Genomic DNA, 144,179 nt, shown 5'->3' with positions numbered 1-144,179 from the left:
ATTGTATTGTGTACGGTAAAAATATGGGTTAGTTTCACGCATGAAAAATATAAAATTAAATTAAATAATAGCACATATTTTATATTATGTTACTTATATAAATAAATTTTTTTCTTATATATGTATTATACAATATTAGGCATATGGAGCGATCAAAAACAATTCAAACTTTTATATTATTATAATTTATATTCAAAGATTAAATACATACATAAGTATATTCATATATTGTGCAAGAAGAATGGAATAATTTATCTGGAAATTCGATTTGCAAATTGTATTGGCAGTCTTAATTTAATATTAACAAAAAAAACCAAAATTTTTAGTTCATAATTATTGTTACTCGTATTTTCATTGCTCTTTTCATCTAGTCTCATTATGAGATTTTACTTGTTTATATCACGTTATTGTCCATTGTGCTGTATATCTATTGGCGCATGATCAATCTGTAATAATTTTCTACCCACGTCTTAAAACTTGCAATCTGTTTGATTGCTTAATTCCATGCATGTATGCGCGCTTGAATGTAAACCTATTCAATACAAATAAGCAATCAAACAGTCGAAATTAACTAAATTTACTAAATTTTAAATTTATAAACCATTATACTAATAGATTTCAAATCAAAATATACTCATTTTAATAAACAAAAAAAAATTATAATTTACTAAAATAAGCAACCCAATTGTGATTTTAAACTAAGACACATTAATTTAGGCATTAAATTTGCAAATAAGTTGAAACTAATGTCGAATTAACTTAAAACAATTTGAATTCCTCAATATTCAATTTAATATTAAACAATTAAGTTTTAAAGAGAAAGGAAAATACAAATCAATTAAAGATCATTAAAGATTTTGAAAATAATTCATTCATTTTGTATGAAATTAGGCTTCAAACTTTTAACCACAAACCTGTATGATTGAAAAATTAATAAAATTATGATTCATTCAATTAAAAAGCAGAAATTTGCTTCTAATTTCCTACACATATTTGACCTAATTCTTATCCATTTGTATTTCAATTTTAAAGCAGAGTTTTTATATGTCCGATTATTTGACTTCTTTTATTACGAGTACCAAAATTAAGAAAAATAATGTGTAGCACATAATGTATGAAGCAATAACAAGTTGCACACAATTAATTTTTTTTTTTTCAAAATTATTTTTGATTTTTCTATAGTCGAACTATAAAAACGATAGAAAAATTGAAATAAAAATTTACGCACGTAGGTGCAATTATAAGATCTACATATACGCTAGTATTTATAAATGTATGAGGTATACATAAATTAAAATTAGATTTCTTTAAAAAAGAATTATTTTTTTCTATATTATTGAAGAACAAACTCACATACTTTTCTCATTAATTTAAAAAAAAATTTATATATGTATGCACTTGTATACAAAATAAATTTTCCTGTTAAATTTTTAATGAATACGCAATTAAACCGTTTTATGTGTATATATGTAGGTACCTACCATTAATTATCAACTGCAATTAATCATAATTAATTAAAACTTTATATATGTATGTATATATATATAATTTATTTTTAAAGAATTTTTCGTTTAAAAGCCACTTTAATTTTCAAATAATTATTTTATTCTTTTTTTTCTATTTTTTGTTGTAGCCACAAAGAAATATGGTGTAAAAAGTACTGTTAAAATGCATGTTCATACAAAAAATGTAGCTCCTTTCTGCAATGTATATATGTATATATGGTATACTTTTTTACAATAAATTTTAATTATTACCGACCGTATTGTGTAAACAATAGGTAGGTTATGTGATGGCAACAAATTTTGCATATCGAGTTTTCGGTGGGAACGTACTTCTCCATAGTAGGGAAGTGTAAATAAACTATTTTTAGCAACCTGTCGGTCTGTCGGTCTGTCGGTCTGTCGGTCTGTCGGTCTGTCGGTCTGTCGGTCTGTGTGTGCACGCGTGTATCTCAAGTTCGGCTGAACCGATTTTGATGAAATTTTATATGTAAATTTATTTCCACCATGGCACGGATCGATCAACTTTTGGTATATATCAGGCCTCGGGAACTGCACTTTTTAGCGGGCCTGTTTTACATTTTTGAGCATATTGAAGAACATATTCAACCGATTTACTTGAAATTTCATATATAAGTTTTGCTCTACCGGCGATGAAACCTCCCAACTTTTGGAAGAAATCAGGCGTCAGCAACTGGACGTTTACTACGGGCCAAATATACATTTTTGTGTATATAAAGCGAAATAATCAACCGATTTCATTGAAATTTAATACATAAATTCCTCGTATGAAAACTATGAACATATAAATTTTTTGGAAAGATCAGGGCTCGAAAACTGATTTGCGGGCCGATTTTACATTTTTCACCATTTTGAAGAAAATATTCAACCGATTTTCTTGAAATTTCATACATGAGCTTTGTTTGACCGTCCGTGAAAATTCCTAGCTTTTGGAACAAATCAGGCATCGGCAACTGGACGTTTAGTACGGGCCAAATATACATTTTTGTGTATATAAAGAGAAATAATCAACCGATGTCATTGAAATTTAATATATGAATTCCCCGTATTAAAACAATGAACATGTAAATTTTTTGGAAAGATCAGGGCTCGAAAACTGATCTGCGGGCCGATTTTACATTTTTCACCATATCTACGAAACGAATTGATGGAGTTTCTTGAAATTTGATATTTGAGTTCTGGTTGTTACCGAAACTAACTGGCGAGCATTTCAGGGAATTCGAGTAGCACAAAGTGAAACTCTACTAAGAGCCAAATTTACATTTTTCTAGGTATGTTAATTATAAGCTTACTAATGTCCTAAAAATTGGAAAGAAGTATTTAACAGACATTTTTATAATATTCTGTAACACTTTCACTTAACTAGACAATACAAATTGCGGTCGGTTATGTGCTGATCACATCAGATTTTTTTTTAATGGAGTCGTACGCACTTCAATTTTAAATTTTATTGTTTTATATATACTCGTATAAAATTAACTGTAATTAATATTAAAATAACATTAATTTTACACAAATCATACAGTGCTCCCTATAATTGAATAAAATAGCAAAAAATATGAAAATATTCTATTGAGTTTTATTGATAACGAAACTAGCTTACGTTAGGAAGTTAAGTAGAGAGACATAACAAACATAACAATACTGGAAGAAGCACTCACATTATTACCGAACAATTTTGTGCAATACGGCATTAATAAGAAAAATATCACTTTCAATAAAAATAAAACTTTTTCTTCAAATTGTTGAAAATCACAATAAAGCTCTCTATCTTTCTCTATTTTGGGCAAGCGCTATAACCTAGGCCCAAGTTTTTTAATTTCTTTCAACACTCAATTTCTTACACTTCTTGATCCCTGGGGGTTCCATTCTATTGCCTGTCTTGCTGTGGAGTGCTTAGGTCTTCTTCGAATATGTCAGCGCCATTTTCTATTTTCTTTTTTTAATTTGTGTCTCTATTGGCTCCTATTCGAATACTGACCACAAGATATTGTTTGATATTATATTTGGTCACAATGCTCTACATATTATCAGGAGGCTCTTATTCATGAAAATCTGCAAATTCTTTTTGTTTTTCTTGTGGCTTAGCCAGGTTTCACTACCATATAACATGATGGACTTAATTTTTGTTTTATTTGGGTTGATATGTAGGCCTACTTTTGCTGCATTGTTTGAAAGCTTGCTTAGTTTTTCTTTCATATTTTCATATGTGTGAATTACTGTACTATAGTGTAACACAAATAAGAACAAAGTTTTTGAATTCGAATTAGTCATTTTCACTTAAAGCCACTTGATTGTATCTTTTATAATCAAGTACAGATTGTGTTACTCTACTATCAGCTTTGGAAAGTACTGCCGATGTATGAAAAACAATAGCAGAAATATTCCAGTTAATTTTCATCAATTTAAGTAGGTATTTAAAATAAAAATAATTCTCAGAAAAATTAATTTATAATATTATTATTCTAAATAATATTTTTTCCGAGCAAAACATGTAAAATAAATAATTATAAAAAATATTTAATAAAATAATTAAAATTTATTATACAAAATAAAATGATTATATTATAAAGAAAATAATAATAATGAAAAAATAATAATTTAATCATAATAAATTCTTAAATTGATCGTTTTGATTAATTCACCATAATCTAAATGTAAAATATAGAAATTTTAACTATTATAATTTTTTAGTTATAATGAAAAGGTAAACTAAAACTACCTTAAAGCGATAATCGATTATTTTTTATTATTATTATTATTATTATTTAATATTGTTGAACGTCTTATATTTACAATTACCTACCTACATTTGCTTACTACCTTTACTTACTGATTTTAATCTATAAAAAAAAGCAAGAATATAAAACATGAAAGTAGAACTCTAACGCTTAACGATTGTTACAATAATTTCTTTTTTTTTTTTTGAAGTACATTAGCTATGTATTTTTCAATATGGGATTATGGAACTTTATATATGTATACGTAAATTGTATATTATGCTGTTTATAACTAGATTATATTTAAGTTAAACTAATAATGGTCGTAATAAAATACTACGCAATAAGTTCTGTATGATTGCTTGTGGTTTGATATCGAACAATATAATATGAAATCTTGCTTTCTGTACATTTGCATATTATACATAAGGATTGTTGTCGAGTGTTTAAATAGTATGTTTTTAAGTCATATATATTTTTTACATACAAATTGGAACTAGGTTAGAGAAATTTAACTAATAGAGAAGAGCGTAAGATTCAAATTACCCAAAAATTAATTTATGTGATAAAAGTTTCGCTATTATTTCCGTATAAACATCCTATCCTTAGATTTGTAGAATGCAATGTTCTCAAATAAAATACAAATCGTACTCCAAATACATAAATTGAGCAGAGAAGTTTGAGATAAATTAAATTATTTTTTATAAATCCTGCAAATTACTATCAAATGAACTTAATTCATTTTATTCCACGTATTTTGACAATAACCATACTCAAAATTATTTAGAGCATATGCAAATTCTCTTAAAAAAATTATAGGATCCTGAATTACTTAATTTCTTCGACAATTTTAAATATTTAAAACTAACACTATTAATAGAACTCCCGATGACAGTTTAAAGATTACTTTAAATTCTGCTGGTAATCCGAAAATCTTTTTAAACCTGTGTAAAACTCAAAGTCTGAACAATGTTCCGTACAATCGACAAATCAATCAAATTAATTAATAGCTACTAATGCAATTTGTTAGCGTATTTTTTCGAAAAGTCTATATTCTACATTTATTATTTTTATTTTTCGAAATTTTCATATTCAATTTTACTCAAATAATATTTATACCCGTACGAACGTATGTTCGAAGGTATACTAAATTTGCCTTACCGTTTGTAACGCTAAGAAATAACGGTGTTAGATATAGACTCAAGTGTATGTTTTTGATCAGCGTCAAATTCTGAGTTGATTTAGCTTTGTCTGTCCGTCCGTCCGTCCGTCCGAATGATAACTCAAAAACTAATTGAGCTAAGTTCACCAAATTTTCACAAATGATTTATTGTAGTAAGTGCCAGAACCTTATTTAAATTGGACATGATCGGGGTACCGGTTCGCCATACAACTTCAAAATTTATTTGGCTATATCTCAGAAACTATAAAAGTTATGGTATTGAAATTTCACACAAGCGAATATATTCGTAGGGCCGATGTGCTTTATAAAATTCGCTAAAATTTCTTGGCTCTTTCTGGTAGCTGCCATACAACTTCAATAGTAGTTTGGCACACACAGTATTTTGAAAAACACATAGTACTGAAATTTTGCATAAATTAATATGGTAATACGGCAACTTAAAGTCATAGTCTGCCCCATAGTTAGTTATGGCACATTAGTTATTCGCACATAGGATAACAAATTCATACGGGTATCACAGAGTTGACAAGGTCAACTCTATTTTTTTTCTCGTTTTAATTAAAGCTCCATATTGTATAATTGTGAACTAAATAAATTAAATTTAGGACATAAAGAAAAAAAAACTCAAAAAAACTGATTTTAATAGGGACAAAAACCATTTTATTTTTGTGTCGTCCTTGAACATAAAAAAAAATTAATGTTATTTACCTATCCTAATGAGTTTTTTTAAAGAAAGTTGTGTAAATACAAAGCACATAATAAAAAATTTACCAATAAAAAAAAAATCAACTTGAACGTAAATACAATTTGAATACAAAAAGGAAAGTAGACACAAGAGCAAATACACACACACACACAAATCTAACAAGCAAACAATTCCTGAATGTGATATTTTTAAGACACAAGTTGTGTGTAATGCATACAATCGTTTGTCTTATGTTAGATAAAATATTAATTTATAACAGTTGAATTTGAGCTTTAAAGAATAAAAAAATTTCAGAATACTTGTATGGTGCTAAGGAAAAAATTTAACTAGAATGCAAGAAACTTCTATGTAATTTAAAAAATATTTTAACATAAATAAAAGCTCAAAACAATTACAATTTTACACTATATACTTCAAAAACTGTTATACTCATGGTTTAAAACTCAAAAACTTTTATACAACTAAGATGACACTATGCAGCAACATAATTAAAAAATGTATTGTGCCTATCCAACTCTTCTTTAAATAAGTGGTCAAGAGGATCGACTGCCAAATGTTCCTGGTAGATTATAAGTTGCAGAATATGCTATTAGTTTCATAATAAAATCTTAAAAAAAAATTCAAAAAATCCTGTTTAAAATTAATAAGTATAATTGAAATTTTGAGTAAATACACAAATTACTACTTCCTTAAATATTCTCCATCACCAATACTATAATTTATTTTTTAAAAATAAATACCCTGACCAGATTATTAAAATAAAAAAAAAAACCTTGCAGCTAAATAAAATTTCATTGAAATGACAAAACAAGATTGACATACACTGAAAACTTTTCGAATTACAAGGCAATTAATTAATAAAAATATACTCACGATAGTCTGAGTTGATGCAACACATACAGAATGTACGCAACCATTTCATGCAGTATCAAGGTAATTTTCATTTAAGCTTATGCACTCAAACATCTTCCAGTATGCCTCGGTACTACTCATACAATTATTTTACATGGCAATATTAAGACATTCATTCCTTTTCTGGTTATGTACTAGTCATAACACTTGCATACACAATATTATATATGTACATATCCAAAGCACTGTTATAGCTGTTAAAGACCAGTATATATACGGTCTCGTTCAAATCTTTTAATAATTTTTCTTTAATTATTTTTTTGCTTTCCTTCTTCTGTAACGACCTGTAATTTTTATAATTACTTTAAAATTTTCAATTTTTTTTTTTATTTTTATAATAAATATACAAAAATAAAGTAAAAATAATAATAATAAAAAATTAAAATATGAAAAAGAAAAGGTAGACATTTTATACATCGAGTTCAATCAAAACATTGGTGTTATTTTTTATTATACACCATTGTTATATGTATACATATAGTTTGTATCCAGCCCCAACCTATAATATAATCAAAAATAATGACAAACGGAAGTCAGTTATTAAATACATGAGTATTTTGTTATATACATACTTACGTATGCCTTCATATTATAGTTATATATAGCGTGAATATCATTTTTATTACAAAATGTGCTAAGTCAATTTTTTACCGAATTTCAGTTTATTATTTGAAAAACAACTATTTTGAACTTTCTTATATGCTGCAAAGATTTTATTCCCGAGAAGGTAACAATTTCTGAGATACTCCAATAGTTTTAAATAACAGTAACAGTATTTCAAAAATTGCAGATTAAAATGTGGCAAATTTAAAAGTATCAAATAGGTTTTACTGAAAACTCAATTTTTTGACTTATTACATTCTGAATTTAACTGACTACAAAAAATTTAAGTATAGAGTATACCTTTACCTTCATATTATTATGCTTTTAACCATTTAATTTCTTTTTCCGAAAAAACCGAAAACCGAAAGAAATTCAGAAGGGAAGGATTAATATAAAAAATCTTTGAAGACTGAAAGGAAAAAAAAAAACAAAAGTTTTGTAGTTGTTTTCTTACTTATCGATTTTTTTTTTTTCATTTTCTTATTTAATACTTACCTTAAAGTTGATAATAACGCTTATTGTTACAATGTTAAAGTATAAGAAAAAAAAAAAGTTTAAAATTAAAAAAAAAATGGAAGGGACCCAAACAAGTCAAGATGTTTTTTCTCTTTCTTTAAATTTTTTATTTGTTTTTTTTTTCCTTTTTTTTTTAATTATATTTTTCGTCAGAAGTTGCTCTCCAGGGATACATTTTATATGTATTAGTGTGTTTCAAGTTTTATAAAAATCCCAAAACTTTAAAAATTTAATTTCTCTTCTCCTTTGTTATGGTACGACTTTTGAACACCAGAATTGTAAAAAAAAAATAAATGATGTCAAAAAATATCAGTAGCTTTTTTTTCTTCCTTTTAACTCTTTAATTTTATAAAAAAAAATTCTTCTATTTATTGAACTATTTAAGATTAAATTAAATTGAAAGTGTATTTGATATTGGAGAAATTTGAAAATTAAAGAAATTATTTGAGAAAAATATTTGGTACTAAAAACAATTTTATAGTTGATTTGGTGAATGTGAGTGAATTAATTAAATTTAAAAACACAATCACAAAACACAGAGCATTAACAGCTAGCACTAAGTTAAGACAGACTAAAATTAGAGTGACACAACAGCTGTTAAGAGTACAAATACAATTCAAGCAGGAGAGGGATTTTTACTCATTTCATTTTTAGATCATAAAATAATAACTGAGATTGAGATATTTTGATTTTTTTTAACCATGATTCAGAGAGAGAGAATGAGTAGATTATTTTAATATATTGAAATAATTTTTAAAAAATGAGATAATTTATTTTAATTAACCTTCAAAGTACGAGGTGACATTATTTTACAAATTTCTTAAGTTGATATTAATTTTTACACTGTTCTGCATACTTCTTCGTAAGTGTTTGATGCACTCGCACAATACCAAAATTAAAGGTGAATAGGAGAGCGTAAAATAGTATGAAGGTACAGAGGAGAATTTGAAGTGTAAGAGAGAAATATATAAGAAAGAAATTTCAAAAGAAAAAGCGTAAGGTGTAAAATTTACTACTGCATTATCAGTTAAAACGTTAAAAGTGATTAGTGAAAATTTAAAATGAAAACACTTAAAGGCAAATTTATAGAAAAATTTGCCACAATCATCCTTTCATTCAGTGCATTAGAGCAGTGAAATAAGAAAAACTGTTATACTAACAATAAGAATTTCAGAGTTTCTAGATAACAAGCACCATAGGAATTTTAAATTAAAGTATATTTGACTATTATGAATTCTATAATTTATTGTTTATTGAATACAAAGCTATTTAATTTACAAAATATTGAAACTGAACTGCGGATTGAGCACTTTAAAAATCAAATGATTTCATTTTCTTCTCTCACCAATATATTTTTTTTCGCAATTAAATATTAGACTTCACAGTCTTCTGTCGTATGATAGTAATAAAGAGGAAAGTATTACAACAACATTAGCCACCGCAACAGCTGAACTAAATTTTCCAAAGGAAAGCTTAAGCTTTAAGGAGTTCAATATCAAAAATTTGAACAATTTTTTTTTGAAACAATAAAATTACTGGGCAGGTTAGGTACCTCGTTTCGCCAGCAATAATTATACGCACTCATAATACTTGTTAATTGTACATTAGTGCTATTATATATATATACAAATAATATGTATGTAAATGTTTAAATGCGTTCTTGTATATAAAATGCAAATTATTATAAAATACATAATATTATTGCAATTTTAATTTAAAATCTTCGTATATGTCGATACAAGGCAAGCAAAATGCAAATTAAAATGCAAAAAAAAAAAAATATGATAATAAGGACAACGCGAATGTTTTAATGTAAAACAAAAAAAAAAAAAAAAATGAGGCAAAATCATTTGTATTTTATAATTGTGGTGCTCTCTGCTGCTTCTTTGATGGTTTAATCTGACGATATTTTCTTTTCTGAATTCATAATACATTTTTTTTTTTTCGAAAAAGAGAAATTTTAATTTGAATTACATAAGAGTGCTGTAATAATAAAATGATTATAAAAGAAGAAAAATTCTCATTCAAATTGAATGTACTTACATGGTTAAATATTGCGTACGATTATTTTATAAATACACTGAAAAAAAAAAAAACAAGAAACAGAAACAAGTTCGAGAACACAAAAAAAATCTTAATGGCCAACATTTAATATAAAAAATAATAAAAACGAAAAATAAAGGAATGAAAACACTTTCAGATATTGTGGAAATTCAACTAATTTTTTTTTTTTTTTTGAAATTTTTATCATAATTTCCATTTTTCTGGATTCTTGATCCTTAAATTAATTGGAAAATTGGATTACCAATAATTTGGCACTATTACACAGCAATTTTTCTTTCCGTATTTTTTTTTTATAATTTTCGAAAATTTTTTTAAGGAATTCTTTGATTCTATGGTGTAGAACTTTGAAAATGATAAAAATTGTGTTAAAAATCTTTGCCTTTCAATGTAAATTTATAATTTAAATGAATAAAACTTAGATTTTAGGTTTGAAAATATTAAACAAACTGGAATGATTGGCATTTATTATGGAAACTAAATATTATCCTGTAATATTATGCATTTAATTCATTTAAATTGAATTTAATTAACAAAATTTAACAAGATACTTCCATTATGATTTTCTCAAATCTTTCAACATTATTTTGGATTTATTTAAATAACAAATTTTTTTACTCTGTATCACAGAATTTTACTCACTGAATGATTACCACATTTTCTTATAATGCAAAATTTTAAGTGAGAAAATTAAATTTTTTTTCTCAATAATATAAAAAATTTGATCACAATTCACAACATTTAGCAATTTTGTTTTGGAGAGTTTCAAATTGAGTGGAAATTTTTGAGAAAAAATAAAAAAATTAATAAACCGATTTACATAATGAGAATTTTGATATGAAAATAATTGGAAAAGATGGGAGAAGATTTGAGGTGTAGAGATTAAAGCCAGCTATTCAATGAATGTTCAATATTATTAATTGATAAAGTTCCAATTTTAATATTAAAAATTCAATAAAAATTTGAAATATTTAAATTAAATTTTTTGTTTAATATACATACGTAACATGTTAATCTGTCCTCACTCTATCTTCTTCCTCCCTCTTTTGCTAAATCACCAAATTTAATGCGTACTGTGTTATTGTGCTAGTGTTACTTAGTATAGATTTAATATTACTGTTCAACATTTAGTAAGAAGTTATTGGAGTGTTATTTAAATATCAACGTGGCAGTAAATTTAGTATGTAAAATTCAAGAGAAAGAAAATACTTGGCTACATCATTCTAAATGTTTGATATCAAACGCTACAATACGATCAACAAAAACTGTTGTCTTACACTCTCCACTCTTTCTCAACTATCGCAGCATCGTGAAACAAAATTATTGTGGTTTAACGAGAGAACGAACTTGTGTACAACTGAATACAGAATTCAAGAATATACGTAAGTCTGGCATTAATGAAATAAAATAAATTCATTTTAATAAAAAACAAAATATAAAAAAAAAAATAAATATTTTAATTTATTTTTTAAAATTCATATTTTAATATTACATTTATTATACATACATAATATGACCATATTACAATTTTTTTTTGTATTCGCCATTACAAATTGTACACTGTTGTATTATTTCTTGTATATGAATCATTAAATATTCATTTTCCATCATTGAAAATTAAATATTTTAAAATTGAAATAAATATTTTTTCTTTATTATTAAAATTTTATATATAAAAGTTTCATTATCATAGAATTTCTTATATCCGCATTTACTTGTAATGATTATTTTATATATAAATTGTTCGTATATATACATAATACAGAGAAACGTACTCTTGTATATATTGAAAATGAAATGAACGCGCCCATCTACAAAATTACACATTTATTCATTCATTTTATGATTATTCATTAAGACTATAAGCATCTCTTCTGAATAAAGTAAAATAAATGTATATTTTGTTGCGGTTATTCTGTATGTTATATTTAAAATATTGCAGTAATACTCGTATATTCAATTCTTGTTATATAAATTTTCTTCGCAGTCAACAATTTATCTTCAATAATTTTAAATAATCTTAAAATAATTTTCATTCACTTAAAATACTAAAACTGTGCATACTATATAGATTGTATAAGAACTTTTCCTTTATATAGAGAAAAAGATTTTTCATTTATTTTATAAAAAAAATTTTAATGTGTTTGTATATAAGTGTAATGTCAATGTGTTGGCATAAATATGAAAATTTTTTTTATAATATCAAATTTTTTGCAATTCAAGTTTCTTATTTTTTTTTTTTTATTTTGCAAATTTATTTTTTAATAATTAAAGTTTTTAATAATTTAAATCCCTCGAGAGAAATATAGATAGGCAGCACAGTTTTAAGAATCAAAAATGACAGATTATAAATTATTGACATAAGAAAAAGGGGTGGATTTTTACATAGATTTGCATGTACATTTGCACATACATACATAAAATATCATTATACTTTGTATAAATATAATTGTTTATTTTAAAAATAAATAAACAAAAATAAATAAATAAAAGATTTTTTTTTCTTTGTTTTTGTATACAATTCCCAAATGGAAATATTTAATTTTTTGTAATAATTAATTCTGTTTTTATAAAATTATAATAAGAATTGATGATTTAATTCTGATAACAATTAAATATTGTCATTATAATTGTTATTATTCTGAAATATAATTATTAAAATAAATAAATTTTTTTTTTTTTTTAAAATCGAAAAAAAAAATTAATAATTTCTTTAGTTTTTCCATTGTTTAGAATTAAATATTCAAAAAATTGAATGTATTTTTACACATAAAGGGCTACTATTAATATATTGTCTCTAAATTTGCCTTAAAATTTTGAAAAGACTTTAATATTAACTGAAAAACTTTAGGGGTTAAAGTAGGAATTTAATTCATTATCAAATTCTGAATAACATTTCAAAATTGAATTTCCAGCAGAGTTTCCACGCACACAGCAACAAATTGCTAAACATGTTGCTAGTATAAAAATAATGTCAGATCATCAATCTCAATTATGAAATAATTACTTATAGTAAAAGCATGCCTCGCTGGTAAAAAGGGTCACGCAACTCACATTAACTTTAGATGTTTTAGAAATTAATAATTTTGAAAATTTTGTATGCAACCATAATGATTATAGTGCCATATTAAGCCCAATTTCTTACATTGAGTTAAACAAATCTGAAAATATCCAATATTTAAGAGAAATTCTACTCAATATTTTCAAGAGAAAAACCACATCAGATAAGTTCTCTTACTTAATCACTCTCATCTTATGTAACAAACAATTTATTTAAAGTACCTACTAAAATATCTACTTTAAAAATATTATTTTTTTTCAGTAAATTGAGAGTGACAACACTTCCTTTATGTAAAAAAAATTCAAAAAGCAAAAAAAAAAAATTAATTTCAAATAAATTTTTTCATGGAAATTTTTATTAACACCATTAATTTTCTAATATTTTTACTCTTTGTAAATAAAATACAAAATATTTAAGGTATTAAAAATGTTATACAAAATTTTTCATTTCTTCGTGTTCTGGTTTTGTTATTTTTCTTGTTTTTTTTTACTTTTAATTGAACAAGAAAGATAGAAAGCTAAAATTACTTAATTAATCCTTAAGTTAACATTAAAACTTTTTGATTATTTTATATAATAAGTACCTACTTACTGATTGGGAAAATTTTCTTTAGGGTATCATCGAATCCCCTATTGAATTTTCAAATGAAAAAGAAGAAATTTTATAGTTTTTATAGTTGTATTATAAGTAAAATGAAAAAAAAAAATTACAAAATTATTTTTTTCTCTTTAAATACTTTTTTGGAATATTTATTTGAAAAAGAGGATGAAATTTTTGTTATGAAAAAGTTGTTATATAATTTTTGGTACATTTTAGCAAGATATAATTACGTACAGTGAAATCTCTTTACAATGAACAATCCACCATACTTTAATTCTTTTCATAATACGGAGATTTTGTAAAGAAAGAAAGACTTTAAAACAAGAAACCAGTCTCCTGCCCGATAAATTGTCTACCAAATATGGAGGATGATATTCACATTATACGAAGTAGCGTTCGTTCTATAGAGATTCCACTGTAATCGCTCTATATTATAAAAATATTGAATAAAAATTTATTTTTATACAAAATTTTATTTTAATTTCACATTGAAATCATCAGAAAATTTTCAGTAAAATTATTAAAGAGAGAGAGAGAGAGAGAGAGAGAGAGAGAGAAAAAATAAAATTTCAAATTAAAATATAAAAATTTAATTTTTATATAAGAAATTCATTTTTACATAGTTTAAAATATCGAGCACAATGTACGAAGAAGAGAGCAAAGAAAATCTTTAAGAAAGCCATCCAATTGAAAAATAAAAAAAATTGAAACTAATTTCCAATTTTAAGGAAAAGGAAAAATCTTTTATATATATTTATACTAAATATAGATATGTATATAGATAACAAATTTATGAAATATAAATAAATACACCTACTTACATACAAATGTATATATATATGTATATGTAAATGTAAGCAGATATGATTTTTTTTTTATGAATAATTCTTAAGAATATTTTTTTTTTTTTTTTGATAAAGAAAAGCATACCGTAAACTCTAATAAAATTGTATTTGATGTCATAGTTGCACCCTCAATCTTAATTTCAAATTTGTTTTCCTATATGTATATATTTTTTGTATAAATAAAAAATATAAAATATTTTCTACTATATATACGTATATATATTATATAGATTTAGTATTGCCAGTATATTTTAATTTCGTACAATTAATTAATTTAGAATTTAATCGGAACATAAAATTTCGGTTTACTAAATATGTTTACCAATAAATATTGCAAAAAATAACAATTAGAAATCTTCATAGTACTGAAGGAACAAGAGTGATATTCATCTATTATATTATATAGAGTGATATTCATCATGTTTAAACGATGTAACGAATTGAGTTTTGACGATTGTAATGGTGCTCTTATATCCCCCAGAATTGTACTAATTTAAAATATCCTGTAGCAATTAAAAGTATGCATAGATACAAACAATATTTCAAAATAATTTTTATTCTACAAAATTTCGACTAATTTTCATATCGAATACGTAATACTCGTACGAAATACAATAAGATTTTCTGTGGCAAAATGAAATTCTTTCACGAAATTCAATTAAAAATTCTCTTTAACTTGGGCAATTGGGCTATGGGGGCCTGAAATAGTTGAATGGGTTTAAAAATACAGATAAATTATTTAATCAGTTATGTAAGATTCTGTGAATACCTAAATACCTAAGTATTACCACTAATAATTTAATAATTCCAAATAAATTTTCATTTACTTAATTGAATTCACCTAAATTCTAGAAAATATTCTAAATTTTCGATTTTACAACACAATTTCACTCGAAATTTTTTTTTTATATTTTCAGTTTTTAAATATATTGGTAACACTTTAATTTGAAATTTCATATTTTAAATGATGTGCTTTTTATCCTCTTAATTTTCATCTTATATTTTTTTTGTTTTTCTTCTGTTTTTTTTTTATTTTATAACCTCCACGTTTTCTTTTTGCAATATTCTCTCTTGGGTTTGACCTTTTTTTTTCCATCTTTTACTTCTCTTTTTGTATATACACATACATACATATTATATACCCATATATACTCATCTGATTTTAATAAATTTCGAAAAAAAAAACAAAACCAGAATTATAAAAGAGAAAAAGTGAAAAACGAAACGAAAATAGAATTTAGAAAAAAAGAAAAAGAAGAAAAAGAAGAAGAAATATAATATTAAGAAAATATTCCAAGGTAAAAATGTAATTTTTCATTACACTTTAATACAAAATAAGTTGAGGAAAAAAAAAATCAGAAAATTAAAATAGAGAGAGAAAAAATTTTATTTTTTTTGTAAAAGAAGAAGAGAAAAATAAAAAGCTTATACTTTTGGATAGAAAAGAAAACTTTATATAAGAAAAAAGAAAATTTTAAATAAGAAAGTTGTAAGGACAAACTATCGGATATCCTTGAAGTTTCAAAGTACATAAAAAAAAAAAAACAAATCAAAATCAAATTGTTCTTCAACTTCATTTGAAATTTTCTTTTTTTTAATAAAATTTTCCAATTTATTATTTTCGATTTCATTATTGTAATCGAAGTTAAAAAAAAACGGCATTTCCATCAAAAAAAAGGACATTAAGGATTGTATATTTCAAGGACAATTTGCAATTAGAACAGAAATTTTTCTGGAACAAGAAGATTAACACATAATTGTAGGGAGTATGGTATACTTAAATAATTCTAATTTTCGAAATTCTTGTGGTTTCAGTTACTAATTATTTGACTATATTGGAATTCTCAAGTGAAATGTCACCCCTATTTTCTTGTACACTGGAAGAAATATTCATTTTGTTTAAAAATTGAACATTTCAACCAGGATTTTTTTTCATTTATGAAGAATTTTTATGTTATAAGAAAATTACATTCCATTGATTTGTTGAGTTTGCATTGTAAATGAAGAACGACAACAATATCATTAAAAATTTTTTGTGTATTTGCGATTTTAGGCACAAAATAGATTTTTCTCTGTTTCTAACACCGTTTTTTGAGCTTTTTGTAATGCGATCATACACAGTTTTTAGAAACAATGTGATAAAATTGAATCAAACCTATATAGAGTGGCAATCATAAGGTTTTTTAAAACTTTGGACAGTATTGTTCTTAGCACTAGCTTTCTCAATGTAAGTAGTCGAAGAAATTATGAAACTTTAAAAAAATATGAACAGAAACCAAAAACTGGTTACCATTTTTTATAAACCATTTTTATTTTCCCATATCCAATGTAGGTAACTTCTCCTTACACAACAGAATAATATTTTGCTTAAAGAAACAAAAAAAAAAAAAATAAGAAAAATTAAAAATAAAAATAATGATATTCTATTCCATTTTTACATTACATAGAAAAAATATCCTTTCCGTAAAAAATTGAAAATATAAAAAAAATAAAAATTTCAACTTCTTAAAGTACTTTTTTTTTTCTTATTCTTTATTCCTTTTCTTTTTAAGATTTTCTTCTCTCTTTTCCTTATGGCCTGTGTAAAAAGATCTATACATATATTATATACAAATGTGTGTGTGTGAGTATATTATAAGTTATTCTCAATCATAAAATGTTACTATGCTAAAAAAAAATTTGAAATGAGGCTACCAGTTACAAGTCAAGGTAAAAAAACACAAAAAAAAAAAATTCCTTTTTCTTCGCCAAGGCACCTTATACTTACCAACCATCCGTCCACCCACCAAACCACACCTGCTTTCTTATATTCACCTCTATCTCTATTTTTTTTATTCATGTTTATCACATGAACTTATTTGTGTGGGTGTATGTTTGGATTTTTGCAAAAAAGAAAAATGTTTACAAGACAATTGGGTCAAAAATTACAATTTTTATCGTTTATTTTTCTTGTTTTTTTGTTTTTTATATTTTTCTAGTTTAAAGATATTTGATATGTTTTAGTGTTATTGCATTACTTGGAATAAATGTGGGGGCAACAGGAAGGGATGTAAACATATTCGATGCTAAGGTGGTTGGGGAGTAAGGATGATATTTTAGAAAAGTTTAAAAAACTTATTTTTTATCAATATTTTTTCTGTTTCTTTCATTTTATATTAGAAACGATGAAGAGAGTGAAAAGAGAAAAACTATGGGTACAACGATTTCGAAGAAAAAAAAAACTATAATTTTTGATTTTTCTCTTATATTTTTTTTTTATTATTATTTTTTCATTTTGTCTTTTTCCGTTATTTTCTTTATGCTCTCTTTATTTCCGCTTAAATATTACAGTTTTTTTTTTCTCTTCTTCCTTTTATTTTTTAAAGATTAGTCTTTACGGTACAATTCATTTGAAGAAGTTTCTTATTTTTTAATTCTGATTTTTGTTTTTTTTTTTTTTTTGTAGAATTTTTCTCTGTGTATAAAATCCCTTAGCAAAAATGATTTCTTTTTCTTCTTCTTCAAAAAAAATAAAATATTATAAAAAATAAGAAAAATATCAAAAAACATAAAGAAGAAAATTATGAAGAAGAAAACTATAAAATCTTAAATTTTATAATACCGTTATATTGTGTATAGATCCTTGAGAAATTCTTCTTATATTTAATACACTTTTTGATTATAATTTAATCTTAGAAAAAAAACCAAAAAAAAAAAAAAAGAAGAAAAAAACAAGATAAATAAAAGTTTCATTTTCCCTAAACAATATTATTTTATGATTCGTAACTGTTATACTATATTATGTTCTATTGTATTCGAATATTTATAATGATTTTAGGTGAATATTGTCATAAATTTTGTATATGAGAATTAAAAATTATGTTTGATTTGTAATTTTTATTTTAATTAAAAGTAATTGTATAATATTTTTAAAAATAAAATTAAAAATCGGAAGAAATTTAGAATTTATTATTACGTATATGTAAAAGAATATTAAATTTTCATGTTTGTAAAATGTTCAAAATTAAAACAGACAATATGAAAATGAATTGTTCCGCTTAAATATTAAAATCCCTTAAGAGTTTTCGTATAAATTTTTCAATTTTGTGAATGAAATCGGAAGACCACCATAATGCAATGCATAAAACAAAGCATTTGCATTCCTTTTATGTACCTGATACCGTCGTAGTTCTCAATGACTTTTGTAATTAATATTAATATTATTAACACTCTCGCAACAGGATAAAACGGCCTAAATCAACTTTACTAAAAATTCAGATGATGACATAATTGAATAACCAATATTCAAATAAATAAGCACTTGAAATTCGAATCATTTTTGAAATTTCAAATTCAATAAAACTTCAGTTCAGAATCAGTTCCCAATTATCAAGTGAATAAATGTGTAAGGAATTAATTTAAGTAAGGGACTAATTCAAGAGTTATTTTTAGCTCAGTTTACTCTATTGTAAAATTATATCGTCTAGTATTAATAAATTTTTTTGCTCCAATTCTAGATAATTCAATTCTAGATTTTAAATTCGTATAGTTCCTAAATTTTCAACAAATAAATAATATTTTTAGTGGCAGACTTTTTAATTGAACAATATGGGATCTGCTTTTATATTTCAATTTCAAATTATGATTTTTATTAATTAAAGTCAAAGACGAAAGGCTTTAATGACGATTTACAAAATTATAAAAATTATTTTTTCATAAAATTCCCATCTCTCATACGCCTAGTGATATGTACCTAGTGATATGTTTCCACAAGTTCCTTATTATCAAGCAATATCAGACATGTTTTTATAAAATGGCATTGTTCATTCTTAATTACCCTGTAATATCTACTTTATTTTGAATTTTCTGCTCCATTTAGATAAATTTTCTTCTTAATTTTAAAATATTTCATAGAAATCAACTTTAATCTTAATTATTCTTATAATTTTAACCTCTTTCTCTCAAATCATTCTTCCTTCAGACTCTGATCTCATTCCTATTTTCCAATAACAATACAATCATGAAATAAAATATTAATATTAAGAAATTTAGAGAAAACTTTTATGATTTATTCATAATAAAAAATATAAAGAGCGAAAAGAAAAACAATAATATTTTAGATAATTAAAATAATCATAGCATAAAAAATAACGAAAACATAAAGTAGAAATAAAAACGGTGGGCGATGTCCTGAATCTTATTCGTTAAAATAAAAACTGGTAGGTAAATAAGGATATCGAGAGCATCTAAATAATAAAGCAAATTCTTTGTTTTTTGTTTTAAACAAAATAAAAAATCATAATAAATTTTCTTGAAAAATAAAAAAGTAAAACTTGTTTTGTTCATTTTTTTAAATAAATGGAGGAGAGAAAAACAAATTTTCCTATTCGACGATTTAGTTTACAGGTGAATTGTTATATGATACGAGTTATTTTACAGGGTATTTCCTGAAAATATGTCATACGAAATAAAATAAATTAAGAGTTAAATTGAAAATTAAATTCCATTTTCAGCTTTAATTTGCTTTATTTAGCTGTGATATGTCTACAAATGTATTTATTACGGTATTTAGTAGCTACAACATCTTATAAGAATAATTGATCCAGCAAATTAAGTTTAAGAGTGCTAAGTGAGAACAAAATTTAATAATTTTTTATCTCAAATATATTCAATTTTTCCACAATTTTCTTACTAAATCTTTCAAATTTTTACTACAATTTTGTTGAAATATTTCTTTCTCCGAATTCGCATTATCATCTTTTCAACTCATGTAGAAAAAAAAAAAACAAGAGAAAAATTTTTAAGAAAAATTTGAAATATCAATTTAAAAAGAAATAACAAAATAAAAAAGAAAGCAAAAAAATAAATTGCGATATTTTTCCAAGAAGTGCTCTTAAATCTTATGTAATGTACACAAAAACAATATTTGTGATTAAAGGTTACCAACTAAATTCGAATTTAATAAAATTTGCTAGCAAACATTGATTTATTATTTAATCTAATCAACTGTACTTGGTTAATTCTATAAAGGTTGCTAAATAAGCATAACGCGGGTAATTTTAATTTTTTTTTTTCACATTCTTAAACTTATTCTGGATTCTACAAAACCCTTCGGGTGTTTTTTTAATTTTCAAATGAAATTTTAAAGTTAATGATTTTTTTATAATTTCGGCCATTGGATTCCGAGTCACTGTAATATCAAAAGGAATGGACTGGTCAGTGCTCAGAAAAGGAATGGACTGGTCGACCTCAGGGGAGTTGAAGAACATTATAAATGAGGAAACTAGAAGAAGACGAAATTTATTTTGGTAAGGCGGGCAGGGCAGACTTTTGTAAGGACAACGGTCGGAAGACAAAGGGTACAAGGGCGAGAAAACTCCTGAAACTGAAGCTGGAGAGATGGAAATGGACCTTCCTCCCCTATCTAACTATAATTTCGGCCACTAGTAATATTTTCTCGGATTTTAAATTACTTGCTTGGTTTAAAATTCTAACTAATACAAATTTTAACCAAAAAACTAACTATTGCATACTTTTAGGGGATTCAAGAAAACATTACAAATATTTTAAAAACCTATCAATTTTCAGATAAAAAAAATTTAATGTCGGCAACCTTATAAAAAAAGAAAAATATGTAGAAAAAAATTCAATAATAATCAAGTTCCGAACAAAAAACAAATAGCTACTATAAACATACAAAATGCTTCTTTTTACAATATTTTCGAAATTAACCAAATCTTTTAAATTGTATCGACTTCATCGTAAATCTAAACAATATTAAAACGAACTTCTCAAAATAACAGAAATTTCAAGGAATTGAAAATTTCAAATTTTCTATAAAATGTATGTATGTGTGTGTGTATTGATAATGTTATAAGTTTTTCCACAAAAAATCCTTCTTTTAATATTTTCTTTTAACGATTTCTTAACTCTTTTTATAAGAAAACCAAAAAAAACAAAGTAAAAAGAATACATTCTCCTCATTTTATTGAATTTTAAAGAAGATTTATATTTTATTTGTTGGTTTTTGTTTTTATATATAACTGCGAACAGAATGGTATAATAGATTTCTAAATCGGTTTGTAAGGCCCAGGACAAAATATCCTTTTTGAGAAAACATTATTTCGAGCATCTCTGAAAATTTAATCACAAATCAAATTGAATATTAGAATTTTGGGACATTTGGGAGTAGACTCATTTTTATTGTGTTACGAAAGAACCACATAACTCTTTAAATCATCAAAAAAAAACTATGGAAAATTTTACATATGAATACAATACCGCACCCTCTACTAAATATTTAACCGTGACTTTCACCTTAAGACAATATCAATATTCTCGAGAGAGAATGAAAACTACAAGCCTTCAACCAATAGACCTCAAAGTTAAAACTTTCAACTGTAAATTTTCTTCATTTAATATTTTCTTTTTTGTGTTTTTTTTTTTATTTCGAACTTTTAATAAAATTTATGTTATATCAAATGATTTTGATAGCAGAGAATTCGAGGAGAATGATTGAAAGATTTATTGTAATAATTTTTTTTTTTTTTGAGAGAGAGAAATTCTCCTAATTTTTCATTTACATACATTTTGCATAAGATTATATAAAGTGTACAGACATTGTTTACCCGTGGAGAAATTTTTATGTACACAATAAGGATTTATTTTGAGGTTTGATCACTGTAGTAACCTAGGTATTGAAAGAAGATAGAGGTAGGTATTTGTATTCAAAATAAAATATTGTTGATGAATTTTTTTGGCAGAAGAAAATTTCGATTTTTCTTAAAGTTGGTTTTCATGAAAAATTTTCAATTATTTTTTGTTTTTGCTTTTACGTATATTAAGAATATTGAGTACACCAAATAAGAAGAAAAAGAGAAAATTTTGAAGGTGTTGAAATTTTTTTTTTTTTGGCTTTCTTTTAATTTTAGATAAATCGAAAATTTTCAAGGTGAAAAATTTTTTTATTCTTCTCTTTAATATTTAATTTTAGTCTATAAGTGTGTAGAAAAGTGTAATCAAAAATAAGAAGAAAGATTTTAATTTGAATTTTTTTTTTTCGGGAAATAAAAAACAAATTAATTTATTGATTCCTGCATATTTATTAAAAAAATATCCTTGATTGTTGTTTTTGAAGAAAAATTTTAAGATTAAAATATTTCCAAAGATTTATGAATTACGAGTAAATTCAAAGAATAAATTATTACAGAAAATAATTAATTAATGGATTTAAGCTACTTGTTTCGGCTCATAACTGTACGAGTACTTTGATTTGTGCTCAAAGTAATTTAGAAATCTGATCACATTAATGCTCAATGCCGAAAACTCATGATGAAAGTGGAGCCTGTAGTTTTTTAGGCTCATGATGGCCACTTTCATATTCTCGTTCAGCACAGAGAATATCCGAGAAACATGTTAAATTCGATTTAATTAAATAATAAATGCAATCTCCAATACCTTTGGTAATACTCAAACCACAACCAATAAATAACAGCCAATTTATTGCCTTCCATTCCTCAATATTAAACACTTTTACAGCCTCTTTATATCACACCCAAAAAACCAAAATTCTAATTATTTATTTAACTTTAATACTAATTTAATTACAATTTAATTACAAAAATTTAAATTTAAAATTATGAAAATTGAATGTGGAAAATAACAGCATTTTTCATTGTAAATTTAATAATTAGATTTTTTTTTTGTATTGGAAAAACTAAAAAATACAAAACAGGAAAAAAATGTTCATTAAATTTATTTAATGCAGAAAATAAACATAAAAAAAAATTATTGGTTTTAATTTTCAGAAACCAAAAAAAAAAAAGCAGGACCCTATAACAATTTGATTAAATCATAAATAATAAAAAAAAAATTTTTTTTTTAGTAAACAAATTTGAATGGAAGCATAAATATTTTTAGATAAACCAATTTAATTGCAATGTAAACAAAATCCACCGTATTAAAATTAATAAATAAATACAAAAATAAAAAAAAAAATAATTTTAATATCCAACATTTTTTTCGAATTTATTAAAATAAAAAATATGCGAGTCAAATAAAATGTTTGTAAAGAAGCACATTTCCGGGAAGAGAATAAAAATTTCTCCTTACATCGCTTTCTGAATATGAACACATGTAACAATAATATTGCATACGCTTAGGCTGAAAGTAAAACCGAAAGAAAATGTAAAATATGAAAGGAATCAAATGGTCAATTTTATCTCTCAGTATTAAATTATAATTCCTCATAAAAGTTCTTATTTGTTCCCGGGAAAATTTGATGAACCTTATAAATTGAAAGAAATGAGCTTTCAAAAGTTGTAATTTTTCTAAATTTGATGGGCGATAATTTGCAAAGAGAGGAAGCTGCGAAAATATTGTCTTCTATAGTAATTAATTGCATATTTATTAAAGCCTTTAAAATTTACCAAAATTTTAGATCCGTATGAATTATGGGTTTTACAGCAAAACAATATTAAAAATTTGGCAAATAAAAAAAAACTTAAAAATTTAAGACAATCGATAATTTAAAATGCTATTGTATAATTGCAATATAGTTATGTCTATCTTATAAACTGTTTTGCTATGAATGGAGGAAATCGTATTCTTAGGGGAAGAATAATTAAAAAGAACTTTCAATTTTTGGCATATTTATACTTCGTTTTGTATCCAACTTCCAACACATAATAAAATGCCAAAAAATTGCATTTTTAGTACGGCGAGGAGTAACGGCTTTAAGAATAGGAGGTTCAGTGATAGAGCGAGATACATCTGTTCATATAATTTCAGATTTGGATCTTTAAGGGTATATTCTTATGAGGAAATAAATGAGGAAATAAATGAACGGACGGATGAACAGAGGAATATTAATAAAATCATTTTTTTCCAACTTTGTAAAAAAATTCCTAAAATATTAAATTAACAAAAGAAAATCTCATATTTTATTAAAATAAATTTTTTTTTTTTTTAATTATTTATTTAATTCATTTTTTCTACAATATCGAATATTATTTTTTTCAAAAAAATATTAATATTAATTATATTAAATTAACCACAAAATTTTGGCTAAACAAAAAAAAAAATAATTAAATTGCGTGAAAAATTTGTCCAAAAAACAATTATCCTTCCTTTGCTAATTTGTTACAAACACACAAATTAAATTATTTAGAATTAAAAAAAAAATTCAATTAATTAATTTGAATCAAATTGGTTTTTTTTTCGTAAATTTTGATTATATTTTTTCACATATTCAAAAAATATTAAGGGTTATAATTGCTTCCCAAATTGCAATGGCTTCAATAAATCAAACAATCGTAAAACAAAAGGAACTTTTATCAAATTAATTAAGCATTGCAAATTAAGAAAAATTTTTTCACCTAAACCACTTTAATTGGTTCATTATGCTTTAAATTCAGGCGTTTTAAATTATTTGAGGTTTTGCTGACAATTTCCAATAAATATTCTAATACATACATATGTACATCGCACGGCATACATAATCTAGGTAAATACAGTGAATTTTATAAAACTTAAAGAAATTCAATTTATTTGTAAAATGTAATTCATCAAAAACTTGTAGAACTCATATTTTAACTCAAATACTCAATTAATTTTTTTTGGGTTTGGAACTCTGCTTAAAATCGCTAAATAAATTCTGCTTTTACTACTAAAATCCTACCGTAAAATGCCGACTATATGCCGATTATCAAGTGTTAATAATTGAGTATATAATTTTTTTGTAATATTCTTGTATGAATTTTAAATAGCACCTTAATTGAATTAAATTAGAATAAATTAAATATTTACGAAGTTAAATTTTGCCCCAGAAAGCGCTGCCATTACTCTAACATTTTATTTATAATTTTTTTTTAAATTTTCATATTAACATGGTTTTATTAATACAAAACCGTGATGCCTAATGCGCTAATTCCAAACATACCAAAATAAAAATTTTGTTTCATTAATAATGACTTTAAAAATGTAAATGTAAAAAATTTAACATTATCCTTTTTGAATTTTAAAGTAATTTTAATAAAAATAAAAAGAAAAATTATTGTTATTTTTAGCCTATAGAGTTCAACAAAATTAAAAAAAAAAACAGAAAAACACAAATGCCATTATAGTTGTGCATTTACAAAAATAATATTAATATTAATAGTTTTAGTCACGATCAATCATTCCCTATAGACTTCTTCTAAGCCTGACAGCACAACATAATGTAGAACTCATATTGCAATAAAATTTACAGTAAAGAATTTTGATGATTTAATATAGAACAAAAATATTAAATTGAAAATTATAATATGATTATCTTAAATGAATTTCACGCAATCGCATAAATTAAGACTTTAAATTTATAAAATGAAAAAACCAAAACGTAAAACATGACTTTACCATGAGTGGTCCACAAAATTGTTATTTAAAATTTTGTGAATATTTTTTTTAATTTTGCTATTTTAAATGAAAAATTTACATACTGCAGCCTCTTTAGATTTCGAATTTTATCACGTTATGACAAATTTCTATTAACTTTAAGTGCCTTCAGTTGAAAATTTTTAAAAATAGTTATGCAGTACCCATTAGAAAATTGTTCTACTGTACTAAATTTCTTCAAAGCTATCCAAAAAACTTTCGTGTAAAATCAAAAATTCGACTTTTTGTTGCTCGCATATCCGAATTTACAATAGAAAATTTTTAATTTAAATTTTTTTTTTAATATTTAGCATGAACACAAACCAATCAAATTTATTTAACAAATTTAAATATTAAAATTTTAGTATTGACACAAACCAATCAATTTATTCACATTTGAAGAAAAAAAATAGTTGGGACACAAACCAAAATCCGAAATTTGCGCATTTACCCAACAAAATTTTGAATAAACGAAAAATTTTAAGAGAAAAAAGAATAAGAGAACCATTTTTCATCACAAAAACTTCCGTTTAACTTAACTTTTATATAAAAATTATATTAAAAATTTTTTTTCCAAAATTACCTTCATCAATAATTTTTTTCTTCCTCATTTTTAAAATTTACTAGCAAAACTTTTACTTTAAAAAAAAAAAAATAATTTTTATATAAGTATGCAATAATTCTGAGGAAAACAAAAACTTTTGTTTTTGATTTGTCGACTAAAAAAATTTCAATAGAAACCCCCCCCCCCCCCTTTACAACATTTACAAAAAATAAAAAAAAAAATTTTTTTATTTGGAAAAACAAAAAATTTTTATATTCTTTTTCTTTTCTTTTGTTTTCAGGTGAGACAGACAAGGTGTATTATAAATTACTTTTGAATATTATATGAGAGCTATAAATTCGTAAGTTTGAGTTTTTTTTGTTCACATTATAAAAGAAAACTGTTAAAAACTAAAAGTATTAAAACAAAAAGTGAAAAATTACCTTCAACTCCTCCCCCTCCTCCTTTCTGCAAATTCATTTTCTCCAAATACACGTTTTTTCTTTTCTTACTAATTTTTTTAACTGTTATACTTTTATTATTATAATTTTTTTTTCATAATATAAATTCGTCACATTTCTTCTGGCTACTTTGGTCATAACTTTTTAATCCTAATTACTTTAAACACGCAATGAATAATATTATTAAAAAAAAAATATTAATTTTAATTATGATTTAAGGCTAGACGTTGAATTTCATTAAAAAAACAAGAAGAAAAACAGAACAAAAATTTTGTTGTATAAATTCCTTTTTTTTTTATTAATTAAAAAATACGAAAATTTATTCAAAAATTTTATGAAAAATTGAAATTTTAAAATTTTTGTTTTTGTTGTTACAAAATTTTTTTAATAAATTTTCTTTTCCATAGAACAAGGAAAAGCAAAGCAATGAAAAAAATATTTTAATTTTTTCCTTAAATAATTGAAACTTTCGGAAATTTTTTAACGTAAAGAAATTAAAAATTCCGAAAACTTTTTATAACGCACACATGCTATTGCAAAAGTTTTGTCGTGTAAGGTAAATGTTAAAACGTGGTTATAAAAAATTACTTAAGGTAAAGCTAAAATCAAAATTTTTAAAATTTCTAACTAAAATTATAATGACAGTAATTAAATAAATAATAAAGAAACTAAAATTAATTTCAGTAATAAGTAAAATTTGAAACAAAAAATTTAGAAATTAAAACGTAAACATAAAATTTTTCGTTAGCTGGTATATATTCCCTAGAATATAATATTAAGCACATGGAACTGCTAAAAATCATAATAAATATTATAGAATAGGTTCTTTTCCACCAAGACCGTATACGGATTACAAATAATTCCAAACTTCTGTTATTGCCGATTGTGTAAGTCAAGTCAAGTCGACCAGCATTAAAGTAAGTCGAAAAATTTTCGCATTCCATCCAATTTAAAATGAGAAATTACAAATGATTCAAAAACACCATACCATTCGATTTTTAGCTATTAAGATTTCCAGAACGGATTGCGTCCGTAATGGCTAATGGCTAATTTTATGTCACCTATAATCACGTATCGGAAAACTTTCAATATTGATTTATTAACACGACAGAAAATAAAACAAAAATGTTGTACATCAAACAGAATTCAAATACGAACTATGTTTTTGTTTTGTCTGGCTATCAGGACGTTTGGGCAGGGCTTTCTCAATGTAGAAGAGATCACGTTCAACTACCTCAGGGATATCTTCGCGGATTTTGCTTGGAACCGGGATTTTTCAAGTCAGGTAGTCAACTTTAAAATCACTTCAACTCATTTAAATAATTTGATTATGGGAAACTGCCAGGAACAATTTTAAAACTGCATATTAACTGCATTAGCTCACTTCTTTAAATAAAAATTTTAAAAATTAAAAAAAAATTATTTTAAAATATAAAATCAGCAAAATTTTCTTGAAATTGAAAATTATTTTAAATAAAATGTTACATAATTTTTATTATTTGACATCTGTATAACATTCATATTGATTTTGTTGCAATTGACCTAAATTGTACTTGATTAAATACATAAAATTGAAAATTTCACAAATATTTACAAAAAAATTTGAAATAGATTTGTTTTTATTAAATTTCTCAATTTGACATTATTTGTATAATGACTGTAGGCATTTTAATACTTAGAATACAAATTTTCTCAGATTATGTCAAAAACAAATGCCAAATCTTATTCAAATTTCATGTCTTTTTCAATATAACAAAATTTCATTTAAATTTTATAAAGCAAAATTCGAAAAAAGAAAAATATTTCACATAAAATAATATTCAATTTTCACCATATGTGAAGTGTGTATTATTTGGACAGTATCCTAAAGGTATGCAATTTTTTTAAAAAATTTCTTATAAACATTTTTGTTTCCTATCAAATTTGATTAACATATTTTATTAAATAAATTTTATAATTTAGTCAGGTGTTGGCATTTTTTGTGAATTTTACATAAAATGCATGCACTCATATTAAAAATTTATGTATTTATAAAATTGCACCTATGGAATAATACTTTCCTACTTAAAACATGGTAAAAATGAAATTAGATGTGAAGATAATTTGTGTTACTTTGTTCTGATCTAATTAAGGTGATATTCGATAATATTTATGGATTTTGGAAGACAAATTTTGAATTGGTGCCAACTAGTGTTCTTTTTATGTATACGAAATTTTTTAATTAAAACTTAAATTTCTAATTGAATATTATGTGTTATTTTGAATTATTACAATTGTATTAATTTCGACAATATTAATTTCGATAAAATATTTCGTCTGCCTTAGTCCGGATTACTCTACAACCAAAATTTACATCTTATTATTTTACATTCAATTGAAAATTGAAGTTTAGCAAGAGAATTTGGTCTCATTTTCAATTAATGCAGCATTAGGATCTTTTTTTAATTAATTTTATTTATAAGTTGCCTCTAGTTTAAGACACAAACCACAGGAAATTTTTAATATCGTTATTGCATGAAAATTTAACCTACTTCTATTGGTGCCAAATAAAATATGTTATAACTCAATAAATTGCATAATTTACAAGAAAAGAAAGGAAGATTATTAGAAAAACTTTGAACAATTTAATGTTAACATGAATTTTTACCAATTTTTTAGTCTAATTTACATACAAAATGAATTCTACTTACATATTATATTTTAAAAATTATTTATCAATGAAATAAATCAAAAAAAAAAATAAAACATATAATTTTGCTAATATATTATATGAATTCCATTTTTAACCTTTAAATAAGGTTAAAAATTTTTTTTCAATTCAAAACTTTATCCTTTTTTACAATTTTTCCATAATATTATTTAGAATTTTAACTAACTAATCGTATATAATCAAATGGCCTTTAAGAAAGAACTACAATAATTTCTACACAATATTTTTAATAAAAAAAAAAAAAAAATCACACAAACAAAACTCACGAACTTTCATATTTTCCACTTATATACAAAATTTTTTCCTCTTTTATATTTTCACAATTACTTCGATTACCTTGGATAATACGATAAATTGCAAAAAGAACGTAACCTGAACTTTTCATAAGTGCATTTTAAAAATTTTTTTTTTTCTGTTGTGTGTTATTTTTTTCTTCTCTTTTAAATATGCAGCACCAAAAAACTTTAAACCACGCAATCAAAGCTTAAATATAGAATCAATCAAAATTCATCCATTGAAATTTACGTTTTTTTTTTTAAAAAGCGCAAAAAAAAAAAATTATAACAATATAAAATTAGTTTTTATAACCATGTATAACAATAATATTAAATTTGATTGTGTTTGTTATTGAATTTCAAAAAAAAAAAAAAGGATTTTGTATATGTATGAGTACTTGTAATAAATTAAATATAATATTTTTTTTTTCTCTCAAATTACTCATTCATACAATTTAACATTCAATCATAAAAATGCACTCAAAAATTCTTTATCCTTTGTATTTTTATAAAAATATATTTTAATATTTGTGTGTGTGCCTGTAATGGAATGCTTACTACCACCGTCATTTTCATAAAATATTTTAAAAATTATTTTGGGTCAAACCAATGGTTTGTATTGTAGCACTTTTCCCTTCAAGAAATGAAAATACTGCTTTGAAGAAGACTCTATGTATACCTAACACACTCTTCAAATTATTTTCATTCATATACAAAACTATTTCTAGGATTGCATATATTTATTGCATTAGGATTGCAGGATGGACAGACGGACGGGCGGAAGGGCGAACGGTCGAACGGACAGACAGAATGAAACTTATAAGAACTGTTTTTCAAAAATTTTTTTGGAAAAGTGCTAAATAAAAATTTTCACATTCCAAGTGCATAAATAAATTATTTAATAATCGAAATTTATAAAATTTAAAAATATGAAAAAAAAAAAAATTTTTGTTTAAATAATATTAAAGGAATTAAAATAATTTTTTTAATATTAGAATTTTTATGGTTGAAATTTATAAAAATTTTCAATTGAAATTATGAAAAAAAAATTCAATTAAAGTGCTTAGGTTGGAAATTGGGTAATTAAACCTAAAATATTTATTAAATTATTTCAAATTTATTAATATTAAATTCATTTATTTCACTTTGAATTAACAAAAAGCGGGAATATTCCCTTTTATGGGAAATAATTAAGACTCACCAATTGTACTAATCATTCAATTGTAGTGTTGTTGCCAGTCTTTATTCTTTTCTTCCCTTCCTGTTTATCCGCTTACTCCTTTCTATTTCCAAAATAGTGAAAACTAAGAAAGAGCAGAATATAAGTATTTTATATTGGAGAGTAATTACGCATTATTAATGTTATAATTTTGTACATACAAAGGCCAACATGCTTTTATTTTATTAGAAGGTAAAACAGGGTAATTTTACCTCTTTAGCTTTATTATTTACGATATCGAGAGTAAATATGAGAGTAATTTTAAGAGTAAATATGAGAGTAAATAGCAAATATTTCAGAAATTTAACCCGGTACATATAAGTAAGGCTTTAATATTTAAAATTGCAGTAATTTACAGTATACTCATATTTTATGGAAAATTATTACTCCTACATTTATATTAGATTTAGTTCAGAGCATTTCTTCCGAATTAATAATACTTGGCACAATTGAAAAATCTCAAATCAATGAGAGGTTTTCATAGTATAAAAAATTCTTGGTAAATCTATGAAAAAATATATTGTTCTTTAAAATCAAGTCACTTTTACAATTAAAAAAAAATTTTCGAGCTCAAGTGTTATACGTAATTTTTTCTTCGTTCTACATTTCTTTAAAGTGTTTTTTAACATATAAAATTTATGTATTACTTGATATTAAACACATTATCCTTTTAAAATTCTCTTATTTTCTTCTCCATTCATTTAACAACGCAAATACATTCATTTTAGAAAAAAAAAAAATCATTTAAATTACTCTTAATTTATTTTTTTTTTCTTTATTTAAAACACTAGACCTATTAAAGATTGGCATAATTATTTTTACGATAATGTTATACACCCTGTTTAATAACACTCTATATATTATATTGGGTAGTTTTATGAAAACGTTATACTATTTTGTTATACAAGAATACACATTTTCTTATCATTTAAAACTGTTATACACAAAATTGTTAATTGTTTTTAATTTGTTGTAATCTGATTAAATTTTAGTTTTATAAAAAAATTAATAATAATAAAAGGAAAAAAATATTAATGAAAAAGATTGTTCCTATTCATTTTCTTTTGAAATGGTTGTTGATCATTTCCCAACTTTCTTGTTATACGGTTTGGAGCACATGAATTAAAATACTTGTTATTGTTGTTGTTGTTAACATTTTTGTTCTCACTATGCTTACTATTCATTGTATAATTCAGTTTTCGTTTTAAAAATAAATTTAAAATTTTATACAAAATTTTTTTTTTATTTAAAATTCGCTTGTAATGTTACAGCGTCAAAAGGATCACAAAAGAACATGAAATTATGGTCTAACACACATTTTATTATATTTTGTTTTTTTTTTTTATGGTTTTTGGAAAATAATGCAGTGAAATTCAAAATTTTCAATTCTTGCATAATGAAAAATTTAATTGGCTTGATAAAAAGACTAAAATACCAGGGGCGGTTGCCAAGATTTTGATTTTTTTTTGTTATAATGAATAATTTGAAAAATTTGTTAATTAAATGCTTATTTAAATATTGAATAATATTTGAAAATTTTATTAAATTTTAATTGAAATTTGATTTTTAATATTTTAACAATCTTGAACATATTTTAATAGTCTAGTTCCATGAGCACATCTATACTTAAATGAAAGATTACATAGTGTTCATTTACTAAAAATTAGAAATTTTTAAGCCAGTATAAGTCGGTATTCCTGGCCGGTATTTAACAGGCCATAACAAAATTATTTTATGACTAGAATTTCGGTGGAAACTCTTTAGTTTTAATTCTCTGTCAGGGTCATATGGCATTATTTAAAATCAATCGTAAGCTGCTATTTCTATTAAGAGAACTTCATTTTATTTCTAATGATATCGGTTGTGGCAAATTGAATTCAAGTATCAGCAAAAATTCAATTTTCTATTTCAGTTCGGGTACCTATATTTGAGACGGTGCGTAATACCATAATATTTTACTAGTTAAAATTAAATCAAATACAAAAAATTCAATTAATTATTTTGAAAGTCTTAAAGCAAAAACTCTTATACAAATATAACAATTCATTTTGTATTCATTTTCTTTATTTTATATTTTAAAGCTAATTATTATTACAAAATATAAATTGCTTCAAATTTACAAAGACTTAAAACATTAAGCCACTTAAAAAAAAAAATAAGAAAAACAGAAAACAAACAGAAAAACAAAAAAAAAAATCTGAACAAAAGACTTTCGTCTCTGCCACAATTTTATCCTTTATTTTTTTGTTTTGTAAAATTCCAATTTTGTTTTTTTCTGTGTGTATGTTTTGTAAAAAAATCTAATTTTTTAAATTAAATCCGCAGTTTAAGGTGCTCATTATTAAAGCGGAAAAATATCGCAACGCTTATTTTTCTTTTTCTTTCTGTTTTTTTAATTTTCCTTTAAAATATATACGAATTTATAAAATATAAAATTAAATATAAAATGAAAAATTACACAAAAAAAAAAAATTACAAAATGAACCTTTTACATTCAACATGTCAGCTTTAATTTTCCCTCATAAGCATATTGGGTAGAAAAAGCGTTGAAATGACGGCACGCGATAACGTGACCACAAACAAGTAACAAAAAAAAAAAATACCATTGAAAATCAGCAAAAAAAACAAAAAAAAAAGAAAACAGAAGAAGAACAAAGGATCTCCAAGCATTTATTTATTTGTTTGTGTATATAGTTTTGTACATACACTCATAATATTATATTTAAAGCCCTCACTTTAACTTTCACAATATATTATATATTACACATATGTATACCTATTAATATTATGTAAATATACACATATGTTCATATTATATTAATATACATTAGTCGTAAAAATGTCATCGTTCTTAACATTTTATACAAATACGAAAAAAAAAAATTCCACATCTATTTTATATAGCTACATACATACATACATTAAAAATACAATTGAATGCGAGTATATAGCCCCTATAAGTATGCATATAAATAAATAAATAATAATAATAAGTAATACATATAGCTAGAGCTATAGATTTCCTATGCATATTGTGTATGAGTAGTTCAAAAGAGTTGAAAAAATCAAGGACTACACATTTTTATTCTTTTCTGTTCTTTTTGTTTTTTTTCTTGTATTTATTTCGAAATATCTGACATTTAAATGAAATATTTAATGTTTTGATGATGAGAAATAAGAAAGGAGTAAGGACATAGAATTAAAGGATAACTTAACTGGAATTTCACTTATTTATATGGTATTAAGGTCGAATACAAGCTTTTCTCATATAGTTACATATGCATATATGAAACCGATATAGAAAATAAAATAAAAAACAATTATTATTAGCTTAAATCAATTCTTTATATAATTATAATGTGTATGTACTTGAAAAGAAGAAAAAATAAATGATTGCGAATTCGAAATAAAATAAGTAGCTAGTTCTGTTTTATCATTCTTGCATACACATTGGATATTAGAAGCTAAAAATATTCGTACATGTGCATAATATAAGGTTTAATGTTAATTGAAAATTTTTAAAGTATAAATGATGAATCTAGTAATATTATAAGAAAATTCAATGCATTGCAAGGATTTTATGAAAAATTTTAAAATTATTTTATTTAAAGGAAATTTTTTTTCATGGAATTGTAATAATTAATTTTTAATACATTGTTTATGTAAACGAGCCTTAAAAACTTTAATAATATTAATAATGTAAATGTTGCCACAATATGCTATTCTGCCCTCCCTTGGCAATGAATCAAATTACTTTATCAACAATTCAATACAAACGAAGAGAAGTTACTGTAAGAATTTTACTACTAATAACACTTCTGACTGGTTTGTTCGCCTAATGAACACACAAAATCCGACATTTTCTTTAAAAAACAAAAAAAATACACTGAGAAAAATTTTACGGTAACACTAATTTTGCTTTATTACGATAATATTATAATTGGTAATTGGTTTCTTAGGAATAATGTTTTTGAAATGGTTTCAATTGTGTAGTCTAGTATGTTTTCCTCATTTACTACTCTGAAAATAATTATGCAATTATAGCAATGTATTTCTGGAAATCCATTACATATTGAACCTCAATTAATAGTAATCTTAGAATATTAGTAGTAATTTTGTATTAGATATAGAACCACAAATTTTTGTAGTATTCTTAAAAATATTTTTTCCAAGTACACTCTATTATCTTGTGTTCTCCTAGAATTGTGCAAATCAAGAAAGCCAAGAACGATTGTACGAATTTTTAAAATAACAAATGAAGAAGTTTCAGAAAAAATTAACCGATTGTTATTTTATATCCGCGTTATATACGCCATATACACACGGGAAAATACATTTAATAAAAATTTAAACGTATCACGAATATTATAGATGAAATTTACTTGATTATCATTGCAAATCTCCTGACCAATGAAATTCATAAAAATAACAATATTCTTCCACTCAACAACTACATCAAACTCGAAATTTCTGCATAAATTCATATGATCCTGAATAATAAAATACTAATAATAATGCCATAGCTGAATAAAAAATATCACTCTTACAAGACAAGAATAGCTGATAGTATAGGAATCACATCTTCAAAGAAAAAAATTAGGTTTAATGTACCATCCTGTCATAATTATAATATAATTTATTTACGAACACTATAAGGAATTACTAGGTGAGATTAAAAATTGCACTGAATTAGCTAGATTTAAGAATATTGCAAATGAATTTCTTAATGAAATTGCAAATGAATCAAATTTAGATAATAATTTTGTCAATTAATCCATTAGCATATTTTGTTTCTTAATCTACATCAATCAAAAGCGTCCTTTATCATATACCAGCAACAATATTCTTAAGAACATTTTGTAAAAACTATTATTTCGAATTCACACCTGTTTATTTTAAATTTTACTTAATTTTATTTTTTAAATCTTTCCTTTAATATTTTACTTTTATTGATTAACTTGTACATAATTTAATTATTATTTTAATTAAAATACATTATAATGATTAAAACTATAGCAACTATATTAAAAATACATAACGGCTACAATACGTAGTAGGTTCCACATGCACCTATACCTCGATATTATCTATAGTGTATACGCGTGTAGAATACAAAGAAAATTGATGAAGGACATTTTACATAATAACGAAATTATAAAATCATTTCATTCTCCTTCCTATATAATATTTCGATGAGCCTCTTTACTCCTTGCTCATACAAGTTTCCTTTCTTTTTTTCCAAAACAACTCACATAAATTTAATAACAATTAAAAATATTGAGCGAACGCTTAAATTTTCTCACTTATAATAAAAAAATTTTTTATTTATAAACGTGTTAAAATAGTATTCTAATGCCCTCATATTTACACAATACACTAAAGGTATTAAGGGTATTGTGAGTTTATATGTAAAAGGGAAAAATAAATCTTATACGAGTACCTATTCCAATTAAATTAAATTGTTACAATTTTACAAGTTGCTTGAATTTTTATTTTTTTTTTAATGTTTGTGTTTTTACTATTGATTTGATGCCATTAAATTTTAATGTTCCGTGATAATTATAGTAATTTCTTCACTTAGTTTTCTTAACCATACCCTTACATATATTTAGATATGTTATATACAATGTCTATGTACTTGGTATTATATATATTCTTATATAATATATAAAGAAAAAGGTGTTGACAGTTAATTTAAAAATTGATGTGTCAATGAAAATTTCGTCCCTGATATTTTATTTTTTTTTTGTGTTGTGTATTTTTCCTACATATTGTAAGGATAATAAATAATATTTTATATTTATTGAAGTTTATGACACACACTACATGTATTTATTAAGAATAACAATTTTTTATTTATTTACTCAATCGTCAAATTATCAAATTTGATTACTATATTATTAAAAAAGACAAAAAAAGGACATTAGAAAATAAAAATTTCGTTTTCTTATGATTTTTAATAAGATGGCTACATAACAAAGACTGGAAATTTTTTAAAATAAAATTTTTATTATAAAAAATGAGGAAAATGTGAGATTCGGTAGTTTCTTCATACCTCTGTACCTTTGTCGGTAGAGCATTCGCCTAGAAAGCGGTAGAACACTAGTTCGAGTGTAGTTCGAGAAGAAAAATTTCTAAATTTTTCTGTCTTAACTCGTTCTTTTGACTCGTTTATAACATAATCATCTGTTCTGCATTTTCCATTAGCTATTCTTAAAAAAAATAATGATAAGAATAAAAAACTAAACGTTTTATTTGTAATTAGTAATATTATTTGAATATATATATTTTTAGAGCATGACCAAAACCTGATTATTGCAATTTAGAATATTCAGAATTCTGTCTGTACTCTTTATTAAGCATCGCGACTCTTTATAGGCATGAACGTTAATAAACTAAATAAATCTTAGAGACATGCAAAACATTTGCCTTGACAAATTGAATTATACAATTGTTATAAATAAAGAGAGTCGGAGGAGGTTGAATTTAGGAGTCGAGGGAATCTACAGGTTCAGTTAGGTGAAACAAAACGGATCATGATTCATCTTCAGGGAGAATATTTGAAATATTGCTCTTTTCTTATTCAATACCAATGAAATTTTTAACTGTAACATAGTTGTTACATCAATTTAAAATTTTAATAAAAACTAGCTAATTTAAATCAATGAAATATCACAACTTAGTCCATGAAACACACAACATTACACAAGAATTAAAAATTATAAATTTATTTATTACACGTTAATAGTAATCAGAAAATTTTGAATAAATTTTCGAACTGAAAACTTTAAAATTTAAAATTTTGTTACTACAATCTTCATCGCACACTACCAGCTAATAACTTTATTAATTCGCTTACTTACACAACACTTACGTTATAATTAATTAAATCACATTAAAATTACTATTTAAACTAAAATTTTATTTTGATATTCGTATTGGAAAAATTAATTCCGTTCAAATAAACTAAGAGCGCTCTTGTACTGTATAATATTTCAATGAAATTTTCATTTCCGTGATCAATTATGTGAAATTATTTATATTTATAGTAGGGCTTAAAAGCTTTCGCAATATTAGAATTAAGGCTCCACACTATTCAGAAAACCTATTGCCTCCAATATTTGACTATTAATATAGTCGTCTATTCTTAGTCATCAATTCTATTAGACTACAAATTGAGTGAAACCATCGTACAATTTAAATTTAAAATTTATTAAATTTTACTATGTTAGAGCTCATTATGCTTGTAAATAACTATGAATGAAAGGCGTGAAAAGCTGAAAATATTTCTGAAATTGATACAAGTAAAACTTTATACAGATTACTTAAGTATGATGCTATTTTTCGATCGAAATTTAACAGGGATTTTATAATTAAATTTCGAAAAATTCAGTTTCTAAAATCATTCTCGAAATCTACGAGCTTATATAACTCTGTCCGTTAATTTATGAATTGTCCAAGCTAATATTAAATTTTCTAGTTTGTTTTAGTTTGAAATTCGAGTCCCTATTTTCTCTCCTTTAACTTTTCTCTTTACATTTCCAAGCCATGAATTTTATTACTCTTAAATCCACTAAAACGGAAATTGAACTTTGATTTCATATTATTTTTTTCCCAATTCTACAATTATACTCTAAAAACTTATTGCAAAATCTTAAATAACTTGTGATTTCAACAAAATATTTTTTTAAATAAAAGAAAAACATTGTTAAACAGAAAATTTCCAAGCAAAACAAAAAAAAAAAGGAAAACTTTATTTTTAAAACAAGTTTTTGAAAAAGAAAAGAACAAGAAAAATAATATAGCAAAGAAAACGGTTCTTTACACATCCCCTTAAACAAGTCCTTTCCTTTTCATTTTTAATTTTTTCTTTTTAATTTTCTTTTAGCTTGGAAAAGTATTGTTGTTTAACATTTTCCGCTATTAAAAGAAAACTAAATTAAATTTTTTTTTTTATTCTTGTATCTTATTTCTCTTTCGATCTCTCTAATTTACCGTTGTTGTTTTTTTTTTCTATTTTCTCTATCATTTAGTCTCCTACTTCCTCCTTACCCAACTATTCTCTTTGTTTAGTTTATACTTTGAAAAATACCGTTATTTTTTTTTTACCATTTTTCTACATTTATAATTGAATTCAAAGAATTTTTCTCATTTCCTATTCCTTAGTTAATTTTTATGTAATGAACGTATATAAAATGCCATGAACAGTACACATATGATTAAAGTGTTGCCGATTTTGATCATATTTTCATTTAAGACAAATTACATTTTATAATATTTAATTAGACACTCTTAAGATTTTTTAAAGTTCACAAACTTATTTTTTGGTTCAGGAATAAATTTTAAATTCTATTTCGATTCTTTCATTTGAATTTCCGATTTTTTAATTGAAAATAAGCTCAATTGCGCCGAAATATATGCTATTTTCTTGGAATTTTCATTCAACTTGAATTTTTTTAATAGTTGAACGCTCAAATATGAAAATCTAAGATTAACGCAATTTATTTCAACTTCAATTACTTAATAAAGACCCTGCTGATAATTTAATGCAGAATTCGAAACCCCAAACCAAAGGAAACTCGAGTACAATTTTTTTATAATGTTCCCTGAAATCGATAAAGCCAAACTGAATTTTCATTAATACCAAATTGTTACATCACCTTCAGGGCCGCTCTTAATTTAAAAAGGAAAAATAGATCCCGTATGGTAAGTCTACTGCCTCAGTAAATAAAATTTCGATAGTATTTTTTTTTATCATTTTTTCATTTAAGTTTTTTTTTTTTTTTATTTTTTTGTCCTTCTATGTGTACGTATATATTTATAAAAGCGAATTAATTTAAATATCCTTCCGGCGAGACAATCATGTTTTCATTCTTTTATCCTCTCTTTCTCCTGCTCTCTTCATTATTGTATTATATAGGTATACTTTTAAATATAAAATTTTATACTATCCTTTCATTATAACACGTATAATATCTCTATTTTCTCAAACCCCCCGCCTTTGGGTACACATTATATATTATTTTACTTATACGTATACGTATAACAATGAGCAAATATACTATAAAGTTACTCGGGTAAATTAGAATATTTAATATTATTATACAATATCATTTTACGTACATATACTATCATTATATTACAAAGTACACCTTGATATATATATATATGTATATATGTATATAGAATGTAAATAATTTTCTAATGTAACATAACCTATATATTAAAGTGTCATATAAAACCTATAATTAAAACAACAGAAACAAAAAAAGTTTTTTTAGCCTAAAAAAAAATAATAAGGAAAATATCTATATATATATCTGTTATATATATTACATGTATAATTATATATTGATATATATGTATATAATTAACAGGGTAACAATTACTGAGTTTTTTATTTTCATTTTTACTATCAGAACATGGGAAACTAAACATAAAAATGACATAAGGTGGTTTTTGTCTATACAAAAGTCTCATATGAATTTAAGTGTATTTTTTTTTTTAATACGTAAATAATTTTATATAATCAAGTATATACAGTTGAAGACTATTTAAAACGGAACTAACAAAAGCCTAATTCAATAAGCAAATTAGGCAAGGCCGTTTAGTAATTTTGATCCTACTTAGTGGTGTAACTTCTCCTTTAATTTGTAATTTTCATTATATACCCTTAAAATTATACCTACAATTCAAACTTTAAGGAAACTTTTACTTTACATGCCCTATTTTACTGAAGATTTGAAGTATTACTTCAAATTACAACCGAATTGATTCTGACTTCGAAGTTTAATAACAATATCAAAATGTTTACACAGTAAACCATGTGATTTGTTACAGTTATATCTAAAGACTTTTGCTAAATTTTTAATATTAAAAGTAATTGACGTACACAACTTTAAAATTTTGATACAGATCTCAAAGTTTCTTTTGAGTTACCGCTAATTGAGCGTATAAAAAGTCTTTTTTTAGTTCGATTTCTCTCACAATATTTGCTGTGAGTAATGAGAAAAATAAAAATTATATCGACTTGTCTATCTCAGCCACTATAAGCTAATCGTTTGAAAACACAACAGGTGATTAAATGGGCTAACTTTTTAATTATCAGTGTCTCTTAGTCCTTTATATTTTCTCATATCACTGCTTACACATCCATAATATATAAATTAAATTATAATGTAAATTCACATACCCGCTTATACAAATATACACACATTATGCACATTAAAACCGTTTAATATTATATTAAGTCTATACATAATTTTGTGTATATTGTAAATATAACAGTTATTTTAAGTTAATTAAAAAAAAAAGTTATTCTTTTTTTTGTATAACTATATTTTTACTTGTATATCGTATACTTACTGGAGTAGATCTATATATATGAACGATTATATTAACGTGTATTCCCCTATTATAACCGATATATTATATTTACATACTTTTATATGCCATGTATAAAAGTATGATTAAGTGTATATGAGTACTAAATACATGTTGTATATTAAAATATTAGAACAGTTTGTGTATATCCCTAGGCGTGTACTATTTATTTATTTATTTAAAAATTTAATTTTCTTTAAAAGTTTTCAATTTATAGCAATTTTATTTTAATATACGAAAAAAAAAATTTTTTTTAGAAATTTTTATTATTTTTATTTAGGTTTTAATTTTCCATTTCTGTTTATTTTTTATGATCAAAATATGAAGGTTATAACAAAAAAAAATTATAGTTTTATTTGAAAAAATTTTAATATTTTTCTTTTGAAAATGAAAAAGAAAACTTGCATATTATTTTAACAATTATTTAGTATTATATACGATATACGGTATATTAGTGTTATATACGATATAACAATATAATTGCAATTAATTAGGCTAACAAAATAATAAAAATTTAAAATGTAATATTGAAAATTATCAGAGGATTTTGATAACCTCATTTTTATTGTATGTCAAATAATATTAGTTCTTTAATATTTTTAATACCGTAATAACAGCTACGATATTAAAGATATAAATTTAAAGTTCAGATTCATATTTAATTATTTTTAAAAATATAAAACGAAAATTTTATTAAATAATTCAAAAATTTCGTGCTCAATGACATTAAAAGACTTGAATCTTACTGAGAAATATCGGAGCTTGTTTAACCAATTGCTAAAGAAATCTATTGCTTTACAACAAATTACCAATACTAACGAAAAAATTACTACAAGTGACAATGAAAATTGCAGTATATTCCTAAAATCACGGTGAATTTTTAAAATTTAAGTGAAGATCATGATTGTAGAATTGTTATAACATTTATAAATTGTAATAACTGAATTTTTAATAGAAATTTGGTACTCTGCATTCTAATACTGTACACATCTGTTATTCATCTCAGTACTTTATGAAAATATGGAAAATTTTGAGTCGTTATCATAAAATAAATCACCCGATAAAAATCCTAAGTTGTACAAAGCATATTTCACTCAAAAATAATTATAAGAGGAAAATTAGCAATATGTTCTTAAATACTCAATACAAATGCCTTCGCTTGCATTTCAAATTTTTTGCAATGAATTAGTCTTGAAAACAGATCCACTCTCATTAATATTTGACCCTAAATATAAGCTAATACAAAAAAACAAGCCCCCTACAAATTAAAATATGGAAACAAATAAAAAAAATTTTTCAAATGTGTTCTTGTTAAATTTAATGTTCGATTTACAACATATTACACTTAAAAGACTCGACACACATCACATATTATTTTAAATGATTTTATTATTACAAGTTGCCGAATTCAAATATTCCTATAAATATGCAATAATTTTATTCATAAATTATATTCATAAATTTTTGTAATAAATTATTTGAGTGCGTATATAACAAACACTGCAATATAAATATTTTAATTGTTATACATTATTTATATTGCACGAAAATTTTATGTATATCTTATAGATCTCAAAGGTATTTAAACTTAAAATACCCAATATTCTCTTGTATACAATTTAAACATAATATTCATAAATCGTTACTTCTATACTATCAATAATTTAACGTGGCAATGAAAAGATTAATTTCAAGAATTCCCATAACCAAAATAATAATTGATTGACATTATAATTATTGTGTTAAAGCGAAACTCATCAATAAACTCATTAAATTACAAATTTTTAAAATAATAAATTATAAAATATTATGTATAAAAATTTAATCCTTTTTAAATATTCAATAATAACAATTTTGAATTATTCCTGATACATTAGAGATCCTAATGGTTATGATATGATTTTAAATTCCAAGAAATCTAAAGTCGATCTAAAAATAAATTTTGTATGTTTGAAAATTTTGACTGCTTATCAATTGAAATTTTATTGGAATAGTCTGAAGTCGAAATTTTTCAAAAATATTTCAAAGCCAAACCCATAAATTTTCATAAAATCGATTCATAATTAACTAATTTTTAAGGCTGAACATAGAAAATCTCAAATATACTTGAAATATCCTTAATGTTGAATAATCTATGAAGGCAATGTCTTACTGCTATAATTGTTTTTTCATAATTATTTTATTTTTTGCCAATTTTGAGTTCATTGGTTTATACAACAACAGCATTGTCCACAATAGCTAATTAAAATATTGAGAAATCATCCGTAAAGTATGCAATTTTTTTTTTTTTGTTAAATTTTCCTCAGTAGTATTAAAGGTAATTTTTATTTTTTCCCAACATTAAATGAAAATATTAAAATGCATTATGCAAAATCATTATGAAAATGAAAAATTTAAATATTACAAAAAAAAAAATTAATATTGAATTTAAATTAAATTTATGTAGGGAAAAATAAAATGTGCATATCATTTAATTCGCTTTACATTTTTTTGTTTTCTGTTTTGGTTTTCTTCTAAAATAAAAAAAATTTCTTGTTGTTCAGACTTATTGGTTTTTTAATGTTGTGTTAACAACAGAATAACAAAAAATGAAAAAAAAAAAACAATATGTAAGATCCTAATCTTCACGACTATACCCGAAACTGAAGGAGAGGAAAAGAAACTAAAAATTTCAAGTCATTACACAAAATGTTTTATAACTTATAGCCGCATATCTACTTGCTTGTATACATATATGCAAGTATAATGTAAAATTTTCTTACATTTTTTTATGTAAATAACAATTTATAAATATGTAAATATTGTATTTGAATATAGCTACATATTTTTATATGAGACTGTATACTTATTTACTGCATACTCCCTATGTTTCATATAGTACTTAAGTAATAAGATACTGCAATACGTAATTTTCTCGATACTTTGATTAATTAATTGATTTCTGGAAATATGATTTAAAATAACAGGTAGAGAGAAATGAATTTGAATTTTAAGGGTGAATATAACAAATTATCCATGAAAACGAGTTCATGCAACTAATTTTCATATTCAATTCTTTTCAATGTCTGTAATGTAGATAGGAACGCACATTCCAATTCAGATTTTTATCGAATCCCCGAATTTTTTTAAATTTTTTAAGCATTTCTTTTCCGTTCAAAATGTAATTCGCATACATTAACTACAGTATAACAGCTATGTACAGTATAACAAGAATTAAATTTTCAATGTAATTCATTGTGCTGGTCTACCTTAATAATGCATGGTTCTGTTTGAGCAAGATTAATAACATATTAAAATTACTTTAAATAAAATACTGTTCCAGTTACTTAATTTGCAAAACTATAGACTAATATATAATGTTATACTTAATGCCTTGATATGATCCCGGTACGCTACTGATATTTCTATATTATATTTTTCAATTTCGAACAGTCAATTTATAATATTCATTGACGCAATTTTAGAGAATATCAGAAAATTTAATTTAAATTTTTTCCGAACGATCGATCACTCTATTAAAATAAAATTTTTTTTATATATTATAATTATACAATTATAAATTCTGTCATACGCCAGGAGAGTGTCAGAAGAGAAAACATAATATGCAAAAAAAGAAAAAATTTTCCTTTAATAAAATAAATTTCCTTATAGGAAAAATATAATAAACTTTTCCATTAATACCACCTACTGCCATGACAGTAAAAAACGAAAAAAAAAAATATTAAAACGCCATCTTTTTTTTCTTTCTTTTATTATTTAATTTCAGCTTTTTCTCTTTTTTTTTTTTGTGTGTTTTATTTTTTAATGCTATTATATTAGCTTATAGCGCCAAATAATATAAAACAAAAATAAAAAATTTAAGTAATACGGCGAGAAGGAGCATATAAGAAGAATTGAGTAGTGTAGTGGAAGTGAGCAGAATATGTAGAATAAAATTACAGCATAGCAGTAATGCTTTAATAGTAATTTGTTGTTTTTTTGTGTAGCCTGGTTGAGATAAATATTTACTCACCATATTGTTGATTTATATGCACTTATATATATGTACACATATATATATGCAGTAGTACAGAATATATGTGACATATGTTAATCTACATGAGTACTCAATACAAGTTTATATATATATATGTATATATGTGTACGTATAAAGACTACTTAGTTTTAAGTTATTTTTAAGTGAAAAGTGATAGCAATATTAAAGAATAAGAAAGAGGAAAAAACAAAACAGAGAAAAATATAAAAAATGGCAACTTCTTGAATCATGTATAAAACTATTAATTGAGTGTTATATTGTCACTATTTCTCTCTTCATCTCTTCACTCTTAGTTTGAATTGAATTTTATCACATAAATTTTATTTTTTTTTATGAAAAATTATTATTGAAATGACAATGCATAATATTTTATTATAGATGTGTGTGCCATGACATCTATTGATGGTAAAAATATTAAATTTAAAAAAAAAAAAACAAAGAGGGCAGCAAACATGCATTTGTCATTAAAGTAAACATTTTATACTTTATCTATTTAATTTATTTATTCATCAATTTCATGAAAATGTTAAAATGAATGGAAGAAAAAAAAAGGATTAAGAATGATAATATTCTAAGAATAAAAGTTATTGATCCAATATTTCACTGACATCGGAATAAATTTAGAAAAATCTTGAATTAAATTTCATTTTTGAAAAATGTTTCATTGCTAATTTAAATATTGTACTCTGACGTAATACGTGAATACGTGTGGTAATTGCATTATATTAATTGTACAAAGTCAGGGATCGTAATAATTATTATACACGTAGTTTTGATATTTTAGTATACTAATGTACCCTCTAAAAGTAAATAGTTTTTATTATTGAATTTGTATACAAATAAATGAGAATTTTACATGACAAATTTGTAAATTCCAAAATTATTTTACTTACATGAAAAACTTTGTTTTAAAATAAACTCTAATAAGTTCGAGTATAAATTTGGTTATTTAATTTACACTGAGTTTCATATTGCATTAATATGGTTTTGAAAGTCATTCCAACTGGTATGTACACGATTTATACGGAACTCATCTTAAACTGAATTGTATTTAAGGAACTTTTTTTTCAAAATTATTCAAGATGACAGTAATATTTCAAAAATGTTGTACATTAACATGTACTGTGTCCAATGACTGTTCTTGCCATTAATGAAATACTCTATCAATAAACAATTCAGTAATCAGCATTTTTAAGCTGAAATTTGTATTATAGAGCATAGTGCTTAAACAAACTTACATTTTCGCCGCATAATTTGTAAATCGATCACATCTGAATTGAGAATTAAATTTATTCTTATTTAAACAAATGTAAATTTTACATGGCAATCGGAATTTGTAAATGAATTAGGAAAATAAATCGTCGTGGGTGGAGACTACCCTTTGTTACTTAAATACTAATGACTACCCTTTTATAAATATTTTTGACAATTTATACCAAATTCCTTTTAAAAAGCTTTAATTGAAAAAATTTCCTTTTTTTTTCATTTTCAAACAAAATTTCAATCATATACTTTGTAATCCTTTATTCAAGCCTCTTTATTCTTCATAAAAACTCTTACACGTATAACATTTTACCCCCGATTTTTAAAAATTTCCAATTTTACCTGAGAATTTTATGTATATTCTTAAATGCTTGCTTGCGAACACTATACGCCTAAAGTTAAAATAATTTAACACGCTAATATACAAACCAAGAGAAATAAAAATAAAAATGCTCTCTGTACATGAAATTTTATAATAACAAAAATCCTTAAAATTCCTCGTACTTAATGTATTTTAATAATAAGTACGGGTAAAAAGTACGAATATACGTGATGACGACAACGGAGAAGACGACAACGACGACAATAATGATAACAGCGTATATAACAGAAGTTGAAAAGAAAAACAAAAAACAAAAAAGGTTTGCTTACTCGCTTACTTACTGCTTTGTTTTTACATTTTCATGACTGGATCAATTGATTTAGAGTTCTTCAAAGTTCTTTACACTTTTAAAGATACAAAAATCACATTACAATTATATCTACATACATAATATGTTTCTATATTCTATACATACTACACATATGCTTACACTTATTATACAGGCACTATAAAAATTACGTTAAACATTATATAGAGTGTATTGTACACTGTAACCGCTACGTAGCTTTTTTATAAAAAAAAAAATTACAAGAAGTAACATAGAAAATAATCTTAATACCGTTAATATACATATAAAGTATGTATATAAAAAGTAAAAATAAATAAAAACAAAAAAGAACACTCTTACATATACATATGTATAGTGAAGGCATACACGACGTAGGCGTTAGGCATTTTATTTAATATTTTTGGTCTTTTATACACGGCTTTCAACTTTTTTCAAAAAAACAAATTCACTTTATCCTATCTGCACACATTTTATATAATAATTTCATACGGTATAATATTAAACATATGCATATACATTTACATATATGCAGCTATACATTACTTATGTGTGTTTGTATATAGAGTCCTTACATAACATTACATTAGTCTTATATGCATTGGTAAATGTAATAAATTTTTTTTTCTTTTTGGAAGAGTGAATATTATAATGAAAATAAAAACTTATTTTACTGTTATTCAATATTATGTGAGTTATAAAAATTTCACAAAATATATAAGTAATGTACATACGTATTATATACTAGTATGTTTGTGTATATGAGAAACAATAACACCAAAATATACACCAAAAGTTATTGAAAATTATGTATGAAAGCATAAAAAAAAAAACAAAAAAGAAAGTAGAATAAAATAAAATATTTTCCAAATTTAGCAACTTTTCGAGTTGTGTGAGCGGTGGTAAATCTTTAAATGTTGCTTGAAATAGGAATAAAAAAATATAAGATAAAATTGAAATTTGATCTATAATAGGAGCATGTATGTGAAGGAGTGTATAAAATATTTAATTATATAATTTATGTAATGCAAAAACCAATTCCAATTCATAACATTCCGCGTATTCTATTTTGAAAAATTGGCAACTTTAGAAAAAATTCTAATGATCTACGAGTAAAAACGAGAATTTCCAGACTAATTTGTAGCAAATGTCTCAAAAATCATGGTAGTAATGGAAAAATGTACTAGTCATAATTATTGTAATAAAAAATAACTAGGTCAGAATTCAATCCGATACCGTCATTAGCACTTAAGGGTCTAAAATACAAAAATGTCTTTGGGTTTTCTGAGAAGACAGAAGAAATTTCGATATTTCTTCAAGGAAAATGTACACTCCTAACCATTAGGGAAAGAGGTAGAAATTATTCACTTGTAGAGTTGATAATTTGCTAATTCAAAAGATTTGCTAAGCCACAATCGACAAGATATTTGAATTTTTAAGTATATGATATAGGATTCGGGGAGATCCTCGAATACAGCTTGTAAATGAATGGATGACATTTTTTGAGCCGCATTTTTGAACATTGTATTACTAATTTTCTTCAAATTACTCTCTTCATGGACGTAAAACTCTAGATTAAAATTGATTCAAACTTCAATATTACGTTAAAGTAAATTTAATTCTGACTCTACTGTAATATTACTATTAATAAGTATATGTTATATGTATGCACATATATACGCATACTAGTATTAAATTATAGTTAATAAAAGTGTAAATCCTTGAATTCTTTTGAAGTTTTAATAAAATAATTTTTATTTTATTTCAATTTTTCTCCATATTATTATTTTTCGTATTCCTGCCTATAATATATTTACATTAATTTTTCTACAAATATACATACATAGATATATGGTAGTATTAGTTATAACTATTTTGCAAATAAAGATAAATTAGAATTTTGTGGATTTCTTTTATTTTTTCTCTCTTTTTTTCTGAAATATTCTTAAAAATATTATGTGAAAAGAAACCAAAAATTTTTGTTTTTAAAAGTTTTAAATTTATAGTATAATTTTTCTTTTTTTGAAATTTTCATAAATTTTATATGTGAGAAGCAAAAGTACGAAATAATAAAAATGCAGAAAAGCAGAAAATTTGAAAATTAGAGAATAATGGTAACAAAAAAAAAATAAAATTTCCTCCCAATTTCACAAACCACAAGGAAAAAGGGTTTGAAACTTTACTAATTAGTTTTAGAAATTTATAGAAGATTAAATTATTTAAATTATTCAAGTAAATTTATTATTTAAAAAAAAAAGAAAAAAAGGAATATAAACTCAACCACATTCCGTACCCAACCAGATGAAAATTGATATTTTTCTTCTATTTTTGGAGTACATAGAGGAGGACAAAACCAATTTGATATTTTGAAATTTTTTTTTGGATCATAACATTTTGCGACAAATTTTCATTGTAAGTTCTTTTTTGAAAACAAAAATCAAATTTGAAATTCTCCTATAAATTCATAGTGAAAACTCCTTCTCCTTCCTATTTCTGTTGATTGTATTCATGCCAAATTCATACTAATAGAATTGTAGTTGCATCTCGAGGCTTTGTAGATATCAAATTTTTGATCATGTCATATCGAATAAAATAATGCTAGTAGCATAAAATTCATTAATTTTTCGGCATTTATTAAAAAAAAAAATTTCCCACAATTGAATTGCTCTCTTGGTAAAAATCTCATTATTGGGAATTTGATTTAAAACATGTTCTATTAAATTTTATACAGAGCCTTCAACCTTGAAGCCTCAGACGTAGTAAAACTGCAGACATAGAACTGCACTCAAACTGCAGACATAGAAGTTGTTTCCGCTCCAAAATTGTTGTAATTCACTAAAAATGTGAATTTTATTATTTCCTCATCTTTCATATGGCAAATTTACCCCGAGGTATTATTTTTCTACGATCGAAACCTATAAGAATTGGAAATTTGTCTTATTTAACCATATAACAATATAGAAATTCAACTATCTACCCACTTCTTATTAAAGTTACTACTTTAATTATTAGTTCAAAAAATTAATATTCTTAATGCATTTTAATTAATTTTATTCTATTTTCAATAAAATCTATAAAATCTTAATATTCTTTTTTAATAAATTGGTGTAAATTACTTTAAAATTTTCCATAATTATAATTAATAATTAATATAACAAATTTATAACCAATAATCGTATAACAATAATTTATAAGAAAATTGCAATTACATCAATAATTAAAATTAAAAAAATTAAAACAAAACAATAATTTATTTCCTTAACAAATTAATTATCGGCCTACACTCGTATATTGTGTGCTTTTACTTAAATCCCACTCAAGGTGTGAATTCATAGTAAGGCGAACACACCCATTTCATTCTACATATGAACAGGCAATCATTCTCTTCTTATCTGCAATGCAAAGAATTAAAGAGAAAAATCAATAGAGTAGGGAACAAAATTTTTTCATTTTCTACTCTTTTGTTCATATTTTTCACCTCTTTCTCTGTGACTCTTTAAAAGGGTCATAAATTTATTTAATTTAATGACTCTATTATTGCTTCTTGTAATAGAAATGTTATTTATGTTAATAATATTTTTCTATTTATTTTATTTTTGTTATTACAAAAATTAATTTGTTTTCATTTTTAATTTTCTATTCATTATTATTTTTTTCACCTTAATGTCTTTTTTTTTGTCAAATAATTAACCTATCTTTAGATTTTTAATCTTAATTGATCTGTATTAAAAAAAAAAAAACTCTTAAAATTTTTAAGATTAAAATTAACATAAAAAATAAATTAAAATCATTTAAAATTCTATTAAGTAAAATGTACAAACGCATAAACTCGCATAGTAATATTAAATAGTAATTAAATTATTAAGAAGCTTGAAATATTATCACAAATATCTAAAGTGGCAAATAATAAAATTTAGAATTGAATCGGTCAACTCTAAGGTATTCTTATAGTCGTGTGAACGATGGCAATTAATTTTTACATTTCGGTATTATTCGGTTATTATTTTAGAAATCACTTCTAAATAAGTATTTGTCAGTAGGTAATTTCAAATAAACGATGCATTTAAGGCATAGCTTCAAAATAATTAAATTGCTAATTAGTATGAAAAAAAATCTGATGTGCTCATAACTAACCGCAAAGTTAATCAATCCGTTCTATAACCAAAATAATCTCACACGTAAAATCAAAATCGATTCACTCCAGATTGAAATACACACCTGCACACAACGACTGACAGGTTGACCTCTTGCTAAAAATAGTTTATTTATGGAGAAATGTGTTTTTACCGCATTCTCGATATGCCAAATTTGGTGTAATCACATAATCTCCTTTATTATATGCAGTTCGGTTGGTAATTATAAAACACAGTAAAATAGAAAATAGTTCTCATACTACTCAGTTATTACCCTAAACAATTTTAAACAAATTGAATTGTAAAAATTCGTAACCAATGTATTCGTGTAAAATCAAATTTTGTTTAATTTTTATATGATTATTCTGAAAGTAGGCAATTGATTTGTTATACTGTCATTTTAAAAATAAAAAATCAATTTTAGAATGGCTAGTTAGCTAGCTAACTACAATTATATCTTAAACAACATGTAGTGCTATTAAAAAATAAAATTCCCTAAAAGTATGCAATCCATACTATTTTAATAATGTTAAAAATTAAACTACAACTTCACCATACCACTCAAATATTAATTATCTATGCAATTAAAAAAAAAACACACATTCAATTTAAATTCAAATTGCATTCTGTGTATAAGTACCACTATAAATAAATGAATAAATTAAAAATGGCATTCTAATTATTTATTAAACTTTATGATCTTACTTAATTATTATAATTTCCAACAAATAATAAAAAAAACCTCAATAAAATAAAAGTCATATATAGATTAAAATTGAAATTATTGAAAAATGCTAATTAAAATTTAATTCTTGAAGTAAAAAAGACTTTTAAAAAAATTATAGTACAAATATGTGTGTATGTGAATAATTAAATTAATAAATAATGCGTTTTTAATGAAATAGGTGCCCATTTCCTCATAATACATATATATATTGTTTTCTATAGATGCAATTATGATTATCAAAGTAATTGCTCGGCAATAACAATTCCTAATTAAATGTTTTGCAGAAATTAGTCTTTAATGGTAATTGAGAGATTCTCTATTATTCATTCAAAATATTTAGCTCATACATGAATTATTTACTTCTTATTCTAAATTGTATATAATTTTGAAAATGCTTCGAACACAATCGGAAATAGTTGCAACACAAATATTCAAAATTTTGAATTTTGAAAAAGAACCTAATTTCAGATAAATTAAAAATTTGGAATTATTCAAAATATAGTGTAATTCTGTAAATTTAATATAATATTAATAATTTCCAAATTTCGTGAAAATTCTAACATATTTTCTCTTAAATTCGTGACAAAGCTTCAGTGGATCTATATTAAATAAATAATTTTTTTTTTAAATTTCAATTCAAATTGTGTTTATACACTGTGTACGTGAACGCATGAATCTAAAATTAGAATTTTACTTACATAGCATTTCATACATCCACGCGCTGACCCTTCCAATAAATTATTTTTACAAAAATAGTCAACTCATTTATATAATATTATTTTATTTATATACCAGATTTTTAATTATAATATAGGCTTATAGACGTACGTAAGTCTATTTATTTTTATAAATTTTAAGAATACTAAAAATTTCGCTTGAAAAATTTATGTAATAGTCTGAGATTTTCTGTATTGCCTTCTTATATTTTTATATATTTTATAAATAGCTATCTAATATAATTTAATTAAAATATTAATTATTCATATATGTGCATAATACCACCTTATTTAAAAAAAATATTGAATTTTTATTGAATTCAATAAATAATTTATTAAAATTAATGCCATCGTACATAAAGTACTTCATATGAAATCTTTCATTACCGTATAAAATTCTTTAATCAATATTTGGAGCCAAAAATTTCATTAAATATAGTAAAAATTTTTACTTATCCTTATATCTATATATTAGTCGTTATGTATACTTTGGAAAATTATCAAAATTCCAAGAAAAAACCGCATACTAAAAAAATATTTTCTGTTTTGTTTTTCTTTTTTACTTCTGAATTTTCATTTTCCCTAAAAATGCATTTAATTAACTTAACATAAAAAGTGCACCTAAGTATATGAAATGTATATTTGAGTATATTGTGTATATTATTCAAAATTGTTTATAATGCAGTACATTTGTATATAGAGTGTGTTCATTTCAAGTACATTTAACCATTTAATTTATTGTGCAACTGTGCACAACAAAATGTTAAGGCATGAAGCAAGAAAAAAAAACACAGTTTTTCTTCATTTTTTTTGTTTTTGTTTTAGTTTTTATTAGGAATATTTTCCTTTTATACACTATTGCACTCTTTCATAACACCTACAGATATACACTCAAAAAAATTCCATATAAATTCCTAGAAATTTTAGAGAGAAAAAAAGAAAAAAATAATAAAAAGGAAATGAGAAAAAAGGCAAAAGCAAAAAAGGGAAAAAAATGGAAAAAAGAGAGAAAATTAGACGAAATTTCATTACCGTAATTTCGTTTCCTTTTTTTTGGTTGTTTTTTTACTTTTTTTTTTTCTTTGGTTTTTGAAACCGATTTTTATAATGAAACTTACCAACTTTAAAAATTAATGGAAATTTTAATATACAGGTATACTTAAATATCGAAATACCGAAAAATGTAAAACAAACTATTGCAGTTGATCATGAAAATCATAAGATTAAAATATTCGCTGCAAATTTCCCATAATAAAGAAAAAAGGGATTATAAATTTCAAAACGGCCGATTTTGGTCTTATAATAAAGCAGACTCGCATAAAGTTCACACAACATTTGGCTCCAGTATATATCGTTTAGTTTCGAGGAAATGCCCAGCAAAGAAAAAAACATTCGGTTCACTCCGGTATTCGTTCCTGATTTGGCTAACATTTCTATTTTTGTTTAACACATTTGGAATTTTAATTATAAAAATCATAAAGCACCACGCAAAGTTATGCTTCACAAATGACAACTAGATGTTACTTTCAAAACTCTTCAATTCAAATATTAATATTTTTAAGAAATTCCTCCAAAAGTTATGCAAATTAAAATTAAAGGTGTGAATATTTCTGACTGAAAAAAATTGCATCCATACTCTTATTTTCCATTTATTTATTTTCCCTTTAATAATAATATTTCTTAACCTTATTCAACAACTCAACCCATCCATTCAACCATCTCTAGCCTGTTTATATACATATTGCATACTTATAGGAGGAAACATTAACTTCATTCCTTTTATAATTTTAATTGTAGAATACTTGAGGTACAGCACAGCTATTCAATTGTAATTTATGAAAATTCTAAGTTTAATTTTTACATAGATGTAAACAAGAATCGAAAAATTCCCTAGCTATCAAAATTAAATGATACTGTTGAGATCTTCTAAATGATTTCATTCCAATATTCACCTTAAATTTACAATATTTCAAATTAAAAATGCATCTTAGAATTTTATTACCATTTTTATTCTTATATTTAAAATTTATTACAAAAAAATATATATATATATTTTTTTAAATGTCGTCACGTATTATAAATTCACCCAATCACCCAAAAAAATAATAAAGTTAAATTTAATAACATTTTATTTTTGACCAATTACAACAATTTTGATTGTTAAATATTTTATTACAATGAATATTTAAGAGAAAAAATTTCATTTTTATAGACCATAATATAACAGAAAAAAAAATATACTCGTAATTTTCATCTTATACATAATATACAAGTGGTACATGTGAGTATATACACCCAAAAATAATAAAGATAACTGCAGACAGGTAAAATACTCTTATACTTAAACTGTATGTACGTTTATTCATATAGTATATTGAATTAATCTTATTAAATTTGTACATGTAAAATACATGTGCTCATATATGCTAGAATGTATGTATATTTAAATATTGTGTATATATATATATACAAAAATCATTAAAAACGTCTCGGCAACAAAATCATTCATCCCTTTTAACAAAAATAACAACAAGACAACGAAACGAATATCATCTTAAATTCAAATTAGATATCAAATTTCTACTTTTTGCTTTTCTTTATTACAAAGTAGAAATATATTCTCATTTTATGAATGCAACAGTCACAGGTATATACAGCCACACATTCGCACACACCCATACACTAATCTATTTATTATATATCATGATAGTATTGGTATATATGTATATATACCAACCATTTTTATTTTATTTTTAAGAGAAAAAATATATAAAAAGTTTTTGAACTGAAAATGTAGAAAAAAAATATTTTGCCATAAAAACCCGAACGTGGGGCTATAAAAAAGTTTAATTTATCGATTTTTAAAAACAGCTCAATTTATATGTGAATATATTCGTGTATTTTTTTATTTTTTTCAGTGTATATATGAAAAATTATGTACTTTTTAAAACTACATAAAATATTTTTAGTGAAAATTTTTTTTTTTCGTTTTTGGAAAAGAACAGAAGAAAAACCTTCATTTTTAGTTTTTAAAATTTGTTTTTTTTTTTTCAACCCCATTTATTTGGTATTTTTATTTTGTTTTCTGTTTCCCGTAAATTTTTATTTTTTTCACAAAAAGTATAACCCTAAATTTAGTATCGAATGGAAAAAAATATTTTTTTTATTAAGTTTTCTGCTTCATTTTTTTTTCTGTGTGTCTTGTTGCCAAAAATACTGCTTTTGTACTTTCTCTATATACGATATAAAATAAAGTTGCATACTTAATTAAGTATCATGTGTGTATTATGGTATTTATACACGTATATACGATAATATACTTATCATACAAATGAAAATTTTTAGTTTTCTAAAATTAAAAAATCAGTAAAAATCACATATGAAATTTTTCTATTCTTCTTCTCACCAATATTAAAATTTTTTTGGGTGTGAAATTGTAGAAAAAACTTCATTAAAAACTTTCATATTGTCATTAAGAAAAACGTGCATTTATTTTATAGGGTTTTTCACGGAGTAAATGAAATTTAAAATTGAAAATCTGAATGAAAATTCAAAATTTTCAATTAAAAATAGAAATTGATTTTATTTTAATATAGAGAATGGAAACGCGACAAGTATGAACAGAAGAATGGAAAAATAAAATCTCAATATAAGGACATTTTTTTTTTATATAAAGAAGGAAACGTGAAAGAAATTTAAGTGTTGATTATATTTATTGAAAATTTTTATTAATTTCGAATTTATATTGCTTTTGATAGGGTTAATTAAAACAAACATGCAGATATACTTAATTTGCTTATATGTATATAAGCTTTTCAATTTACGGTATCAATGAAAAGACATGTTATTTCGGAATATCAGATTTTAAGCGATATTTAATTTTAAAGTCAGTCTAAATTTCATTTAAATTGAAAATATTTTGCTTTAAATCTTGACAAAATCTATAGTTAAAAATAAGCACTTAATTCAAATTTTAATTTATTTTTAGAAATATAAGTCATAAGCTTATCAAATTCTATTTATTGAATTGAATTTAAAAAATTTAGATTTAGTTTTGAATTAAAAATCACATATGAAATTTTACATATTATTCTGTGATTTTCTATCCGTTTCTTACATATACAAATAAAAATATTTTATTTACGATAAAATTGTAAGAAAATTGTAACTCTTTGAAATTTTGTTTATAATTCCCAAAATAATCGAGATACATGAACCAAATTATTGACTCTTAATTCTAATCTGTTAACAATTGTAAAATGAAATTGGTAATAGCATTGGCGACTATACAATATGGCAAATAATGCCTCTTAAATCTTAACATGACATTTTGTATATTGAAATCAATAGAATTGACAATGTTGCTGAACAAACATATTTTTCTTTTAATTCAAAATTATTGTAATGAGCCTCCTTGTCATATCAAATACTTTTACAATACAATTTACTGCCACTTAGTCAATTTTGCTTTGGCTATTCCATTACAATTCCAAGAATTTTTCCTAAAAAAATTCAATTGTATACCACACAAAATCACCTAGAAGATCAGCTTTTTTTTCTAAATAAAATATTTGTAATTGTATTCATAAATTATCCTTTAAGGACATTCTTATTAAAGACTATAATTTCATTAATATACGAGTTTCATTCTCCGCAAAATTTAATAATCATCCTTTTTTTTCCTGTTTTTTAATATTAAACTATTTTTAATTATCTAAAAAAATTTTTTTATTAATTCCCCCAAAATTATGTTTTATAATGCAAGCCATTAATATTAAAATATATTCCAAAAAAACAAAAAAAATAATAAAACCTTTTATTCGTCCGAAAAGTGAAAAATGTAAAAACATAAATTAAATTATTATTCACTTTAATATTTAAAATTAATAAAATAATTTTTAAAAGCAACATTAAAAATAATGTCAAGTGTATAGGAAAAAAAAAATTTTTTATGGTAAAATTATGAAAAATTTTAAGTAGAAAAGTACATTTTATTCACCACAATTTTAATATTTTACCAAAAAAAAAAATAGGAAGAAATTCTAAATAATGAAAATTAATTGCAAAAAACAAAAAAAATTTTTTGTTTAAACAATTTTATTGCTACCAGGTGAATTCTCTAAATAGAGGAGAAAAATTATAGTTTCAATAAATAAAAGTAAGTTTTCATAAACTTTTTTTTGAAAATTTTATTTTCACCATAAAATATTCATATAATTAAATGTCGATTTTGGAAAAATTCACATAAAGTTTGAAATATTTAATAATGTATTTTTTTTTGTGGGGAAATTATTAAAATATTTTTTCTAAATAAAATTTCGTAAGTCATAATTATTTTAAAAATTTTGGTATTTTTGGGTACCTAAAGTATTGTGTATCTGATCATTGGTGCAGTGGTTATGGCACCGGCCCTTTAACCGAAGGGTCTCGGGTTCAAACCCCGGTCAGGTCACTATAATAATTATATTCAATATTATATAACTAAATATGAAATACTAATAAATATTAAACAAGTATTTTCAAATATTCATAATATTCGATACTAAAAACTAAGAAAAATAAACAGTAAATATTAATAACCTCAAATAATTAATATAAATAAAACTACGGCAGGCTAGTCACCTACCTAGCTAACTCTCTATGACTATAGAAACTAGGGCATGATAGACATCATGCACTAGCCCTATACTCCTCCTAGGAGTGAAGAAGGAAAAAAAAAAAGTATTGTGTAATAAAATAATTAGAATTAAAATAATATTATTAATAATGCTATATAAAATTTATTATTTAAAATTCTAAAATTTTGAAATCAAACAACAAAGTTGAAAATGTTGGTAAGTAATTTCGTTAGCAAAAGTAGTCAAGTAATAATTTATTTTAAAAATGAAATGAAGTATAGTTCTATATTGAACTAAGACAAAGATTACAAGGGACAAGAGGATGTGTCGCAAGCAACCGCAACCATTCGCGATTTATTGTACACTATAATATCTCTATTCCAAGAATAAAGCTGAAAGAATTGCCAAGGGGGTGGGAGAACAGGTTGGAGAAAAATTGAAACGCCGGACGGCCAGTATCGCGCAGTCGTAAATGATGTTCGTTTCGACACTGTTCTCACCAAATCAACATGAAGGGAAGCCCGATTTTTGCAGTCTATGCTGGTGTGACAATATCATAATAGCAAACAAAGATAATATTTGAATGAATTTCTGAAAGTAGAAGTTAAATATGAGTGTTATTATTTTATAAACGTTTTGAGATTGAATTTCCAATAGAGAGTCACAATATAAGCGTACCCACACTCTGAGGTTAAATTTTCCATTTTGTTTTTCTATTTGTTTTAATTGTATACGCAATATTGTATGAAAACACAAAAAAAAATTCCAAACAACAAACACCTTTTTTTGAGTATTTTAACAAAACGTAGTAAAGGTGAGTAATTACTCCTCTCAATTACTCTTCTTAACCACAGTTTTTTAATGTTGCTAGCCGATATAGTTGTTGCTTTTATACTACATAGTTAGTAGTGTTATGTATACCACCATTAAATTTGATTTTTATAAAATATAAATTAAATTTTTTTCACTTTCAATTCAAATTTCAATAAATATTATTCACGCTAACAATTAATTTCATATACAAATACTCATATCTTACACAAATCATATAATCACTAAGTTCATTTGAATTTGTATATACCATAATGTTCACAATTACAATTCACAATAATTCAAAATCTACCATAATTTTACACAATCCAATTTTTGCAATGTAATACTTAATCTCGTATATAATAATTATAATCTGGTAATTACAATTACTTATAAATCCTCCAAAAAAAAATAGCAAATATATAAAAAAAACTCCTCGTATTCAATAATATCATGTAATAAAATAAAAAAATATAAACGAAATACACACAAAACAAGCCAATTACTTAATAACTAATTTAATTTATCCTATATACCCAAAAAAAAAAAAACATACATAAAATAAATTCAATTAACTACCAATCTATACGATCAAATCAGAAGAAAAAAATTCTACAATAAACCAAACTATTATTATTTCAAAATTTTAACAATTACAGGAAAAATGTTGGTTTTTTTTTTTTTTAAATTTATTCAATCATTATTAATTTAACAAAAAATTTAATACCGAAAAAAAAAAATAATTACAAAAGTAATAAAAATATCAGAAAAGAAAACCAATTTATTTACCCATAATACCACAATATTTCTATACCCCTTTGACACTACATAACGACAACGGCAATGGCAACGGCAACAAACGACAACAAAATCGGAAAATATAAAAGGGAAGGAAGATGAAAAATTAAAACAACAACAACAACAACAAGAACGGATATTATAAAAAAAAAAAAATTTTCATAATTTATTCATTTGCACACTCAATCATGATATATTTATTCTCTAATATTAAAATATTTATGTATTTCATATGTATTATATATTCATAATTTGTATATTTTGTTGAATACATAAAAATAATTTCATTTTATATTCATAGCATACAAACGCACATTCAACATAACGCGTATTTAAATACAAATAACACACAGCTTATATTCTCAATTCAAACTAGAATAATTTATGATATTCACACAAATATAAATATTTTTAATGTTAATTCAATTAACATGTATGTGTATGTATAGGTATTCATAATATTTGTAATGTTTAATAATATTTTCTAGAAAAATTTAGAGTTCGAAAATGAGTAAATAAAATAGTTTATATATTGCTTTCAACGCCTTATGATATGCAATTTTTTTGAATTATTGATTTTGATGGAACAGAGTAAAATTTTTGAGAGAGTTTGAGTTCTTTAAATGTTTTAACAGTAAATTAAAGTAAAATTTTAAGTACCTTTAAAAGTAGCTGCCATTTCTCAATATAAAATTTGTGATAAAATTAATTAATTAGTCAGAATCTGTAATTTTAAGTAAAACAAATTTAAAGATTTGAAAAATTTGAAAATTTTCAATTACAATTGAATTTGCACAATAAAAGCTAATATTTTAATTTGGCAATTGCAAATTTTTGTTTGATTCAGAAAAATATACACGAAAACAGAAGATCTTCTTGAAATTTTCAAAGTTATAGAATTTATTTTGAAAAGTAACTACAATTTCTAATGACTTCGACAAATGGCTAATAACTTGGTGCATTTCTTTAATTGCAAGGCTTTGAAAATAATCCACTTCAAGTCTAATTTTCCTTTATAACATAATTTTAATACAATGATTTTTGTATTTCTATAGCTCTGAAACTCACTCAGAAATATGTTCGGAATTAAGAAAATTTGCAGATAATTCAAAACTAAAATTTGTAAATCATTCGAATAAATGAAATTTGTCCATAACAATTATTACAAAATTGTTTAAATTTTCAATGGTTTATTGAGTGTTTCCAACTGTACGGTCAGTTCAAAAGGCGAAACAATATCTTTGAGTATTTATAAAAGTAAATCAGTAATTTTGGATATTTGTACTTCTATTGCCCTAAAATAATAAATGCATCACTCTTTTACTCAAAACAAAAAAACAAATGCAATAAAATTTATCTTTTATAAATCAATTTATTTGCACAAAAATTTTATAATACTAAATACATAATAAAAACCCATACATACGCACATATCAACAATTTTTAATTTATTATTGACCGCGTAACATTTTACCTTTTGCATATTAACTTTGCAAATTATTTACTTATTTACTTATAAAATTTAATACGCGTATATCGCAAAATTTTTCCACAATACTAGTCAGAAATAAACTAAAAAAATATAAAAAAATTATTTAAATGCACACATCACCAATACAATTGCATTCATCACCTATATATACTGAAAATGTTTGTATTAAAAATTCATAACAATATCGCAACAGTAATTTGAATATATAAAATGAGTAGCATATTAAACAGTAGCCACAATAAACAGTGGCATAATAGAAGAAAAATAACAAAAAAAAAATTTTATTCCCCACCATTTTAAAAAAATTATTCTAATTTAATGCTGCAAATATTTAAGCACACACATACAGAATACGAATAAATTTATTTATGTAAATTATCTAAACACGGACATCATACCATGGACATCATACAATGTTTGGCCACAAAATAGATACTCACACATTAAAATCATTAATCTACTTCACTTTTTTCATATGAGCATTCATTCAAATAATATTTACACTGAAAAATAAAATGGAAAAAAAAAAATTTTCCCTACCTTTTTCACACTCTAACAGAATGTTTGTACTTATGATCAAATAAAAGGGTTTTCCAATAACAAATATATTTAACTCAAAATAAATTATGATTTAGTTCATGTTTTACAGGTTAGTTTCAGTTGGTTTCTTGTACCTTTTCCGGAATTCTAAATTGGGTAAGGCTCGAGACATTGCATTTTGCATTTGATGATTAAATTTAATTGCCATTTTGTAAAAATTTCAATTTTGTTTCCCTTTGCATCATCCCCAAGTTGCCAAGGCTTTCACAAAGAACAAAATTTCATCTGAATACTGATAATTCCGAGTTCAAGGATATTGGTTCTTCACCATAAAATTCCAAATTTAGCCAAAAAAAATTGTTTGAATTTCTAACTTTTCTAAGTTGTCTAAATTTAAAATTTTCTTACATCTACCTTACTGAATAACACTCTTCCTATACTTTTATTTTTCAATTTGATGCAAATTGAATTAATAAGGGAGCGGGGGGTTAATAAGGAGTGTTTGGCTATTCTAATTTAAAACAGCACCAAAAATTAAAACGGGTTGAATTTACACTAAAGAAAAAAATAAAAGTCTTCACTAATTTTTTCCTGTTTTTATTACAATATTGGCATTTTATGTTCGGTTTTCCCTCTTAATTTTTCATTTTTTTTGTTTTTGGTCTTTGGTAAATCAGAAATCCGCAGGAATCACACTAAAAACACGTCAATAGAATAAAAATAGAAGGAAAATATCAGGATCTAATTATAATTGAACAAAAAAACAAAAATTAAAAATAAATATTTTATTATATAAAGGAAGAGAAAGGGCCAATTTAAAATTAAAAAAAAAATTAATTATTTTTGGACAAACCATTTTATACCACTATGTGGCATTTTATCAAATTTCATATTAAATTTAATGATTTTATATTTGAGTGTGTATGTTAGTATAGATAAATACAAAAAATTAAACCCTACCACGATTCAAGAATATTTTCCATTACTATTTTGCTTTTTCGTTGAATATTCCAACAAAAATTCTAGATCTCATTCAATTCCATTTCATATATTGTAGAGTTTAAGATTTTAATTTTTAATTGTTCTGTATAGATATGAATATAATTTGTCGATCAGCTCAATAGAGGGTATTAATTGGTTCAATTCAGCCGAAAATTAAATTTAAACAAAATTATTGAGTTTAGCGAATGATAAAATACTTAAACGGTTAGTGACCCCGGTTTATAAATATTTAATTCTAATCGAGTACTAAAAGTAGCTACTGGATCACAATTAAATTTGTTCTTTGAAACAACAACCCATATTATTCATTAAGAATCCCAATTAAAATTGTCTCACAATATTTTATTATTTAATCTCATATTTCAAGAGCATACAATCATAAATATTTTATTTATTTTTCAATTTAAATTCTAAAAACAAAAAAAAAATTACAAAATCCCAATAATTTCAATGAAAATATGCATTTGACCTCAAACTTATTATAAAATCTAACTAATTAAATATGAAAACACTTTGAAACGCTTTCTCATTTCTATATTTCGAATATAAAAATTTTTCATACACTTAATTAATAAAATTTTCCAATTTCATGAAGTAAATAATTGGCATTTCTCTATACAAAATATTTTTGAATTATCAATTCCAAAAAAAAAAAAAATATTTTTGATTGAAAACCAAAAAAACAACAAAACAAACAAACAAAAAAAAATAGAGAAAATGCAAAATAATTTTATTTATTTTTAATAAATGCATTTAAATGATAAAAATTTTCATTTGCAATTTTTTTTTTTTTCCTTTTTACATATTACATCATAAATTACAACAAAAAACAGAAAAAAAAACCAATTGTGGATTTGAACAATTGATTTTCAGTGTTCAATGCCACTAAAAATTCAACAAAAAAAAAAACAAAATGGAGATTTTGTTAGAATAACTGTGTTTGTTCAATTTATTTTATCGGTTAATTCTAAAAAAAAAGAAAATAGTTATAGAGGAAAACAGGAAAAATGAAAAAATTTTCCAAAAAAACCAACATTTTTCGTGTAAATTGGCTTTATGTAATTAAGAGATTTGAAATATTTTTGTTCAATTTTTTTTTTCCGAAATTCTAAAATTCACTAGAATAAAAGGTCATTTCATTATTTCAAGGGTTCTCTACATTATTATTAACCAGCTCTAAATGAATGAATTTTTCCAATATGATTTTATACTCGTTTTTATAAAATATAAAATTATTTTTTTCTTTTTTTTTTTTGGTATACCATTTTAAATAACCATATATTTTTGGTAATTGGTAAACCTTATAACAATTTTCTATTAATTTAGTAATAAATAATTTAAATTTATAAGCAATATAAATTAGAAATATTATTAAATATTAAAGTGAATCTTTAATTATGTGATTTGAATGACTCTATAGTCTGGAAGGAAATAGAAATTGTTATATATAAGCTAATATAAATTGATTATGGAGAGAATACAATTTTGTTAATAAAATTCAATATTTTAACAAATATTTGAATTAGAAACTGCTCTCCTTATACTTTATTGATTTAAGCCTCATATTTTCTTCCACTCAATTTTACTAATTTCTAAAATTGCACCTGCAATACATAAGCATAAAAATTAATAAAATAATTTTACATTGTCTTTGCTTTAAGCACAATCAAGGGCCCTAATATGTAATTCGAATTTCATGAAACGCTTTTCGTATTCGGAAAAAATTATAAGGTAGTACCAATCAATTTGTATCGTACTACCTTACCATTTCTGCAAATATGAAAATCGTTTCAAAAAAATCGATTTAAATAGTAAGAAAAATTATATAGAATAAGTCGCCATTTTTTTTTTGATTACTTTCCATAAATATTTTAAAATTCTTTTAATTCTTCAGTTTTACCCTTCAACACAAATTACACTTAATACAATTTGTAACCATGTAAGTATATAAAATTCATAGGATACAATTTAACCATTTAGTAGGGATATGCAGTCCAATTACTTTGTAACTATTCAGTAACACTCGATACTTATCAATATACTCGTTACTTCTAAGTACTTTTAAAAAATTTTTTCGCATATTCAGAATATTCTGAGTAGAAATTGAAAAAATTGTGATTATTTCATTATACCGATTGCGACTGTGATTGATCAATTCAAACCATATTAAAAAACAACCGTGATTTCAATGACAGCCTTTTTCGTATTATTTAAATTATGATGATGAAACAATCAAAGAAATGTGACCAATAATTTTAGTAACGAATGCATTTATGGCTCTATAATGAAGTTTTGTATCTTTGAAACCACAAGTTCGGGCAGTTATGATAAAAAACATCAATTTGCGACAAAAAAAAGGAAAAGTAAAGCCGTTCGACTTTGCCCGAAATATAGGGGCCAAAAAATATTATGCCAATTTTTGGGACTTTTTTAATTTTTTGTTGTTTTTTTAGATTTCATTACAGAATCGGGGAGTACGTTTTTTGAATTAAGCTGATAGGAGCTATGGTTCCGAAATTATCACAATATCTTTAACAAGAGTTAACAAGAGTTAAATATATTGAAGTTCTTTACCAAAATCCAATGATGCCTTTTTTTAATTCATAATTAAATTTTATAGTTGGGATTCTGTTTACTTTTAAACCAGCATTTACATACTTTAATAATTGACCTTATTTAAATGTAAAAAAAATCATAAATTTTCCCTCAATTAAACATATGGTCCCTAATCTTCGATCTTGTGATCAATAACAACATATGAATCAAATTTAATACGATAAAAATCTATCTGTTACATTCTTAATATCACATTAATTCTGATAATCCCATGATTACATGATGTGGCAATATGAAGGATTATATGCGAGTAATGAATAACGAGTATTCCTAATCTACGAGAAACCAGTTACCATTCGATACTTCGAAATAACAAGTACTGAAATAACGGGTAGTTAGTATTCATGCATCACAACAGACTCAGCTCTCATTCCCTTATTACTTTATAGTTAACAGTCACAAATTTACAATTAGCGTATAATTTTTTTTTAAATTTAAAAAAAATTTTAATATTTAAATGTAATAAATTACCAAAAAGTAATTAGATTAAAAAAAAAAACAAAATTTTATCGTGAATTTTAAAATTTTTTTTTGCATTATCGTTAAATTACAAAAAAAAAAAAAACAATTCTGTTTTTAATCTAAAAACTAAATTGTTATTTTCAATAATAATTAATTAAATTTATAGATGTACAAAAATTTTTCTAATAATTATGGTAATTATTTTCTAGATTAATTTAATTTTTAAATTTTTGATTTGTTATCATTTAAATATAGCTAATTAGATATTTTTATCGACTTATTTCGCCTAAATCAATAAATAAAAAAATTTTATGTAATTTGTTTTTGAATAACTGATAAATTTTAAAATTAAATATGAAAAATTTTTGACATTTTCTCGCAAATTTATTTAATATTATTATTATTACTCAAAAAATTTCAAAAAAAAATTAAATTTTCATACGTATAACAGTAATAAAGTGCATAATTTGTAATGAGAAGAATATCAACAGTATTCTCTTAGAAAATGAAAAATTGCATACTTTTAGGGTAACAAAGAAAACTATGATGGTATTTTTTAAATCATACAAAAATATTGTCAGAAATTTTTTTTTGTATATTTAGATTTCTTCTATGTTTTAATTCAAATTCAGATCAAAATTTTATTAACAGGTCAAAATCATTAAAAAAAATCTAATCAGAAATAGATAAATGAATGTTAAATATTTAAGGTTTAGCATAATTTATTTTCAGTCAAATTTTCATTGTTTCTGTAATCGGATTTCCCCACCAATAGCCTTATTTTACAATTGCATATATTGTAGAATACTGGAAATCTACAATATTATATTTAGAGATTATTATACATAAATCACTGTTTTGGATATTAATGCCTCGTTATGAGCTTAAAACGACCTAATTTTAAATAAACAAAACAGAAACACTTAAGTAAATCATTTACAAATCATTTTTAATTCGAAAACAAAAATTTAATTTTTGTAAAACTTTCATATACTTAATAACAATTTATTTTTTTAAAAATAATTTTATTAATAAATTGTTTTTTTTTTCATAATTACAGGTAAGGATCTACTCAATACCAGAATTCATCAATTTGTAAGTTAATTTTTTTATAAAACAAACAGCTTAAAGCTAAATATCCAATGAAAATGTTATTATTGACTAAGCTCTCATATATTCTCCTTACATTCTTAAAATTTAACCTCATAAGAATAACAATTTAATTGCAGGTTAAATTTTAAGCCTATTGCTAGGTAGCTAATCCCTTAATTTCTAATTATAATTGACCTTTAATAAAACGTATCTTACACCTTAATATAAAACTAAATTATCTCCAAGTTCAATGTCAAAAATATTAAACTAGATATTTTATTAAAACTTCTTCATTATTTTAATTCCCAAATATTTATTGCATACACACATAGGGAGTATGGACCATATAATTAAAGTGTAATACAGTTATGGGCCCATATTATCTTACTACACTTAACAAATAAAGATATTTCATTTTTATTATAATAAATTATATACAAAATTGTTATACAATGTAGGTATATACATAAAATATAATACTTTAGTATTACCACAATTAAAATAAGAGAAGAATAGAGAAAAAAAATGGATAATAATTTTTAACAATATTCCCAAAAAAAAAAATATTGTGTAATAATCAGAAACCTCTCTTTTTTTTAAACAAAGAAACAATATTAAGTATAAGAACTATATTTAAATATACTTACATACATACTTACTAATGCAGAAAAAATTATTTTCAATCCCTATGTTTTTTGAACCAGAAAACGATTTATTTTGTAATAACATAGAAAAAAAAAATTTATTATTTTTGTTTTTTGTTTTTTTTAAATATTTACAGAAAATGTCTTTGTTTTAAAGGAACCTCAAAATTTTCTAATAATGAACATAAAATATTTGTTAATATACATACAAATGTTTGTATTATATATAAATATATATGTATGTGTAGATAAAACTAAAAAAAAAACAGTTTATTTATTAGAAAATTTTAAATCTTTGACATTTTTAATAATATAATAAAGAGATAAAATTAAAATGTTTAAATATTAGAATAATTTATAAGTAGTAAAAAAATAAAGGATATTTCATTAAGATTCTCTCTCTGTTATATTGTTATACAATATTATGGAAATTTTGTTTTAATAGTAGGGCTAGGTTAGATTAGTTTGACGCGGTTATCAGAAGATACACTTTTGCCACGTAAGCCCGTTGTGATACTGTCGGATTTCCATATCCTCGCCCTCATCTGAACTAGCCCGAGTCATTTGCAAACTGGCTTAAATCTGTGACGTCTTGCATTCGCCAGATCCGTAGTAAGCATAAAAAAGTGCAAACTAAGAAACATTTGCCTACCCAGTGCCAAAGCCGGGCATGAGCGCAAACAGTATTAATAATAATAGTTACTGTTATCGGAATTGATTAAAATTTTAAAGTTATATATTGAGTTAAACAATTTTATAAAAGTAATGTAGTTTAGATTAAACTATATTACTTTTATAAAATCTGGAAATTTCGGATTTCCTGTAAATTCGGAATTTCTGACTACAAAATTTTACATATACTTGAAACGATAATGGCATTTTCCTTGAAACGGAACTTCCTTGGAACACATGAAATGCTTTGAATTTTAAATGAAATATTATCAATTGAAATTACTAATAAAGTGGTGAATTAAACTCTAATGTAATTTAGCTTTAATTTGCTCAAGCGGCAAGCTTTAAATACTACTAGTAATGGATTCGAATTCCAACTCAATGTTATTAATGAAATATCTGAAATAATACCGAGAATATTGAAAAACCCTGTATACCTTTTATTTACATTCTATATATACAAGGTATACATATGTAAAAATTTTTTTTTATTTCTATGGTTCTTTAAACGCACATATTATATGCTCAAAAGCATGAAATGAATTTTCCGAAAAAATAAAAATCAAAAACCAAAAAATAAGAAATTATAAAAAACAAAATTTTTTTTTTTTTAATTTAAAATCAAAACTTTATATTTTAATCATAAACACACATACAGACACACACATACAATTTTTAAACAAAACTGAAATTTTTCATCTCAAATCCTTTGTTCTTTTTCCTTATTCTTTTTGGTTTTTCTTTGTTTTTATCTCCTCTATTTATTAAAATAAAAGTCACAATTACCCTTTTGTTTTCCTTATTTTCTTGGCTCCAATATATACACACACACACATCATTATTTTTGTACATATGCGTTTCGTATACAAAAAGGAAGAATTTTTTATTTAATTGGAAGGTAGTAAAAAATAAATGCTAAATGAATGAACCAAAACTATTGTTTTATTATTTTATACTGTTATACACTCTTATATCTTTATATAAAATTTTCCCAAGGAAATTTTTTTATTATTAAAAAAAAAAAAGAGAAGAAAAACAAGGAATTTAAGAAACATAAAAAATTTCAACATAACACTACACTAAAACCATAACAATTACAGAAAAACCAAATAAAGGACATTAGAGACCGCACATTTTATAAAAATATTTTAGATATAAATGAAAATATAATTTGTAAGTATGTATATTTTTAAAAAATACATCAATATAAGCATATATGTACATACATAAAATAAGCATATATGTTTAATGTCCTTTTATTGATTTAACATGAGAATTTATGGACCCGAAAGAAAAACAAATAATACCAACAAAAAAAAAGGATACGCAATCTATACTCTTTAATGTTATTTTGTATACACACATATACATTAAGCTTCTGAACTACAGAATACTATTATATACATAAATTTTTCAGTAGTTATACATAAAAATAAATAAACATTTGTTTATATACATTTTTTGTATATAAAAAAAAAGTCAATTTTTTTTTATTTTTTTAAATTAGAAATAAAATTTTTTAACTATATAAATATTCCAAATTTTATATCCTGTCCGACTACATACATTATGTAGGTATACGAGTACATATTTATTATGTGTGTTAATAAGGTAAATAAAATGTCCTGTTTATAATTTGCTGTCAAAATCCCCTTTCTTCTGTTCTTGTATGCCCTGTTTTTAAAATAAACATAAAAGCTTGTATAAATATTTAAATAATGAATTAAATTAACGGTATAATTTTTTTACCGTTAGCATAATATTAGTAGTAAAATATTTGTACTTCACAATAACGACACTACCTTGAAGTACACCAATCCTAATTTCCCGTAGCGTAGAATACTCCTCGGACTGTTTGATTCGAAAAAGTCTGTCAGACAGAGGCTATGATGCAAGTATCTTCACGAATTAAATTAATATTTACGCTTCTATAGGTATGCAATATCAAAAATATTAATATGATTTAGAATTAATTGAATAAGTAATTGAAATAGTCATATGTTTATTAAAAAGTTTTAAGAAATTCAAAGAAAAATGTAGGCATTGTTACTTATCATAACCTTGCTATTTGATTGAATTATAAAAAAAGAAGAGAAGTGGAAGGGTTTATCAAAATAATAGTATTAATGTAGAGTTCATTTCTCTAATGGAGTGTTTTACATTTTCTATAAAATTGAAAAGAAGTCAAAAAAATGTTCGCCAAGCTCAAATATCCTGAAACGACCGCGTTTTTTATTAACAATTTATAAAACATGAAAAATTGCCTCTGTGGAACTCAAATAAAGTAAATTGTAAAATTCTTAAGTGTGCCTGTCTGAAACAATATTTCAATTAAATGAATTCTGAAAGGCTATTTTAGTGATAAATAAGCAAAATTCTCACTTATATTTGTCTAAAATGCAAATAAAGTGTACGACGAAGAAAATTATTAAGCACGATTCTGCGCAATAAAATTTAATTAAGAAAAGGAATAAAATTCTTAATTATCTCTGCATATCTCGCTAATAAAGTGGATTAATAAAATTCTTAAATATCCCTGTCTCAGATGGAAATCGCACAAAAACTGAGCCAAAAATTCTTAAATATGCCTGTTTGGAACGCTGTTCATTATAAAAAATTAATAACATATAAAATATATTTGCCTGTCTCTCAAATTATTTCTAAACATAAAGTTGAATAAATATTTCTATTTAAATTTATCTTATAATGTAAAATTTTAATCCATATTACAAAAAAAAACAAAAAATGATAGACAATCCATTGAATTGGGCAAAGTTTATTTCCTTTAAAAAAAAAATTTTTTTTTCCATATTATTTATTAAAATGATAACTAATTTAAATAGACATAAAACAAACCTATATAAATGATTATAATATCAACATATACACTGAAATCAACACACGTTATATACTTAACATAAGCATACATAATATGCACATACTAACATACATATATATATAGCATACACCAATATAAAATATTATTTTGTTAACATAAGTGTATTAAAAGCAAAAAAAAAAAGGAAAACTAAATGTTAAAATAAAAAGTCATAAATCAAGTTGCTGACATTTCTAATCCATTCCAAAAAAAAAAGCCTATGAAAAGTTATTGTTCCAAAATAAAAATAAAGAAAAAGGATAACAAATATAAAAAAAAATTGAAGTGGACAGCACATAACCGACCGCATTGTGTATTGCCACGAACACTTCCTTTCAGTTTTAAGGGAGTTAACAAGGTTTTTTAAAAGGTAGCTAGAAAATTGTTAAAATTGGCTCTTGGCGGAATTTCGCTTTGTGCCATTCGATTTTCCTAAAAATTTTATCAGTTAGTTTCGTTAAAAACTAGTACTCAAAAATCAAATTTCAAGAAATTCCATCAATTAGTTCTGTGTAGGTGGTAAAAACATTGGCCCATGTTTATCTCCGTGCCCTGATCTTTCCAAAAAAAAAATAATAGTCCATTGTTTTAACACCTCGAATTTAAATATTGAATTTCAAGGAATATTTTTCTCTATATGCACAAAACTATAAAATCGGCCCGCACAAAAATCTTGTTCCCCAAAGTCCTAACATATTCTAGGAGTTGATCAATCTATGACACAATCGAGATAAACTCACATATAAAATTTTATCCAAATTAATTCAGCAAAATTTGAGCTACACGCAGACAGTTAGAGCACCAGACCGACATCTCTTTAAGAATAGTTTATTTATGCTTCCCTACTATGGGAAAGTGCATTCCCACCGAAAACTTAACATCCAAAATTTGATGCCATCACATAACCTTCCTTATTGTATACAATAAAATAAACATAATATTTAAAATATACCTACATATTTTTAATATATATGTATGTATAAGTGTATACGTGTGTTATTATATACACATAAATTATATAAAGTAAAAACAAACATAAAACTTTCAACATACGAAAAAAAAAAATTTTTTTTTTTTGTTTCCCTTCTATTATGAGTCCTCATTTTAACATTCATTTTTATTTTATATAGAAAACATTCATTTATGTATATGTGTGTATTCACTCAAATCACTAATATATAGAATGGTATGAATACCATCTATATACCACACACATTTTAATACAACCGCCGCATGGCCATCATTCTGATTAAAAAGAACAACAAAAATCAAAAAGCATAAGTTTTTTTGTTGATAATAAATAAAACCCGTTTATATTTATTCTTATTTATATAAAAAAACGCATATACTTACATACTTAAATCGTATACAAACTCAATAATATACATACAAAGTATATAAATTTTTTTTTATGATAATAATAATAACCTGGAGTATTTTGGAGTTCATATACGTACATGCATGAACACAAGAGGACATTACACCCTTTTTTTTTTATTCCTGTGTTTTGTACACAACTCTATTGCTTATTTGTTTTGTTGTTAGTTCTATACTCGCATATAATATAATATTGTTGAGAAATTAATACACGCTACACTAAACTTATTAAAGCTTAAAAAAAATACAAAAAGATTCTCTCTCTTTAGTAACTCACAAAAAAAAAGACCCATAAACGGTAAATTTACTCCTTTTATTTTTTATGATAGTGTTTTAAATACCAACGTTTTTATGAGAGTATCTGTATATATATATACATATATGTATATGTATATAGAGTATATGTATATATATATACATATACTGGGGTGTATGACTTTGTAAATATAACCTTTAAAGAGGACATAAGCATATGGGCAACAAAAAAACATAAACGTACAAGAAAAAAATTCAAAAACAAAAGAGAGAAATATTAGCGACGTACGTATAGTTAAACTTCAAAATACAATATAAAATAACAAGAGGAACATAACGGTAATAATAATATTATTCTACCTATATACATATATATAGACACTATTTATAAAGGTATCATCATTATTACCTACTGTCATTTCAGGGTAATTTAATTCTAAAAAGAAAATATCCTTTAAATCTAATTATGTATGTTTATTATGTTTTCCGGTTTTATTTATGCATATTAATTTTTTTTTCTCTCCTTTGTCCTTTACTCATGCGAGTACATAGTTACATATATAACGTAGGTATTTTTGTATACTACATAAAGTTTATTATACGCGCGTTTTTTATTGTTAATTATTTCCTAATTTTTCTCCCTTTCTCTCTCTCTATTTTCTATTATAGGAATAATTATTATTAGTAAAATACAAATAATTTTAAATTTATTCATTCATAAATTTGATGCATAGAGATCCTTCTTAATAATATTTAAATTGGAAAATTTTCTTTACTATTATTAACAAGAATTATGTTGTAACTGTAAATTTATAGTATTACTTATTATAATATCCAAAAGAGATCATTAATTAGATCTTAATTAAGGAAATGTACTAACAACTAATGGACGTACAAACAGTGATATAGGGCACAGAATATCTGGGAGTGCATTTGGAAGGCTGCGACCGGTATGGAAATCGACACAAATTATAAGAGGAACCAAAATCAGAATATTTAATGTATGCGTAATAGTCTGTGTTGGTCTACTGGAGTGAGACATGGCGAACCGGCAAGACGTGGTCCGAAGTTAAAAGAATACCTCAAAATAGAGAGAATTGGCGAGGATATGTAGATTTTAAAGAATGAATTTTGAATTACATTAAAAATTTTATAAAATTAATTTTTTAATGTCCTTAAAAAATTACTTAATATTCTTGTTATCCTTATGTCCTTACATAATGTATCTATAATTTACAAATTTAAATTTATTTAGTGTATAATCGTGAAATTGGATTTTTATGAATAAACTTTAATATGAATTTCATGACAATATTCATCATACAAAAATTTTAGCCGTAAATTATGCAATTTTTAAGAATTTTCAAATATGCTTCCAATTCTTTTCTACGCTACACTAAAGCATTATCTAAACATGAATTAATTGTAAAAACTCAAATTTAACCAATTTAAATATGAAAATTCTGAAAAGATAATATTTTTATTCCGAATTTGTTCAACTGATTCGCATAAACAAAATGTTAAAAATGTCTGTATTTGGAAGAAATTAACATTAAATTACCCTATTTGACTCTTTCTTTAATTTTGAATTCCAGTGCATGATTTAGCTATAATTCAAGTTTAAATAAATTAAATAGGCTTAATTTTTTATTTACAATGAGTTTTTCTAACTTTCAAAAAAATTTCTCTAAACGTAATAATCACATAATTTTTAATTTGATATTCAAAATCATCCAATTCAGTTTCTTTTTTAAAAATCTAAAAAATTTTTCAACTTTTTTCAAAATTATTTTCTAAAAATATTTCAACTCGCTGGGTAATTTTCTCAAATAACAGTCTAAAATATATTTATATATTACTAACCTTGTAGTTTACCTAAACTATTAAATTGTTATATTAAAAAACAAAGAAAAAACAAATTATTAATAACCCCTTTTCACTTCATTTCTTCATCATTTCGAATATGGGCTCCCAAATCTACTATTATTCTATCATAATTTTAATTATAATTATTGATCTAACTTTCTCTTTTCATTCCCCATTCATTTCTTACCATTTCTTTACTCCAAATTGAAAAATCCACTTATTTGTTCTACTTCATTCTAATACCACTTTTTAAATTGCTAATAAATTCCACAAAAAAAATTTTTTTCGTATATTTTTTACTCTATATTTTTTTATTAATTTAATCAAGAATCGATTTCATTTCAAAAAACACAAGAGAGAAAAAACACAAAAATATTTACATAATATCTAAAATCACAATAATAATATTATATTTTATTATAATGTAATATAACCACTATGTAGTTAACTAATATAGTATGTAAAATTCACAACAACAAAAAAAAGATCATAGGATAGAGCATATATAGCACTCAATCAAGTCTATTTCATACAAGTACATATTTCATACATACTCGTAGTATAAATTTCAAATTATTCTACATACATAGTATAACAAACTCATTTTACTCTAATAATATTTTACTTATATAAATTTCAAGTAGAAATTTTTTTAATAAAAAAACTAAAAAGTACATAGAACCAATTATGATTACATGAGCATTTCAATAATAAAACATGCACTTTTAATTCAATGATTTTTGAAAATTTTAAATTTTCCAATTTTCATTCCTTTATATAAAGAATTCGAATTCCTTTAAAACAAAAAGTAAAAGAAAATATTATGAGCTCCTTTATTCTCTATTTAAGTATAATTCGAATATATATAGAATAATAATAATTTTAAATAACGAGCGCACTGTTGCAATATAATATTTTGTATAACTGCAAAAAAACCAAAAAAAAAAAACAAAAAAATCAACATAAGAATATAATATTTCTTTCACATTATCATAACTACCACCTACTTATTAGACACCCAATTTTTTTTTCGATTTTTTACTATACATAACATATTAAAGAACAGGGTACCACTTCTATATAATCTATATAATAAAAATAAGCGCAAAAATCAAAAAAAGGAATGCAATCCTTTTTGAAATAATGACATCCTTTATACTCCTATTATTACTATATTATTGCTATTATATACATATTTTTTTTTTGCTTTAAGGAAAAGCGAAATACTTAAAATTCTGTTATACTCGTTGCGAAAAAAACAAACCTGATTTTTAATATTGTGAATTCAAAATACTCTTTCTATATGCAATTGCAACATAAACCCCATAATATCAATTTGAAAATTTGAGTGTTGAAAGAGGACGAGTTTACGAGGCGAATTTTATACAAAGAAATCCTTTTGATTTTTTCTCTTTATTTTTTTATTAATATTTTTTCAAAAGGAAAAAAAAATTAAAATTAAAATGAAAATTGCACATAATACCAATTCATTCAAATATTATTGAAACAAAAAATGAAAAAAAAGAATCGCGAACTTTTTAATAATAGCAATACTAGTTTTATAACATAAAAGTATATTATAGGTTATACAATGGTATAATAGTAACCATCATAAAAGAGAATAATATAACAATAGAAATACAATAATTATAGAGTCACAGTATACACAATAAGAATATGTTAAATACCGTGAATATAGTTAAGACTTCAAAAAAACAAAACTATAACTATAAAAGGAGAATAAAACATAAAAAATAGAGTAAAATTCCTTTAATATGACATTATATCCTTTTCTTTTGTTTTTTGAAACAGTAAATTGCATTTTATTTAAATTTTATATTTTTTTAATAAATTTTATTATTATTAGCTTTCAAGTAATTTAAAGATTATTTTTTATATGTATTTTATGTGAATAGGTATTATGTAATTTAAGGAATTTGCATTTTAATATAATAAATATTATAAGGTAAATGAATGAAAGACGTACAGAACAGGCGAATCCAATTGGACAGTAATATTTTTGGAAATAATAAAATGAAATTTTTAAATAATTTTGGAAGATTTTATAATAGTTAATATTTAACAATAATTTCAAAATATTATATACAGTAAATTGCTGAGCAGTATAACAGTTTTGATACTAACAGTAGAAAATATAAGTTTTAAAAATTTTAAACGGATACTCTGAAAATGTGATATTTTTAAATCAATTTTCCTATCGGCTGTATTATTGTACAGTTTATAACTGTTATACTGTTATACAGTATATAACTGTTATACAGTATACTTGGTATCTCACATAGAGTTCCAACAATTAACTACAGTGTATCACTTTCATATAATATTCATTTTTTAATTCAGTTAATTTTCTCAGTTATTATAACACTTTGTATGATAAATTTTGTATATAATATTTGTTTATTAAACCAATTTTCTCTCATTTTTCTCTAATATTATTTTTTTTAAATTAAAGTTTAAAATATCGAGAATTTGAAAACTTAAATATTTACATCCATGCAATTTAAATAAATTAAAGAAAAAAGAAATTCAAAAATTTTAAACTGTTATACTTGGCTGTATAACAGTTTTAATTCTTTAAAGAATATTTATATGCAAATTAGAATAATAATAATAATAAAAAAACCATATAGATTTATGTAGATCAATGTAGAGTATTATGAATGTGTGCAAAAACAAAAAAAATATTAATCGGATTTTAGAGAATATTTGAACTTCATTTAAATGAAAATGACCTTATATGCATATATATGTATGTATGTATGTCTGTATGCATTGCAATATAAAATTTTTATGACCGTATAGAAATCATAGAAATACTTATATATTTAATTTATGTACAATTGAGTATTTAAAAAAGGGGATTTTATTTATTTTAATTGCAATACACAAAATTGTTGTAAAGGATTTTAACTAGTTTTTATACAAGCGTGTACAATTTATCGTATATAACATATAATTAGTCTTAATCAAATATCAATCCATTAATTTTTTTTTTAGTGCCGGTTTTATTATACAAAATATATTTAATTTTTGTTAAAGTTAAAGGGAGAAAGTCAGTGCCGGATCTACCATATTAGCAAAGTAAGCATATGCAATGGGCGTCCGAAAATAGGGGCGCCATTGTTATGTCCAATGTTTAATGATTATTGCATACTGTTATAATGTTCATTGCTTTCTGAAACCCGCGTAAGGCGCCGATTAATTTAGAACCGGGGTCTGGATATACAAAACTTTAAATATGTAACACGTCTTTTAGGTAAACTAGTTTGCAAAATTAGAGAAATTTAAAGAAAAAAATTTTTGTGCATTTAAGTTTTTGTAATTTTGCAAACTACTCTGTTAGCTGGGGTCTTGTGGTAAAATTCTTTGATATTATTAAATTTTAAATCGAATCTTGTATGACAGACTGGTCTTGTGATAACAAACTTTTCTATATACTTTTTTAAGTTCATAAAATATTCAAAAATCATTTTTAATTCAAAATCACATTAAAATACACACAATTTACACACTACTGAATTTAAATTTTATTTCATTTTAAAATTTTTTAAGTATTGCACACATTTTACAATTTAAATGTTAAAATAGAGTTGTGCGGTTAATTATAGACTTTTTATTATGACCGCGTATCAAGAAGAGAAAATGATTGTTTTTTTTTTTTGTAAAAGCAAAATCGTAATTAAAGTAAAATTTCTTAAACGTGCAAAACTTTTTAGTTCTTTTTTTTTCTATTTTTATGTTTTAAGATTTTTTGTTTTTTTTTTGTTGCAGCTGCCATTTTCAATTTTTAATGAAGTGAAATTCATTTCCAATTCATTTTATTTCCTTTTCATATTTTTTCTTCTATACTTTTAGACACACAGTTTATTTATTTTTTTTTTTTGCATTTTCAACTGCAATTCAACTGCAGTAAAGTGTGCATACATTTTTACAATATCACTGTACTATAATTGTATATATACAAAGAATAATCAACTGTTTTTTTTTTTTTGCTATAACATCACTTCACTAATGGTAAATTCAATAAAAAACAAAAAAAAAGATGGGAGAAATTAGGAAAAGCAAAGTAAAGAACCTGATGAAAAATAACAAGGATTTTAATTTTTTTTTCTACTTCTTCTATTTTTCTACTTGTTTCAACTCTAAAACAAAAACCATTTAAGTATATTTTCTTTCTTTTCTTTTGTTTTTTTTTTATTTTTTTAGCTTTGTTATCATAATAGTCTAGAAATACCGCTAAATGCAAATTTTTTAGAAGTTTAATCGCGTAAAACAGTAGTAATAAAACCAAAAAAAAAAATAAGAACAAGCAGAGAAAGGATAACAACGTAAAACAAAATGAAGTCATTTTAATATCGTATAGAGCGTACTCCATAAAGACGCCTTATTGAAGAGAAGAAGAAGAAGAAGAAGAAAAAGAAGTAGCAACTTAAATGGTAAAAAACAAGCAAAGAAAAACCTTTTAAAGAATTTGAAGAAAATGAAAATAAAAATAAAAAAAGGCGCAAAAGTACAAGCTTAGGTTTTTCATTTCTTTTCATCCTATGTGTATGCAGAAGAATTCTAAAATGCTTTTGATAATGCAAAATGGTAAAGAAGTGAAATGAAAGATTTTTCTGCTTATATTTATTTTTTTTTTTATATTTTAAGCAAAGACGACAAGTCTGTTGCAAATTTTATTTGATTTTTTTAAAAAAATTATTCTTCTTCTCTATTTTTTGCATTTTGCTTGTTCTTTAAAGGTTTTTCACCTCTAACTTATATGTATGTCTCTTTGTGTACTCCTTTATATACAAATTATCTTTTAAAGATCTGAAAAATTTGAAATTTTTTCATCTCAAAAATTTTCGTTTATGAAGAACGTTATACTTTATAAATGAAATGTGTGCATGTTTATGCAATGCGCATCCAAATTGAAACTACATTAAAAGAAATCAGAAGAATGTGCTTAAAACTGAGTTTTTTTTTTTTTTTTGTAATTTTAGATAGTATATTAGAATCAGAGACAAAAAGGATATTATATAATGTAATTGTAAATGAAAATCATAAAAATTTTTGAATGATTCAATGAAAAATTTAAAATCAAATGAATTTCATTTAAACGAGAGGGAAGAATTTTTTTGAAAATTAAATAAAAATTGTAGTTCTGCTTGTAAGGATTATATTTATAAGGATATCATAAGATTTGGGAAAAAGTATCAATAATTCTATTGGTTCAATTATTGTTATTGTTATTGTTATTATTATTAAAGAAATTTTGATTTATTAAATTTAATGGAAAATTTTTTTTTTTAAATTGATTTGGATAGAAAATTATTCAGAAGCAATATGAAGACATTGAAACAATTATTATGAAACTTATTATAAAAAGGAATACGGTTGAAACTGTTGAATTATAAATATGATTTAGAAAAATTTTCTGATTTGCATAATTTTATAATTATTTAATAAAATTTTGAAATTTTGATCTTTTACAAAATATCCTAATTGAGATCAGGTAATTTAAAATGACAACTATGACATCATTTCAGTCACCAGTTCAAACCAATAGATTCTGCAGTGCCGCCAATTCTAAGTCCGGTTGATTTGACCTTGGTTTTTGATGCTCTGATCTCTATACCAGCCCATTCTTGCTCAATTTACCACCTTTAGTGCAAAAAATAAAAAAAAAATAATATGTTAGTAAAAAAAATTTGCACTTAAATTTCTCACGATTTTTTGGCCCTTTTTCCTTCAACTCTTCAAAATTCCCTTAAAATGGGAAATTCCTCACAATTAGGCAATACTGGTCTATATTTTCTAGGATTTGAATTAGGTTTATCTACGGGTTATAAAGTGGTAATCTTGTGACTTAATAAGCTCATGTAAAGCGTGTATTTACGGGGGTCTTGTGGCTTAATTGTTTTTTCATTTAATCATTGCTAATTTTTAGTTTTCGTTTTTCTATAAAACTTAATCTTAAAAATTTTACTGTAACATTTCTAATATTTATTCCTAAACTATGAAAAATTCGAATTAAAATAATTTTTAAAAAAAATATAGAGTACTGCCTATTTAACAATTTAATTTTAATAAAATCAAGATTAAATTTTTGAAAATATTATTATATTTTTTACATATCTGAGCACAACTCTGCAATCAAATGAAATATATATGTCACTATTTAGCGAATTTAATTTTAATTTAGGCAAATTTTGCTTGTAATCAGAAAATTACTTTAGTAATACTATTATTTTTAAAAATAATTTAATATCATAATTAAAGATGGCGTGTTCAAATATAAACTTATATAGGCATAGAGAAGAAAAGAGAATGTCTTAACTAATTGAAAAATCTAATTTTGGAACAATCATAATAAGTACGAGTATAAGAAAATTTTGTATATTTTTAAGGAATATTATATAAGATAATTATTTCTCTCTAACGTGTATTACATCTAAATCATGTATGTAACAATTGACATATATTTTGAGAGTAAGAGTTAAGTACACATATATAGCTTTACAAATTTAATAATATTTTAATTAATTCTATTTTTAATATTATATTACTTATATAAATTATGAAGATTGTAAACAAAAACCCAAAAAAAAAAGGATAATGAAAACAAAAATTTAACAATTTATTAGAAATTATTTTTAAATATTTTAATTTATTTTATACTGCCTATATATGTATAATTATTATATGGTGTCCTCTTCCATCAACATTTTCTATTTATAAAATTCCCTTAAAATATCAATTAAAATTGAAATGTGTACACACGTGCATGCACACATAAACGAAAATCTTTTAATTTTTATATTAAATTTTTCGCTTTTCAATTTATTCATTTAATTTTTAAAAATATAATAAATTAATTTTTTTTTTTTATTAAAATTCATAGATATTAAAAAATTAACATAACAGAAATCAAACGTTCTTACATAATAAAAATTTTTTCTTTATATGAAACACATAATCATATTAAGGAGTAAAGGATATTTAAAGCGAAAAATGAATTTCATTTTAAAGAAATGAAATTAGAAAAGAATTTAAAGCAAGCTGAAATAAATATTTCTTATATAAAACATTTACATAATAATATTTGTGTATATACGTACATACATACATATGTAATGCTCCCTAGCACTTCATTTAAACAATCATTAAATATTGTAGCGCACGAATGAAATGAAGATAAATTAAAAATTACAAAAAAAAAGAATTATGTGAATTAAGTGATTTTTACTCTTGAAACAAACAAAAAATAAAAATTTAAAAAATTCATTTGAAAATATCATTAAAATAAATTTGTTGTAACGAGAACGAGAGTTTTTTTAAACCTTATGGAAGATTCAGCTTTTATACAGAAAAGTTTTTGAATAGATCAGAATTATTTGAGTTTGATGCCACTTTTAGGGTAAATCATTAAAATAAATATGTTTTCCTATGGAAATTTAAACATTATATAACAATATTTGAGCTGGGTTTGAAAATTTTCAAAGATAAGCTAAAATCGCTATGGTATATAGAATTTAACTCACATCTCCCCTTAAGAAAAATTAAATTTGTTATTAGTATAAAGTCGATTGTGTTCAATAAATAGTGCTCTTTTTCCTGTGCTCCTATAACTAAAACGTATAATAGAATTTAGTAATTAATCATCAATGTAGTTCTAATGGCATTATAGCGCTTTACATGAATTTATTTCGCATTCATACTCTGATCATGCCATTTCGAAATCCCGGTCTCTACTGAAAAATTGCCTCTTAACACAAAATCAGTTTCGATCATTTTCCCGGCTTGAAACCAACACTGAACATAACCCAATCAAAATTTTCTAACTCCGACCCTGTAACAATTAAAATTATTGTCAAACAATTAAAATTATTGTTACAACAATCAAAATTACTTTTTCAATTAATATAGAACAAAAGCAGTGCTTGCTTATTTCGTGCTTTAAGAATAATCTCAATTGCTACCTAATAACTAATAACTTTAAAAAACTTATCCGTCATATTAAATGTCAATTCTATGACATTTTCTTACAAAATTCTTTTAAATCGTTAAGCCCCCACATGTGCTTAACCCACTAAAATCTATAAATAGAAAAGCATTATTTATCAAACCACGGCGGGCTCTTTATGTCAAAAATGGGTACTCACAAGATACTTTGACATAACATTCCTACACAATTAATTTAACACAAAATCATATTTAATCCTAAAAATATGCAAAATAAATAATTTTCGTCTTAAAGAGCAATAATTAGGAAAAATGACAAAAATTTTATAAAAAAAAATTTTAAAAATTGAATCTTTAATATTGTAAAGTGTCAGAAAATCTCACTTTATTAAAGATCAAATTTAGTGGTTTCATAATTATTTTAAATATAATTTTTTAAATTTTAAATTTTTTTTTAGAAAATTTCACACAATCACACATACACACACAATATAATATGATTTAAATTTTTTTTTTCCCTTATCACATTTTTATTTTATTATTTTTTTAATCCTATCGTCCTACCTTTTCTTAAAGAATTTATTTTATATACACACATACATTTATACATGTGGTACATATGGTGTGTGTGTATATATTGTGTATTTTTATGAAAATGGTTTTTAAGTACATATAATAATTTTCAAGTATGTAAAAACGGAAAAGAAAAATAACAAAAAAACAAAAAACAGAAAATGATTTCTTAAAAGCTTCTCTCTTTCCTTTTAACTTAAAAATATCAAAGACATATTATGAGTATTTAAATTTTTTTTAACATTATACACAAATGTACATACATAATTATAGAATTTTATGTATACAAACACATGTATAACACATAATTTTACAGGTACATGAAAATATTATTCTATATGAAATAATTTCGCCTTTAAAAAAATTTCTTCAATTTGAAGGATATTTGAATATATTTTTAAAAGGAAGAAAGAAGAAGCAAAAAACAAAAAACCAACAAAATTGTTTCTTAACCCACATTAAAACTACAAATACGTTTATGAGCAAAAAAATTATTATATAAAATCCTTTTTGTTTTAATTTTTTTTTTTTCTTGTTTTTCTTGGTTTTTTACCTTTAAAACATGAAAATATCATAAATAAAGTCTTACTTTTAAATGACTTTTTGTAATTTTCATTTAACCTAACAGTAAATTCTCGATATAAGGGAGATTTCACTTTCTTAAATTTGAAATTTTTTTTTAAAAACAAAAAATTTTTTATTTATTAAGAATTAATATTGTAATTTTTATAAGGCATTAGACAAGGGTTAATTAGATTTTAATTTCGTTAGCAATATATGAAACAGATTGAGGCAACGGTTTTAAAAGTTTTGAATCAGTTTTGAGTTTCATATGAACAACATACGAATGGATTTTTATTACTTACACAATAACGTAGAACATTGTGGTTCAAATATAGTTTTGTACTATGTCGTCCTTTAGAAAGTCAAATAACACTATAGTCATTTCAACCAGAATCCAGTATAATTACATGGCATGTATATTCTGGAACTGGTTCCATTAACGTTTAAAAAAATTAAAGTATAACAGAAACCAAAAGTATGGTTCAATAATTTTTATAATATAACAAATAGCTTTGGTCAAATCCTTGAATTTTTTGCGGTAGGCCATAAGTATAAATAAATTAAAGCTTATTTAGCTTAGAAACAAATTTACGAATTCAATTTTAAAATTTAATAAGAGATTTCAATTATTGCATACTTTTAGGTTTAAAATTTTTTTCTACTAGCCACTTTAAATTAATCCCGAATTTTCTTCCTAAATATTCTAATATTGTTACAAAAACTTTAATTAATTTTATGGAATTTATTTGCATTTTGGTGATCCACGAGAATTTATAGGGAGTAGCATTATAGTAACAATTTTTTAATATCATTCACAATTTCATTCTTTCGAACTCTTTCAACTGAACCATTTTTCTTATAATTCCTTAATTATCTATTCGTCCTTAATTATAATGAAATTCTTATTGCACACACATTCAATCTGATGACCTTATAATATAGGAATTCACTGTAAATATAACAATAAAGTAAGAACATACAAAAATTCCATATAATATATTTAAAATAATGTAAGTACATAATATTATACAAGTATGTACAAATAATATGGTATGCACATTAAAAAAATTTTATGTCTATGTTCTTATATTTTTTGTTTTTTTTTTTTAACATTCTTTTAACGATTTAAATACTTTTTAAGCATAATATATGTAGGTAAATTTCATATAGAGAGAAAATATATGAACTCAAAATGTTCAAGGACATTTCCGGTTACAATCTTTAAGGAATATTCTAAAACGAAAACAGCAAAAAAATGAAATGAAAGAAAAAAATCAATTAAAAAAAAATTTTTTTTTCTCCCAAGAATTTGGAAAAAAAAGTAAGTGCTAACACTAGAATTTTTGTAATAAAATATTAAAAAATATTTATGTATTTAAGAATTATTCCAAGGTAAAATAGAAAGTGGGATTTTAATATATCTATATATATATATATACAAAATAAGTTAAATATTATATGAGATTGTATATATATATGAACATTATATACGGTATAAATACAAATACCTTTAATATTTATGTTACGATATACAATTTATATGGGGAAAATTATTTGTACTTTAAATACCATTAGAAATTTTTTAATATCAATTTCATTATAGGAAAGAGAAAAATTATATTTTTATATTTCATTACATTAAAAATACATGTACAAATAACACACATATACACACACATACACAAATAACAGAAAAAATCAAAATTTATCAATAGAAAATTTAATAGTCCCACCCCTGTGTCATCCCTGTTCCTGCCCTGTCATTTGTTTTCAATATTACAATTTTTTTACATAAAACTTTTTATAAATTTTTTTTTCCCTATTATTATCCATTTTTGTAATTTGAAAATGTTTACAATTTGTTGTAAAATATGGAGGTATGTAGGCACTCATATTATGCATACATACGAGTATTTACGGTTTCTTTTGACATTAAAAACATGTCTGCAATTCTTTTCAATATTGTTTTTCTTTTATTAAATAATTGAATCGAAAAAGTTTCCTAAAAAGTTTTGTAAACTCCCATACTGACATTTTATTCTTTAGAATTACGCAAAGATAAAAAAAATTTTAAAAAATTGTTTAGTAAAAGACGAAAAATCTTAGCTTATATATCTGAGGATTTTCTGAGTAAAAGAGGCTTCGTTTGTCTGTGTGTATGAATTATAAGTAACTCTCTATATCCTTATCTACGTAAATGTTTTGACACATTCATATTTCATATGCATTTCGGCAATTTATTAAACACAATAAATAGCTATTAGCATTCACTCATTCACATGTACATACTTGTATTAAATTAGTTTTCATTTATATTTAATATTGCTTTTTTTTCTCCTAAAATCTTAAAATAATTAAATTAAAATTTTTAGTAAAATGTAAACAATTTTAATATAGGAATAAATTATAATAAAGACCGATTATTATGTCACTAGTTACGATGCCCCGATCTTTAATTTTTCTATATCTATCTCTAAATGGCGAAATGTTTTCCGCTCAGGGTCCCCTGTTACTTCAATTTGAGAATTAACTTTTGAGAATTTCGCTAAATTCCGATTAGGAATATCTATTGGTGTGTAATTTTTAGATTAATACTCTTAAATCGACGAGCAGAAAACAAAATAAAAAAATAACATTAAAATTACGTGATATTCACTAGTTTATATAGAAATAATCGAGGTAACTAAAATTATCCACAATTCATCAGCAACGCCATAAAGTATGCAATTTTATGTTTTTTCTTTTAAATATCTAAATTTAAATTTAATTAAAAACTGTAGATATCAAATAATTAATAATTTGTCTCGGAATTCTTACTTTTTCCCAATTTCTAATATTAAATGCTATTTGGATTATTTAAGCTTACTTTTCCTCAAAAAATTTTTTCTAAAACTGAAATTTTAAATTCATTCCAATTGCTGACGTTTATTAATGCTATTGTACTTCATCTATAATAAATTAACAATAAAATTTAAATAATAAAATGAAAAATTAAAAATGAAAACACAAAAAATTCCAAATAACATTTTAATTACAGAAATTTTTGTTTTTTTCTGAAAAATTTCGAAAAACCAAAACCAAATACAAGAAATTAGTTAAAATGGAGAATTTTTAAATGAATGCGCCATTATTTTGCCTCCATTATCTACCATTATAACACTCACTGTTGTGTTTTTTTTTCATATGCAAGTTGTTAAATGTCACAAAACTTTTATGTAGGTAACAAAACATTTTTTATATTTTTTTTCAATAAGTTTTCTCATAATTCTAATACGGAAACAAAAAAAAAAATCTCGGTAAATTTTTTTTTTTTTCAATTTTTTATTTTTTGTTTTGTTTTTTTTTTTTCAAAAATAACAAATCATTTGAATTTTTACCAATATTTTTTCATTTTTGTTCTATTTTTGTCCTTCTCTATTATCTTTTCTCTTCTTCTATTTTATTCAGATCATTTATCATGTCACAATATTTTCACATATAGGCTACATATACCTTACATATACGTTTTTACATTTGGAATAGGTTCCTCTATAGAAAACTTTATTCATTCTGCAAAATTTATACAACTCTTGAGAATTAACATATCGTCATAAAATATAAATTTTCATTTCTATACACAATGTATAACATATTTATAAACATATACGTTAGTATATGTATGAATTTTCACATACAATACATAGATTTTATAATTCTGTCTAAATATAATTTTAAATATAATAAATAATGAATAAAAAAATGGAATATATGTGCATATAGGTGTTCAAATATAACCTTTAAATCTGTGGCTTTCAGTGAAGTCGCTCTAAATCTGAATTTATTATATAATTTTCCAAAATGGCTAATAATATAGTTTTTAAGCAATTTTAAAGAAGAATAAAAAAAATTATATCGAAGCAACCTTTCTTGAAATATTGTAAGTCAACTTAAAATATTAGTTAAAAGTTATTTATTTGAAGATTCTTCACATTATATATTATGAAGCACCTTATACCAAAGACTTTAAGTAATACGATTCCTCCATCTCACGATAGTACACATAAATCCTTGCAAAACGAAATTTCTTGTAAATTTTCCTACCATTGTTACTGTAGGCGAACAAAATTTCATGTAATATGTTATTCACCATAGTTTCGGGAGATTTATTCACCATATTTTCGGGTTATATTTTGCAATCTAACCCCTCAAAATTATTTTTTTCATACAACCTAACCGGCATCGATGACAGCATTTAAAAATAATATTGAACATTCAATTTGCTCAGGTTAGATTTTATGAAAACTCAGCACAATGTTATAACTTTTGGAATGACTGTTTGAAATATAAGTCTTGGCCTATAATAATAGTGGCTAACATCCGCAAATTTTTAAACTTGTCGATTGACTTATATTGAATTAAACAATTCACATTTTTGATAAAGAATCAAATTCTGATAGAATTATAGAATTCGCATTAAAAATAATGACAAATATGAATAAAATTTCCAAAATTCTAAATTCAGCTTATATAGCAATTCTATTCGTTACCATCAGAAATATTTATTCTATACATACAATTAATATCAAAATTATAATCAAATTGATAATGATTGTTATATTGATGATTAATGATGAATGAGATATGCAAATGCATAGTTATTGAACCTTTTATTTTATTTTTATTTTTTTTTTTTTCATTATATTTATTCAAATATTGAATATCGTAACTTACGGTATATTTCACAACTATACCTACCTAAATCATTTGTTTATATACACATACTCTTATTTATTTCTCTTGTTTTTTTGTTTTGTTATAAAATAATAAGTAATAACTCTCTAAAACTGTTATAAATATTCACATATACATATACATATTCAAATATATAAGCAAAAGCATTCAATGGTATTTGAATATGACTTAGTTTACTAACTTAAAATATCGATTAATAAACTCTCGTTAGCAAAAATATTTTGTATACTTATTTACTTATTCTATATAGTTTATAGCTTCTGTTCCAAGAAAATAAACAGAAGCAGAATAATAAAAAAAATGAAAACAGAAAACACATTAAAAAATATTATAAAATAGATTATCCTTGAAGAAGAATAATAAAAACAGAAGAATAATAGAAAAATAGAGAAAAAATTTATTGAATATTATTTTAGAAAATACCAACATGAGTGTATGTATAACTTTTTCGAAAAAAAAAAAATAAAAACAATCATACAATCTCAACAACACAACGACATAATCGACTTATTGATTTTTAATTGTTTTCTAGACCTTGAAGGTAAAAAATAAAAAAAAAAAAAAACAACGAAAATTTTGTAGGCATTTATAAATAAAAAATTTTCAACCAACTCATAATTTTTATTTTACAAATCTCTACCAATTGATCTAAAAAATCATCTCCTCAATAACTCTTCCGTATAACCCTTATAAAAAAAGCAAAAAATCGCTTCCTTGTGTATTTTTCAAACCTTGCATTTTTAAAGTATGCCCTTTATACTCTTGGCATATTTCGTGACACTGAAATGAAATCATTGTTATGTAGAGAAATGTTATTGGATCTTGTTTTAAAATCGTTATTTAGAATGAAGAACTATAACAAGGACATTGAATATGTTAAGCTTTCATAATGTTGCAAATTAGTCAAATTGAATAGAAATAAAAAAGTAAATTTTCGAAAATATTGTGATTTTATGAAGGTTATATCGGATATATTTTTATAGCTTGAGGTCAATATTAATTGTGAAATTTTATTAATATTTCATTGAATTGAATTAATTTTTGAAAAAGGAAATAGGCAATACAGTAATACCTTGCAATAAAGTGACCTCGATTCACAAAAATACGATATAAGTTGTCTAAAATTTTTAAAACTATTCAAAGTTAAAAGTAATTTTTTAATTATAAATAACACAAAGTCAAAAGGATTAATTAAAATCTTATAAGTAATACTCTCGCTTAATTATAGTAACCTAGATGTCGAATTATTTTGGTTGAAATGTGAGTTTTCAGTCCGAGAAATGATTTTAAGCGAGACTAATACTTAATTTTAATATTTCACCCAAAACTCAACCATGTCTTCATAAATTCCGATTTGAGTAACTCTACACCCACATTGACGAATTTCAACTTTTAACCGTTCCACCATCATATTTTTTCCTGAATATTGTGGTATATGTCAACATTGTCCAATTTTTTATCGTAAAATTTGAAATTATTTATTTTCCTAAACAATGACAACACTTCGAAAGTAACAAGCAAAATCAAAAATTAATATTTTGTGAATAAAGTGAAAATTTAAAAAAACTTGCTCGAACTATTTCCAGTTCTTAATGGAAAAAATTATAGTTCAAAAGCAACAGAACGCGATCGTAACAAATACTATAATGGCAATGTTGAATATAAGAAAACGTTCAATAAAGTAATATTGAAGAACTTAATACGGTATTTGGTTTTGCAGCAGTGCTTTAAAAATTCTTAGAAAAAAGGACACTAGAACTTAATATTTACCAAAATTCTATGGAAATTTCAAAGTTATTATATCCTATAGCATATACGATCTTATCAATAATATTGTTAGCATATTTTTCTAAGAATTTACAAAAATGATAAAATTTTTACAATATACCACTAAATATTGGTATAACACTTAACATTCTAGTATATATATATGTAGTCGGGCTATTCTTAAAATTTTACACAAATTTTATAGAGATAAGCTATAACAACTGGTATATTCCGTCTTTATTTAAATATCGTAGTAAATAATACAATTACCTATACAAATATTATTTGAAAATTCTATAAACAAAATATTTATAAAGGTATTGGTTAATATATTTGCGATTCTTGTAAAAATCTCCGTAATAAACTTATACTACATAATATTTCAAAAATAATGCAAGAATTTCCTTATTACAACTCCTAAGTCTACATTATCACTTATGAATGCTTACATAATTATTATGATTATAAATTTCAGTCTAATAATTTTAAAATAAGCATTAATCTTCTCTGTATTCGAATTAATTATATTTTAATCATTAAAAATTTTCTTCGATCTTACATATATTATGCTTGTATAACATTTAAATTTTTTTTTCATATTAATCAGACTTTTTATATCCTACATTATAAATTCTATTTAAAATCATAATAATTTTAACAGAACAAACAATAGACTCTAAAATATAATGAAAATCTCTCTCAGTCCAAACCATAATAAGGAACTGTTATATAACCATTTGCCATTAATAACTCTATATATATATACAGACACATATAAAAAACCGAACTTTAATTAAACAAAAACTATGTGTACAATTTAAAATCTAAAATGACAAAAAAAATACCCTATTCCTTGAATAATCACAAGATACACACATACTATTCAAATTAACATTTTGTTTAATTTCAATAAAGCAAAAAAAAAACTCATATATATAATTAATATATAACTCTTATGCAATATAATTACAAAAGAATAATGCCCGCTAATAACCAACAAATAATAATAATAATAATAAAAAAAAAGAAAAACATAATATTATTGTCACAATAATAGCCCATAACCTCATGCTTAATTCAATATTTAATCATATTACATAATAATATATAAAAATAATGCCTATACACAACATATTTATACCTACCATACCTACCATACAGCAGAAATTAACTGTAATACTAAAAAAAAAAATTTCATGTACACCTACAAAATTTCGTACCCCACCTTAAACATTAGTAATTGAATGGATCATATAACTATTGTTGTTGTTTTTTTCGTCTTTTATTTGCTATTTTTATTATTATTGTTATACTATTTTGCCATAGTATAAGAACATAAAAAAAAAAATTCTAATTCCATTATATTTTATTATTAATTTCTTATTTTTTTATTTTGTTTTTATTTTGTATCCTTTTGAAGGATTAAACAATAATACTTCAAAAATATAGAATTAAAAAAAAAATCCTGTTATATATATAACAGTAGTGGTATGTTGTATGTGCAGTGACATGTGTTCAAAAATTTTAACCAGTATAACAATAATAATAATAACAACAATAGTAATAGCTATGCGAACTACACATATAAATAAAAGCGGATATCCGGTTCTTTATTTAAATCATAAATATATATATACACGTAACATATACTATACACACCACACTGTATTATATTCAACACATTAAAATCTATAATTATGTGAGTATATTGATAAACATATATACAAACATATTTACAAATTTAAATACAATTTTTTATTTAAATTTTTTGTTATTTTTTTTTCTTTAGTTATTTATTTTCTCCTGTTGTTTTTTTTGTTTTTTTTTTTTTTTGTTACCATTGTTCTAAATATAATTTTATCACAATAAATCTTAGGTAAATATATACATATAAAGCCTATACACACTTATACTTATATAAAATTAATCACTTATATGTTTCTACACTAGTACTTATGTGTGTGTGTTTGCATAAGAAATTTTACATACCCCTAGATTACTATATACCTTGATGTATACATGCATATACGAACTACCTAGTATAATACAGGATGTTTAATAAATATAAAAGCAATTATTGAAATTTGGTTAAAAAAAAAACCTTGAATTCAATGAAATTTTTCAAGTACCACACTTATAATTCTATAAAATATTATAAAAGGGCAGATTTCGTGGGGTCTTCACCATGTTAATTGTCTTCAGTCATCATAACTCAGAAGCTATAAGGCTTTCTGACAATTGCTGACAGGAAACGGTCCCGTGAGCACACAATTTCATTCTATAGGGGAAATCACTGACAATTATTTTATGTTGATTCTGCAGTGCAAAAGATAAGCGCTTCACATTTTAAGAGCTTACGGTGGGCTAAATGGGAAGAAACTCTGCATCTTGCGGCTGCAATCATCTACACCCTTTGAATGCTCTGTATAACTCATTGTGTAACGTCTGCAGATTCCTTGAGGAAACAGTGATAACATAAGGTTTGTGTCTTATTACAATAGGACAGACTGGCCGTGGACTTAATTAATAGCGATGATTAATCTACAATATATAAGGTTATTGGAGACAAACGCAAGTTGTATGTCTGAATTAATGGTTTTTCTGATTCATGTCCCAAAACTTTGCAAACATAAATAATTCAAATTTTTATAACGTGCCAAAGTTGTATTGAATTGAAATATATGATTTTTGAATAAATTTCAATGAGAATATGCTTTTTATGTTTTTCCAACGTGCGGAGATCTTAAAAGCACCTTGTAAATTTATGAATTTTTTCCCTCCTCTTTTATTGCCATTTTTGTTCTCTCTCCATTCTTCTATATTCTAATTTGCGCCAAAGTGAAATAAATGAATCGAAAAATATTTATATCCTTAATTGATATATATCCTAAATAAGGATAATTATAATATTAACTTAAATAGGTACACATTTACCCAACATATACTCACATTATATTTGCACTATAAATACTTGTATGTATGTATGTATGTATATAGATTTATATGATATATTATGTTTGTAATTTAATATAAATGTTTGTATACATACACATTCTAAGAATTTTGGGATTATAAGCAGGTATTATTCGTGTCTACGCATTATATATGTACACAGTTTCTATATGAAGTTAGGGTTTTGTATATTCATAAGATTTTCTTTTCATTTTAATCCTTTTGGAGCTTAATTTTCTGATAAACAATGAAAATTTTTGAAAATCCTTTTATTTTTGTTCTCGTTTTTTATGGTTTTAATGTTAAAATTTTTTTTTTGTTTGTTGCTCTTGTTTATGAAAATTAAGTCCTAGATTTTTCTAAATTTCTAAAAAATCTTTGATATATGAAACTATAGCAATATAATCTCATCTGTTTATATATATCAATATATAGTAAGGTTTTGTAGGCAGAGTAAGGGACATAATTAATACCATAGACGAATAAAATACCACCTGCACGTTTTCTATGTGGTAAAATTAATTGAAACCACAATAATAAAAGCCATAATTTAAAGAAATTTTTCGCCCCATTCGAAATTCTTTTGGTCATACATAATTTTGACCAAAATCCAGTGGTATAAAAGAATTCAAGAAAGATATAATTCTAAAATTAGAGAAGTGAGAAATATTTTATGTATAGAGGGAAAAAATTAACACATTTAAAATTTTAATAAATGCAGAAAATTTTTATATAAAATTTGAAATAGCTTGAAAGGAACTATTCGTTTTGGTTTAATTCGGGTCAAAATTTCAACATCATCTTAACATTTTTACTCGGAATTCCATTCTTGTTTTAAAATTTTCAAAATAATTATGTCCGATGCTGTTAATTTATAATTTTATATCCTCTTTCTAATAAATTCTTTTTCTGTTATCTATTCATAAACATGATATTTTTATATTAAATCCTCTTAATTTTCAAAATAAAAAAAAACTTAATTTGCTTATTCAAATAGGTGCTATAATAACTGGATCCTTACGAAATAAATTTTAAACTGAAAACCAAGCAAATAAAGAAATTTTAACACAATAAATTTTATAAAATATTTAAAAGTATTCGAATTAGTATTCAAAGTCGTTTCCTTTGTTTCGCTCTTCGTGGTGTGGATTGAACAGATCCGTTCAAATTGTCTATTTATGAGTTGGCTTCATCTATAGGACTTAAGGTAGCTTCTTTGCCGTAGGCTGGTTTCCAATATAGTTTTCATTCATCAACTTGTGGTGGGTAACGTGGTTGCTCCTGTCTTATTGAGTCGAATTCCTTACAGAGTGGATGCTAGTAAATTAAGTTCGGTCGAGCTTTTTAATGTTTCGCGTCACAATACGGACTATGGAATGCATGAGCCAGAGACGCATATGTAGGCCGAAATTAACTTGTATTCCTCTGTTTTTTGTACGAATCAGACACTCAGTAGCATTGATTTTGTTTAATTTATTCCTTATTTATGTGACGCTTTCTATAGCAACTCACCGTTCAGTAGTTATTATAATTAAATTAATACTGCTAATATCATTTTTTCCTCCACTTTTCCCTTTTCGTGTATAAATGATGACGATTTGTTTTACTTGTACTAAGAAAACGTCTGATATAATAACAAAGTCAATATATAGATTATTATAATATCAATTGTTTCATTATAAGTTAGAACTTCAGTTCGTACCATAGAAATAGTAAATAATCAATAATTACCACACGTTCTGCGGTAAAATCCAATTTTATCAGAGTTCTTAAATTTTCTAAAAATACACTGGTACTAATTTAGAACAAAATTTTTGGACGGAGGTTTCTAAGAAAAATTTCATTTTAATACTTAAAAAAATTTCCGTTAATTACACATGGAATACCAAATTTCAGAGTCTATGTGTCCCTACCCTTGTGTACGTCATTCAAATTACTTAATTTTATTTGTTCTTTATTTCATTATCAAATTAATCCCTAAAAACAAAACTCTATATTTATAAATAAAACCTTTATAATTCTATTTACATTAGAAAATTTTCAACAACGCCACAAAATAAATTTAATAGACTTAAATTTTTTTTCTTTATTAATTTATCACAAAATAACCTCAATATTTAATTTCCATTACTATGATAATTATATATCGAAAAACAAAATTATAAAAAAGGCAACAATTAAAATAGAGTAGAAAAACAAATTCAATTTACATCACCTCCCCCAAAAAATTTTTTATACCCCCAAAAAAAAAATGTTGATAAAAACAAAATTATCAATAATTTCTCATTAACACCATTGAACGCACAGCACAGCAATCATCAGTTTTGTGCATATCGGAAGAATCATTAATCGTCCTATAACCAAATTAGTTTACAATAAACAGAACACATAAAAATTGTAGGAGAAATTAGAATTACAACAACAAACCGGTGGAAAGCAAATATGTTTTTGTTTTAATACAAAAACAAGACGCCCCCAATATTCTTCTTTTTTTATATTTATCGCTTCTATTAAATAATTATTATAAAATATGTGCTTATATAATATACAAATGACTTCTATAAAGGCATAAAAGCGTTCAATACTATATTTTCCAACCCCTTAATACCCTTACGAATTACGCAATGAAAAAATTCATTCCAGTTCCATTCAACTGAAAAATACGAAAAGTATACGTCGATAGCCACAGTAACAACAACATCTACAGCGGTATTAAATCTACATATTATCATTTAATGAATATTTCGTTAAAAAAAAAAACAAAAACAAAACTCTAGAAAAAAAAAAACAATAAATTTTACGCCTCTAATTAAGTAACACCATACCAAACCAGTGTGAGAAAAAGGGACAATAAAATTCGAAAAAAAAAAATAAAATAAAAAATAGAAAAAAAAATAAAATTTATTTTAATTAAAAATTAGTCATAAAAACATCATCCGCCTACCAATCCATTACTTATAATATTGCCCACCAAAAAAATCCTATACACATCTACATACTTTCACATATATCATAATATAAACGGGTATATCAAGGTCACCAACTGCGTATGTTTTCATCTCAAATATCAAAATCTCATTTCACGAGAATTCAACTCACTTCAAGTAAAAAAGATATTGAAAGAGTTCCACTCTATACAATATGAGGGCGACAAAGATTTCTAAGAGCGAATGTTGTATAACATTATTAACAACATTAAAGTTTGGGAGACATCTGCTGTTTGTTGAAAAATAAATAGCATTAGTGTGAATCTCTCACTTTTGTTGAAAAGACTCGTGTTTATAATTATTTAAAATTTTGGTAAATTCACGGCAAACTGTTATATGAATTAATAATTAAGATCTTTAACCTAAACTCTTAATTTACGTGCTAAATTTTGAAGCCCATTTTAATGTAGTTTTTCCTGTTAAAAAAATTTTGAATAAAATTTTCTGAAATTGACTGGGATTTATATTCTCAATCCATGACTCCCCAAGTTATGTGTTACTCCTTTAAAAAAATCCTTCTCAATTTTTATGGAATTTTCAATTTAAATCCAAGAAGGACACTATTCTTCACTATCTCTGCGAGTGTGTGGCTCTGGACGGGCCCGAACTGGTCACCTGGGGCATAGCTTGTGTGGCAAATGATATATTCCCCAAGAGAACCGGGTAGCTTAGATAGGCAACCTTTAATTGTACGCTCAAAACGGCATATTTATGCTATTTGGGGCGGGTTGGACCTACTGGATAACATAGGTGCTTTGGTACCAGATGGCAATCCAATTTATAAAATTTTTTATATGAAATGAATTTATGTTCATACCGCAATACTTTAACATTTTAAATATTTGTATGTATATTGAATAAGCCTACCCAATATACCAAAAAAACTTATTAAAAAAAAAATTTCCGATAATTTGTCTTTTATTTTTAATTTCTTTATGGTCAGTGGTTTTTTTTTGTTTTTGTCTTCCTTTCTTCTATTTTTCTCTTTTTCTAAGAAACAAATAACAAAATAAAAATGAAATAAAAAAAAAATTATTCTCTAGTTCAAGGACATTACTATATAAAAATAACAGAGAAAAACTTTCTCAACTTTCCAATATAACAGTATATTTATAGTTCAGTCTATACTAACACAAAAAACAAACCCACAATCCATACAACGCGTTACACAAAGTCTACACCACTTATATAGCTCTGCCTTAACATTATTCCTTTACTTTCTTTTTTGTTAGTTCTATATTTTGAACACAGTCATCTATGGTGGTTACCCCATGATATAAAAATGTTATACAAAATAAAGGCTATATCGACATACACATTATATACAAGAAAACTCTGTGTATATTTCCCAAACTATATGAAAAAAAAATTGTCGAAAAAAAAAACCAAAGAAAATTGTAATGAGTTTTATTTGAATTTTATTTAAGCGCCTTAAGTGTTCAGTAATGGTGTTGTTTCAAAAATTAATTATTACAGGAACGTTTGTGTTCTGTTTATTGCTTTTTTTTTTGTTTTCTTCACCACCATTTGTGATCAGAGCTTTCAATAATTTGTTTTAATATATTTAAACATCGTACACTTATTATTGTCACCAAAATATAAGGAAAATTCAAAAAAAAAATATTTTTTTTTTGTAATTTTCCAAAATATTCAGGACACTGCATGGAATTTTTTATTTTTTGTTGTTGTTTTTTTGTTTATAACACGCAGAATATTTTAAATGTATGATGTTGTGAATACAAAAGATTTTTAAAATATTTTTTTCCTTAGTTCCTTTTACTTATTTTTTTGGGAGTTATAACAAAAGTTTGTTTGCAAATCTGACGTCAGTCCAATTTGTTCATATAAAAAAAAAGGATTGTAAATAAAATATAAGCAAATTTTAACTTTTAATTCAATTTTAAATTAGAGAACAAATGGGTCGTAGTGAGTAATAATGGTATTGGTGTAATGGCAACATTTGATCTCTTCAATTTCAGTAATAAATAGCACACACAAAATCCCTGAAAATTTTGAAGTATATTGATTTTTTTAATATTCAGTAAATAATTTAAGTTATTCAAGAAATTCAAAAGGGATTTTCGAGATAGACGTATATTCTAATTCTTGTACCATTAGACTGATAATATAATAAAACTGACTTTATAATTAAGACAGAACTATGACGGTCAATGCAAATGACGGTCAACAAGCTTGCACTTTCATATACCTTTTCGGAATATATGCACTCATATAAATGTATGTGGCCGTAATCTACTCTTATAACGAAATCGGAGCTGTATGTAACGTTTAAAACTAACTGCAATTTGCAAAATATTATTCTAATATTGCTCTCCTTCCCCTTTAAAACTTTAGACGTAGCAATAACCTCTTTAATATGTGAATAATTTGTGTTTTGTCTAAAAAAAAACAATTCAGTTGAATCCCAACTCAAATATCGTAAATATCGTAATATAATCGTAAATTTAATCAATTAAGTCTTTAAATTAAATAATAAAAAATTACTTTGAATTAATTTTGTTTTCATTTTAATTATTTTTTTATTATTTAAGGATAATTTTAAATGGCAATTTATTCTACAGTGACATTTTGATTCCCGTTTCATATTTCCTAGAATTTTTTGCAATGCCATTCTTTCATTTTCAATTCTTAACATTTTTTATGAGATTTTATTTTTTTTTTCTGTTTTGTTTTTAAATCACAATTATTTTCACCGTCACTCATTCATTCATTGTTATTCTGGCCGTCGTTTTTTTTTTATACTTTAAGTTATAAATTTTAATTTAATCAAAAAAAAAAAAACAAAATGGCAAACAAAACGAGGAATTTTTTTTTTCTGATATTTTTCTTATTTTTATTATAGAAAAAAACAAGTGACTATTTTCAATTGTACATAACGAAAAATCATGCTTAAAACCAGCTCAGTAAAAATATAATAAATTTTACCAATGGAATGGAATTTTTTTTTTTTTTGCTTTTTTTTTTATTCTTATTGTTGCATATTTTAAGGCAAGTTAAATTGTCGAAGTAGGTATTGGTATACGCATGGAGCCAAGACACGAAAATATAAGAAACGCAAGAAATAACACAACAATAACAAATTTAAAGGGGCAACAATAAAATATAGGAGAGGAAATAACAAAATGTCGTAACAACATTAAAAACAACAATAATAACACAATAGCGCCACCATACTATCATTATCATAACATTATTTTGTTGTTGCTATTGTTGTTACTGTTACTGCTGTAATTTTTATCATTTACACACAGTGGGTAAATGACTCCAATAGAATTCATGCTAAAATTTTTCTTATAGATTTTTTTTTTTTAATTCTTGGCAATTCTTATTTTTTAAATTAGATCGCGTCTAACATTATACGAGTACAAAAATTGTTATTTTATATATATACTTTTTTTACAAAAGTGGCAGGCAGCATTCCTTGTATATACAAAATGAATTCATTGTCAAACTGATTTTTATGTTATATGTAAGTAAGTGTGTATTATTGTTGTTTCTGCGATATGTTTTCCGTGTTACTATTATTATTATTGTTGTTAAAATATAACTATATAATATCAATGTATATCGTATATAGAGAAGAGAAAAATGGAAAAAATTCCAATTCTCTCATAAACCAATTCATCCCATAAAATGGTTTTATACTCATCATCTCATTTTGACACGTACATTATTTTATTCTATATATGTAGGAACTGGAATTGTTTCGTTTTCAAATGATTTACGTATAGAGCTATATTCATGCAAGTAACTTTCATAATATAAAAACAAGTGATAATGTACATACATAATGTATGTAACATTTCAAACATATTATTCCTGTTTCTTTATACATACCATATATGTACATACTTATAATATGGTGAATGTAAAACGTAATCGAATTGCCAATATTACCTATATTGTAGAGAAAAGTTGCGCCTATAATTATGCAAATGCAACCTTATTTTTTGTGACAAACGAAAAAGTTCGCTATATGACAGTATGTAGTTACTGTAATATAAATTGTAAGTGTAGTTGATTCACTTGATTTGCAAAAGTACAATGTAGAAATCATTTAATGCGGCCATCTTGTTACATTTTTGAAAGAAAAAAAATTTAAAATTGAAATTCACTATAATATGGCAACACTCAGCAAATAAATTGTAAATGACAATTAGAAATGTCATTTTTAAAACTATTTCTGCCATACCTTTACAATCAATGTCATAGTTTTAAGAAAAATCAAGAGGTACAATAAAATTTCGACTTGAATTCCTTAATAGACCAAAAACAATATTCTAAATATGCGTACTCATGCAGACCATATGAACACGCATAAATTAATCTTATTAATGCCGTTAAAAAAAGAGTTGGCAACTCGAATATACTAAATATAGGAGAGAATTTTAGAATTCTGATAATAACGTAGAAAAACAAAACAAAACAAAAACAGTTAAAACATAAGTAGAAAGAAATACAGAAAAAAATATGTAGATTTTTGTGTGCAAAAATTCATTTATAATTCAGAACACATGTCAACATTTTACAATGATTTAAAAAAACGGAAAAATATTACATGAAAAAAAGTAACGTAAAGGAAAACATCTTCACTATAACAGCAAATATAAACATAAAACTCCTATATGTATGCAAGCACAAATCTATATACATATACTATATAGGATTTGTAACCAATTCAGAATAATAGCGTCAGAATAATTCAGACATTTTATAACATTCTCTATCTAATAAATGTCTCGTATCGTAATTTTCATTGTCTATGTATACAATAATTTCCATTAACAATTCAACACAAATAATAAAACAAAAAAATAATAATAACGTTCGTACATACACATACACATTATATAAAGATTAAAAATTTATTTACATAATGTACGACAATATTACTCTCATATACTCGTATGTATGATGGGTCCTAAATATATGCTAAGGCTAAAAAATTATTTCAAATTGAAATATCACAATATGTAACAAGATTATTTTAGATTTTAATGTATAAACCAACAGACATGTCGAATTAGTGTTTGATACATAAGTATGAAATTATTCGTCATACAAAATTTATAAGGTTTGATAGTTAAATATTAAAAGTTTAAGCAAGTTTTATGAGTTTTATGCTTTTAATGTGAAAATCATCTATTTATTTCAAAATTAATTTAATGAATTGTTGAACAGACATTAGTAGGAGCTATTTGGAAACTTCCAGACTTTGGTGCGTTTGTTTGAGATTTCGCATATGAAGTTTTAATATTAAATCACATAACATCTCATACTTTGAAACTAATTTGGAATACAAAAACTAATTTTGGATGTAACTTTTAAAAACCAATTGATAATCATACAAAAATCAAAATCCAATACCCCAGAAATGATATTAATTTACAAAATATTTACGACGCTTAAAATACCTTAATAGCAAAAGCATGTTTTCCAATCGTTCCCCCCTATTATCTGTATATTTTTTTATTATACATTGCTCTAAACTACACTATACAATAGATTAGAATAAATTAAAAAACAATTGAACATAGAAAGAGAATAAATGAAACAATTCCATAGTATAACAATAATAATTGTAAATTCATCATGAAAAATGCAGTTAGTAATGCTGTTCTTGCATATATTCTTAAAGTAGTATACAAGTTTAATGTAGAATCAATTATAATTGAATTGAAATGTAGAATAATTTATAATGTACATCATGATTTTTTTTCAATTTCCAATTTATGTCTTAATTAAAAATTTAAAATTATATCTACGATTTGTACAATGAAATTAGAAACTATATTAAGAAAGACAGTTCTTAAATTTAGATGTAGTTAAAATGGCACTTTTGTAATTCAATTCTTTATTGAAAATAATTTACAATGACATACAGACTTAAAAGAATTTTGAAGGGTTTTTGATCAGAATTCAAAGTTATTTAAGTTTTAATGTAATAATGCTAAAAAAAATTGCATAAAAATCTCAAATTTTCGAATTACATTTGAAACAAAATTTTAGAATAAATTGAATTTTCATTTGCAGTTCTCAAAATTTTCATTTGATAAGTAATTGAAATATTCTGGCTCTAATGATGTATACAAAGCTTAAGATTACATAAATTCAGGTCCATGCAATCTGTATTAATTCTGAACTTATTTCAACTGATCATTTGATAAACATCACTTAGATATTTAATTATTAAAATACTAAAATTTTAAAAAGTAAATCTAGAATTTCTGTAAGACGAATAAATTGTATATTATAGCAAATAATAAATATTTAGTTCAAATTAAATTCTTGTAATCAATTAGTAGATCAAGATTTTCATTGCAGTAAAGTATGAAATACAAGGTCTTAATAGTTGCTTCTTATATGGGACACAAAATCTAGTATGAAAAGGCTAGTATTAAATTTTTAAAAAAAATCTTATAAATTCTAACTAGAACCCAAAATCACCGCTTTAATTTGTTTTAGTAAATTTACGATATGCCACCCATCTTTCTTAAAAACTAGAACTATAATGTTTTGACTTTAAAAGTAAAATTCTTTTAAAATTATTTTGATAAGAATTGAGACGCACATGATAAGATATGAGACGCACTCTTGAAAATTTGAAATGCCAATAATCTTATTAAAATATTTCCAAAAATAAATTGAATTTAATATTAAAATCTAAAACAATCATTAGCACCAAATAAATTTTTTTATTTTAATATCAAAACTTTAATATTTCTCTCTATTTTTCAAAAAAAAAAAAAATACGATAAATGATTTTAATCCTCATCTTTAGTAATATTACAAAATAACCATTTTTCATTAAAAAAAAAAAAATAAAATTATTATCCTACATTCCATACAACCATACAAATTTCGCAAAAGACTTAACAAACAAGGATAAAAAAAAAATTTTCTATTTCACTCCCAATTTGTAATTTAATTTTGTATAAGAAAAATTTTTGGTTTACTACCCCTCCCACTACCCTCCTCCTCCCTCTCGATCTCAACAACGACAAAAAATTATTTATGAAAATTATTACTTTATAATCCCAAAACATTGATGATATATCGTAACCCATTAACTATATCATTATCAAGATATAGAAAAATATCATCATAAAATCATCATGTATAAAATTCTGAGCTAGTGCTATATATACAAATTGTGTGTCACAAAAAAAACTATCATCACAATAATCATTAAGCATTAAAAAATATTATTCTCAAAAATATAATGATTCTCGTATTATTGTTATCCCAACAACATCTGCAATAATATCAAAAGTATAAATATTTTCTCCCCCATTCTCTCTCTCTCTCTCTCTCTCTCTAATTTTAAAATTTCTCTTATATCGCGCGTATATTATACAAAAACAAAAATATTAAAAGAAAACAAACCATTTATGAATTTTTATTATTTGGCATGCAAGGACTTTTAAATATTTTTTTTTTTATATTACATGCGAAATTGTATATAAAGAATTTTCTATGGCACACACAAACAGACACACAGAGAATATTCAGTATGTAACAATAATATGTATTTTTTAAAAATAAGAAAGAGAAACGCAGAAAATCAAAAATGAAAGGCTTAAATCCTTTATTGTGCTTCTTACTTTATCTTGTATGCAAACTTTTCTCTTTTAACTTCTTTTCTCAACTTTTAAATGGGTGTTTTGTGTTTTCCACCCAAAAATTTTCAATTTTTTTGTTCGTCTCCTATTTTGCTTTTTTTTTTTTTTTCTTTTAAATGAGGAAATAAAATTAGTAAAATCTGTCATGATGTGTTCATTTTCTATTTACCCATTTTGTATGCTAATACTGAATAAAATCTTTTGACTTTGAAGGAAATAAATTTAAAAGAAATAAAATTATTATCCTTCTCTATGTCATACATATACGTATGTGTTCATATAAGTATGTGTATTATTTTGTTATAACGTTAGTATAACAAAATTTTTAACTTTTCTATATGTGTATGTGGTGTGTAAATTTAAAAATTTTGTTACATTGAATAATCGAAAAATTTGATCTATTCTTTGACTTATATTGAGTAAATAAGGGGCTCAAGGTTGGCTCAAGGTAATGTGGCTCAACTGGCTCAAGGTTGAGCCAACCGAATTTTGCAAATTGACTTACTGACCGCAAGTTGTTTATATACTTTCACTCTGCACAATGAAATATATTGAAAGCTTTGGATTTAATTTTATACACTATTAATGAAGAAATTGAAAGAAGAGGCTGAGAAGTAGTTAATGGGCGTACAGCGAAATTCGACGAATATTAAAAATGGTGATATTACCTCGTATATGGAATAAACTCAGGCAAAATTGTAAATTTTAATTAAAATTTTAAATTCTTTGGGTTGCAGTCTACTTTCTTAAGTTTTTTAAAAAAATATTAAATGGCTTAAACTGAATTAATCCAGCTTCCTAAAATAATCTGAAAATCTTATCTAATAAGACCAGTTTATTGACTTGCATAAATAATTTCAGTTCTTTTTTTAGTACTACACCAACAGAATTACACACAGGATTCAAATTTAAGGGAAAAATTCTTTAAATTTTGGAAATGTTTTAAGAATCAATCTTTGTGCCATGTACGTGTGCCTTTCGTACACCTACAATAAATTTAAATAAGAATAATGAATCTAATTAACCTAAATTTTTTTCACTTTTTTTTTTTTGTTATTATTATTTTATTCTTTTTTTTTTTTGACAGATCACGAACTTTTATTGTAACCGGCATAATTTTTGTTTTCTATAAGAAAATGTTAAATTTGTACGAAAAAATACGAAAATATTTAATAATGTGTTTGTACTCGTATGTACGATGTTTGATGAATTTTTGATTATAAGAATTTTTACTCCTAAAAAATTCATTGAAGAGAACAAAAAGCAAGAAATATAACAAGATGAGAATTACAGGTCGGTCAACTATAGAGCAGGAATTATATCACTTTGGTGGAAGAATAGCGCCTTGAAATATACAATAATTTTGAAAATAATTTACAATATTTTTTTTTGTGTTGTAGCTGCAATGATAACAAAAATAACAGATTATAATATTGTTATAAAATTTGGAAGACCTCATATATTTTATTCATAAAGCAAGCGAATACTGTAACTCAAATAGTTTTTCAATACAAGACTAAATTTTAGTAACATCACACGAACAACATTATACCAAACTACGAGGGCGACTTTATCCTATTGCATTTTAGTTAATAAAGATTTCTTTTTCTGAAAACGGCTGACAATATTCATTGTCCTTGTCCCTGGACATTAAGAAGAGGCATTGAAATTTCTCAAAATTTTTTTGTAAATTCAAATCGGGAATAGTGTTAGTTGTTTCTTCAAAAATGTATAGAGTCTCACTATTAAATCCGGTTCCGTTCCACACTATGAAACATTAAAAAAATATTATAATATTAATTTAACAGCTCCATTCTTCTAAATTTTATAAAATAAATTCAACAAATTTATTATTCCTTTTGATCTATAATATCACAAGAACCGGTATATCAAAAAAACAAAATATAGAAAAAATTTTCTTCTTTTTCTTTATTTGGCTCCAAAAAGAACCGCATACATTTCCACTACATTATCCTTACACGTTAAAACACACATATATACAAATATGAAGTCAAAGATAAAATAGATTTCGTTCATAAATTTTGAGGAAAACAGTTAAAGAATTACCAGAAATGAATTTAAAATTAGCAAGTTTCATTTTAAGCATCCATCAGACATAGAGAAATAGAGACATAAAATAAACTGATATACATATATCAAGAATATCTATATGTGTATGTATAACACATTTACTTCACATTTTGTACACTTATGTAAAATATTATAGGAATGCATATTTAATAGGTATACGCATATGTGGAATTTTTGGAAGTAAAAGGATGTCATTTCATTCAAGTCATGAAGAAATAAATTTTACTTTTCCATATATGCATATATACCATTATATATATACATGTGTACATTTAAATTTTGAAGGTTTTTCAAAAGGATTCTTCTTTATTTTTCTTCTTCTTTTTGTAATTTTTGTGTGTGATTTGCTTTCTAAATTTAGACATTGTAGAGGCATATTTCGAAATAGATATTATATATTGCATATCTATAGGAGTATACATATATTACTTTATAATCAAGGTAACTTCTTTACTTTTACAATATATCTATATATAATACAATCAAGTATATAATATGCAAATGTATAAGGTATGTAATATGCAATGAAATCTGGTATTATTAAATAAAGTAAGAGAATAGCATTATATATACATATATCCTTACATATATCCTTACATATATCCTGAACATGAATGATATTATATTATGAAATTGTATATATGTATATAGAATTGACTTGGATTAAACAAAGTGGGTGAATTTAAATAAATTTATTGAAGAATTCGGAAGACATATGGATTTTATATGTTTTTTATACTCTTTTCCTTTTCGTCTCGGATTATAATAGTTAGTATAATTTTTGTGTAGTGATTTATAGAAGAAAAAAAAAAGAAGAAGAAAATAAATATTTTTAGATTTTTTTTTGGAATTTTTTTTGATTTTTAAAGATATTTGAATGATTTCAAAAAATTTTAATGGAAATTTAAGGTTACTGTCCTTCATTTTTCTAACTCATTCATTGAGATATTTAAGATTTAATAAAAAATTGAATTTAATAAATTAGAAAATTAAAATTATTTGGACGGATGAAGACATTTAGGGACATCATTTAAAGATGAGGAATTTAGATAATGTTTCTGCTAATTAATGAGCATGATTGAAAGGCAGCCTTAAAAATACAATTAGAATTCTTAATTGCAATAATGTTTATAAGAAAATTTTTAATAATATTTTTAAAAAATCATTTAGTATTCACGAATTTACGGGAAAAATAAAGAAATTATTAAAAAATTAACTTTCTTCCTAAGGGGCCAATGAGGTCAAACCCAAAAAATATGCACCATCTGATAATTATTTTTATAATGTTTGGCTTAGAAATCTCGAAAGATATACGGAGCAAAAACTTTTATTTTATTGGATATTTTTGGCGGTGGCCCCATAAATTCGGTACATTTTAGCAAATAACATATTTTTATAATGATTTTTACACATTTGAATCTCTGTAGTACATATATTCCTTGCTCAATCTACGTTCAAACCCATTAAATATTCAAGTTTTAAATATAATGCGTTTATCCAAAAAATGTATTCGTGCATTCAATAGGTTTTACATATATTCAATTGGTTTATCTACAGAAGAGCCCAGCCAGTTGAAAGGGCAAAATAACCTCAATTTTTCCTAGTCACCATTTCTCGAAAGGGGAGAACATCATTTCTTATTAAAAATTATTTAAAAATAAAATATTTATGTTAAATATTTCGAAAAGAAATCAAAATTTCTGATGTGATACAAAAGAGAAAAAAAAAAATTCAAAACAGTTAAAAAATAATTTTTTTTTCTGCCTTTTGTAAAAAGCAGTTAAAGTGAAAAAAATACCTTATTTTTTTTTTTTACTTTATTATTTTTTATTTTTTAATGTGATGCGAAAAATTGTTTTTTAAATTAAATGCACACACTGGAATAAAGTGTAATCCACAAATAATTAAATTTTAACATGAAAATTTTTTCCACAATTTTCTTTTCTTCTTCTTCTTCCTATACACAACACACTGGCACAAAGAAAGCGAAAAAAAAAATAAACTCTGTAATGAAAGCCTATTAAATAAAATAAAAGTGTAGGAAGAGGATTAAATATAGAAAAGAAAGAAAATATTTTAATAGTTACTTTTTTTTTTTCATTGCACCAAAGAGCATACATTACTCACATGTGTCACACATCGCAGATAACCATCTCTTATTCTAATATAAAGCATAAATACGCAACCAAGAACTTCCTATATACACACAATATAGCATATACAACAACTGCATATGATGATGGTATTGCACTTGTTTGATGTTATAAAATATTAAATTATTCCCACATGTGTACCCACGTACTTTAACATCAACTCCCACATGTACATATTCTACACAATTTACATATTATATACCCATAATAATATTGCAATATGACTTTAAAAAGTTACTGTTTACTACAAGAGCTGGTAATGTGGAAAATTCTTCTATGAAAAAGAAGTTAAAAATTTTATATTTAACTTTCATCATGTACAAACATAGAATTTTCAATATGATCCCGGTGTAATAACCCTTTCTATATATGTAGGTATGTATATTGTAGTTTGTTACTGCTGTTATACTGCTGTTATTGCAGGTGCTTCTGATATACTACCTTTGTTTTCAGTTTGTAACGCTACCTAGTTGCTTTTTTTTTGGAGAAATAGCAAAAATATTCTTTAAATTTTTTTTTTCTCTCTTTTTATTTCTTTCTTCTTATTCTTCTTTGGTAATTGGTGCATAATTTTGATCAAAGTAAAAGAATAATAAAAGTAAAGTGTAGGTAAAAGTGCAGGAAAATAACTTTTCCGTTTGACACACATATCAGAAGAAAAACAAAAGAAAACAAAAAAAGAGAGAAAGAGAGAGAGAGAAAAAAAATTAAATAAAAAGAAGAAGAGGAGTGGTTAGTAGTAGTAGGTGAAATAAAAATGAATACAAAACTGTAAATTATTGAAAAATAAAACAAAATGAAAGATTTTGTTTTTTTTTTATTACACAGAAGAGAAAAACAAAAATGCTAAAGGTAAAAGTACAACAAGGAAGGAAAATAAAAAATTCCTCCTACGTGTATGCAATGAAAAGAGAAATTTAAAATAATGAAAAAAAATCCAATGCAATTTATTAATATATATATATGTATATATATATACATACATTGCGCTTGACATTTTAAGTGATAGGAATTTAAAATGATGTGGTTAAAAAATACAAAAGGGCATAACTACGAGTACAACAATATTGATGAGTGGGACGAGAAGAAATAAAAGTAACAGAAAAAAAAAGAGAGGAAAATTTATAGTTTTCATAACTAAAAAAAAAGAGAACAAAATTCTGATAAGGGAATGATGTTTTCTTTTCCTCTTCCTTCTTTTGTAAAAAAAAAAAAATGGAAGATATTATATGCAATGAACTTGCTTACGGTATGTATACATATACGATATGTGTACTTATCATGCATATACGTGTACATGTACATAAAATTTATTATACGTGAATGCCTTTATTCTCTTACTATGTAAATATTATAATATTTATATTTGTTCCTTAGGGAACTCTTACAGCATAATAAACAAAAGATGAATTAATTTAAATAAATAAAGTAAAAATAAAAAAAAATAAAAACAGAGTGGTATAGAATTTTCATAATTTTTTTTCTCATTCTAAAAATGTCGTCATTCTTATACACAGTAAAAAAAAATTGCACTGTAGATTTTATTGTCACAATTGACTGTCTTCAATTTAAAATGTTTAATATGAAATTTGTATGTACGTATGATTAATGGTGAATATGTCATTCTTAATTAACAAAATATTTGTTTGTATATGTTTTTGTTAAAAGCAGTAGTTAATTTAGTTTACCATTATAATATAGTAGATGTTATTAATTATTCTTAAGAATATATGAAAAAGAAGAGTAGATATTTAATCCGAATATTATGAAGGAAAGTCACTAATTATAGTCAAACAATTGATAAATTTCATATTAATAAATTAGCATTCTTGTGATCCAATTGACGTTCATAATTCTTTAAATATTTCCATCAATTAAAACTTTAAAACTAATTATTTAAATGTCAATTAATATGACCTATATAAAACTAAAATTTACAACCATGTAGTGAAATACACACTATTCACAAGAAAGTGTTGAGTGTTCGAAAGAATTGCTTATATCTTTGTTATTATTCAAATTCAAATGACTGTAATAAATCTAAGGGAGCGGAGGATATATGGGCTAAAATGTAGAAAATAAGTATGGTAAAATTTATCAATAATTAAGGTATTTTTTTTCAATCTAGAATTTGGCTCAAAATTTCTGAATTGAGTAACCAGAATGAATATTTTCACGAATATCTTGCAAAAAAATCATTTTTTTATTTCATTTTTAGTCATAACCGCTCAGAAATCTGCTTTATCTGCTAAGATCCTTGATAATTTCTTCAAAGCTGAAATTTCTTCTTTTGTACTTCTTACCAGATCAGCTTTCCAATCCACTGCGACGAATTCAACAAAACAATTCTAATTCACAACAAAAGTTTATTGATATTTTATGGTACAAGGACTGCCCGAATATTTTGGTCTTCAATATTATAATATTCTTCCTCATATGAATAAATATGGTATGTAAACAACCCCCAAATTAAATGTGAATACATTATATAAACCTGTTTATATTCTGTTCCATGTACCTTTTACAATATTAAAATCATTATGCTTAGTAGAAATATTTAAAAAAAAAAAATCCTTTAATTTCTTAATTCCCAAATCAATTATTTAATGAATAGTAGTTTTGTAAATTTGAAGGAGAAGACACAAATAGCACAATTTAGATAAGCTTTAAGAAAAAATAATCTTGAAAAAATTTTCAACCTTTTCCGTACGATGGCTTAAACATTTCTTATTTTATTTACTTGTTGCAAAATACAAAAAACAAAATTTAAATAAAATTTAAAATATTATGAAGGTATTTTTTTTTTTTGTGTTTGAAAAATTACTTATAAACACTTAACAAACGCACACACATAAATTCATCACACTATAAACAATTCATTTAATTCATACTCCTGAGCAAGGTTATATAACGTTTACATTTACATATAAGTAAGTTAATAAAGAAAAATGACTGCAATTCATAAAAAGAAGAAAAGAAAAAAAAAATTGTAGATAAAGAAAACGGTAAAAAGAAAATTTTTGCATCACTTTTTACATACAATCAAAACAGTGAGCTAAAAATGAATTTTCTTTTTTCTTTTTTTTTTTTAATAAACCCCATAAAAAATCGCTTTACATACAAAACATTTAAATTCATTCAGAAACCTAGAGAATACTAAAATAACCATTAGTTTCAATTTATTTTCCAGTTAAAAAAAAATACAAGAAAAATTTTTTTTTTAAACCTTTACAATTGCAAAATTTTCCTCCTCCGAACGTAATAAATTAATAAAGAGACGATGATGAATTTGGTCTGGACTATTTGAATTACAAGTAAATAAAATATAAAAAAAAAATGAATAATGGCCAAGAATAAAAAAACAAAATTAAATCATTTAGGTAATTGAAATGATAATAAAATATTTTGCATGTGAAAATGAAAACGTCTGAGCCTATAAATATGGGTAAAATCAAATTATCTAAATTGAATAAAAAACATTGAGAAAATTAATGTCAATTAAAAGTTTATTAATGCCAGACAGTAACATTGGATTTCTTAAAGTATAAGACATTCCAAAGAAATAAGCCCGAACTATTAAACCTAAAGAGCTTTAAAAATTTTTGTATTAAATCTTGCCTACGCAATGTTAAAGATTTAATCTGATACCTTATTTTTCACATAATTTGGCTCGTGCAACACAATTCTATAAGTGCATTCTATTGTATTTAAAGCATTGAGTCCCGGGTAAATTTCAATAATTTATGTAAATAATTGAATTTGTAAGCCAGATGTTCATATTATCATCTAAGATCAACAATAATGTCAATTTTTCACAAAATTAAAAATTATTTAAAAGTTATAATCAAAAATTGCAACAAAATTTAAAAAAGATAAAATTGCATACTTTTAGGGCAAGGAAGCAAAAAATCACTAAACTGGTCCTCCACTTCGCAATATTGTATTTCGGTACCCGGGTTTGAAGATATTTTTTACTCTTAACTAATAAATTTTCTTTTCTTCTCGAATTTAGAACATAAACAGGACGACACAATGAACTCCGCTTTTAAACATTAAATGAGGAAATGAAACACAAAAAAAAAAATGCAAAAACCTTTTCTTTCTTTGATTCTTCGCTTTTATTCTGAATGGAATCAAATTTATACATAACGGTGCTTTTACAGGTTTTTTTTTCTTCTTTCTACAAAAGGAAAAAAATGGAGACATGAAATATGATAGAAGAAAAAACATGAAGGGGGCAAAAAAAAAGGGAGTTGTTAAATAAGAAGGAAATTTAAAAAAAGAAAATAATTTATACCTGTGGTTATAACAGTTAATTATGAGTTTTTATCCTCATATTACCAGAAATGCTTGAGCCCTAAAAATATTTCTTAACTGAATTATTGGTCCTTCAATTGAAATCAATTAAAACAAATAGCTAACTACCTGAACTATATATTATACAGTACCCTGCCGTGAGAACCACCTCCAAAGCTGTAGTCTTTACGAATGTGAGTTATTTTTTTAGATTAATATTCCATAGAATAACCAGCAGTGACTATTCAGCAAATTAATTCTCTGCAATTTCTGAAAAGGATTATTGAATTTCTGTACACTGCCCTGCACAGCCTACAAAGCACGTGGATTTCTATAAATAAGCTTCTTTGTGTTCCTTGAGGCTGTCATTATCCTTCAAGAAAACTCTGAATGTTTTGATGTTGTACTTGACCACTCGTACATATTGTACTTGACTACTTGTATGATTCTTTTAACTCCTTTCACATTATTATTAAATCTCTAGTGTTACTTTAATCACAAAAATTCCAGTTATATTTCATATTGAGCCAAGTTCTCAAGACAATGATTTCCATATTTGGTCCATGCAACAAAACTTATTTGAATTCCATAGCAATTGTTTCCATAGCTATATTAATTACATCACTATAGAATTTTATAGGGAGTTTTGGATAACTTATATCTCGACTCTCAAAAATTCAATAGTTTATCCCATTTTCCTATACTTTCCTCTTTTTTTCCTACAATTTATAATAGCAGTTGCTTTAAAACTGAAGACAAACTGATGTGCTTCTTTAAAATTAAATAAAAATAGAGAGAACCTTAAAGAATTTTTTTTTTGCTAAAATGAATAAAAAAAATGCTCTCTCTTTTTTTTTGTGTTCTTGTGTTTAGTATTTACCAATGCCGCCGTTATTTTTATTAGTTTCTCTTTATTTTTAAAGTTTTTTTCCACAAGCCATATGAATAGAAAGGGAAAATTTAGTTAAAAAAAAAACGAACGAATCCTGGAAAATTTTCATTTTTCTTTAACGCTAACATTTTTTTTGTAATTTTATTGTTTCTTTTTATTTTTACCGACCGTATTGTGTAAACAATAGGTAGGTTATGTGATGGCAACAAATTTTGCATATCGAGTTTTCGGTGGGAACGTACTTCTCCATAGTAGGGAAGTGTAAATAAACTATTTTTAGCAACCTGTCGGTCTGTCGGTCTGTCGGTCTGTCGGTCTGTCCGTCTGTCGGTCTGTGTGTGCACGCGTGTATCTCAAGTTCGGTTGAACCGATTTTGATGAAATTTTATATGTAAGTTTGTTTCCACCATGGCACGGATCGATCAACTTTTGGTATATATCAGGCCTCGGGAACTGCACTTTTTAGCGGGCCTGTTTTACATTTTTGAACATTTTGAAGAAAGTATTCAACCGATTTACTTGAAATTTTATATATAAGCTCAGCTCGACCGTCCGCAAAAATTCGTATGTTTTGGAAGAAATCAGGCATCGGAAACTAGACGTTTACTACGGGCCAAATATACATTTTTGTGTATATAAAGAGAAATAATCAACCGATTTCATTGAAATTTAATATATGAACTCCTCGAATTAAAACAATGAACATATAAATTTTTTGGAAAGATCAGGGCTCGAGAACGGATTTGCGGGCCGATTTTACATTTTTCACCATTTTGAAGAAAGTATTCAACCGATTTACTTGAAATTTCATATATAAGCTTTGCTCGATCATACGCAAAAATTCCTAACTTTTGGAAGAAATCAGGCATCAGCAACTGGGCGTTTACTACGGGCCAAATATACATTTTTGTGTATATAAAGAGAAATAATCAACCGATTTCATTCAAATTTAATATATGAATTCCTCATATTAAAGCAATGAACATATAACTTTTTTGGAAAGATCAGGGCTCGAGAACTGATTTGCGGGCCGATTTTACATTTTTCACCATATCCACAGAACAAATTGATGGAATTTTTTGAAATTTGATATTTGAGTTCTGGTTGTTACCGAAACTAACTGGCGAGCATTTCAGGGAATTCGGGTAGCACAAAGCGAAACTCTACTAAGAGCCAAATTTACATTTTTCTAAGTATGTTAACTATAAGCTTACTAATGTCCTAAAAATTGGAAAGAAGTATTTAACAGACATTTTTATAATATTCTGTAACACTTTCATTTAACTAGACAATACACAATGCGGTCGGTTATGTGCTGACCACATCAGATTTTTTTTACTTTATTTCATTCTTAATTCTTCCGCTTTCTTTAAAAAAAAAAGAGAATAAAAAAATGAAATAAACACCACATTACATACTTACATTAAAATTTACATGTACAATTGTGAATATTAAAAATGTGTACATGTATGTGTGTAATTATGTAACGTGTATTTTATAGGTCTAGGTATATTATTATCTTAGATTTGCATTAGCATAGAATTTACGGTTAAATTTATAAATACACCGTTACATATATGTAGGTATTCCTAAAGGATCTTCAACCTACTTTGACTTGCAAAACACAAAAAAAAACCGAATTGAAAAGAAAAATGAAGCAGCACATTTAAAAGCAACAAAGAACAAAAAATAAAGAAATAACTAAGTGATGTAGGCTTATTCTCACCTCCGTTCCCCTCTTTGCAGGTGTTTGCTACATTGTTTTTGTTACACGAGTAATACGAAATTTATATTAGAGAAAAGTCTGCACTAGTATGAAATTAAATTTAATCAATATCTTTTTCTCCAACAAAAATTTACAAAATATGAAATTCTCAAGAAAATTATGTAGTTCAGTTTGAAAATTTAAAAAAATCAGCTACAAACACCCATGGCTTTCATACTTTTATAGTAATATACCTTGCTACCGTTATTTTTGCATAATCAATGGGATAAAAACTACGGCTGTGTGTCTTTAATGCATTACTACACTACCGATCACCATTAAATTTTTAGAAGTTGATTACCAAAATCCCGTAACGATCGCACTAGCTTGTCGTTCATGTCGGTCATGCAAGTTTGTCAAGCAAATTAGCCATGCAAGTTGATCAGGCAAGTTGGTCATACATATTGCTCATAAAAGTTGGTCATGCATGTTGGTCATACATGTTGGTCATACAAGTTTGTCAAGCAAATTGGTCATGCATGTTGGTCATACATATTGGTCATAAAAGTTGGTCAAGCATGTTGGTCATGCAAGTTGATCTTGCCGTTTCATCTTGTAAAATGGCCATGCCGATTTAAGCGATAGCTGCAACTCCATGTTCAAGAGATTTTCGAAAAACAAATAATTATTGACTCTTGCATTCTTATGGCTTCACCCATTAATAAGCAACATATATTAATTTCGAAATTCGGCTACAACACTCAAACATATTATACATATATAAAAAATTTTCATATGTATGTATGTATTTAGGTAAAGCTTTAAAAATAATTTACTTGATGGGCTTAAATGGGATTTATGAATTTTCTCCTTCTTAAGACTTTTTTTCTCAGTTGTTTCTTTTTATTTTTTCGCTTAAAAAACAGAAAACAAAAAAAAAAAAGAGGCGAAATTTTTTTTTGCGCAATTTTACTTTTTTTTTCTCTTTGTATTCAATTTGTATTTGAATTTCTTCTTTCTCTTACTCTTTTTTGCTATCTCTCTTTAGCAACATTTTAAAGAATAGAAAATTATTTTATTTAAATTTTTCCGTTTTATTTTATGCAAAAAAAAAGAGACAAAAAAGAGAAACGAAAAAAATAAATAATTTTTAATATCCTTTTTTTTTTTTTGTTATTTTGTTATGATTTTTTTTTTTATAAAAATAAATAAACATGATTTGTGTAAAAGAATACTGCAGCTTAACTTTGAAATCGATGGAACTTTTGCTTCATAATTTTTTCTTTTTTGAAAACTTGATAATTTGTTGCAATTTTTTTTTATATTTTGTCCTTTTTTTTAATATTTTAATATCGGTGATAGTTTTAGAATTTGTACATAGAAATGTCATGGTGGAAAAATATTTTTCATTTATATTTGCATTTTTAATATTTTTAAATTAATATTTAGAGAGAGGCTATGCTTGAATTCAAATTTTCATTTAGAATGCCGATAAGAATAATCAAACTATCATCGTAAGTCATGCTCTCTTTAAACAATACGAGTAATAATTTGTCACTGTGAAGTATCGTGGTGATGAAAAAAGTTTGCTAGTCATCAGCTGTTGAAATTTTTTAAAAGTAAAGTCCGGAATCTCTCGAAATGATTTTAAAACCATATTAGGAGTTTGTTTGATAAGAATTGGATAGCTTTTTATTTTTACCAAATATCCACGAATAAATCTTACGAAAAACTTACCGTGGATTTACCAAAAATCCATAGACTCAAAAACATCTACGAATGCTTACACATACATCTTTCGGTATAGTTTTCATCAGATCAAACAAAATGCATGAACAATGTTTGATATGATGTCAAACACTACCCTTACTGATTTTCATTGTAATATCAAAATTCCAACGAAAATATTTGACAAAGTAATTGAAAATTATAATTTTAATTATTTTATTGCACGATGATTTTAAAAATTCAATTAATTTTAAAATTGTAGCATTTATACTTATATTAGATAATCCAATCGCCAACCGGTTCATATTTAAATCGGTTCAAATTAAATTAAGATGCAGTAGAGCACATAGACTGACATTCGGCTGATAATATTTTATTTATGAACGTTTATCTGAAATAGAGAAATAGAATTTCAATTGGAATCCTAATACTACTTCCTTATTATATACATTGCAGTCAGTAAAAACGCTCTTAAATTATCCGTACATTTTTAAAAACCAAGTAATCTTGTATAACACTTTTCAATCTCACATTATATTATTTTTAATATTGTAAAGCTGCACATCAATAAAACGTAGATTTTGTATATGGAAAATTTTTTAGCGGAATTAAAAAAAAAATTTTCATATTTCTTTTTCAATTTCCATTAAATATTTTCAAAATTATAAATGAGTGATTTACTAAAACAGATAAGTACATATAATTATTAATATATTAAGTAATAAATACAATTATATAAGCACATATACATGCACATTACATATACACATTTGAAAAGGATTTATAAACACTGGAGACTAATTAGAAAATCTAGAATTTTATACCTATAGAAAATCAAATGAAAATGTAGAGTAAAAATTTTTTTCTTGTTTTCACTTATTTTCAACTCCTTTTAATGACATTTTTGACCTAATAATTTTGAAAGATTTTTAAAATTAAAAACGCCTTAAGTGTTTAATGGATTGTAACGTAAAAGTAAAAGTAAAATTAAATAAAGTTGGGTCAAACCAATGGTTTGTATTGTAGCACTTTTCCCTTCAACAAGTAAAAATTCTGCTTTTAAATACAGTCTATGTGTACCTATCACACTATTAAAACTATTTTCATTCATATTTAACTATTTCTAGGATTGCCTATATTTAGGATGACGCATACGAGTATATGCAGTCTTTGAAATAAATCAAAAATTAATATAAAAAGGGGTTAACATAATGCTCGATTTTAAGGGTTAATTATGTGAGTTAAGAAAAATAATTATATTTTTTAATTTCATGGAATTTACCGTTAGCTTTTTGCGTTTATAAAAATTTGAAAAAACTTGCGGTTTCGGAAATATGAGGTGTCAAAAATTCAAATTTTACGAATTTCAAGAGGCGATAACTTGAGAGGGGGTGGAGATGGAAAAAAATTTTCTTCCAACGAAATGAACTGTTTGCTAATGTCTAAAAGCCCCTAAAATTTCAAGCTTCTGCAGACTGAGGTCTAGAAGAAAAACGACATCAAAAATTTGGAAAAAAATAACTGTAGATAACGGTAAATTTGAACGGCCATTTTGTTTTTCTAAAGTTTAACTATAGTATACCGCTCTAGGGGAAGCAAGCCGCTGCCTTTCTGCGTTTGAAAAATTTCAAAAATGCTTATGGTTTCATTGCAACAAATATTTAAAAAAGGCCATTTTTAGGGTTTTGGGGGGGTATAATTTCTAAACGGGGGGAGATAGGTAAAAATTTTGTTCTACGGAAATAAGTTTCTAGTGAAGGTCTATGTACGTATGAAATTTCAGCTTTCTATCTTCAAGGGTGTAGAAGTTTTGTAAACAAAAAAAGTGTCCACGGACGGACGGACGGACGGGCGGACAGAGTGAAACTAATAAGCACTTTTTTCAAAAATTTTTTTGGAAAAGTGCTAAAAACAAAAAATATTATTTTTATAAGTGTTAATTAAAGAGGTGTCAAAGCATTTAATCACATTTAAATTTGTGAAGTGAGAATTTAAAAAAATAAATTTGTTGTTTTTATAGGGTGGATAAAATTTTTCAATTTACTAGATATTTATTTTTCTTTTTTATATTATTAAATTAAATTTGAAAATTAGGTTAATATTACTAGTTATGATAAACAAAAATTATGGTAATTTTTTTTTGCTATACATAAATTGTGTAGCCTATTGAGCTTTAAATTTTCTATTTAATTTTTTAAATGTAGCAGTACTTCAGACAAAAGTACTAAAATATATATTTTTTCACACAATATTAAATGCAATTTAGTAAACTAATACGGTAAATGAAATAGAATTTTGCGTATGTAAAAATACTCGTAATGAAAAAATTGTGGCTTCTCCGGGGCTTCGGAAATACCATAAAGGGTCTATTTTATTTGCCTTCTTATTACTTTTCAAAATTTTCGCCTCAAGTTTGTCAGAAAATTAATTGTTTCAACAAAGGAAATGTTTCCCCAGCTCCCCACGCTGATTGAAAATTAAAAAGAAGCCTCTATTTGGTTTTCTAGAAGTTTTATCAATTTAACCGCAGAGAATCAACGATAAATAGCTTTCTGCTCGGTAATTGAATGGCAAACCTTAGGCGAATTCATTAATTGTATGATTTCCATCATTTATAAGATTTTTCTCAATTTCCTCCCAAAAGTATGCAATAAAAAATTCCCCTATAAGTATGCAATAAAAATGTAATATTTCTTTCATTCCAATTTTTTGAGGGAATAGCTACATAATAGTATGTAGAGTTACATTATAAAAATATTATTGCTTTAATATTTGAAGCCTCAATTCAAATTTTAATTTAATAATTGAATTTATTATTAGACATATTAGTCATCCATAGAATAAACACTATATTTCTGGGGAAAATGGTACTTTCAAGAGTTGCAAATTAAATGAAATTCACATAATTAAATTTAATTATCTAAATAACAAATAATTAAAATATCTAAATATCTAAAATACTCTATACTTAAAATTATTTTAAAATATTAAAATTAAATTAAAAAAAAAATGAATAAAAACATACAATAAAATCAGAAATTTCTTTCACAAATTAATTTAAATGACAATAATATTATAGATAATAGATTAAAACAAATAATATAATTAATACTTAATTGAACTGAGCACAACAATATATTAATTAAGAATTTAATTGTTTTTTATTGTGAAAATAATTTGAAAATATTTTCTCCATTATTGTGTGGTGTTTTTAGAATTTCAAAAATTATATTATCTAAATTAATTTTATATTTGACCAGATTTATAATTGTTAAGTAGATAAAATAATAACATTTAAGAACACAATTTTATAATTTTTGCAAATGAATTGCCTTTATATTGATAATTTGCTCACTTGAAATGCAATTGAAATTTTCTGTTAAGTTGTCTAATAATAAATGTTTCATTATACTAAGAATATTACATCTGAAAATTAAAAGTACAGTAGATTCAGAATTAATTTTAAAAATTTCATTCCAATAAGGAAACATTTAATAGTAAGGTGGATACGAAATTGAAATATGAGTGATAGACCAATAGATTTGATAGGATTATTTTCCTGTGCATAATTTCAAGTAGATTGGAGCGACAAGTATCGAAACATATTAAGAATTGAAATTTACGATATGCAACAATATTATCATAAGCCCAATATTCGAGAATATACTCAAATGAATATAAGAAATATCAAAAAGTTCCTCTGCTTTCAGTAATTATATATAAAGAATTTCATTTATTGATCAAGAATTTCACTATCACAAGAAAGTTTGTAATGAAAGAACCTTTTTTTATTTTACAGTGGAAACACATTTTAAATTACGTAAAATATCCCTTCCTAACCATTATAATCATTTTTAATAAATATTATTGCCTTTAAATATTTGCACTTCTCCTAAAAGTATGCAATTTTTTCACTTAATATGGTTATACTGATACGTATTTGGTTTCCTAAATAATATAAATAAAATATCGTTTTTATTAAAATTAAAATATTAAAGAGCATTTTTATTAATTGGAAAGATAGATAGTGACATATTCTTAATTCCATAATGGTCTTATTAATAAATATGAATTTAATATTGTAAATAATAACATATTGCAAGTTTCTGATTCTATTTCAGTTTTCCTATTCCTTTATAATATATTTTTAGTATTAATTCGAAATTTCGCCACAGATTTTAAATTATTAAAATTTAAAATTAAATATTAGACCTCAATGAATTATATCGTAATTAATATCACATTTAGGTAAAACCCGCCCCGCACATACTCAAGAAATACAAGCACATTACTGCGAATTATATAAAATTATGAAAATTTCAATAAAATATAAATAAATTTTAATTTCCGTTTTAACACAGAAAACAAAAAAAAAAAATAAATAAATAAAAATTCAATAAAGTTATAAAAAATTCTTTACACTTAAAATATTTACAGTAGATTTCGACACAATTTTTCCATTTTAAATTACAATATAAAAATTAATAAAATATTGACCCATTTCACATTTATAGCCATTATTTGTTTTTTTTTTTAAAGCAAGAAAATAACAACTCAGTCCAATATCAAAAATCTATTTGAAAGCTATAAAAATCTTATTTTTATTATCACTTAACAGAAATAATTTACAAAAAAAAAAAAAAAAAAAAAATTTTATTTCTTAAATAACATAGAGAGGAAAAAAAATTAAAGAGAATCTCAAATAACACTCAACACCTCTTTAATTTAAATTCAAACAAAGACCTTGCGACAAAAAATGCAAAAAAAAAAATTTACACTGTAAAAAAATTTAACAAAAAAAAATCTCTAATAATTTTTTATTTTTTTCTCTTATTTTTTTTCTCTGTTTTTAATAATTCTTTAACATTTCTCTTCCCTTTTTTTTCAGACTGATGACGATGAATTCAACCATATTAAAAAAAAAAATAATCAATATCGAATCGATGCACATTTACAGTTTATTTGAAATGATTCAACAGCATCATTATCAAAATATTTGAAACGAGCAACAGAAAAACAAAAAAACCGTAAAAAAAATTCTATACAAAATTTGTAAATGTACAAGAAAAACACAATTCGCAAATTGAGCAGTAAAATAACACATTCTTTACAAACATACAAATATAACGAGAGCAGAATATACGCGAACCGAATGGAAAATGTATAAAAAATTGTAAGATTTCGCACATAACCTCCCATCAGAATATAACAAATAAACTGGAAAAAATAAAGACTCGAAAAAAAAAAGGAAAAATGCAAAAAAGAAACATAAAATGAACGAAAAAAGAAATATTATTTTTTTCATATTTTTAACAATAAAAAAAAAGAGACATTTGAAAAATTCAAAAATTCTTTTTGAATGAAATCACAGAAATAACAAGAATAACACAACACAATACGAAAATTATACACAGAAAAAAAAAAATTATTGAAAAAAAAAAATTTATATTTAATTTGGGAGCTGACAAACTAACAAAATACCCTATTCTTTATATAGTTATTAATATTGACAGTAAATGAAAAATCAACAAAAAAAATTTAAAATTAAAGAAAAAAGTTTTTGAATCAAAAAAAAAAATTATTTGTTTTATAAAAAAAATCAAAACATTGAGCGAATCATCTCGACGTCAAGCGCAATCTACTGGCAGAAAAACAAAAGATTAAGAATAATCAAAACAACAATAAATTTTCATATCATCTGCAGAAATATTTCGAGGTTGTTGAAAGTTTAACATACAATCATACACACTCCTACATATCAAAAGCATATCGTAAGCAAAATTAAAGAAATTACAAATTAAAAATTAAAAAAAAAAACCCAACCTATATTTTATTCGTCATTCTTCAAAAGTAACAAGGATTGTATATTTGTTGTCAATTTAAAAATTTTCATTCTTCATGTTAAAAACTTTAGTACTTGGATTTACAAATATTTTATTAAAACAATTTCTTGAACATTAAAACTATAAAAATATTGCAATTCATCAAAAAACCATTTTCAATTCAGAATTTCAACAAAATATTGTAAAATAATTTAAAAGAATTCAACAAAATTCGTACAAGGATCATCTAGGAGCACAGACACAAAAAGAATTTCGATAATATAAGTTGTGTTTTACCCCACCTATTCATAAATTCCTTGGATCCTTAAAAAAAACAGAAGTGAAAACCCGTTTTTATTTTCCACCTTTTCCATATTTCAGCAATACCAAACAAAATCATATTGAAATATTGTCAATGAAAAGTTGAAAAATTAACATATATATACAAATGTCAATATAAATGTCAACATTGTCATCATTATTATATAATCATTATCAATATTGTCAAATAATATTATAATATCATATATATGTTCACCAACAAGTATATTCAATATAAATATTCATATATAGAAGGGCAATATTACCACCACCATCTTTATAATAAAATTCGTAAAAACAAAAAAAAAACAATTTTTTCAAACAGTATAACAGTAAAAATATTCAATTTTCATTTTAAAATCTCTATTAAGTGACTGTTATAACAATAAAAAATTCAACGTCACAATAGTATCAACATTGAGTAAAAAAATACTAGCAACAATTTTTTAACCAACAAAACTGAGTAAGCATTTAACAAACAAGTGAAATTTACAAAACAGAAAAGAGAAGAGAAATAGAAAAAAAAAACTACATTGTAAAAATTTTTATAATAAAAATATTAAAATGTTGCTGACAAGAAATTATCAAATAAAAAACATCTGGCAATATCGTCGACGTCGTTTAACACACAAATTAACATATTTTCCAATAGTTTTATTATTATTTCAAATAGTTGAAACTGAACCATTATTAGATAATAAAGGTGGTAGTAATACAAGTGGAAATCTTAATAATAATAATAATAATAATAGTAATAGTAATTATCATTATCAAAATGGTGAAATTGGTCAACATTTTGCAATGGAACCACAAGATCAAACCGCAATTGTTGGATCAAGAGCAACATTACCATGTCGTGTTATTAATAAAGTTGGTTCATTACAATGGACTAAAGATGATTTTGGTTTAGGTGAACATCGTAATTTAAGCGGATTTGAACGTTATTCAATGGTTGGAAGTGATGAAGAAGGTATTTATATTAAATTTAATATTGTGTTTTTTTGTTTTTTAAAATTTTTGGTATTATCTTTGAATATTGTATTGTATATAGATGAAAATTACTATATTTATCGTATATATTTAAGGTTTATGTAACAATAAGTAATTCGTATAAGATGTCTCAGTTTATTAAACACTAAAAATGTTTTGGAATTGTAGTTTTCCAGAGACAAAGTTGAAGTATTCTTTTGTAACTTTGGAAAATTAAATTTTGTACCTCGGTCTACAAAATTTTTACACATTTTGAAAGGAAACGCTAGAAATTTGAATGTAAATTTTAGGATGTGTCTGAGAAACATAGTTCTCTAAAAGCAAATTTTTATCGATTTCCTCATACAGAGGCTGTAGTCACTGAAAGTTCTAAAAATGACCGATTTTAACTACTTATTCCGTCCGAACTGAAAACATTGTGTCGCCAACATCTTTAGTAACCCTTCAATTTTTCAATAAAACCTACAAAATTTCAAATTTTGCAAACCAATATCTTTTTTATATCAAAAGATGTAATTAAATATTTTAACTAATGTCCGGAATGCCGTCTGATTTGATTAATACTTCATCCTAAATGTAACCCTCCTAAATGTATGCAATCACATAGAATAAGAGAATAAAGTAAATTAATTGAACATCTTTGAAAATTCGAAGTATTTTCTTTTCTCAACTTATAATTTTCAACATTATTCCAAGTCCATTCGACGGAACCACTTGTACACTTAACCTGTTGGAAGTAAATCTTAACAATTAAATGTTAAATCCTCTTAAACCTCTTTATATATAAAATTAAATCCCTTAAATTTTCAATTAACATTTCATTTACAAAATATTTTTTAATAGTTTTCATTCCTTGTAATTCTAACAGCCTTACAATTTTAATTTAGTCCTTATACATAATCTAAAATATTTTGGAATAAAAAAAAAACTTTAATTACATACTCGTATTTTATATGAGAAATTCAAATATAATAGAAACCACAAAATTTCTGTATGTGATTATTTGTTAACATTTGATTATAAAATTTTCTATAATTTGAAAATTATATTAATGTTATGTTACTTTTGATTACAATTATTTTTGGAGAAAATTTTCAAGAATTATAAAATTAAACAATACAATAATAATTATTATTATATTATGTGTATGTAGTAGTTTTAAGATCCTTTTTGTTCTTTAAAGATTATGGTTATTGAAAATGAAAAATTTTAATAGAATTTAAAGGGAAATTTTTGGTTTCTTAAAATTGAACAATTAAATTTTTTTATTTTAAATATAGAAAGATCGAAAATTTTGTAAAATTATAGACGAAAATTTTCTATTAACAAGTATAAAAAAAGTTTTATGAGGTTTTTGGAAAAATTACGAATTAAAAATTGAGAAAAAATTGAATTTTTTTAAAACAAAAGTAAAAATCAATGAAAATTAAATTCTGATTTTAAATTTTTGTCAAATAAGAGCAAAATTTTCAATTTTTATTAATTTAATTGGAGTAGATGTAATCGACGTCAATTCTACTCTGTTCCCTTCGTCTTCAAACAAATATTCAGCTTGTATTTATTTGCAAAGTAAAGAGGTGGTAAAAATCATTAACCAGAACCAAAATCAATTTTATTTTATTTGAACAATGATATTGCCTCCCAGATTTGTGTCTAAAACCTTATTAAGTCTCATTACTAAATCAGCACCCTATTTGATTGAAAGAGAAAATCATCAACACCCTAACAATATCTTTTACACTTCTCTAAATCTGAATTGTAATCAACAAAAACTGCTTACATAGATGAATTTTTTGCTCACGTTTCTTTAATATTAAAGTAAATTATTAATAAATTAAAGAAATTTCTCTATGTTTTTCATTTCTAAAATTGAAAATTTTTTTAAAAGTTCTAATTTTAAATATTGAAATTTTCTTAATATAGAAATTTAAAGATCTTAAAGCAAAAAAAAAATTCAAATGATAAATTTAAAAATTGACTTTTCTTCATCTTTTTTAAGATTTGTGTATAAAGAAATCCCTTTATTTAATAAAGGCTCCTTAAAAAAAAAACACAAAAAATTTATTCTATACCAAAATACTTGCTCCTTTTTTATTCAATTTTCAGAATTTTCCCATCCTCTTCAAGGAAATTGAGCCACAAAATTTCTCTATTTTGTGAATCAAAAATGAAGGCAAAACTTTTTCAAAATTAATTTTTCAGAAACACATTAAAATGTCATAATTGATAATATCACAAAAATTATTATTATTGTTATATACTTGGTTACATACACACTTAGTTAAATACTCATGCATTAACATTTTGTGTACTCACACAGAACTTGTATATAAAAACTCATGTTATTATTATTAACTTGCTTGTTCTCTTTTTCTTATTTTTAAGTTGATCCAATAAAATTGAACTCATTAAATTTCATTCAAATATTTTAAATGAATTTAAAATGTCATTTATTATAATACATACAAACGCAAACACACCCCTATCACACCCTCTTCCCTATATGCATGTAATAAAAACGCCTTGATTAAATAAATAATAAATCTTTTGCTGTTAAAGTGTACTGTACGAAAATATAGTATAGGATTACAAGTTTCAGATTATTATTTATAGTAAAAGTATTCTTTCATTCCTCCTCTTCCTAACATAATCACTTTTAATCAGTTTAAATTGCAAACAGAATTAATTAAGATTTTTTTTTTTTTTGATAAACCCATTTGAATTTGAAATCACAGCTTAAAGAACAATGCCCTCTATATTGTTTTCTCTTTTTTTTTAATTAATTTGTAATCTATATGTTTTTAATAGTGATTTAGAACTCTAAAGAACTTAATAATATCCAAGATATTTAATGTTATTTTTGACCACAATTTAAATTATTTACAGTGTACACTTGAAAATTAATAAAATGTGTATTGTGGTATTCAAATCATTTTTACTATTAGTTAATGAAATTGAAAATTTCCTCTAAAAATGCCCAACAAAATTTAATTCAAAAATCATTCCAAAACTTTAATTTTGAAAAATTGCATACTTTTAGGCAAAATTTCAATATTTATAATTTGTGCTATTATAACCATGTGAGAGCTTAACAGAACACTATTCAACCAAATTAAATGTGTTTATTATTGTTTTCAATTACAATTCCTCATTTGATTCCATGGAGGCTTAAAAATTTATAAAATCTATAACGTAACTACATGTTATTCAATATTTGCGCCCACTCGGCTAGGCTTTAATTTTTACATAATTATTTCAAAAATTTAGTTTTCAAAAAATTGCATTCTTTTAGGCGAAATTTTATATTTCAATCAAAAAATTTCATTACTTACGAATATTTTTAATAAATTTTTAAATTAATTTTATTTATAACTCTCACTGCCATATTCAAAACATACTCAAAACAAACTGACCACACAACATTAATATAACATATAACATGTAAAACGGCAACACTTATTTCTATAATAGCTACTTATTCTTTATTGTAATAGTAAAATTCGAGAATTATACATGGATTACAAAATCATTGTGTTTTTCTTACCCACACATTCATACATACACATGCATATATACATTATTTATGGTTGTATGCAAATAAGGAAGTTTATTTTTTTGCTTAAAATCTGTAACTGTTTTTAAATTTTTTTTTTTGCTCTTCTCATGTCCCAATTGTCATTAAATTCAAAATAAAAATAAGAACACAAGAAAAAAACGTTGAAAATTCCCAGTTTGTCTTAATTGGCTTACAATGTACTTAAGTATACTTGATGAATTCAATATGCATTAAGTTTGATGATGTACACATATGTATGTGTTAATATGTATACGTATATGAGTTCAAATAATGTATGTATGTAAGCAAAGAAAAAAATACAATTGAAGTCAGAAAAAAAAAAGTTCAGTTACTTAATGCTTCATTGAATTTAAAAATCTAAGTGGATTTAGAACAAGAGTATAACGTTATATACTATTAAAGTATACGTATAACAGTAACAGAAAGTAAATATATTGGAAAATAAACACATATAAATTTATGTGTATGACATTTTCAAACTTTATGTAAGTACGGAGCGTTTGTATGAGCCTGGGAAATCAGACAAAAAGAAAAATTAAGACAAAAAACCTATTGATTTGCGTTTATACTATAAGAATAACAAGAAATACAAAAATTAAAGAGAAAATAAAATTTATTTTAATCTTCTTAATTTTCATTTTGCTTCTCTTTCTTTTTTTTTTTTGTTAAACTTTTATTTAAAAGTTATTCTACGCAGTAGTTTAAATTTCCTGAAGCTAAAAAGCGGAAAACAACTTAGAAACTTACTGACTTTAAAATGTTGTAATAAAGGTTAAAATACCGTTTTAGTTTTTTTTCCCCCCGATTTCTCTGTGTATATGAGAAATTTTTAATAAAAACTTTAACATTATGTCAATTTTGTGTTTGTATTTTATAAATTCAATTAATTTATTTTTGTTTTTATTTTTCATACATGTAAATTATATTTGAATTGTTAAATATCACATAACATAAAGTATATAATACAAATATGTTATACAAAGTGTATTATGTATATTATGTTGTTTTGTATGTACATTCTACATAATTATAACAATATCGCAAATTTTGATTAAATAAATTTATTGAAGCATTAATTTGTTTACATAGAAGCAAATTATCACGATATGTAATTATAATATTATACGATATACGATTATAACGTTATTATGAATGATAATATGAATGTATGATAAGTCATGTATGAAGTATATGTATGAAATATACATGTCTTATCATCATACACAATTGTTATTTTAAATAATTATTATCATTACTTAAAATCTTGCTGTTATTCATAAAATCTTAGTGGTTTTTTTGTGGTCATATTTTGTATAATTGTGAATAATATTAACAATACGCAGTTAACAAGAATCAAGATTTACAATATGAATTTTTGATATGAATTTCCGAAAATATTTATTAATATGTAATAATAATCGTGAATATTCTATTGGTGTAACTGCATGTGTATGTTTCAATTTCATTTTAAAGGAAATTGTTTAATTAGAATCTAGAAATTAAATAGTTTTCATTCTATTACATTCTATATAGATTTCATTCATACATAAAATGTCATAGAATAAAATCTATGTTAGTTTATAGTTCATAGAATAAAATCTATGTTAGTCTACGAATACTATGTTTACGGCCAAACAAGTTTCACAATACATTAAAATGAACCGTGTGTAATTTGAACTTTTTCAATTGGTTCATAAAACGTGTAATCCAATAATTTTCCAACAAATATTTTTGAGTCTAGATACTTAAATAATCGTTATTTAAAAACACTTTTTATAAAAACTTCATAATTATTTCAAACGAACATTCAATTTATGTTTATTCAGCCGAACAGGTAAATGCAGTAAAATTACTACTCGAAACAACAAAATTTTGCTATTTGACCACTATTATAGTGATTGGCTATTTGATAAGTACTATAGACAGAGGTTCTGAAACTTTTCTATTTCATTTTATATAGTCTCTTTCCTGTAAATTATTTTTCTCTCTCTTTGAAGTTGTACACAGAAAAGAATAGAATTTAAAATACTCAATACATATTTTTTCAATGAAAATCGGCAAATTACAAAATTATTGTTATAAAATTGAGAATATCATTGAAAATAACAATTTCTTTATCATACTTTTCCTACAAATCAAAAATATTCTTGCATTATAACTTCGTCTTAGCATACACATATACTCTATTCTTTTAATGATCAATATTAAGAGTTTAAGACTCTCAAAATCCAATTTCCGTAAAATAATTTTAGTGAATTTTATAAAATTATAAAATATTATAAAAAATTACAAGAAAAATTTAATTACATGGAAGTTTAATAAATTTTCATATCCATTAATGCACAAACACCAAGTTCTTTAACACTACAAATATAAAATTATTAAAAATCTATAATTAACACATAATTCATTCCATTATAAAATTCATAAAATATGAAAAAAAAAATTTTTTGAATCCTGACCCCAAAATATACTAAAAATGCATTTTCATAAAAAAAATTGCAAAATACACAAGCAAAAATTTTAAAATAATTTTGTAAGAATTTTTCAAAATTTTAATATTATAGAATTAAAGGATTTTCATTTTATATGTATATGGATAAAAATTTTTATTTAATAAAAGTATATTTAAGAATTCATCATCTTGAAAAATATAACTCATATATATGTATATACAATATATATATATATATATATATATATATATATATATATATATGTATATTTAAAGTAATAAGTTTTTGGCCGTCTTAATTCAATAATAAACTTAAAAATTAAATGATTAAAGCTTTAATAAAACAAAATAAAAAAATAATAATATTTTTATCCATTTCAATATAATCACATATATATACACATGTATATTACATAAGTTAAAAAAAATATATTCATAAAAATATGATGAATGTATTTTATATTTATATTTTGTATACTTATATAATAATATTTAGTTAGATCCTTAAAGAAATAAATCAAAATAATTAATTATTCTTTACTAACTTTAAAAACCCAAGGATTTTAAAGTAATAAACCTTGGTAATCCCTCAACAACAACAACAACAACAACAACAATAACAGTAACAGTAGCAGCAATAATAACGTAAACGACAATAATAATAACAACAACAATACTAATAACAATGAAATCACAGAGAAAAAAAATGAATGAAAAAATTCAAAAAAAAAAAAAAATTATGAAGAAAATGGCAACTGTTTGTATTTTGTCTCTTATTTTTATTTTTCTTATTTATTTCTTTAGAAATTTTCTAAAAATATAGAAAAAAAAAAATTACTGAAATTTTTATTTTAATTTTTCTTATTGTTTTCATTTTCATTTTCATTTTTTCTCTTAAGACTCGAAATTAGTTCAAAAGAGCGCCTGAAACAAAATACCAAAATTATTCTACATATTAATTCTTATGATATACACACATTTCTATTCTATTATTTACATACACACATACCTACATACATTCATAGGAAAAATCATTTTTTCCTTCTTAATCTATACATGCATACACAGAAAGAAAGTAACTATTAAAATTTCATATCATATAACATTCCATTCAACAAAAAAAAAAAAAATTATTTCACATTTTCATAAATTCATTTTTGACAAGGCAACAAGACAAAAATCAACGACAAAACTTTTCAATTTTTATGGCACATTGCTACCATCATACCTACCATACCTATACGTCATTCAATATAATAAGAGTATGAGACTATATATATATTATATATTTATAAAACAGAAGAACAAAAGAAAAATTTTGTATGTGAATTTAACTTTCATTATTTTTAATAATTTTTTACTCCATAAGTTCATATACTACACACACGTATACACTCTGTTTATACACACACTTACACACATACTTATGCTACAACTATGGGATATACATGTACTTGTATAAAAAGTATATTAACTATAAAAATTTCAAGGACAATATAATTTTAACCAAAAAAAAAAAAGAAGAAAACAAAAATTAAAACATAAATGAACAACAAACAATAAAGAAAAAATAAAAAAATGAAAAACATCACCTTCATCATTTTACATCAATTTAAAATCTCATTTTTCAAAAAGAGCACAAAAACAAAAAAACAATAATAATAAAGAAAAACCAAAACGACCGAAAAACGACGAAAATAAAACAAAAAACACAAAAAATTTTTATGAAAAGGCGAAATGAAAATTCCATTTATCCTATATTTTCCACAAAATTTAAGGCAAAAGTTGTAAAAAACAAAAAAAAAAAAAACAAAAATGAAAAACAAGAAGACATTTTTTTTGCTCGTCTCATTTTGGCAAAACAAAAAAAAAATATTAAAACAGAGAAAAAAGAGCGCCCGTCAACAACAATAACAGTAAAAAATTACAAAATGAAAATAAAATTTAAAAATTTTCTAAGAACAACTTTAAGATTAACTGAACGTATGCAAAATGTTTGAATGTCAGAATTGCTAAATACTCTTATATAGATCTTAAATCCTAATAATAGTGTCTCGAGTACTGCAATTATGTATTCTGCCTTCCCAATTCCATTTAAACTCCATTAATGTGTAATTCAGCAATTACAATTTATGAGCTGAATTATGATAATAATGCTGAATTATATTGCTGAATAATAATTAAAACTTATGAGCTGAATTAAGAAAGTATTTATTATTTTTTTTTTTCTTTCCTTTTAATTAAATCAATTTTACGCTATAGTTCTTTAGGAAAATGATATTAGTTTCCCTTTTAAATTTTAATAATAAGATGTGCGACACCTGTTGATATTTATTTGAAATTCTCATCATATTTCATTCAATTAATGTTAGATGACATTTGTATGTTTCAATCACAAATGTTTGGCAGAAGTTCAATCATGTTGCTTCTCTTAAAACCGAAAATTGTTGAAGTTGAGCAAGTAAACATAACAAATTCAATAACATAAATAATTTGAGAATATTAAGGTTCAGCAATATGCTCAATAAACAAATTATGATCATATCCAAAATTAGATGCCTAAAGAAATTGACTAGGCTTAGAGAATATCACCATTTCTACTTCCTTTAAAACCTATTCTTCTACCGAAATTCTTGAAAATAAAATTTAATTAAAAATTCCATTTAACGCTATATTATTAGAAATCTAATAACAAATTCAATATACCTTATAATAAAATAATAATAATAATAATTTTTAGAGCTCAACATTTGACAAAATGTGCAATAAAATTTTTATTTTTATTTTCAGGTGATTTTTCATTAGACATTTATCCAGTAATGTTAGAAGATGATGCACGTTATCAATGTCAAGTTGGACCAGGACCAAAAGGACAACCTGGTATACGTTCACGTTTTGCAAAATTAATTGTATTGGTGCCACCGGAAGCACCAAAAATAGTTCAAGGTGATTTTTTAATAACAACAGAAGATCGTGAAATTGAATTGGAATGTATATCAGTTGGTGGAAAGCCAGCTGCTGAGGTAATAATAATATTAAATTTTTTTTTTGTCTGTTTTTTCTTTATTTTGTTTGTTAGACACTTTTCATATTATTATTGAAATTCTTTTTTAATAATAAAAATTTTTTTTAAGAATCTTCTTCTTCTTCTTCTTCGTGATGTTTTTGTTTTTATCATTCCATTTTTTTTTCATTTTTTGTTTAAGGACATTGAAAACAGAATAATATTCAATTATATTGTACCTCAGTTTTCACAAAATTATTTTTTCATTTAACATTTTCGTTTTTATTATTTCTTCTTGCTACGGTAACATGTTTTCGGAAAAATTTTCAAAATTTAAGATTGTATTTTTAAAATGAAATTTTGAACTCTGATGTTGGCCTTAATAAAAAAATACGCGATAATAAAATGCAAAGGATGAAAGCCATTAGAAAAATATAAAAAAAAAATATTTTCTATAAATGAAATTTTAATATTTTAATAATGCATTCGAAGAATTTTTATAAATATTTTCTATTAATTCAATTATTTATATTATATTATATGCAATAGTTCAGATATTATTGGAAATTTTTTTTATATTTAAAAATAAAATATTAAATTTAAAAAGTTCAACTAACCAAGTCAATAAATTTATTTAAAGAAATAAAAATAAAAATGTCAATATTTGTTGTATTGAAAATTGACTGACGAAAAAATGATTATAATAGGAGAATTTAAAGAATAATAAAGTTTATGAGGATCAATAATAAAGGTATATAATAAAATATGCAATTTGTCATTGAATTTATGTTCAGTGTACAGGCTTTAAATAGAATCTATGGAAAATTTTAAAGATAATTTAAGGTAAAGGAAAAGGCAAAACCACCACAACTAAAAAAATTTTAAAATTTTATTCAAATTTGATTGTGTAAATTTAATTTAAAGTGAAATAAAAAAATTCAAACAGTTCATCTCGTAAGGAATCGGACCACTTGTAGCTCTTCCATTTAAAATGAAATAAAAAATTCAGTCAGTTCCTTCCGTAAAGAATCGGACTATTTGTAGTTATTCTCAATTCAACCCTTTGGATATTTGTGTTCTTCATTTACATATAATATACTTGTGTTATAACTACACCGTAATGATTACCAATTAAAAATTTAGCCAGCTTAAATTTTTAAAATAATCAGCTCACTTTAATTTTGAATCTATTCTAAATTTTCATCAACAATTTAAAAATTACAAATTGTTTTCCTCCAAGCCTAGCTAATTGCAATGAAAATTCTTTAATATAATAAGAAAATTTATTTATGAAGCCTAATTATATGCAATATTTTTCATATTACAGAACATTATTGAAATTCCTCTACGAGTTTTGAATACAAAACAATTGTATAACAATAATAATTTAATAATTAAAAAATAATTATTATATACATAATAGAAAATAAATTTCATGTATAATTATATTTAAAAAATAAAATTAAATAAATTAAAAAATTCAAATAAAAATAATTGTATAATATTTTCAAATAAAATTTAATAATTTCAAAGAACATATCCGAAAAACTTTTATCACATAAAATCTCTAATTTTTGTTCATTTTAATAATTTTAAATATTATATAACATTATATATATATATATACCTATATATTCTTGTCTCACTTAATTTATTAACAAAACTAATGAAAAAACAAAAAATTATAAAAAGTTCCGAAATATATAAAAGATTAAAATATTTTTCCATTAAATATAAAATTATACAATAAACAGGAAAAAAAAAAGAAAATCCTGATCAACTTCACAGGATTCCATTTATAATATTCTCACAATATTTATACATACATATATATTATATATATGCATGATATATACATGATATATACATATATACTAAGCATATATGCATATATATTCATGATTTTTATTGAAAGTGATGAATTTAATAAACATAAAATATTAAATGGTCAAAAAATTAATAATATACTTGCTTCCTTATTATATACATGTGCGTATATATATATCCTAGTATATATGCATAAAGACATACACAATCATGTAAAAAATTTTCTAAACTTTTACTGTATATAAAATGAAACGATTACCTAATATTTTATTTATTTAACTTTTATTTTAATTTTCATTCATATACAATATTAAAATATATATATATATATTCGTATACATATATCCAAAGAATTTTATATTAAGTTTATAAATATATATATACATACACTATATATACAAGTATATATACATTCTATTTTATAAATGAAGTTTGCATGTTAACATAAATAATTTATTTAATATTTTATATGAAAAAACAAAAAATTATAATATATATAAATAAATATTATTGTATGTTTTGTACATGATATATAGATAACATGGATTGATGGTGCCGGAAATGTCCTTAAAAATGGAATTGAATATATTAAGGAACCACTTCCGGATTCAAGACGTTTTACCGCAAAATCAATATTAAAATTAACACCGAAAAAAGAGCATCATAATACAACATTTACTTGTCAGGCACAGAATACTGCCGATAGAACATATCGTTCAGCAAAATTATTATTAGAGGTCAGTATATACATATAATATTCAATATTACATTATTAAAGTAAATTTAATTATTTATTATACAAAATTATTATTAAAAGGTAAAATTTAAATATTTTAATAAGTTTTTAATGAAACAGTAGAACAATACTTTAATAATTATAAATTATGAAATTTAAATTTAATTTAAAAATAAATGAGAATTTTATAATTAAATTTTTTAAAAATAAAAAATTAAAATTGAGTTGCAATACTGCCGGAAAGATTTCGATTTGTCCGACTTTTTTTGATTCTTGAAATATAAATTCGTTCAAAATTTTTTTAGCTCTTAAGATCAACTCTTCGATAAAGTATTAGTTAAAGACACATTGTTGCTTGAATCAGAATTAAATAAGGCATACTGAGCAACTATGAAAATACTCAATTACATTATTTAATTTTGTGACGTGTAATTTAGCGAAAATTTGGGCGAAAACATTCCAATGTCTAATAAAGAGCAATTCACTGTATGGAGAGTCATAATATGGAGAAGTTATAAAGCAATGCTATAAATTTTCTTTTAATTTTAAATTGAGTCGATTGGAAGGTCTATTCAAATCTGTATTTTACGAAAAATACCGACGACATTGAATTTTTTCGCCAAATAATAAAATTTCTTATCGTATCTGAATTTTGCAAAATTATTTTTATTTTCGGGTCCGAATTGGAATTTAAACCAAGAGCATAAAAATCTTAGTTAGATTAAAAAAAAATTAAGTTAGGAAGTCGTAGCAGGTCTTAGAGAAGATTCGCTTTCCTCTTCTTTTAAATATCTATTTTTATTATGTTTGTTTCATTGTCTTGCATGTTTACTGCCTATTTCATCACCTACCAATTGGACTTTATGGAACCACTATAATATTGTGTTTTTTTAATAAAATGTAAAAAAAAAATTAAGGTTGAACATTAAAATAATTTCTTTTTTTTTATATATTTTGCTAATATAAAGGTATTTTAATTTCTCTTTTTTATCTTTTTTTAATGATGTAATTAAAATGTTATTAAAATTTAAGGACAATATTATTAAGGACGAATGTATTATGTAATACAATAATACTGTAACACAGAGCTTTTCAAATATTGTCGTCAAATATTGTAGATTTAATATCTCCACATGTCCTATCTATAACTCAAATTCTAACCCTGATCAATTGTAAAAACTTTAGATAGTACATACTATACAATGAGTTGAACACAATATCAGGGGTATGTAGATGATCACAAACATGAATCAGAAGCCCCCTGCCAGCTATCACTGTGGAAGTACATAAGATGTAAAAAACGCCATTTCGTTTTATGCACCATCCATTCCCCGTCGTATACGTATCCCTTTATTACTTATACGAATTCCTGCTGCATTCAACCGGTGCTTGTTCCATTCCGATTAAAACAATCGACAAGATTTTGAAGACTTAACCAATTTTATCTTAGAAACGTCTGTTCCTAGAACAAAAACGAACTCATTTTATTACCTGGTACCCAAATGAGCGTAATTCTATTTGGAGCTGCCTATTGATGCAGAACCGCAAGGCAATTCCATACTAGCTCAGAATCCATTGTATTAACACGATGGACTAATAAAGTTGCCCTAGGGTTTGAGATAATTATATATATGCTTTAGTTTTTGTGTTTCGTTCGGACAATTTCTCTCAAGCACAGCTCAATTCTACAATTAGTTGATGTCCCAGATATTTATTGCACCTAGAGTATCGTACAATAACTATCTAGGACATCAACCGTTAGTCGCAATCTGTATACTTGAATTTTGAAGCGATTAGAAGTTATTGAAAATCACTGATAAAATTTATAAAATTCATTTTGAAAAACGAACCTATCATATATTAGTAACAAAATTTATTTTATTTTTTTCTTTTTTATTATTCTTAATGATTGTTAATATTTTCATTGAAAATAATGTCCTTGATATTTTATAATAGTATTTTTCGCTATTTTTAGTTACATTGCTAATATTATTTTATGAAATTTCCATTATTAATATTGAACAAATTCATATTTTTCCGTTCTTTTGCTTTTTTTTTCAAAATTTTTATTTTTATTTTCAATTGACAATTGATTTTTGTCGAGAAACATACACGTGCATTGTTAATATATGTACATTGTTGTATAAAATGTACATTGTGCCACACTGAAATGATAGTTGCATTAAAATCAACAAAGAATCATTAATTTTTTTTTATTTATTTGTACATTTTTACTAAATAAAATAAAGGATATTTTCATTGTAAATAATTGCAATATATTCATTGGATGGAAAACACCTTTTATGTAGCTTGAATACTTTATACAAATTATTGTAATTTTATGTCACTATAAGTAGATTCGTCTGAAATATAACAGTTTTGTAGAATAGAGCTATAATTTTCCGAATGTGTAATTAAAGTAGATAACAATTATCATTTAGTCTAATTAATTTTAACATAAATTACAATTTTATACTAGAATTATTAAAATATATCACAAATTACTGAGGCTAATTTATAGGCTAATTTTGTAAATATTAAAACTGTGCCAAAATATAAAGATGAGTTCGTTTATAAATTCTTATTTGAATCGCGATTAAAATTTTTGACAAAACCCTGCTTTACGAAAATGTAAACTAAAACTTGGTGTTATTAAAAACGCCCCTTCAAATTTAGTTTAAAAAATTTTTATATAGATGGCGTGAAAATTTCAATGTAGCTTAGTGTTGTTAATTTATTTTGATTTAGTTCAAATTAATATTAAATGTTGACGCACGATCTTGGGTCGAAGAAACAAAATGGAGTCCTAATATTTATAATTTCTTCGCTAATAGTTTATTTTGAGTGCATATTTTGTTTTAATAACATATTTTTAGATATCTGGTAACACTAACATAAAACTTAATTTATGTACATTAAACAAACATATTTATAAGCTAATACTTATGTATTTATATATATATTATGTAAATATGTACATATGCCAAAATATGAGCTATTGTTTTGTTATAATTATTCTATATTTACATATATGAAAATTTTTACTAAGTAGTTTCTGATTAATACGACAGTATAATTTATTCATGAGAATCGAAATTTGTATATGTGTACGTAGGTATTTAGTAAATTTTTTTTGTTTTTTTTTATTTTTTCGTTGTCTATATTTATGCCCATATTTCTGACTTCGATTCTGCCTTTGTTTTCTTTAGAAAAATTATTATTTTTTAAAAAGATAATAAATAATAATTTAGCAAATAGTTGTTTGTTCTTAATTTGAAAAAAGGTCATGGTCGGTATGAGTGGGAGACGCTCTTTATTTATAATCTGTTAAATCAAATTATATGTACCTATGTATGTATATGTTTTGGTACAATATATAACTGATTAAATGTTCTGAATAGTTATACCATGTTAACCATGATATAATAGTTTGGATAGGATAGGGATTTTTCGGAACAAAAACCTGCATACCATACAATATGCGAGCGTATATACGAAATATTTTTTTTTGTATTCATTTAAATATTTTTGATAGAAAATATTTTCTAATCGAGATTAAAATTATTTTATAGATTTTCAATTAAATTTTGTTGTCATTATTTTTTTTTTTGCATATAATATTTTCCCATAATACGTGTAAATGTACACAATATACGTGCATGCCATTATTGTTAAATTTTTCAATGTTTTTGTCATACTAAACATAAAAACAAAACAAAAACAACTGTTATATAATATTATAATTATTATAATAATGGTATTAGAAAATAATTAGAAATCTGAACAAAAAAAAAAAAGACCCTAGAGAAAAAATTATTATATTTAGTTTATATATTGAAATTTTTATAAAATTACCACCTAAATATATGCAAAACTATTAAAACAAGAAAACAGAATAGAAAATCACAATAAAATTAAAAAAACATAGATTATAATCGAAAATTATATAAAAATATAATAATAATGTTAAAAAAAGAAATTGTTGTTATGAAGGTAACAAAAAATTAACATCAAAATGGACAACAGTCCAAAAATAATTAAACAGAAAAAATTAGGTGAATAGCACATTAGAATATTAGAATGCCAAAAGATGTTGAATATTCATTATATTATTCATGGCGCCTGATCTGGGGTCAAATCAAAAATAGATAACTAAAATTATATGATCCTATCACTTTTTGTTGCTTGTGTCGTTAATCGGTTTTTACAAAACAGATACCAGAAATAATTGATTATTTCCAGAAATTAATTGACAATAAACAATTTATTCTATTTTAAGGACTGACTTTGTAATCAGTAAGGAATGTTCTCATACATATTCTTATGTTTAAATTAGAAGTTGTATGGCATCTTTTATAGTACATTAGTTCATGTATAACAGCGTTTTGGGTGGTTCTGGCTTATTATTTCTATTATAAACAATTTCCCGAAATTTGTTGAGTCGCTTCTATTTTGCTTTATTGTTGTGACAAACTCATAATCTATTAACCACAGAATTCGGCACTGGTCAAGAATATAGCCACATGGTTGTAGCTGAGTATATAATTCAGTGTTATAAATGGATCGGTAAATTTAAAATACTCTGAAAATCCTAACTTCTGTGAGTATAAAAAGAACTTTGTTGTAAATAACTGTACTATATGCTTACAACAACAATTAGAAATTTGAATTGACAATGAATTATTCTTTCATAAAAAAATTCATGTGGTCATATTTTTGGTGCACATAAATTTACGTTTAACTTAGTTTTACCATTTTAGAACTTTAAAATTTAAGACTTATGTATTTATTCAAAAATTATGTAATTACATACATACGTACGCTTTAATAAAATCTCTAATTTAATATTTGAAATTGAATTACCCGATTGTTATTGTATGTAAAATCTGATTTAATTTAAAAATTCATTAAAATTTATTTGAAAATTTAAATCCCAAGAGGCCGATAATATTTTTTTAAAAATTAAATGATATTGTTCAATTTGAAACAATTATGGCATTTAATGTGTCAAAGCTTTAATAGTGATTCAAATCATAACTTCTACAATTTAAATTTCAGGTCAAATATGCTCCAAAAGTATCTGTATCTGTTGTTAGTGGAGCCTTAGCCGGTGGTCGAATAGCTGAAGGTTCTGAAGTTAGATTATCATGTCATGCTGATGCAAATCCAAGTGATGTCAATTATCGATGGTATATTAATGATGAAGCTGTTATTGGTGACTATACAACAGAAATGGTAAAATTTTTCTATATTTTTCATAAAATTATTTTATTAAAATCCAAAAATTTCATATTTACAAAACAGATTATTCATAATGTGTCCAGAAAATATCATGATGCAATTGTAAAATGTGAAGTTTATAATGTAGTAGGGAAAAGTGAGGAGAGTGAAACTCTTGATATTAGTTGTAAGTGTAGAACTCACCACAGAATATTTCTGTTGAATGTTTCAAATGTCAAATTTCAAAAATTTTTATTTTCTTTATTTTAAACAATGAAAAAATATAGATGGTCCAGAATTTAAAAGACCACCAAAATCTATTGAAGCTGATCTTGGAACAACTGTTACTTTATCATGTGATGTTGATGGTAATCCACCAGCTGATATTGTATGGATTAATGGTACTTCAGAAAGGGTAAATTATAAAAAAGAAATTAAAATTCAATCTACACAAATTATAATCTTATTTAATAATTTTTAGGAGGTTGGTTCAACTCCAAATTTAACATTAAAAGTAACTGAATATACTTCTGGCCATTATTATTGTAAGGCAAGTGTTATCGGATTTCCTGAAATTGATGCAGAAGTTAGTGTTTTCTTAAAGCGTCCACCACGTATAACATCATCACGTACTCAAATTGCAACACCCGGTGATAATGCACATTTAGAATGTGTTGCATTTAGTGTGCCAAAAGCTAAAAATGTTTTATGGTCATTTCATGGTCATGAAATAAATATTAGTGCTAATCAAGAATATTCAATATTAGATGATCAATTGATAGAGGGTATTAAATCAATTTTAGTAATACGTGATACAAAACCAAAACATTTTGGTAAATATAATTGTACCGTTATTAATGAATATGGTAGCGATGAAATTGAAATTGAATTGATTGCGAATAGTAAGTCTTATTATAATTTATACATTAAATTTTATCTAAAAAATTTTAATCTTTTTGTAGAAACCATTCCGTTTTTAGTAGTTATTGTTGGAGCTGTATCATTTGTAACATTCATGTTAATTATTGTAGTTATAATAACGGTATATTTAAAGAAAGGTAAGAAGAAATTACCACCAGCTGATGTTATACCAGAACATCATCATCATCATCATTCCAATGAGAAAGGTTTTAAAGAAAGTGATAGATCATCAAATTTAAGTGATTTAAAAGTTGATATTAGATCAGGTTCATGTGAACCTGAATATTCAGAAACATGTTCAGATAGTTTAACAACAAAATTAGCATCAAATATGGTAAATGCAAATCATACTGGCTCAAATGGTGGTGTTATAACTGGTACTGGTGGTGGCGGCGGTGGTGGTGTACCTTTAGCTGGTCCTGTTAAAATTCCTAATGATTTTAGGTAAATTTATTAATGTTTTATTTTATAAGAATTATGAAAATAATTTTGATTTTTTTTTTTTTGTAGATATTCTGGAGATTATACTGATTCTGGAGTTCCACAGCAACAACAACAGAATGAACAAAAACTAGGACAACAGAATAGCGGTTTTGATCCATATGTTGATTATGCACTAAATTATAGTCCACCATTAACTTCATTAAGTTCTTCACGTAGTAAATATAGTACTACATCAAATAGTAATAGCAGTATGGCAACTGTTAAAGCAGTTCCATTAAATAGTATTAATAATAGTAATCATAATAATAGTAATAATAATAATTCAAATATTAATGGTATTAATCAAAGCCAAATAACATCGAGTTTAACAAGAAATCGCCAAGATAGTGGACTGCCTAGTGTTCAAAGTAGTATAAGTTCAATGCAAAATGGTCTCTTAGGTAAATATGTTTTTTTTTAATTACATTTACATTTCTTACTTTTTAAATATAATTTTAAGGTCAATCATTATTACAAAATGGTTTGAGTATAGATCCACGTTACAGTGCAACATATGGTAATCCATATTTAAGAACATCAAATTCATCATTACCACCACCGAATACAGCGAATCCGGCTGCAACACCAGCCCCCCCACCATATCCATCAAAACATCATCAACAACAACAGCATCATCATCAGCATACATCATCTCATCTTAGTAATTATAGTTTAACAAATAGTCTAAATCCATTAGGTAGTCTTAGTAGTAATAATTTAATAATTGGTAGTAATAGTACATTACCATCTCAAGCAACATTATTACAACAACAACAACAAACACAACAGCAAACACAACAAAATATATCACCATCATTAACAACGGCAGCTACAACTACAACTGCAATAACAACAACAGCAACAACAATTATACCACCAGGTCAATTTATATTACCATCAAATGGTAATTTAAAGAAAGGAGCATTAGCTACTCATGTATAATATTTAAAATAATTATTTATAATATGTATATGAAATATTTAAAATAAACAATTATATATATATATGTAATAAAATATTTAAATTGAAAAAAACAGAATTAACTAACTAATTATATTATATAGAATTAAAAAAAAATTAAATTAAATTAAATTATATAAATAAAAATATTTAAATATAAAAAATTCATATTACTATAGAATTACAAAAAAAAATAAATGAAAATTATGTAGAAATTTAATTCACTACTATATATAATTATTATATGAATATACTAAATAAAAAATTTATAAATAGATTATTGTAAATATAGCTAAAATTTATATAATATAATATAGAAATTTAAAACTGAGAGAAAAAAATACTAAAAAACAAAAAAATTTAAATTAATATTAAAAAAATTATATAGGAAATAGAAAAATATAGTAAACATTTGTAATTTGTAAATATTCG

At 24.1% G+C, this 144,179-nt stretch overlaps 1 protein-coding gene across 2 annotated transcripts; it reads left to right on the top strand.

Moving 5' to 3' along the window:
* The first annotated feature begins 67,659 nt into the window (after nt 1-67,659).
* Nucleotides 67,660-143,881, top strand: LOC129605705 (irregular chiasm C-roughest protein-like). Of its 2 annotated transcripts, none has more exons than XM_055515622.1 (12): nt 67,660-67,692; nt 122,320-123,147; nt 123,946-124,544; nt 133,387-133,619; nt 135,964-136,164; nt 141,222-141,398; nt 141,468-141,570; nt 141,671-141,798; nt 141,865-142,285; nt 142,346-142,748; nt 142,815-143,188; nt 143,248-143,881. In XM_055515622.1, exons 3-12 carry the CDS (start codon nt 124,139-124,141, stop codon nt 143,727-143,729), a joined length of 2,928 nt encoding a protein of 975 aa, XP_055371597.1. In that variant the 5' UTR covers nt 67,660-67,692; nt 122,320-123,147; nt 123,946-124,138; the 3' UTR covers nt 143,730-143,881. The 2 variants fall into 2 exon arrangements, with proteins under 2 accessions (XP_055371597.1, XP_055371596.1); XM_055515621.1 differs by having other exon boundaries at nt 122,320-123,202.
* The last annotated feature ends 298 nt before the right edge of the window (nt 143,882-144,179 follow it).

The sequence above is a fragment of the Condylostylus longicornis genome, unplaced genomic scaffold (assembly GCF_029603195.1).
Source record: "Condylostylus longicornis isolate FDR11 unplaced genomic scaffold, ASM2960319v2 ptg000013l, whole genome shotgun sequence".
Classification (NCBI taxonomy): domain Eukaryota; kingdom Metazoa; phylum Arthropoda; class Insecta; order Diptera; family Dolichopodidae; genus Condylostylus; species Condylostylus longicornis.
This window is presented reverse-complemented; position numbering and strand designations above follow the sequence as displayed.

What these genes read in the sequence shown, in the direction of transcription:
- LOC129605705 (XM_055515622.1), top strand. Translation starts at nt 124,139, where the DNA reads ATGTTGCTGACAAGAAATTATCAAATAAAAAACATCTGGCAATATCGT. An exon ending in GGTTGGAAGTGATGAAGAAG is followed by an intron (nt 124,545 to 133,386) that starts GTATTTATATTA and finishes TTTTATTTTCAG; the next exon opens with GTGATTTTTCATTAGACATT. An exon ending in TTAATGGTACTTCAGAAAGG is followed by an intron (nt 141,799 to 141,864) that starts GTAAATTATAAA and finishes AATAATTTTTAG; the next exon opens with GAGGTTGGTTCAACTCCAAA.